Raw genomic sequence first — 124,304 nt, forward strand, 5'->3', positions numbered from 1 at the left:
TAAGGGTGTGGGAGAAGTTACCCAATCTCGAGATACAGTAAGGGGGACACTTAAAAACACTGCTTACGAGGCAAAGCCCTGGGCTTGGGTACCAGCTGTGCCTCTTCCAAGGCTCTGGCCTTTGGTTTCTTCCGCTCCAAATTGGAAGAATGACAGAGCAACCTGGGAAAATGCATGGCACTTCAATATGACTTGTCAATTCCAATTTGGGGAATGCATATATTAAAAATTATTTATGTTTATCTGAAATCCAAATTTATCAGGTCACCTTCTCTTTTCCGCTGCGAGATCTGGCAATTCTAGATATTAAAACTAATAAGACCCTTCGTTATTGATGTTAAATCCAACACCACCCAGCACAACAAGAAATTAGGGGGGAGGGGGTGTCAAAAACAAAACCAATAAAACACCCTAACGTTCCTTTCTCTCTCCTTTCCTCCTTCACTATTATCTAATTTGATTAAATTTGTTCTACAAAGTCCAGATGTTTAGATGAACAGGAAAGGCAGTTGACTGGTTCTTCAGAAAAGGAAAATCTTTCTATGAATTGCCTGCATCTAGGGTTTTAGATGAGGCTAAAGACCTCTCAAATGAAGGCAAAAGTAAAGGAAGAGTGTCTGGACATGGTCTCACTCCACTCTCTTACCCTGACTTTCTAAATCAGTATTTCCAGCTGTTTTTCTTGTGACTAAGACTTCCACGCCACTCACAAGGCCAGAGAAGTCAGGGGATGTAGAAGGCAGCACTGACTGCTGCGGCATTTTGTCAGCACATTGACGAGAGTCTTCGAAAAAGTCAGGAGTGGGAACCAGTGCTAGCCTTACAGTTCACTGAGAGTAGCTGGTGTTCCCATGACCCACCTAACCAAAGGCACCTTCAGATGTTGTGAGACACGATGCTGAACCAATTATAGGAGCCCTCGTTAAGAAAAAGACGCAGAATTACAAATACAAAATTAGACATGAAACTGAATATTTACTTAGAATGAGAAATTATATCATGACAAATTACAGGAGTGCTGGAGAATCAGGCCCCTTTCTTCTAAAACTCCCTACAAGTGATTTGCTGGAAATGCTGACACAGAAATGTTTACTGATTATCACCCGGCTTTCTCTCTCCACCTGGAACCTTGGCAAGCTAGGCACTCACACCAGCTACCCTGAACAGAAAGGGACCTGTAACCTAGACCTTATTAGTATCAGTATATATCTTCCCTTGCACTTAACTGAGAACTTGTATAGCTGTGTTTATTGTACAAGCAATGTTGTAAGCATGCTGATGGAAAACAAAAGGTGGGAGGGGATTCTCACGTGTCTGCCGTCTTAAGAACCACCATCTGTTTCTTCGCTCTGTGTTCCTTTTACATGTTCACTCACATGCACTACTTCTAAGCCTGAAACCAAGATGCTCTCTTGAGTCTTAGGCTTCCGAAACATAATGCTGCAGGCTGGGTCATTAACGAACAATAGGAACCAGGGCTCTAGATGGTCCAAGAACAGGTTCTGCCATCCAACTGCTACGTCATATCATGGCAAGGAGGCGAGCAGCAAACCCAGCGTAGGGACAGGGAGAAGGACCTTTTCTTTTACCAAAAGCCCACTTCCACAATAACAGTATCAATCCATTCATGACTTTGTTACTCCTTCCCTTGGCCACCCTTTAACACTGAACATAATAGTATCAAATATGAGCATGCGCTTGGTGGGGGGAGGGGAGGGGTTGTAACTAACGAACACCATTGGATCTTTCACAGTGTTTTCCACTTAGCACAGGGGTTTTCTGTTTCTCCACACTCTCCCTCGCTGTTACATTTCAAGGTTGTATGATCCTTGTCCTTTGTTAAAAATCAGAGAAAGTGGAGGGGGTGGGGCGTGCTGAATTTTAGGTAACTGTGAACAGTTTTAAACAATAACAAAAAACTATACAATTAAAAAAAAAAGACCTTAGCAACACTGTAACTCAAACTCAAGTAAATAATCTGCCAATTTAAAAAGAGAAAAAGAATCACTTCAACCTTTCATTAGGTGTGGGCTGAAAAAGAAACTATCAGCAGGCCGGTGTTCCACTTTCCAACTCATTTCTTCAGTAAGGTGACTCTTGTTGTTCACGCCCCTCCTCGTGAGGCAAAAGAATAGAATAAACAGATGGCCATGTGACTGGATCTCGAATGGACAATGTGTTTCTTAAAGAAATGTTTCCTGGTGGAAAGGAGCCACTGCTGGATCCACACCATGCCAGTTCTATGGCAATAATTTAATTATGCCAATTAGAGCCCGCCTTTCCCCAGAAGGCATTCCGAGGACCCTCTCAGGGAGAAACTTGGGAACAAAACATTTCAACAGTGCTCAGTAGCTTTCCCTTCCTGGGTGAAAATTAGGAGTTGAGTACACTATGATTCATAACTTCACAGAACGGTTTATGTGGGTGGACAGGCGTCACTCTCGTCCCCCTTACAAGCCTAAGGCGACACCCCCCTACCTTTTACTTTCTGAACTTCTCCATGGGGTGCAGCAACCAAATCACTCTGTGCAATTTTGACTTTTAAAATTTCCAGTGTAAAGATCTAGAGCAGAAGAGAAAAAAAGAAAGAAAAAGAGAAAGAAAAAGAGGCCAGAAAACCTCCCATTTGAGATTCTCTGAGTGTCGTGTCAGGCAGCAAGCTCAGAGTGGGAAATGCCTTCTCTGTGGCTTGGAGCTGTCTCCACAGCCCATCGAATTTATAAGTAAAGGTGATTATGGCTTATCACAACTCACTTAGAGCAGCAGACCAAGATGGATGTGAGCTACTAAAATCATGGCTAAGGCAATTTTAGAATGAGCCCTCACATTAATGGCAATGACTCATCTTGTTCTGGTGGTTCCTAATATATCAAAGGTTGTTGAAAACGTCCCCTCTCTGTGTCTCATGTTCTCACATATAGGGCCAGGAAGGAGGTCTAAGAAGATAAAAGTGTCAGCTGGTAGGCCAGAGCCAAAGGTTGATCTGTTACTGTGGCAGGTAGATTAACTGCTATGTTCTTACAGTGCCACGGCTTAAACCCTCCCAGTTCTCAGCCTGTATCATCCTCACAGACTTTCCAGCTTAGATGCCTTGGGATGAAAGGCAGAGTGTGAAGGGCATCCGCAAGAACAGTTTTGACCAGAGCTCTTCAGGCGTTACCCTTACTTCTGAAGCACTGACTCACCCATCACCTAAGAACCGGGATGTGCAAAAGACTTCTGTCTGCCCGCAAAGACAAAAATAACAAGGCGCACTTTTTTTTTTCCCTCCTAATTTTATAAAAGCCAATGTCTACGTGAACCAGAAACAGGGAATGACATTCTGACCAGCCAATTTTCTCACTGAAGCTTTTACAAAATGAAATTTTCTTCGCTTCCTATTTTTATGCTGTCTTCTCGTGTTGCTGGCACGGGTAACCATCATGCTTGGCGCTTCTGGCTTACTTGTCATCCAAAGATTTCAAAGTGCTCTGCAGTAGGATTTCATCCTCACAGTGGGACTGGGAGAAAGGTCAGCTCTGTTGTGCCTGATGCGCAGGTAGGACACAGAGAGGCGGCGAGGCTCAGAGGCATGCTCTGCGGAGCATCAGGGGCAAGAGCAGGTTAGAGCAGCAGTGGTTCCGTTTCCACTCAGTCTGCGGGTTCACTCATCCTCGCGGCTGTGACCTCGGCTTCCCGGGGGGCCGAACTCCAGGCTCATCACAACAGATGATGAACAGTTTGCTAAGTGTCTGACCCTGTAGAGAAACTGAAAACCCAAATAAGAGAGGCTTGATTTGTTTTCGAGATTCCCTTTTGGGGCGTTAAATTCCCTTGGACAAACAAGCCAAAAAAAAAAAAAAAAAAAAAAGTTGGTGCGGATCCACTGGGTGAAAATGGCTACCAGATTTCAGTACTTGAAAATATCAAAGTATTGGCAAGGAAGCTCAACAACATGATCTTAAAGTCTGCAGTTGGGGATGTAATTAGTACAACCACTGGAAAAAACACTTAGCCTTGTCTTTTAAAACAGATCAGGCACATACGTTTCAATACAGCAATGTTACTACTACATGTAGCCGGGAGAGGAATCCCCACCCATAAGCTCCAAGAATATGCACACAGATATTCATAAAAATGAAATATTATCCACTGGTGAAAATGAATGGGCCACGTCTTCCCATAAAATATGGATAAATTCCATATCCACGGGGCGGGGGTGGGGGGTGGGAGGGTAAGACCGAGATAACAGATGAAATTTTGAGAAGCATTTTTTTTTTTAAAGTCCAAAAGTAGAAAAAGCACACACATGATTAGAAGAACAAACACATAGATCATATAATGGGGGGGTGTGTGGCTAGAAGCAAAGGAAGCAATAACACAAGAGTCATGATAGCCCCACCTTGGAAAAATCAAGGTTCTAAGAGAGGAGCAACACAGTACAGCAGAGGCGTTCACGCTCTGTATGGTAGGTTCTGTTCCTCATCACATGGACGTGACATTAAAAAAAAATTGTCTCATTTATTTATATTCCAAATGTTGCCCCCATTCCCTGTCTACCCTCCAAGAGTTCTTCACCCCATCCCCCCTCTCCTGTGAGGGTGCTCACCCACCCCCTACCCACCTCCCTCACCCACCCATCCCCTACCTTACTCGACCATCCCCCTTCCCTGGGGCATCAAGTCTCTACAGAATTTGGTGCAACCTAATTAGGGAGCACTGAGGCCAGATCAGGCAATCCTCTGCTATGTATGAGCCAGGGGCCATGGACCAGCAACCACTGGACTGAGGTGGGGGTGGGGAGCCCTCTGGAAGACTTAGGAGAAAGATTGAAGGAGCTGAAGTGGTTTGCAATCCCATAAGAATACTAACAGTATCAACTAACCCAGACCCCTGGGAGTTCCGAGAGATTAAGCCACCAACCAAAGAACATATGTGGGCTGGCCTGAGGCATTTTTTTTAGGCATTATAAAATAATTTAAGTCAGTGCTAATAAGCTAACAGTAGAGAAAAGAGTACTAAACAAAGGTATGTGGGCAGGGTTTAACTCGTTTAAAGACTATAAACAGTTAACATTTTTTTGAAGGATAGCATTTTTTAAAATGTCTGCCAAACTTAAGTCAAGAAAAACGTTCAAAATAGGGATGTCATAGAAAGATTTATTATAGTAAGTTTGTAACTCATTTATGTAAAGGAGGAGCAAGATCTTAAAACTCAATCAAAGTTCTGGGGAAGTGTATGAACAAACAATTTTAGGAAAATTCAGTGAGGAAGAGATGAAAGATGTTTGAACTGTGCTAGTAAACAAAAAAATAAAGAATGCGTGGGGATTTTTTTTCTCGTCTTAACTCTAAGGCTGCTGAAGATTGAAAACCCAGGTATTAGCAGTAGTCAAGTGGGTATTGAACTAGGAGGTACAGCCTTCCAAGAGGCACTTTAGAGATAAGAATACAGCAGGCTTTTAATTATGCCTCCAAGGCTTTGTTCAAGAAGGTCCCGGAAGCTTCTCCAAGAGAAATCATTAGCGTCCTAAAAATATTCACAGCAACATTACCTTTAATAACAAAAATTAGCCTAAATATTGAACAAATAGAACGTGGTTAAAGTATTGAGCAGCCTCAATGGAAGCCACACAACCATTAAAATGGGATCTTAAAAAAAGCTTATTGACAGGGCAGTGACTCACGAATTATTTGTATTGCCAGATTTTGTATTCATAATACAGAAAGAGAGAGAGAGAGAGAGAGAGAGAGAGAGAGAGAGAGAGAGGTAGAAAATGTGGGAGGTTTAAATTGAGCCATATTATAAACTCTGATATGGTTTTGTTTCTACTTTTTCCCAGTCACAGTTTCAACAGTCAGTTTCCTAGATGAACAACATCATATGAATATCTCTTAAAAGAGTAGAAGGCATCTTCCATACAGGGGAAGACACTCTGTAGTCAACAGGGCTGAGTCATAAACGCTCCTTGTTGAATGACCAACTATCCCGGCGCACGCCAGGGATTCTCTCTGTTTCAGCAAAATCTTCCAAAAGGTGAGGACAGTTGGCCATCATTCTACCTTTGGATTGGGAGCTTTGTTCTAATGAAAAAATTTCCTCTCTAAATTTCACCCTTCATCTCAGTAATTCCTTCAGTCTCGGTACAGACATGGCTACTGTGAGCTTGCAGACTTCTATGTAAGTTACATCTGAAGGCACTTGTTGATAATGAGCAGAGTGCATAAACACCATCCACCTGGACAACGTACATCCCTCAGTCTCAATGTGTACTCAAAAAGGTCACTCTTGTGTTGAGGAAGAGAAGCCTGTCTGTCTCATTCTCTACACTGTGTATACATTTTCCTTTTGGGGAGGTAAGTGGCACCTATATCCAGGGGAAAGCTGGGTCCTGAAAAATGTAGTTAGATGGGTAAATCAAGTCCCACCTCCCCTCATAAGGCTCTGTGGAAGAGTAAAGAGTCAAGCAAACACCGCCTTTCCCACAGACCCTTACACAACTGAAACAAATCCTCTCCCACAGCAGATCTTCAGGAAGCTCTTCTATAGGTCTGTGTGATAGAACCAATGGGAATCTCTGTCGCACTGTGAGGCACAGCGAGTAGTGGGTGAGAGGGCACACGGAACCAAAATGGCTGCCTCCTCTTCTGCTTTCTAGTGGTGGGAGTACCTCAGAACCGGAACCGTTACTCACCCACTCTCTTGAGCATGTCTCCTCAGGAATAAATTGGATGGAGGCTGCTGTTGGCATGTACACCACAAAATTTTAAAGACTAGATATGCAGCAAGAGTTCAGAGCAGTGCCTGCAGATGGCTACGCGGAAAAGTGCTCTGAAATTCAGGAGCACCAAGGGCCAGGGAGAGTAGAAGGCAGTTGGAGAAAAGTCTGCGATTTAGCTGGGATGAAGTCTTCACAGAGCCTCGGTGGGAAACCTCCAGGTCTGCCCCAAGTTGGGATGGGGGTTGGGGGGGGGGACTTTCATACCTTTGCAAGCCACAAGAAGACAGCTACCTAGAGAATGAAATGGGGGCTTGGTGTCATAGCTGAGAGAGTCACCACCTAGGTCTCCCCTCACAGCTGAGGAACTGGAATCAATGAGTTTGTATCTAGGCCACTTTTCCCTACCTCTGTTTCCGCTAGTGGGATAATCAGGCAGGCCCCTTCCTGGGGGGTGGGGACAGATCTCTTAGATGGCTTTGTCTGGAGAAGTTCTTTAATGTTTTACTATGTCCTTAGACTCCTCAGTGGACTAGATCCTTCCTTTCAGCCCCGCTCCAGCCTCCTCCGTGCCGATTGTGAAGAGTTAAGTATAACCCTCCTCTGCCTTCAGGAACAATGTTTCGCTTTGACTTTTGTGAATTATCTTTGATTTTACTTCTTGAATATGCACAATCTAAAAAGGAAAACTGAAAAAAAAGTAAGCAAACAAACAAATTAGGAAGTGTACTCTGAGAACTCAAGCGACCATCTGGAGAGGCAGAAAACAGTTGGGAGGAGTTGTTCTGTGAAAGGAGACTGAAGAAGCACAACAATCCATTGGGTCAGGAAAAAAACCCAGCCAACGGAAAAATGCAAACAAGCATTAATCTGGGTAATGCTGTCTAATGTCTGCGATTTTTCTGGTGTTCCTTTAAATTTCTTCAAAGAGATATTTAGGGGAAAACTAAAAAGTACACACTGGTCAAATTGCCTGGCCCTTAGATTTTTATTATTTGGAAGAAGCATTAAGGAGCAAGGACAGCCAGATGGGGAGATGGCTTCATTGGTAAAATCCTTGCCTTGCAGCATGAGTCTTGTAGTTTGGTCTCTAGAACCCATTTAAAATCCAGGCGTGGTGGTGCATACGTGGAATCCGGCATGGAGGAGTCAGGCATTGGCATGTTTCCAGGGCTTGCTGGTTGGTTTGACAAGTTCAGACCTGTTGGAAACCCAATCTTAAGGGAAAAATGAGATACCCGAGGAACAATAGCCAAGGTTAGCCTCTAGCCCGGTGGTTCTCAACCTGTGGGTCATAATCCCTTTGGATATTGCATAGCAGATAGCCTGCATATTAGATATTTATATTATAATTCATAACAGTAGCAAAATTACAGTTATGAAGTAAAAACAAAATAATGTTATGGCTGGAGGTCACTACAACATAATGAACTATACTAAAGGGTCCCAGCCTTCGGAAGGTAGTGAACCACTGCTCTAGCCTCTAGAAGCATGAGCACACGCAATGACACATGCATGAGCTTAGAAATACACACACAAACACAGACAGAGGGAGAGAGACACACAGAGAGAGACAGAGACGGAGAGACAGAAAGAGGGATGAAGACACACAATGCCACCTAAGCCTACACCCTAACTTTTTCACAAGTGCAGATGGAAACAGTGAAGAGAGACTCTGGGGGTTAATACAAGGCGCTGCTTAATTCTCAGTGCAGACGGATGAAGTACGTGATTCTCCAGCACCCGGAAAGGAGTGCGGTGATCACTAAGAGACAACATATGTTCATTAAGCGTGGGTCATGCAAAACATCCCCTTTTATTTTCCTCCCAGTGGGGAACATCAAAGGTATCAATTCATCTAATTACCCAGAGTATCTGAAAAGGCTGATCATATTGGCTTTGTAATTAAGCTGGAAAATATAGCCAAATTATGAGCTGAGCACCACTGCGCCCGCCTTCCACTCCTTCTCTGTTCACACCTTTCTTCCGTCAGCATCCATTCTGTATTCTACACGGTGCCAGAAAGCCCGAGCCCCCTGTGAAAGCTCAGGAGCATGCTGTCAATTGCAACCTAAAGCAACTTTCTTCAGATGCTTCTAAAATGTGGTCTAAGACCAAAAGCATCAGCACAGCATATGGCGCTTGTTAAAAATGCACATTCCTGGAGTCACGTCTCAGACTCACTGAATCCAAATTTCAGGAAATGAGACTCAGGGATCAAGCGCGCTGAACACATGTCCTGAGGAACTCCTCAACATGAGTCTGAGAACCACTGCGAAGTCCTTCTCCACCCTCCTAAGATCGTCAACATTTTTATCAGTTAGTCCTTTCAATTCTAATAGACACCTGGGATAGCCTGGGTGTAGGGACACACACCTTTAATCCCAGCACCCAGGAATCAGAAGCAGGGAGATCCCTGTAAATCCCAGGTTCTACACAGCGAGTCCCAGACACAGTCGGTGGTGATGTCTGTCTCATCGGAAAAAAAACAAAAAACAAAAAACAAAAAAACCTCGATATCAAATTTACACAGAACTGAAAGCAAAGCTGATAAAACCGATTTAAAAAAATCAAACTTAAGTCAAAAGACCTTGAAAAGGAGAGGAATGGGATAAAATTAACAATACACATTTAATAGGGTTAAATGTTAAGTTTTGCCTCCAAGTTCAAAGAATCAACTGCTTAAATACAAGGTAGGAAGGCTTCAGATTGACAGCAGTTCACTTGATAAAGACTTAAAGTTCAATGAGAGTCAAAAAGGGGCTATTATTTTTAACAGAAACTCCTACGGATTTTAAAAGGCATTAGTAGAAATTAAATTTAAGTGGAGGAGGAGCAAAAACTGTGCCCATCACTTCATGGGCTGGTGAAGCACAGCCACTTTGGAATATTTAAAAGGATAAATAGATTAAACGACTTTGCTACAGTTTGGATGTTGGCTGTCTTCCACAGGCTGTATAGGGAAGGCTTGCTCCCCAGGGTGGTACCCACAGAAGTGGTAGAAGCATTAGGAGGTGGAGCTTCTGGGAGGTTAGCAGGTCATGGGATATGAGCCCCTGAAATGATATGAGCCTATACTATGTCTGTTTCCTCCATGGAATGTTAGGAATGTCACCCTTGCTATAGATCCCCCAAGCCATAGCTGGGCACTTGATTTTGTGCTGGAATCTCCATAACCATGAATCAAAGTAAGTCTTTCCTTTGTATACATTAGCTGTCTCAATACTGTTATGGTGATGACGACCTAATTAGTACAGCCTATTATTATTGTTGTTGTTGTTGTTACTTTTTTCATTGTTTTTCATGCTTATACAACTTGAATTAAAATACAATCATATTACTTCCCTGTTTCCCTTTCCTCCTACCAGCCCTTCCCAGGTATCATCCCTCCAAACCCTTCCATACCCCCAACTCTCAAATTAATCTTTTTTCTTTATTATTATTTGTAATGATAACATATATGGTATTATAGCTTATTGTATATATAAGGTATACAAATGTTATATATAACATGTATACAGTACATAAGATATGTAATAATATATACATGCACATAAATATAACCTCTTGAGTTTCTTTCAGGTGTTCCTGTACATATACTTTCAGCGCCGATCATCTTTTATTGTTAACCAATAGTAGTTAGACATTCTTCTTGTCTAGCAAAGTGGTAGTAAAAGATTCTCCTCTGAAGTGGGTGACCTCACTAGCCCAAGGATGTTGACTAGCTTTCCTGTAGCAGGCATGATTCCTCTCCTGTTGAGTGCTCTTAATTCCAATTTAATAGCTGTTGGTTCCCACTGATATGAGTGCCATGTATGTACCTTTAGGAATAGATTACCTGGTTGGTCCTTGTGGCAGTTTACAGGTGTCACTGCTCTGTAGACCTATTAATCGCTTCCCTCCCTTGGCAGCTGGCATAGGATTTTACTAGAGAAGCCCAGTTGTCAGAAAGGGGGCTTCCAGGTTAGATCCAGCTCAAATGCGTCCTGAGTGTGCAGTCTTATCTTAGTTAGGATTTCCATTGCTGTGAAGAGACACCTTGGACAAAACAACCCTTAGGGCAGACAACGTTTAATTGGGGCTGGCTTACTGGTTCTGAGGTTCAATCCATTCTCATCATGGCAGAAAGCAGGGCAGTGTGCAGGCGAGTACAGGGCTGGAGGAGCTGAAAGTTCTATATTGCCATCCAAAGGGAGCCAGGAGTACAATGACTTCCAGGAAGCTAGGAGGGTCTCAAGCCCCACCCCACAGTGACGTATTTATTCAAATAAGGACACATTTACTCAAACAAAGCCACACCTCCTAACAGTGCCACTCTCTGGGTCTTTACCCATATGCAAATCTCCACAAGACCCTCTGAAAGGAGGTTTCTCCTGACTGGTAGTGAGTGGGGCTTTTGGTAGTCTGGTTTTTGTGGGGAGCATTATCAACCCAAGTGACATTGCTTCCCTCAAAATATACATATAGGATAATTTTAGGTAAATTTCAAGTAATTGATTTCTTGAGATTTTAATCAAACAGCCCAGGTGTTATTTGCCCCGTATCTCTCCTCCTCCTTCTGTGTTGACTAATAATACATCCTTCCACTTAAGAATTCATGTTAAACAGTGTGTGTCAGAGAAAATATCTTAATCAGGCTTTCTATTACTGCAACAAAACACCATGACCAAAAAGCAAGTTGGGGAAGGGGTTTATTTGACTTACACTTTCAGGATCTGTCCTTCCAGATAGTCCATCACTAGAGGAAGTCACAACAGGAATTCAAACAGGACTGGACCCTGGGGATAGGAGATAATGCAGAGGCCATGGAGGAGTGCTGCTTACAGGCCTCCTCTGGTTTACTCAGCTTTCTTACTCATAGGACCCAGGACCACTAGCCTAGGGATGGGATCACTCATGATGACCTGGGGCCCCTGCATTGATCACTAATTGAGGAAATGCCTTACAGATGAATCTCATGGAGACATTTCCTCAATTGAGGCTCCTTTCTCTGTGATGATTTAGCTTGTGTGTCAAGTTCACACACACACACACACACACACAAACACACACACAAACACACACACACACAAACACACACACACAAACACACACACACACACAAACACACACACACACACACACACACACACACAAACAGCCAGTGCAGAAGGCAACTGAGTAGTGCGGTATATTAATCCCTCATTATACTAAGAATTAGGAAACAGACTTTCACATGGGGAAAGTGAAACTTGGGTTTCAAAGTAGCTGAGTTGATGGAGTTGAGGTTCTATTTTGAAGAGGGAAGAAATGAACTTCTCCTATATGGTTGCACAAGAAAGACCCAAGATCAGAAAATATATTTTGGCTTGATGTTAGAAATAATTTTCTAAAAGTTAGAGAGGTCTCTGTGAGGAACAAGATGCCCTTATGAAGTAGTGATTTCTAGGAGTCAGTTAAAATACCCATGATGCATCTTGTGGTTAGCATTTTGTCAATCAACCCATCAGTCCATCAAAGAAGATGCTGTTGTTGGAATGTTTTTGTCCCTGTCCAAAATTCATGTTGAAGTTTAACCTCTGTGTCAAGACGAAGAAAACTGTCTGTTTTCCATTACTCTCGCTCACAGTCAAGACAGAATTTCTGTGACCTCAAAAACGTGAATTTTTCCCAACCAGAAGGCAGTTCTGCAGCAGTGGACACCAGCTGCTCGCTCTGCTCTAATCCAGATCCTCCCCTCTAATCCAATTTAATTCTGACACCATCTTTCTTGAAATAACATCAGGGCTTACAGGTTGAGGCTCAGTTCCCAAAACTGCTTTGGATTCCAGTCACAGGGCCAAGATTCTTCCACCTGTGCTTTGAGCAACAGGGAGAGGGCTCCCATGCTTCTTCCTAGAATTTGATTAATTCGCTTGAGTCAGGCCCAGAACTTGGGGAAGCATTGACTGATATTTGAAGGTGTGTTATTCTGAAAGATACAAATGAACATAGGCACAGTGAGAGTTAGGTGATAGGGACCCTAGCTTCCATGCCCTCTCCAGCCTCTACGAACGCCCACGTGCTCAGATAACAGGAAGCTCTCTGAACTTTGTCTTTGGGGATTTTTATGAAGGTTCCTTACACAGGCACGCTGGCTCATAGGCTGGGAGAGACAGGAGGGGAGGGCACCTAAGATTCATAAAATTAAAAAAAAAAAAAAAACAAGATCCAGAAAGTTTTAAAAACTTACAAGACTTGAAAAAAACCACCAGGATTGTATTTTGCTTAATAAAAATGAGGAGCTGGAAGGAAACTTTATTTCAGCCTACAGGGTACAGTTAGGGTACAAACGCAGAAAGTTAGAGCAAGAGGTTAAGGCGGGAGCCTAGAAGCGGGAACTGAAACAGAAACCACAGAGGAACACCGTTTACATTAGGTTTCTGCAGCTCTGCTCAAACGGCAGCTCAAAAAAAAAAAGAACCAAAAAAAAAAAAAAAAAAAGAAGAAGCCCAGGACCACCTGCACGGGGTGGTCCTACTCACAGTGCAAGGGGCACTGCCACATCGATAGCAATCAAGAAAATGCCCCACAGTCATGCTCGCAGTCCTTTCTGATGGAGGCAACTCTTCAATAGAGGTTCTCTCTTAAGTCTGTCAAATCGACAACCAAAAGTAGCTGTCATAAATCTGCCGCTTGTCAGCGTGACACACAAACAGATCACTGTTAAACTATAACCTCTACTTTTTTAACCAAGAGTGCATGTTAATGTAACAATAAGAAACATGACACAGCCTCTAAAGTCTCATGGTCTCAACACATAAAAAGGTCAGTGTCTCTTTAAAAATCCAAAGCCTCTCGTTTGTGTCTGTCCATAGAAATCAAAACTAAATTGCATATTTTCTAAATCCAAAGGGAAAGAGCCAAGGAGAGTTCTAATCAAAATTCAGTAAAACCAAATTCCAACAGTATAGTTAGTTAGCTCAGTAACTGACTTCCGGGGCTTTCTCGTGATCTTGGCTTCAAAGGGTTTGAGAGGCTCTCTTTCTCCGGCTCTCCCACCTGAAGCTCACACATCTAGGCTCAGGATGGCTCCATCCTGTATCCACCACTGCTCATGGTAGTTATTCCACAGTGCTGGCATCTACAGTATCTGGGGGTCTCCAGTGCCCAAGACTTCACTTTCACCAATGTGAAATCTCCTGGCTTCTCCAGAGACTCCAACCCTGACTCCAATCCTCAGTTTCTTCCCATGACCCCTTCAGTGGTGTAGTTTCCATGCAGAAGCTGTCATCACCAGAGGGACTCTCAGACATTATCAAATTAGCTGCCAATTTAAGACATATTCTTGGTCCCGCTGTACCACAGCTTCAGGGTGCTGACTCTGCAAAAAATAAAAAAATTTAAAAAATAAGCTCTTTTGTTTTTCCCAGCTCATCATTGAGCTAGAAGACTTTGACTCAATGATGCTGGTCTCTTATTAATCATAACTGATTCTTCAGCCCCAGCTGACTGACATCCATTATCTCAGGGAAGCACAGGCTCAAGATAAAATATCAAACAAACAGCCTTGGTACAGGTTTTGCTTCTCTTAGAAATGTCACAATCCTACCTCCATTGTTTGTATTTTGCTCAGTGCTAATTTTTGTTAATTTCCTCTTCTTCTTCACCCCTCTCCCCACTCCTGCAGTTCCTTCCTATCTTCTCTTCTACCCAGATGCACACCTTTCTGTCTTTCATCAGAAAACACACAAGTTTTCCAGGGATAAAAATAAAACAAAATAAAATGCAGAACAAAAGACAAAACAAAAGCCAATACTTGGGAGTAAGACAAAACAAACGGGAGGAAAAGAGTTAAAGAAAAGGCATAAGAAACAGATATAGATACAGAGTTGTACATTCAGGAACCCCATAAAAACATTCAACTGTGCTGGCGTCCAGCCTGGACAAAGGATCGGAGTTCTCAACTGGGAGCAAGGATATCTGGAGGGCGCATAATAAATATACACAGATTACTGTTTGGGTACAAACTGACAGGAAATTTCAAGGCTTAAAGTCTCTCTGTGTCTCTCTCTCTGTGTCTCTCTCTCTGTGTCTCTCTCTCTCTGTGTCTCTCTCTCTCTCTCTCTCTCTCTCTCTCTCTCTCTCTCTCTCTTTCTCTCAGCTTGAGGCTACACACAATCTGCATTCTCTTGTGCACTCTGCTTTTTTTCTTGTGGTTTTCTCTTCTCGAACTCCCACACTCATGCACACCTCTGTTCATTACCCTTTTGTTCTCACACACACTCTTCATATAAACCTCACACACATATCATATCTCACACACACACCACATGCACTCTCCTTTCGCTCGCACGCACGATCTTCATACACACCTCACATTGTCTCTTCACTCACTCTTTACAATCTCTTCTCATGCTCTCACTCGCTCTCACATTTGTTCTCATTTTCTCCCTCATGTACTCTCTCATTCACTCTTCACATTCTCTCTCATTCACTCTTCACATGTTTTCACACACTCTTCGCATGCTCTTCTCATGCTTTCCAGCCTTTCTCTTGCCCAAGTCTTTTATTGATAATGCAGGTAGAAAAAAGACATTGTATAATCATTGCCAATTCAAATTCAAAAGAATAACCACATCCCACAAAGAACTAAGAATTACAATTGTTCTCCAAAGTTTCAAGCTTCCCCTATTCCCAGGCCTGTGGCCAAAATAATAATAATTGTAAACTTATCATTATTTAAACTTTAACTTTTAACTTATTATACTTCAGAGCTCAAAGTTCTGAGGTCAGCTACTTGCATTTTCCTGTGAAGCTCTACTGATAAATGACATGGGCAAAGCTGCCAGGCAGTGACCAGGAAGAACCAAGTTAACTCTTAACTCAGTGGTTCCTCTAGCTTTCTGTTCCTTGCACACAATGACTCTTGTAAGAGTCCCAGCATTTTGACTTAGTTTTACTAGTATATAATTTTATATATTCTATACTTCCTTATCCAGGAACCACTCTCAAATGTTATGCAAAACTCATTTCCTAACTTCAATAACTTTTTTCTTTCTTAAGATCCCAAAGTTGGCTCTAATTCATTTTCTAATAATTTCTTTAAAGTTTCTTTGCAAGTCAAGCATTAATCTGGAACTACCATTGTGCAGTTATTACATTGTTTCCAAGATGAGAACACACAGCATGCACCTGGGCCATTAGGGCTGGGCTGGGCTGTGCCCCTATGCCTCAATTTCCAATTGTTTAAGAATCATAACATCAAGGAACATCTAGTTTCACAGAATTCACCAGAGCAGAAGGAGAAAGAAGTAGGAAAGTCAGATATAATAGAATAATTATGTACACCAAGGCCAACTGAAAGGCAGTCATGCACAAATGAGATCTATACAGCCGTTGTCCAGGGCTAAGGTTAGGAGAAATGGGAACAACCAAAGAGCTGCTGCGGGCTACTGAGATGTCTCCATCCCGCCTACTACAGGCAGCCTCTTATTTCAGATGGCGGGTCCCCTGGAGGGATGTGTCTCCTGCTTCTCAGGGTCCCAGACACCATCCTTCTTTACAAGGGGCTGCTACAGGCTACTGAGATGTCTCCATCCCAGCCTACTGCTGGCAGTCCCTGTCATCGTATGTTGTCCCCAGCACAACTGGAAGCTATAATATATATGCAAAAGACATTTGGGTTGAAAAGAGAAAAAAAATAGGAAATACAAAATAACATAAAATATAAAAATAAGATTAAAAAACATCAAAACCAAAGGGAAAAGTATGAAATGACATTACAAGACGAGGAACCTCTAAAGGTGCCACTGAGTTCTTCTTGTGTTGTCATCCACTGCTGGGCACAACCTACCCTTACGAGTAGTTTGCTTCCTCAGTGAGACTACCTTGAAGAACACTGAAGTTTTATTTGCAAGTGGTTTTCAGGTGGAGGTTGCTGCTCTCGGACTCCATTTGGTAAAGCCTCTGCAGGCCCCATGCATGCTGCCTTAGTCTTTGAGAGCTCATCCGTGTGTTCATGAGCTTGGCTCTTGGTGTCCTCTATCCTCTCTGGCTCTCACACGTTTTCTGCCTCCTCTTCTGCAGAATCCCGAGTCCTGAAGGGAGGGTATCCCATTTAGGACTGAATGTTCCAAAAACCTCTCACTCTGAATAATGGCTGGCGGTGGGTCTCTGTACTTGGTCCCAGTTGCTTCAGGAGGAAGCTTCTCTGATGGCGGCTGAGTAAGGCACTGAGCTATGAGTGTAGTAGAGTGACACTTAGGAGTCATTTTACTGCTGGGTTCTGTTAGTAGAACAGCATTTGATTTTACCCTAGGTCCTCTGGCTACATAGCCTTTGGTTGTTGGTCACCCAGTGTTGGATGTTGGGGATTTGGTTTATTGCTTACATGGGAATTCACATGTCTGCTGCCATCATGGAGAGCAACCTACGGTGTTTGCAACAGCCTGGGTTGTTTGTAGGCCCGTGAGACCCTCCTTTGACCAACAACAACTCAATTATATGTAACCCATTACCAGTATTGGAAGGTTCATTTGGTCATAAAAGGTGACTAGTTGGGGATCTTTGTCTCCCATTATTTGAGATATTGATTTATCTCCCATTATTTCATTTATATTGTCAGCTTCTGCTACTTTAGATTTTCACACTGCCCCTCAAATGACCCTTAATTTTGGCCCTCTTTCCCTATATTTCCTCCCTCCTACCTGATTATAGAGCCCCCACTATCCATCCATAACTATTTATTCTATTTCTCTTTCTTGGGGAGATCTGCCTGTCCCCCAGTGCTTTACTCTATACCTAACCTCTGTCATTCTGTGGATCATAGATTGGTTATCATTGATGTAACAGCTACTATCCATGTATGACAGAATATAGACCACATTTGTCTTGCTGTCTGGATTACCTCACTCAGGATGATTCTTTTTTTCCCTAGCTCTATCCATTTACCTGCAAATTTCAAAATGTCTTCTTTTTATTTATTTATTTTTTTGATGGCTGAGCACCACTACAATGTGGAAATAAACCTCATTTTCTTTAGCCACTCTTTCTGGCTGTCATGAATAGAGTAGCCATGAACATTATTGCACTGTGTCTCTGTGATAGGATGAAGCATCCTTTTGGTACTCTACCACCCAAGAGTGGTATAGCTGGATCTTAAGATACATTGATTCCCATCTTCCTGAGGAATCACCACACTGATTTCCATAATGACTGTACAACTTTGCACTCCCAACAACAATGGATGAGTGTTTCCCCTTACTTGACATGGTCACCAACATGAGCTGTCTCTTGTTTATTGATCTTAGCCCTTCTGACAGGTGTGAGATAGAATTGCAAAGTAGATTTGATTTGGATGTCCCTGATGGTTAAGGATGCTCAACGTTTCTTAAATGTTCCAGGGCCATTTGAAGTTCCTCTTTTGAGAATTCTCTGTTTAGATCCATACCCTGCTTTAAAATCAGGTTATTTGTTTTCTTGACATGCAGGCTTGTGTTTGTGTTAGTGTTAGTGTGTGTGTGTGTGTGTGTGTGTGTGTGTGTGTGTGTGTGTTCTTTTGTGTATTTTGGATAGTAACTCTTTATTAGTTGGTAAAAATATTCTCCCATTCTGTTGGCTGTTCCTTTGTTTCAGTGACAGTGTCATTTGCAGTTCAGAAGATTCTAGGTGCATCTGAGGTCCCTTTTATTAACTGTTGATCTTAGTTCCTGTACTAACAACGTTCTATTTGGGAAGTCGTCTCCTGAGCTGATGAGTTCACAGCTATTCCCTTCTTTCTTTTCTATCAGATTTAGTGTATCTAGTTTTGGTGAAGTCTTCGATCCATTTGGATGAGTTTTGTTCAGGGTGTTAAGTGTGAATCTGTTTGGATTCATTATCCACTATATAGATCTAACTTCCTTTTTAAAAAATGAGGTGTCAATAGGTGTGTGACTTTATCTCTGGGTCTTCAATGCAATTCCATTGATCGACATGTCTGTTTTTGTGTCAATACTACACTGTTTTTATTATTATTATTATTATTATTAATTTAGCTCTGTAGTACAACTTGAAATCAGTTCTTTTATTTCTTGCAGTTCTTTTATTATTCAGGGTTGTTGTAGCTATTCTAGGCTCTCTCTCTCTCTCTCTCTCTCTCTCTCTCTGTGTGTCTGTGTGTGTGTGTGTGTGTGTGTGTGTGTGTGTGTGTGTGTGTGTGTGTTCCGTGTTCCCATATGAACCTTAAAATTGTCTTTCAAGATCTGTGAAGAATTGTGTTGGAATGTTGATGGTGGTTGAATTGAATCTGGATTGCCTTGGTAGGATGGTCATTTTTACTCTATTAATCCTAGCAATTGGTGATCATGGAAGAATTTTCCATCTTCTGATACCTTGTCAATTTTGTTCTTTAGTGTCTTAAAGTTTTTATCATACAAGTCTTTAACCTGCTTCATCAGAGTTATCCCAAGATGTTTTTATATTATTTGAGACGACTGTGAAAGGTATTCTTGCCCTGATTTCTTTCTCGGTTTACTTGTCATTTCTATGAAGGAAGGGCATTGATTTTTTTCTGGCTAATTTTCTATTCAGCTGTTTTGCTGAAAGTATTTATCTGTTTTAGGCGTTCCCTAGTAGAATTTTAGAATTTTAAGGGACACACACACACACACACACACACACACACACACACAATCATATCATCTACAAATAAAGATAATTTTACTTCTTCCTTCCCAAATTGTATCCCCTTAATCTCCTTCAGTTGTCTGATTTCTCTAGCTAAGATTTCAGGTATTATATTGAACATGTATGGAGAGAAGAGACAACATTTTCTTGTTCCTGGTTTTAGTGGAAATGCTTGAGTTTTTCTCCATTTAGGTTAATGTTGGCTGTGAGCTTGTTGTACATCGCCTTAATTACATTGGGGTATAGACCTTATTTCCCTAATCTCTCCAGAACTTTTATTATGAAGGGGTGTTGGATTCTGTCAAAAAACCTTTTTTTTTTTTTTTTTTTTTTGCATCTGATGAGATGGTTATATGCTTTTTTTTTTTTCTTTCTTTCAGTTTGTTTATATGATGGGTTACATTTGTTCATTTATGTATGTTGAACCATCTCTGCATATTTGGAATGAAGTCTACTTGATCATGGTAGATGATTGTTTTTGCATCTATTTTCATAAGAAAAACTGCTCTATAATTCTCTATTTGTTGGATCTTTATATAGTTTGGGGATCAGGACAACTATAGCTTCATAAAACAAACTGGGCACTGTTCCTTCTCTTTCTATTTTGTAAAATAATTTGATGAGTATTGACATTAACTCTTCTTTGAAAGTATGGTAGGATTCTGCACTAAAACCAATTTTTTTTGGTACAGGTGTTTAAAGTATGTCCTTCAGATTCTCTAGAGTTTTTTGTTATGTCCCACTCTGATTTTGCTAATTTGGAAATTCTCTCTCTACCTTTAGTTAATTTAAATAAAGTTTCAATCTTAATTGATTTTTCTCAAAGAACCAACTCTTCCTTTCATTAATTATTTGTATTTGTTTGTTTGTTTTGATTTAGCCCTGAATTTGATTATTCCTTGATGTCTATTCCTTTTGAGTATGAGTTCTTTTTTGTTTGTTTGTTTATTTGTTTGTTTGTTTGTTTTAGAACTTTCGGGTGTGCAGTTAATGCTCCTCCTCCTCTTCTTCCTCCACCTCCTCCTCCTCCTTCTCCTCCTCTTCCTCCTCCTCTTCTTCTTCCTCCTCCTTTAATGTAGATGCTATGAACTTGCCTGTTATAATTGCCTTTATTTTGTTTCCATACATTTGGATATATTATGTCATTATGAGTCAGTTTAGAAAGTCTTCTATCTTTTTCTTAATGTCTGTCTTGACCCAGTTTTCATTCAATATTGAGTAGTTCCATTTTCCTGAGTTTGTAGACTCTCCGTTGTTCCTCTTCAGCTTGAGTCTGGGGTGGTCAATTAGAACACACAGTGTTATTTCAAGGGTTTTTGTATCTATTAAGACTTGCTTTGAGTTTAAGTATGTGTTCAGTTTTGAAGTAAGTTCCATGAGGTGCTAAGAGGAAGATGTATTCTTTTGTGATTGGCTCAATTCTTCTGTAAATATAGCAGTTAGGTTCATTTGACTTATAATGCTAATGAGCCCCCACATTTCTCTATTTAGTTTTTGTCTGGATGATTGTTTATTGGTGAGAGTGGGATATTATAGCCACTCACTCACTATCTGAGGGTCAATATGTGATTTAAGCTGTAGTGGTGTTTTTGTTTTTTGTTTTTTACAAACTTGGGTGCCCTTGTGTTTGAAGCATAGAATTGTATTAAGAATTCCAGTGTCCTCTTGATGAGGTTTTCTTCTTCTGATGAGTATATAGAGTCCTTCTATATCTCTTTTGATTAGATTCGGTTTGAAACCTATTTTTTCAAACAGTAAAATAGCTATTCCAGCTTGCCTCTTAGGTCCATTAGCTTGGTATATCTTTTTTCATCCTTTTTAACCCAGAGATGATGTCTGTCCTTGATGTTGATGCAGCAGAAGGATGGATCCTGTTTTTGCATCCATTCTGTTAGTCTCATCCAACCCACAGAAAGTAGCATTAAAATCTGAGCCTGCAATGCCTTTTCCAGTTCAAAATTTCAAACATTTCCACAACCCTGTCCCCAAACCAACACAGTCCAATCTGTTACAGCAACGACTCCACGTTTCAGGTACCAATTTCAGTTCTGGTTTGTTTCTATTGCTGTGATAAACAGTACAACCAAAAGAAACTTGGGAAGGAAAGGGTTTATTTTAGATTACAAGTTCTAGTCCATCATTGAAGGATGCCACGGCAGGAGCTCAAGGCAAGAGACTGAAGCAGAAACCACAGAGGAATGCTGTGTACCTGCTTGCTCCCAGTTTCACGGTCAACTGCCTTCCTTGTACAACCTAGGCCCACTTGCCTGGGAATATCGCCTCCCACGATGTGCTAGCTGGGCCTTGTCACATCAATCACCAATCAAGAAAATGCCCCTGGAGACATGCTCATGGGCATACCTAACAGAAGGAAATTCTCTTAAGATTCTCTCTTCCTCCATGTGTCAAGTTGACAATCAAGGTAAGCCATCACTATTCAAGATTATAAAAGCAGTGAAGCTATTTCTGGGGAGAAGAATCTCGCTGACATATAGACCTGCCTGCAAGGGAGGCAGGGAGCTCCAGGGATGTAGTGATCCTTAATTGTCACTCAAGCTGGGGTGGGGGTGTAGGTGATATACCTACCTTTGAGTCATCTATGTTTCTGTAAGTAACCCCTCACCTACATTCCTATAAACTCACTGCTCTACTAAGCCATATTTGGGGGAGTCATTGCCTTGGTCTGTGACAGTTTCCTACCTAGAACTGGTTCCATTCCTCAGGTAAAAATCCCACGACTCATGGCTCAAAGTAAACCATGTATTATATCACAGTCTGCAATGGGACGTATTAAGAAATATGATCCAAAGGAGGAAACTTGAGAGCTCTGACCTTGGTGACTAGTATTAGCTTTCTTATGATAAGTGTATGAAGGAATCTCCCTCTTCCCTTCACACACTTGAAGTTACAATGCCTTCCCTTCCACAGAATGTCACAAAGCAACATAATGGACACATAGACTTGACTTTTAGCAGATACTAGAGCTGCTGGGTCTTGATCTTGAACTCCTGGCATTCAGAACTCTGACAAGTACATTTTTTTTCTTTTAAAATAAATATTTCAGTAGCAGGTATCTTGTCATCGCAGCACTAATATTCAAGGCAGAGGATTCTATTAGGACATCATGATGGTAGGTTAGGAACTGAGGATTGTAACTTCACATTGTAACAGAAATTAAAAAAAAAATTAAAACCTTAAAAGAAGACATATAAAAGAGAATACCCACAACTGCAGGAGTCTTCATTCAGCTAGAGAGCCTATTCTTTTTTTTTTTTTTTTTTTTGGAGCTGGGGACCGAACCCAGGGCCTTGCACTTGCTAGGCAAGCCCTCTACCACTGAGCTAAGTCCCCAACCCCAAGCCTATTCTTTAAATTGCATATAATTTTGGTTTCAGTGCCAAGCCTTTGGCTCTTTATCCTACTCTGTCACTGACTCGCTAGTATCAGACATCTTTCAGAGTGAGTCAGGATTCCCATAGTGTATTTCCAGTGCAGAGGAAACATGACCATGGTTGATCCAAAAACTGCATGGCTATCATTCTTAAATCATAGCACCCCTACCTGCACACCAACCCTTTCCAAAAGCAGACAGTTGGCTCAAGGGCAAACAGCATGTAGCAAACAAGTGCCCTCTCTGCCAACCTGGCACCAAGCCTATATGAAAATGGGGATAATTGTGGTTAAATGAAGGGATCGCTTTCTCTCTTTTGTGGTGTTAGCATTTAATACACAAATTTATTTAGACATTTGGGATATGAAACAGGAGCAGAAGACCCAGAGAGAAAATTGGCTTCCAAAGTTATGGAAGGACATTAATCGAAAGGTGACTATATAGGAAAAGGAGGGGGAGCAGTTGGAGGGGGAAAGAGGACAAGTGACACGAATGGGATTGTGAATATGATTCGGTTACATTGTGTCCATGTGGGACGATGTCCTACTGAAACCTATCTTGTCCAATGAATGTATCCTAGCAAGAAGGCTTTGTATATATTAAAATTAGAGAACAAAGCTATAAGAAGCCCAGACCAAAAGAAACAGTGTGTGGAAAGACAGTCAGCTGGTGGGCAGAGAACTGTTGATGCTTGTCTAGAGAGCATTATCAGAATTCCCTGAGGGCGAAGGCATGGGGCTCTCTGCTGCTGATGGGGTGTCATGATAACTCCGTTGCTAGAATCACTCAGAGACTGAGCTAACTCAGTTCCTGGAGCAGGATGTCAGTCTCCACATTGGCTTCTGTGGGGCGGTAGCTGCTGTGTTTGTTTCTGTGTGAATCCTGTGCAAGAGTGCCTGACTCTCCCTCTTAAACAAAGAAGCAAACAGAACCTGTGTGACTGGCAGTCTGGGACAGAGCCCAAGCAGCTCATCACAAGCTCAGTAGTTCTTTGCCGTCTCACGTCGCCACAGTCTTTAAATTTTCATGGGAAATTTGCATTCTCTTCCTTCGAGTATCTGTACGAGTTTTTATACAAAAATGATGTTTAATTCATTGGCTAAAATAAACAATTTAGGGGATCAGCTACATTGTTTACTCCAGTTGCTTCCCATAATTCTCAGCTTGAGATAAGGGCTACCTCAGTTTGAGAAACACGGTCCTCTCATAATAGATTTTGTTCTCCTTGAGTTTTTCCTTATGAGCCAGACAAACACAGTAGCTTTCTGGAAATGTGTGTATGAATGTGTGTGTGTGTGTGTGTGTGTGTGTGAGAGAGAGAGAGAGAGAGAGAGAGAGAGAGAGAGAGAGAGAGAGAGAGAGAGCACGTGTGGGTGTATGAATGCTGTATATACATGAATGTCTTTACTGTGTTACAGTACATCATCTGACTACAAAGTCAGAAGGCAGGTGTTCTACATATTTTAGCCACTAATATTTTTTATTTTTGTGATAAAATTAGATACTTGTTGTAAAAAAGATGGAATCTAATACCCAAACGCAAATATGCTACTTTGTAGACATTTTAAATTTTCTCTCATATTAAAAGGAGCTATGCTTTCCTTAAGCCAGTGATAGTTCCCCTACTTAATTGCAGGCCTGAAGGAAGTCCATTTTCTTCTACATAAACCTCACTAAAGAACTAATAGAGAGAGACAGAAAACAGAAGATACAGACAGGACAAAGACAAACAAGGACGAAAATTAGAATTAAACTTAACTAAGGAGTAGGTTTTGTGTAGAGGACTTATTTTATTTAAAATTTAATTATGTGAAGAATTAAGTGTTTTATATTCTAATTTGTTCTTGATAGTTATTTAATGTTATTATTTATTAACTTCTGAAGCAGAAATTAGTTTTTTAAATTAAGTATTGACTCCCAATAAATCAAATCTAAATAATTAAGCATAATATTAATGGTGAGAGCATTCAGAGGGAGGAGGGAACCCAGTGTGAAAGCCACTTTTGGTGAGAAAGTTGTGCATGTAAATGTTAGGATTTTCTGAGTTAGCAATGGTGGAAGAGACACACCCCTGCCCTGTCTGTGTATTTATGTGTGTCCATGTGTCCTTCCCACAGAGAAGTGGGAAACAGCAACCCCAGCTGACAGTGCTGCATGATACAGTCAAGAGGGAGCCATGAGCAGGGCGTGAAGTCAGGAGGTTGGGAAGAGTCTTCACAGACAGGGGCAGTCCTGGAAAGGTTTGAAAAAATTCTGGGTAATACTGTGATGTGGGCTTTTGTGCAGGAGGATTCCGGACTGAAGCAGTTCATATCTGCAGAGGTATAAAGCACCTGCAGTGTGTGTGTGTGTGTGTGTGTGTGTGTGTGTGTGTGTGTGTGTGTCTGTGTATCTGTGTGTCTGTGTGTGGAAGAGTATATGTCTATGTGTAGGTACATGTATGCATATGTGTATCTGTTTGTGTGTGGTATGCATATGTGTATGTGGTGTGTGTGTATATGTGTGTCTGTGAGTATGAATGTCTGTAGGTATTTGTATGTGGTGAGTGTATCTGTATGTGTATGTATGTGTGAGTGGTATATGTGTGGTATGTGTGATATTTGTGTGTAGTGTGTATGTATGTGTGTGTACAAATGTGTGTATGTGTGTGTGTGGAATATATGGTGCATGTGTGTGTATGTATGTGTGTTTGTATATGTCTGTGTGTGTTCCTGTGTGTATGTGTGTTTGTATATGTCTGTATGTGTTCCTGTGTGTCTATGTGTGTGTGTTTCTGTATGTATTTGTATGTGGTATATGTGTGTGTGTGTGTGTGGTGTATGTGTGTGTTGTATATGTATGTGTGTGTCATTGTGTGTGTGGTGTGTGTCATTTGTATGTGTGTGTGTGCATGTGTGTGTGTGTGTGTGTCTGTGTGTATGTGTGTGTGTGCATGTATGTGTTGAGAGAGAGAGAGAGAGAGAGAGAGAGAGAGAGAGAGAGAGAGAGAGAGAGAGTTGTCTGAACCTAAAAGAAGGAAAGGACTAACCTAGGAAACAGCAAACTCATCCCATCTGTCTGCTAACCTTTGACCCCCAGGAGACCATGATGCACAACACACCTTCTCTAGTCACTACTGCTTCTCATTCATGTCCCTGAACTTAATGTTCTCCATCACTTACCAGGGCACAAATCAGAAATTACAAGTATTCTCCCATCTCCCTCGCCACCCACACGCAGGCAATCACAGTCTTAGGAAAGCATAACTCCAAAAGAGCATCTCCTCCTCTCTCTTCTACTGCGATTTCCTTGGTTCAGGATTGCGTGGTTTCTTGGCAACACAATTATACAAACATCTTCTCTGGACATCCTACATTCAGGAGAGCCACATCGTCTGGTGCAGAGGTCTCAGACACAGCACAGCTCTGGTTACAAAAGGAAGGCTGAACGGGTTGGGCAGATTCCTGTATGTTCTACTACATCTCCTCAGACCTCATCTCCTACCACATGGCCCTGGATACTTAGTTATCCAGTTATACCAAGTTACAGCTCACCTCCCAGGAAGCCTCTTCAGAGACTGCACCTTGGCTCCTGATGTTTTTCTTCTGGAGATTACGGTTTGTCTGCATCCCAACGCCAGCATGACCAGGGGTCTTGAGGAAAAAGTAGAAGCCCAGACTTCAAGCCAGAGCCACCACATTTCTTGTATGTGGGAAATATTTAAGATCTAAATAATTAATTTAGTGATTAATTAAAGTTCATGTAACCTGTCTTTACTATCTTGAAATGTTATAAACAACACTGGTATCTACAGTCAGACTTCAAACTTCCATACAGTGATTTAACTATGCCAAGCAAATGGGCAAAAATATAGACTGAGAAGACGGCTCAGTTAGGAAAGTCATTACTGCACAAGCTCGTGGGCCTGATTTAGATCCCCAGCATTCCTGTAAAAAGCCAGCTGTGTCGTTCCAGTGCTGGGAAGGCAGAGACAGGAGGATACCTGCATTTGCTGGCCAATCAGTTCAGCTGAACTCGTGATCTTCAGATTCAATGAAAGACCCAGTTTCAAAGAGTAGGGTGAAATGATTAGTGAACAACCTATATCTATCCTTGGCCTCTACATGCACACACACACACCACACATGCACACACATGTACATGTGCATGCACACACACATATGAAAAATAAACAAAAAGGGCAAGCAACATATTACATAAAATTTCTGTAAGTGCATCCTTGGGTACCACTACAGTAAGACATAGCACAGGCTGGACATGATGGCACAGGCCTATAACCTGAGCATTCTGAAGGTGGAAGCCGAAGGATTGTGTGATCTAGGCTAGTCAAGGCTGCAGAGTGAGTTCTGAGCCAACTAGCGATGCACAGGGAGACCCTATTTTGGAAAAACAAAACAGGACCACAGACACACCACAGGCACAAAAAAGATATAACAAAACAAAATTAAGGACAAAATGTTTCCCTAGAAGCTCTGAGGATTGTTGGCTATGAATGGAGGCTGATTCAGATGTGCTATAGAAATAGACTCTAAGAACCAATGTGCTACCCAGTTCTATGAATTTTCAAGATGGTGAACAATTCCTGTCAAGGTTCCAGGGACGGCAGGACCAGAATATTCTTTTTATTCACAAAGAAATTGTTTTCCTAGAAAATGCAGTATTTTCTGAAGGTGTCGGGTGTGTGCTCTGTGTTCACACATGATATGGGTTAGGTATTAGGCTATGAACGTTATAACCAGATATTCACCCACATGAGTGTATTTACACATCATGCTGGGATGTGGAACATTTGGATTATAAACCAATCACAAGAACATATGTCATCTCTGGCCTTTGCTCACTGGGTGATAGACATGTACCCCTGTTAAGTGACCAGAGGAAGGCTCCTAGAATGTTCAAACTGTCTAAAAGGTGCCAATTCCTGCTGATAGCTGCTGTCCTGACTGATACTCTGCAGCTCCTTCAAAGCTTCAACTGTGTCCTGGTATTGCCCAGGCTCTTCTTCACCCTCTTGCTCTCAGTGCCCCTCCCCACCCAGCACTCTGGTCCACCTCATAAGGAAGTACAGACACTTGCAGAGAAGAAAGTCTCCTAATTATCTTACCATCCCCCAACTATCACCTAAGGTGAATTGAATAAATGCTCGATAAGATTGTCAAAACAATGCTAAACCACAAACAAACAAACAAAGCACCAGACATAAGAACAACTCTGAGAATAGATTGTAGATATTGTCATCCATCCAAATGGGCAGCCTCTCTAACAGATCTATTCTATATGAAGACCCTATGATAAAAAGGGACATTTGATGATCTTTTTTCCTATTCATAACACCTTACATATTTCTCTACAGTCATTAGTCTTTGATTCAATAAATTCAGCACCAATTGTGTGCCAGGCACTAAGCTATACTTCCTCTGACAGGTTCACAATGCATCATGAGCTGCAGCTTAAGTACAAAATGTGGTATATTTAAATGTGACATTATGCCTTCCTGGTGGTACCCTTGGAGGGGGATAGTGATTAATTCTGACTGGGGCATGGGGGAGGGGCTCTGCAGAGAATGGGATTCCTACCTTCCATATATAATGCTGCCAGGGTTCCTTGAGAATCTCATAAAAGGGCACCGGGAGGAAATACGTGATTCACCCACTTCACTTTTCAGTGCCTCTCAAAACGTAATGGAAGGCCAAGTATCAAACAAAGGTTTACTGTTTGGGTCTAATCTACTGGCCCTTTCTTGAGCGACTCTGAGCACTTCTACAAACCTGAGATCAACTGTTAAAATTGACTTTGCCTAACGGAATGATGCAATCTTAGCTCTTCTCTCAAACAGAAGTGTTCAAATTATTATCTTGTTTTCTTTCCTTCTTTCTTTTTGCCATTAATGTATTGAGTTCCGTACTTGAGCCCGGAGGTAGCAAGTTCACAGCCGAAACATAGTTTTTAGTTCAAATAGTCAATAAAGTAAACTTTGAATATATTTATGCTTTCAGGGAGAGCTATGAGGAAGACAGTAAAAATAAATCAAAACAGAAATAACTGAACATATCCAATATTTAAAAGCCCCATGTACAGACCCTCCTAATTCCTTGTCTCAGACTGCTCTTGGGTAAAGTATGCAACAAAAGGTTGTCAGAAGAGCCAAATAATTTCTATTTCTATTTACTCTGAGCTTCTGAATTTTCTTTAGGTTGATTAGATTTTAAGGAAGTAAAATACATTGAGGACACCAGTGGGGAAGGTTTGCTCTTCCCCTCCCACAGTGAATACTGTCTTTCAGGCCTGGAAGACTCAAGGTCAGGGAATGCTGTGACCTTCCGAACTTAGCACAAAGGTGGCTTTTTTTTCCACCCCGCTTTCTCCTCACTGGTTTTATGAGCCTGTGCCAGCTGAGCCTGGATGGTGCGAGCTTTACACTTGAATGAAACACTCCCTGCCCTCGGTTCTGGGAGCTCCACTCTGCTGCCTCCATCTGCTACCTCTGATAAATGCTCATATTTTAAATATGTTACAATCAGCATACGCCCAGTGAGGTTTTGCCTGCTCTATGCTGTAAACAGCTCCCCGGGGCTGGGGGAGGGGAGATGCCCCGTGCCACAGACAAACCCCACTGGCTCAGCTGCCACCTGGGTGCAAAGAATCAAGGCAGAGGGGAGCCGGCTCTCAGTGAGAAGTGCTAGAAGGAAGTGATAGAAGGAAGAGAGAAAATTAAGAGTGTCTGGAGGAGCCTACAGTAAAATTCCTGCATCTAACCGGTGCAAAGAGGCTATCAGAATCCACACATCGCCTGGGAGATCTCCGAAGAAGGTGAACACATCTGAAGTTTGCTCATCTTGACCACGTGATGGACGGAAGGGAAATTTATGTTGCTTCCCCCTTCTCTAGTCAGCTTAATCAACCAACTGCTTTTGGGGAAGACAATAAGACAGTGTGCAAGGTCTCTCTAAAGAGGGGGATCACAGCAGAAACTGTTGGGATTGGAGGTGTTAGGTCTCACAGCCATGTGACCAGAGACTATTGGAGCCAGGTAGAGTCAGGGAACATCCTGTCCAATTCCTTTATCCCAGACGCATCTTAAATTCTCGGGACCCAAGCTGATTCCTTGTGGCCTGTCTCCCACTTATCTCTCTTCCTCTTTTCCCTCAGCCCAGCAGAGCTGACGCCACCTAACCAAATACCACAGAGTTCCATTTCCTCCTGAATTTCTCTCCTACCCCACATTTGGTCTGACAGCAAATGCTATTGGTTCTCCTTTCGACCTACAGAACTTGGTTCCCAGTTATTGTCTCCTCTTCTACAGGTGAAGTATTTTTGTTTTTTTTTTAAATCATACACAACTATGCACATGCAGGATACAGGATATATATGTTAACTATACACACACATACAATAAACATACAATATACTTAAAACACACATACAATATACGTGTGATATGCATGTGATGTATATGTAATACATATATGCACATATACATATACATCATATACATATGCATATCCTATTAAGTCCAGTTAGTCCAGTTTCCTATATATACACAAGTTTAGGGCTAACCTTAGGCCTAGGCAACTTGTCAGAGGGCTCATCCATGAAGAGAACTGGTTTTCCCTCCCTCCGCAGCCATTGACTGCCTGTATTTCTTCCTGTAGAATATGGGCAAGGGGTCTTTTGCTCAAGCACATGCACTAGGGAACCTGGAAGGTTAAGTACAAGGCGTACCTTCCAGGGTAGGAATATAAAAGCTGTTTTGTGCCCGTATGGCTGAAGCCCATGTGCTTTCTAGCCTGGTGACCTTTGAGCAATCTGTGTGACTGGACACTTTCCAGCACCAGATCCTCTTCTAGACCCTTCTTATGATGTTTTCCTCATTCGATTTATATATGGGGAGTATCCCAGGTACTTTACCAGAGAGTGTTCGGTGCTGTCATGACTTCTCTGTATTTAGCTTACTTGGTTCCTCAAGGAGATTTACACATGCTTTGTTGTGCACACAGGATTGAGTTAATTATCACAAGATTAGTTTCTACCAGATTGTGCTGTGCTTAAATATGGCTAAAATAAATCACTGGGGTCAGACTCCTGAAGTCTGAACCAATAGTTACTGAATAGTGTTGTGCTGAACTTACCTTCTGCAGTTCATCACTCTGCTGCCTTTGAAGGTTTCAGAGAAAACACACACACACACACACACACACACACACACACACAAACACACACACACACACACACAGACTCACACACACAGACTCACACACACACACACACAAACACACAAACACACACATACACACACACACACACAGACACACAAACACACAGACATAGACACAGACACACACACACACACACAGACACACACACACACACACACACACACACACACACACACACACACACACACACACACACACACAATGTAAGAGCAGAGGCCTATGAATGTCCCCCAAATCCATGTTAGTATGCCAACTGATGTAGTCTTATCCAAGTGTTCTCAACAACCATATTGTTGAGAGTTCATGGGTGCAGCAGTCCTGCTGTGTCCAGAAGCCACTACCTCAGTCCTTGTCCTGGTCCTCTGGCTTCTACAACTTTTCCACCATTTCTTCCTTATTTCCCATGAGAAGATCTATCAGTTCAGGTTGGTTATTTTGACCGGTTGTAGATCTCGGTAATGGTCCTCATCTGCTGCCAAAGGAAGATTTTGGATGAAGGGCAAGTGCTTCACTAATGTATATATAGAAGGATAAATATTTAGAAGGCAGTTATAAAATATATCAACTTAACAAAATGGTAGTGATAGCTTCTCCTCTAGGGTATATGACCTCTAAAGCATCAAGTTCTTGGCTAGGCTGACGGTACCAAGCATGAGTTCCCTCTTACTGAGTTGGCCCAAGGTCCAATGAGAGAGCGGTTGGTTATCCCCAAGACATAAGAGCCACTATCACACTGTTGGTGACATGATGCTGGCTTAGGATTCTTGTGGTTCATGAGAATTACAGCCGCATAGGACTCTTGATAACTTTTCTCCTTTGATAGCTGTCATGACAGCTTCCAACATTATGAGAGCCAGCCCTTAGGGAAGAGACTTCCAGGTCAGTCCTAGTTTGAATTCTCCAAGTCTATGATGGTGATGTCTTCAGCAATAGGAGCTTACCATCCTGTTTTGGGAGGCAGCCAAAAGCCATGGCAATAGCCTTCATTTTTGTGGGTATCTTGGCCCCCTGACCAATAACTTAAAGGAAAATATCCCTTTTCTGGCTGGGGCTGCTGTTAAATAATCTATGGCTTCTGTAGGGGGGCACATTATCTCTTTGTGTAGGTGGTTCCAATTAATAGGTATATATTTATCAAATGTATCCACATGTAATATATATTTATTTTAATAAACTTCTAGATACTTGTTGCATTTAAACAACTTTCTAAAATCTTTCCCTTTTATCATTGCAATGGCACAAAGGTCAGTTTGTGCAAAATAAAATAGCTATCTGTTTTAGTGACTGACCTTTTAGTGGTCCATGGCCACATTTATTAGCTGACTTTGTTAGTATCACAAGAGAAGATTCAGTAGACTCAAGAACCTCCTAACTGAAAATATTTACCATCCCTGACTCTTTATTGAGTTTTCCAATATGTGTAATAGGCTTTTTTAAAAAACAGTGTTCAATGTAGTCCAAGATAGCCTCAAACTTGCTATCTTGATCTAAGCTTTCTCCTGATCTTCCTGTGTCTACCTCTTAAGTACTAGGATTACAGACATGAGTCACCATTCCAGGAAGGGGGGAGGAAACCATTGGTGCCCTCAAAACCTCTCATCAGGCTAAAAGTTGAAGTCTAAAGTCTAGGAAGGTCCTGCATGAACTGGAGCTTCCATTATCCCTCGGATCTCTCTCTCTCTCTCTCTCTCTCTCTCTCTCTCTCTCTCCCTCCCTCCCTCCCTCCCTCCCTCTCTCTCTCTCTCTCTCATCTAGTGATGGTCTGTCACACTGACCATGGTTTTCCCAAACCTAATTTTCCTCAAATAACCCAGGCAGGTCCCTGAGGCAAGGCCTTGCATTTTCTGCCTCTTTAGCCTGAATGGACCCATGGAAGCACCACAAAGGTAGATTTTTATAGTATTCTTTCCCTGGTACCCACAGGATCTGGGCGTGACAGACAAGCAAGCCTGGGAGATAATGATACCATAGTCCAGGTGCCATTTATCCCCTTCCCAGCAAAGGGTCTGTAGACGGTCTTGCTCTGAATGCTAGGAACCTCGGGCACTAATAACCTACAGATTGGCGAAAGCATTTGATGTCCACCTTCGCTCTTCATTCTGCTTCTTAGCTTGTAGCCAGTGTCTCATGCCATGTCCTGAGTCTCTGGATGTCTACAGTGCTTTAGAACTTACTCTATACTCGCCCGCCTGTCGTTATTAAAACCTGTCTCCCTGGTTTCTATTACCTAAAGACTCTAGCACGTGCTCTTCTAAGCTGATAAACTCATTAGAGCCCAAATATTAATGAATAATAATGTCTCTACCGCCTGGAAAATAATTTGCATTTAAACAACTTTCAGTGCCTGAATGCAAAGGGGTAAGCGATGGGGGAATTTCTTAGCAGACTCTAGGCCTGGGCCAGCTAGGGCAGCTACAGAGAGGTCCCTGAAGAAAAATCAAATCCTAGCCCATGCACAGTTGTCTACTGTGTCTCTGCAAGGTGAGCCTAGCCATGTACATTCCTCAGAGCACGCATGCCATAGCCAGGCAGGGTGCCAATTAGAGGTGCTGGGAACATCTTCACTCACGTGGAAACGAGCCTGTAGTTTATGATAGATGTACACATTTACATATAATGCTATCGATTCCCCTGGTTCATGTTTTGATAGATTCTCATGGAGCTTTTCAATCCTGCTGGCACAAAACATTTCTTGGGGGAGAGAGAGAAAAAAAAAACTGTGTATGTATAGACTCAGAGACAGAGAGAGAGAGAGACAGAGACAGAGACACAGAGAGAGACAGAGACAGAGACACAGAGAGAGACAGAGAGAGACAGGGAAAGAGAGAGAGAGAGAGAGACAGAGAGGGAGACAGACTGAGAGTAGTGGGTCAGATAAGCATATTTCTTCAGTACTCTCAAGCAAGAGAGTCACCTGAACAAATGAAGGATTTATCTACCAGTGAGCATCGTGCCTCATTCCGTCTTTACTGGACCAATGCTCACACTTGACCTGTCTAGAATGCTCCCAGACTTTCCCCAACAGAGCGGGTTAAGCCAGGCATTTTGCCTGGTTTCCCAGAATGATCTCCAGGTGGTCCGGCCCCCATGATGGCTGAGAATGAACCAGTTTTCTTTTCGATTATAGCAGAGGATAACTTCTTTCTGCTCTCATCCACACAGTGCCACACAGGCTTTGGAGATCGCCACAGGGTGGAATGGATATTGATCTGCCATTCCTCCGGGAGATTCTGGGTCCTGTTTACTTCATTCCCCGGGCAAACGTGTTGCTTAGAGAAGCTTTCCAAGTTTTATGAAAATGTCATCGTCTAAGGAGAAACTCAGGAGACACTGGTGAAGATTTCAGCTACTGTTTGTGGATGGAAACGCACACGCACGTGCACACACAGCACTTTGTAACTACGGAGAACCCTACCTCCCAAACTGAGTATAAATCGATTATGGAGAAAGCACGAGGACTCTTCATGCCCCTTGGAAGCACATGTTGCTTTCTGTCAGAACAGGCGTGGTATCTACTCCTTCAGCATCAGACGCTAGAGACCCCACTGTTCACAGAGAGGCCTCACTTGCGGTTATGTGCTTCATGGCTGAGTTTTTGTAAGTCCAAGAGACACCTACAGATGGTACAAAATGCTGGGAAGACAAGAAGAACTGAGATTCTGGGCCCTACCTCAGGACTTTCCCACTGAAACAAAGGGCAGGGAGAAGCTGGGGACATTTGACCACTATGTATCCCTCTGAAGGCAAACCTACCTTCTTAGGTTCTACTCCAGGCCAGAGGTGGTCCCCTGTCTGTATCTTGAATCCCTTGGAAGACTCACCAAACCCCAAACTACTGGGCACTCCCGGAGTGTCTGACATAGAAGGTTGGATGCAGGGCATGAGAATGTCATTTTATAGGAACTTCTTGGGGGCTGTGGCTTCCTCTTACCCAGGTGCCATCTGGGTAACCGTACTTTGAGGGCACACTCAATCCACACTGGTATAGGAAGATGTGGTGGGTGAAGAGAGGGGACCATTTCCTGCAGCTGCGATTGGTGAGGTGGGGGTGGGGCATCGGCCTATGTTGCCATGCACATAAGAAAGAGTAAAGAGACTTGGAGCCACACCGAGATTTCTCCTGATTCCAGATAGGAAGGATTCTCATCTGGAAGTACGGTTTAGTTCATCCAGTTTACTTTCACAGTGATCACCTGATTATGTGTGCCTTGGTCACCGTGTCCCTTGGCTGGAATAGAAAACATACCTAAGAACGTCTGAACGGCCATGTTTCTTGTCCTGGAGAACTTGACCCTCAGCAGTCTTTAAAGTCAGCTTCTTTCTATGTCTTAGAGGAGGAGCTATAGTGAATTTAAACGTCGCCTTGGGTTGGGACAGACAGAGAGAAACCTTGACCATGCAGAGTGGTTTGAAACCATTTAAGGATGTTCACGTGTAAAGGGAAAGAAGCTGGGAGTCTTATTCAACAGGGAATATCTCTGGAGAATGGGACTGTGGGCCAGCACTGCACGCGACATCTGTCAGGAGAGATGACATGTTTATTTATGTTCTCGTGCTTTCCCGGCAGGTCAGCTGGGGCTCCGTCTTCTGTTTCATCCTCACTCCAGGACCCCGCCCCAGGGAGCAGCAATACTCATAGTCTTACATGATTGCCATACCAGTGGAGGGGGTGTGTGTGCACACACACACACACACACACACACACACACACACACACAGAGAGAGAGAGAGAGAGAGAGAGAGAGAGAGAGAGAGAGAGAGTGAGTGTATGGGGTGTTCTTCCCAGACCTCAGGAGGATCAGGGTCCAGTCAACACTTTGACTCTGGACCTGTGGCCTCCAGAATTTCACACAATAATCTTCTCGGACTTTACACCTCTCTTTTATGGTAATTCACTTTGCCAGCCACAGAAAGGAACAACCTTGGCACAGCTAAGTGCAAAAGAGTTTTGGGGGTAATCCTGTAGGGATGACGGGCCTCCTTCAAGCACTTTATTCTTCTACCCTGTGCCCTAGGCCAACAAAGCTAAACTTAATGAATTTTATCTGCACCAACAGCCCCTTTCCCTCTGGCTTCTATTTGACACTTGCCAGTAATGAGAGTTGGGGACAGAGAAAGAAGTCAGTCTTTCTCGCCACCCTTCTGCAAAGCCAGGTTGGCTCTGTTTGCTGTGAAGGGCATGGATCCTGCCATGCAGCCTTGCCTACAGTTGCTACTGTCTCTCAGGTGTCTGCTGACTATCTCTTCCCTGTGTTCCTTCACAGCTAGGGTACAACAGCTGGGAACTACAAAGGTGACTTGCCCATCTTCTTGGTGTTCCATAACTCCACTTACAGTCTTGTCAACAGTCCTGTTATTAATCTCTCCTTGGCATGATGTTTTCTGTTGGGACCCAGAATGTGACTCAGAGGTGACTGCACATCTTGAGGGGACAATGACAACCTTCCTAGGAACAGCAACTGTGCAAGAAAAGAGGGAAAAATGGTCAGAGTGGCAGGTCTGTGGATCCCCTGAATTTCACTCCTCTCTCACTCTGATTGACTCAGGATCTAAGCTTTAGGTCGGGACTCAAAGGCCAGCTGTACTAGCTGTGGCACGAAACTCCCAGAACCCACTTTCTGTTCATGGCTAAAAGGTGTAACTATGCTCTTCTTTGGGGAAATGTTGTGAGAATTAATATGAGACATATAGGAAGAAGCACCTATCTATTATTAGCAGAATTATATCCCTCAATGACTTCTAAGCCCAAATCCCCAGGAGTAAATGAAATGTGTTCCCTGGTAAAGCTAGAGGGACCATGTGGATGAGATGATGGTTACAGATCTTACAAACAGGAGAGTCTCCTAGGTTACAGAGTAGACGCCATCCAATCGCTTGAGAACTTAAAAGGAAAAGACAGAAAGGAGGCGTAGAAATGAGAGACATGGGAAGAAGAGGGGAGACAGGGGCAATAGAAGACTTTAAGGGATCAGTGTGTCAATGCAGTTCTAACATGTTTAGAGATGGAAGCCTCCAGGCTTTATTCAACAAGGAAGCAGGGACCCTGGTCCTACACGTGCTGAAATCTGCCTGTCGTCTGGATGAAATTTGAAATAGACTCTTCCCCGGAGTCTCCAGAAAGGACAGCAGCCCAGCTAATGCCTGATTTCAGTCTTATGTGACTTGAGCAGTGAAACCAACTGAGCCCCTTGGGTTTGTGTCCCATGGAACTTTTAGAATCCGTGTGATTTTTAAACCTCTGTGTTTATCGCCCTTGGTTACAGCAGCAATGGAGAAGTAAACCCTCACTGCACGTATGCTGTCTCTCCTGAAAATGGAGAGTTAGACACCACAGGCCTTCTAGACCCAAAACACTATCAAAGAACTCTATACATTTGACTATAAAATCTACCTAGAAGCTGACTCTCTCCCCAGTGCTTTCATACGTCTGCGACTATGGGCTCCCCGCATGGACAGTACCAGTGGCAGGAAGTACAGAGTCGGGAGCAAGAATGAGCATGAGCAAGGAAAACTTAAGCATCCGACAGTGTGTGCTGTGCAGAGGGAAGTGAACAGAGGATCAGATCACCACCTCTGTGTCCGGTGACCCTGTGCCGAAGCAGCTTCTGTTCCTAATCCTTTCCCTTAAACTTAGATGTTATTGCCACTGGCTTACAAGGTCTAGGGGATATTTGTGAAGACATTTGGACAAGAGACAGTCATGTGAGTTGGTAGACAGAGTGGGCATCAGTTGGGGACCAAGATCCAACAAAATGGAGGAGAAGATGTTTCTGTGTCTCCTGCACTCGGATATCAGAGTCGGTTATCTGCTGGCCTTCGGCCTTTAGCAGTGATCCCAGAAGTCTTCCAAGTTCTCAGATCTTCAGCCCTTCAGCCTTCAGTTACATCACTGACTGCCCTAGTTCTGGGGAGCTGTGATTTGGGAGGGGCTATGCTACCAGCTTCTTAGCTGGCAGAAGGCCTTTCATGGGGCTTCCTAGCAACTACAATCACAGATGCTATTCCTTTAATGAATTCCCCCATCTATCTGACCATCTATCCATCCATCATACAGCTCATCTTCTATCTACTTATCTATGCACCTACATACATATAATATATACCCAGTGTAGGCTCTATGCATCCACGGTTCGGCAGCCACACATTCATTCAACACTGTGTGGAAAACATTCAGAAGAAGACACTGTGACTTTACAAATAGGTACAGGTTTTTTCCTTTCATTACCTTTTAAAAGAATACAAGACAGCATCAATTTACATTATATATCACTTATATTATATGTTATATGTAATGTATGTATACAGTATAACCAATCTAGAGAGGATCAAATACAGTTGTATGCAAATGCATTATTTGTCTTGACCTGTCCCTGACCAATCAATCGACAAGGCTGGATGTCTCAGTAGCCTCAATCGAAATCGTGGAGGATTCCTGGAGAACTTCTAGTCTTCAGCATGTTGGAAGGCCAAAGTGGTGCAGTAATAGATGCAGCAAAAGCAGCAGCAGTATTTGCAGATAAATGAATTCACAGCAAACAGCAAAAGCCAGCAGGCAAAGTACCACTTTTTTCTCCTATGATCTGTTTATAACTGGGCTGTGGCCGAAATGTGCTACTCACTCTGCAGGCGAGCCTTTCTTCCCTGGTTAATTCGTCCAAGAAATGCCCTCACAGATCTTCCCAGAGGCTTGTCTTTTAGTTGATTTCAGATCCAGTTAAGAGGAATCATTATAAATTTTGTGTTTTTATAGAATCTATACTCTCCATTTTAGGCTACCCTGTTCCTATCATGTGAACCATTCTAATAAAACCCTCTTTGGAATATTTTTATTCTGTTGGTTCTGTTCTTTTAGAGAACCTTGACTAATACACAATTTTATATAAAGGACTCAAGGATCCATAGGTTTTGAAGTCCTGTAAGCAATCTTTCATAAATACCAAGTGATAAGTATATGACAGCCTGTCAGGTCTGCCTCTCTGTATATTCCTGACTAATACAGAGATGTAAACTACCCAGGACAAACTCCTCTGAGCTAATGTGCTGGAGGAAGACACACATATAAAAATAAATATCTATTGACAAGGTGAACAAAGAGTCAGGGGACAGGTAATTAGATCTGTGAAGTAACAGTGAGTTATGGGACAGACAACAAATGGGGTTAAGAAAGACCTCTTGAAGGTAATGTCAGCTTTGAGGGGTGGTGTGGAATGCATTGGGCGAGGAGAATGCAGGAAGAACACAGGAGTACAGGGAGCCATGTGAGGGGAACACAGAGGCTAGAACACAGAATCTTCTAGGCGTGGAGGGATCCAGTGTTGCTGCTGTAAAGTGCCTGATCATAAAATAGAAGTCAGAAGGATGACGATGGCCGGTTCTTCTTTGGAAAAAAATAAAATCAGATGGGCTGGGGAGAAAGTTCAGTCACGGAAATGTTTGCAAACACAAGGACCCAAATCCGATCTCCAGAATCATCATGTGACATCTAATCTTGGTTGTCAACCTGACTACATCTGGAATCAGCCAAAACCCAAGCATCTGGACATGCCCCAAGGGATTACTTTTACATTTGAGATTCGAAGACCCATCCTAAATCTTGGCAACAATTTCCGGTGGCAGCCGCCATGAAGTGCTGTGGAAGGATGCTTTTGGCTTTTGCACCTTTGCCCTCAGTCTCAATGCCCGCTGCTGAGGCATTCATTCACTGGTTTTGGAAGGTACTTCTGCAGGATTCCAGTACAGACAGAAGGACAGCATCTCTCTTGGACCTCCCTGGGACCGCCGCATCAGATTGAGGCTGTTGCAATAGCTGGTTTCCTGGACTAAACAACTACTAGAATTTGGCCTTTCTATTGCAAGACTGCCATTGTTGGAATTCCTGACTCACAGCCTATGCACCACCCTAGTATGCCACATATACAGTCGTTGCACACATCAGGGCTGGCAGAGTAACCGTCTGTGTGAACCAAGAAGGACAATGGATCCAGGATGACTCAGTAACGAGTGATGGTTCAAACTCAAAGAACCTGACACCGGGCAGTTTGTTTTAGGCACATTTAAGTATAGTAAAATCTGGGGGAAGGTTTCCTGATGTAACACAATATCATGTGTACCCTGGAGCACAATTGCACTGAAACTCTTCTCAAAGCACTGTCACTTCTTCCATGAAGCTGGGTTCTCCAGATGGGTTACATGTGTTATTTTAAGGGCCTAGTGGAGGATCTGGTATGGTTTGGGTCAGACAAATAGTGCAGAGGCCATCTAGACTCCTAGCAAGCACCTCACTCAGGCCCTGCTTGTGGGAACTTGGGGAAACCAGGAATGGTCTAGCCCTAAGATAGTGCAGCAGCAGTCACATAAGTTATTAGCCACCTCCATTCCCGGCCTTCTGGATGGGAAACAGTATAGAATCCTTTGAAGAGACAAACCTGAATGTTTAACATTCCTGGTTTTTCTAGTTTGTCTGTGAGCACACACCTTTTTATGGTGTCTTGGAATCCTAACACTGAGGAAGAGGAGACAGGTAGATCCATGGAGTTCACTGACTAGCCAGCCTAGCCTATACTGCCAAGTCTGGGCCAGAAGTGTTAAAAATATAATCTTCATCTGAAAGCTGACCAGAATGTCTGGGAAGATGTCTCATCTATAAACTGTTTTTTTTTAAAAGTATAGACACTTTCTGAGAAATGATATACAAAGTTGTTCTTTGGTCTCTACATGTAAGCACAAACATGTACCCTGGTACCTGTGCACGCATGAACATGCATCACCCACATATACCAAGGACATATAAGTCATCGGAAGCATCATGACTAAGTATCTATGTAGGATTTTAGACTCAGTCAGAAGCAGATGTAATATTGGGAGGAAAGGAGAGTTGATGTGAGGCTAACCCTAAGAGAAGCCAGTCAATCGAGAAGGAAGGCTCTGAGAACTCTGCTGGCCTTGAGGTAGCTAGATGTCTTATCATAGATAGCAACTTCTCTGAGGTTGTGACCAAGTTCCATACTCCCCATCTAGAAGGTCAGAAGTGATTCAGGGGAAATCACACGTTTGATTAAACCCAGGGAAAGGGCCCAGATGAGAGCTCTAGAGAGCACCAGAATATGTAACTCCAGGACACCTGCTGTTAGGCCTCACTCATCCTGTTTCCTTATATAAACTGGGCATGACAACACTCTACCCACAGCCTCTGTGGAAACTCTTAATTAACATAGTTAATGTGTGCTACCTGTGTTCAAAATATCTAACATGCACCCATCCCCTCATCTCTCATACCAAGCTCAAAGTCTGGATAAAAATGCTTGGATCAATGGAAAGGGAACTTTTAAGGAATTTAGGTTCTGGAGTTTTTCTGGGATAGCCCTCCACCCCAACCCCATTCCCCATCTCAAATGCCTGAGAGAACAGTTACCGCTCACATGGCTTCTTCTCATCCACCTGACTTAAGCCCATTCCATTTTCTGCACAAAAAGACAATCATATGGCCCCAGTAACTGCCAATATAACAGGGCATGGAGCATCACTGGGTCTCCCCCTCTGCAGGTTGGGCGGTCTTACCCAGTCACTAGTCAGCTTTGCAGGGTTAGTACAGGGTTAGTTGTCTCCAGGGACAGCTGACAGCCGTTTTTAGCCAAGCAGCTGCTCTCTGATACACAGTGTCCCTAATGCTCAAGGTCTGGTGATCGATGATTGTTTTGTATCCATATCAGCAGTGGGTAGACTAGAATTAACCAGTTCCTTTGATAGCCTCAGGGTATCTAGGCTGCCACTGAAAACTTTTACCATCACAACTCTAGCCCTTAAGTCACACCAGCACATTTATGGTTTTAAGGAATTGATAATGTTGTGGAGAAAAGTCTCTCTCTCTCTTACACACACATACAGACACACACACACACACACACACACACACACAGAGAGAGAGAGAGAGAGAGAGAGAGAGAGAGAGAGAGAGAGAGAGAGAGAGTTATATACTAAGGAATGTTTGTTGAGTGCTATTCTCTGAGCATAACAGCAATCATGTTCCTCAGAAAAGTGACTACTTGTGACTCTCAAGATAGGGTCTGCTGACTGTGGATGTTCCCTCAGGGAAGTAGAGTGTCAGGAGGAGGGTCATTGACCTCTTACTTGAGATTCCAGCTGCTTCCTCCTGCACCTCTCACAGCCCTAAGTGGTACTAAGACTGACTTTGGTGGAATTCAACTTTAGTTTGTTGGTACCCTATCTGGGAGGGAGTGGTTATCTCCTTAGAAAAATAGTCATGAAATAAGGACACTCTGTCACAGCACCATAGACAGTGGCAATTTTTATCCTGAATTGTGTTACTGTTACACTGGATATTTAGAAGGAGATGACTGGGGGTAGAAGATTTTAAGAAGTGCAGTAGTGTGACAGCTATTTTAACTGCCTTTCAGCTCAGGTCAGAGAATGCGACCCAAGGGATGGACAGAGTGTGCATCCCTTACCACTGAGATCAAGTCCTTTTACTCAAAGAACTTTTGCCTCAGGATAAAGGGTGTGGCTTAGAGCTACATTTTTAAACCCACTATTCAAGAACTGACCCCCAAAACATGGCAGAGGTCTACACAAGGATGCAGACATAAGCCAGTTTCCCAACATTGCTGGTAGTGTCATGGATCTGTCTACTCACAATGGGTCTGCCACAATCCTTGTCTGTCTCCCTTTCCCCATCGTGGTTTTCCTCTTCTCATTTTAAACTGCTTATTATGCACGGAACTTGATTACCCAGCCCTGCTTGGGGGATGAAAAATCAGCCAACAAAGTAAGAAGAACAGATGAGGAGGTCCACTTCTGGAACAAGTCAGACCAGGGAGATCTCAGGGCCAGGGGGAGCCAGAGGGAAGGAGCTCCTTGGGGGCCAGCACCTGGTCACAGCGCCCTCTCTCCGCCCTGCCCCGGGGCTCCAGGGCCGCAAGCCTTGGGAGGGAAGGTGGTGAAAACGAGCAGAGCCCACACCGGGAGAGGAGGGAGGAGGACTTGGGCTGGGGTTGGGCGGCTCCGAGGTCAGGGCGAGCTTGGCCAGGGAGAGTGGAGAGCCGCCTGGCTGCGCATGGGGCGCGTGCTGTGAGTTCCAGTGAGCGTGTGTGCTCCACGCTCCGTCTTTCAGGCCGGCCCAGGACACGAAGCCGGAAGAGAGCTGGAGAGACCGGCCGTGAGCAGAGCGTGCAGCTCACACAGCCCGGGAACAGGCTAGTGCTTGGCGCTCCCCGCCGGAGCCTGCCCAGAGCTGGGTGTGAGGCTGGCTTCACGTCAACGAGCAGAGGCGGCCAGGCGGGGCGGAGTGCGCGTGCGCGGCTAGCGGGGCGTGGGAGCGGGCGCGGGCGCGGGGCGGCGAGCACGCGCACGCGCGTACCCCGGGCAGCCTGGGCGGCCGATCCTGCCTATCACGGCTGCGGCGCTGCTGGTCGTTCCCTTGAAGGCAGCGGAGGCGGCGGCTGCTCCAGACACCTGCGGCGGCGACCCCCCGGCGGCGCGGAGATGTGGCCCTTGGCGGCGGCGCTGTTGCTGGGCTCCTGCTGCTGCGGTGAGTGGCTTGGGGATCCCGGCTCTCAGGCTGGTGCGCAGCACCCAGGCGCCCCCGCAGGAGTGTGGGCTGCACCCCCGCCGGCCAGGCGGCGCCCGGAGGAGAGCAGAGAAGAGGAGAGGGTGGCGGGATGCACGGGCCCTGTGCACCCGGAGCGCCACTGTGGGAGGGCCCGGCGGGGCATCGGCGCTCCTGCCTCCTCCCTCTGCTCTCCTTCCCTAGTCCCTTTCCCCCTCGGGGAGAGCGGACTGAAGCTCCTCACTCTTCAGTGCGCACACATAAGGAAGACTGGGAACAACTGCAACTGTGCAAAACCGAACTGCAAAGAAAGCGAGGGGGCAGCTGCCGGGGACCCCACTCCCCTCCTCTCGCACCCCTCTCCTTTCTCGGGGCTTTCGCGCAGCATTTGGGGTTGAAGGACTAGAGTGGGAGGACCGGGCCTCTTGTGATGAAGTGCGCATTTTGGTGAAGTCGACCAGAAAGGCTTTTGCTCTACCGCGTAAGCACTGGAGCAGAGAGAACACGATGGACCCAAGTTTTATTTCCCACCCAGCTTTTATCAAAGCTTTTTTTTTTTTTTTTTTTTTTTTTCCTGGCCGCGTATTTTGGTGGTTGTTGTTTTGAAACCTAAAAACAAGCTTCCTGGAAACACTTTCTCGTGACACCCCCGCTACCCCACCCCACCCCCCCGCTCGCCAGCACTTTAATATATTCCTTATTGTAGATTAAAGTTGTTTTTTTTTTCTCCTTTGGAGGAAACGTATTTTTGGATTTTGCCCAGCTATAACCAGTCGTCTAAAGACAGTAATTGCCACGGATGCACCCCCCTCTTTTGTAAAGTATTTTGCTGTTTATAAACGCGTGCCTCCTTTGTAAAAGCCGAGGAAAGAATAGGAATTTTTGTGACCATATACTGCCTGTCAAGCTTCACATCCGCACATTCCTCTGCGAACTTTTGGTAAGAATCGGAACAGACTTGAAGCAGGATAACAGCAAAATGTTAAATTTGTCTTAGGATGCTGAATTAACTGAACCTTAAACTGATGGTTAACCTCAGTGTGCCACTTGTAAAGACCAGTGTTTGGGATGTGTTTCGAAGATGTCCTTAATCCTCTGCCCACCACTTCCCCCTCCCAAGCATCCTGGGTGCCGAAGCTGATAATAATAAAGACCTATGTTATCTAAATTGTTGGTATTAGATGTTTTCCGATGTCAATCGCCTTTACTATGCTTGTTGCCATCGTCGGCATTATAACACCGTTTTCAAATACCTGTTGTATAATCAGAGAGCTTTCTTATTGAGCCAGATACAAATCTGTAATAAAATGCCACTATTTCCGACCGTGGACAGTAAAGCTTGTTTGTCTGAAGAATAAAAAAGTATAAGCCATAATATTAGGCTTTTTTTTTAAAGCCTGATTCTCAAGTAGATTAAAAAGCAGAAATATAAGAATGGTGATAGGAATTGTGTTAGGCCTTTGTTAGCAATAATTATGATCACATTCATTAATGCTCATTTTGTATAATGTTAGCCCATTTGGTTCTATAAGGAGTTGCAGAATTCATAACTTGCACTATTTTTTTTGTGTGTGTGTGTGTTTGCTATTAACTAGGAATGAAAAACAAACCCAAAATACAGGCATTATGGTTTTGGGTGGTTAGGTGTTTGTAAATCAGGAAGTGATGATGTTTGTCAAAGATAAAATGGACTTTCGCTTGTATATCCTATGTAGGTTCGAAAGAACACATATGAAAACATGCTAACAGTCTCAGAACACAGGCAGTGTCAAGAGAGCCCGGAGACTGGATTTAAAACCTAGAATGAGCCGAAAGTCACAGATTTTGAAGGTGCATTTGTGCTGAAGTTGGATTTCATTTTCAGTTTCATTTATAATGAAATGGGTGACCAGAGGCAATGTCCTTGTAATCTTTACAGTTTCAGTGACCTCTGTGGAAAAGGGGAATGGGGTGGGGTTCTAACACCCTCTTCAGCCAATTAAAATGGAGTGCAGCCCCCTGTAATAGTTTAAAAGATGGGGAATGGATGTCTGTATTCCTTCCCAGCATGTCCAATTCTACTTCCTTTAAAGGCGTAGCAGTTTCCAGGGCAGTCACTAACTAGTAAACACGACCTTAAATACCAGTTGTATATATGAGCCAATACATTTTTTTTTTTGACGCTTGAGTTATTTTTCTTTGTTCAGAGTGACTTTTAAAAGTCGGGCATGCACCTGATTAAATTAAAAAATGTTTTTATTATCTAAATATAGGGGTGATTTAGCTGCTCACATAAGGTTTTCTTTCCTCTTGAAGAATAGATTATTTTGAAGCACAAGTTGCCAGTTTGAAGGAGCGCATGCATCTGTATGTGTCCTTGTTTGTGGGGCTGCATCAGCAGTCTGGAGCAGCATGCCCATGCACTGCATTAAATGCCTGCGTTGGGACACGTCTGCTGTCTCCCGGGGTTGGCAGATGGCTTATCTTCATCACTGAAGTGCTGATGCAAGTGTGGAAGGCCATGTTCTAAAGGCAGAAGAAGAGGTGCCCACCCCCTCCATGGATATATGTTCTAACTACTCATGGTTTTATTTGAGCAGCCATCTTTCCGGGCTCCCATGTATGGGGAGCCGTTTTACCTGTCTTCGAGGCTTTTTATATAAAACACAAGATTCTACTTTTTTTTTTTTCTAGCTTGTGCGTCAGTCTAATAAAATCCGTACCACGTTATAAAGTTACTTTCACTTTGCATCTGAGTGCAGTAACTCTTCGGAGAAAAAGAATGAGAATAAGGTGATAGATCTGATTTTGCTAAACTCACTGTCGTACAAAAAGTAGGAAACGGAGCACTCAGCAAAAGTGGTTCTTCCTTCCCTCCACCAGTGGTTCCCAGCCATCCCAGTGCTGCGACCCCTTAGCACACTCGCTCGTGTTGTGGTGGCCCCCAACCATACCATTATTTTCGTTGCTACTTCATAACTATAGCCTTGTTACTGTTATGAGTTGTAATGTAAATGTCTGATAGGCAGGGTGTCTGATAATGTGGATCTGTGAAAGGATCCTTCAAAAAGGATCGTTTGACCACGCCCCTCAAAAGGGGTTGCCACCTACTGGTGTCAAAGCCACAGCTCTAGAAAACACTTCAGATGTCAAGAGTTTCCCTCTTCGTAGTTGACTGCATGGAACAAACAGAAATGAGAGGCTCCGCCCTTGTCTTGAGTGTTTCTTTCCACATTCATGAAGCATTGCACAGGATCTGGAATCTCTTCAGCCTTTGAGGTTTAGGCCAAGAGAGGCCATGTGTAAGAAAGAAAAATTACCCTCTCCATTTTCAGCAAGTGTGAACTCACATTGCACCTTGGACTTGAGCACTCTACAATACCCTTAAAGGCATAGAGACACATTTCAAACTTGTGTGTCTCTTTAGTAACTTGCTGTGTGGTTTATGGAAGGAAAACATGTTTATCTTTCAGTGGCACTTGGTATACTGCGGTTCATGATAAGGTCACACTTCTGGATATAACTGACTTTGAAACTGCCCCAAACTCGTAATTCTAGATCGACTTGTTCTATTCTTATGAGGACTCTTTAGAGCCAGCAAATGTGGCAGGATTGCTTTGAGTCACATGGAATTAAGCTATGGACCCCCTACTACTCCTGACCTTTATTTTAGCATCTACCAATGGGAGCTTGGACCCTCCATCTTCCGTCCTAACTTACTTTTAGCCCCAAACCCAAGTTCTTTCTTCCAGAGGCCATTCTGAGGGAAGATCTGTAGGGTACCTCCCTGCCATTGGTTGTCTGCATCAGTTACTTCAACAGCTCTTGAGGTTTCTCAACTCATTCACGAATGTCACCCCACGCTGATAATTCTCTATTTACTTCTCTGTGAAAAGTGGTGGGGAGGTGTTTGGCTTCCCAGCCGCCCTCCCAACACCACTAACTGTAAGTTCATAGACAGCCCTTCTCACTCTCCTCCTTCAGCCTGCTCCAGAAGAACCCCATTTGCTTGTCCAAGGGGATGACAGCCCGTCTGCCCCTCTTTATATCCATCACGACGGAAACCTGCTCCCAGACTCAGTCTTGTATTGGAACGCTTGCCGTTGACTCCTCCCCTGAGCTTATGGCTTTTCTTCGTCTTCAGGTTTTACCTCATAATAAAAAAAGAAAACAAATCCTAGAAGATCCAAAAAATCCTTGCCCTAGTCCTCGCTCCAACACTCACTTGTTGAACTTTTCTCTCTGCTTTCCGGCTGTGTGAGGTCTATTTAAAGAGTCACTACCACAGCCTCTGTCACTTCTCTCCCGAGTGCGAGTTCCACATGGTCCCACCTGGCCGACGACATCGTTTCATAGACAGAAGCTACTTTTCAATCCATAGTTGAATTTTAATGTTGTGAACGTGAGCCCTACCCCTCCCTGCCTTGGAGTTGGCTACATCACCTTGGTGGTTTGTTTTGTTTGTTTCTTGTGTGCTTCTCTCACTCACTCCATTTTCTTCCCTGACTTACTCTTTGAGAATTATTTCCATGAATATCGACGCCCCCAAGCTTTTGTTCTCTGCCGTTTGCTTTACAAGGACCCTGCGGTCAGTCTTCTTCATACTGATGATTTCAACTACCCGCCATGTTCCTGCTGAGTCCCAAGTCTTTGTAGCTCTGACCTTTCCTCTGAAATCCAGAGTCATGGATCTGGGGATCTACTGGACATGGATGGCCACTTCGTTGACGTTTTTAATGCTCAGGCTGAAACACTGGAAGGCTAACTTCCCTAAATCTTCAGGCTCCTCTCCATATAATTAATCTACAACCAGCTAGTTCCATGACTATTTTAGTTTCCAGTTTTCGTTTTTTCCTTTTTTATCTCCCTCACCTCCCACATGTGACTTCTGTTGATTTTGCTGCTTTGATTTTTAATGCCATTTTTAGGTCTTCTTTCTACTTCTCGTTTACCTGGACTGTTGCGGGTCCTTAATGGGTCTTTCTTCTCCACTTCCTGCCCTCAAGCCGAGTTTCTGTGGCATGCTGTCTCTCTTAAAGCAAACCTGAGTTGAACCTTCTGTTGTCACGTCTAAACTGCTCAGCGGGACATTCAAGCAACACTTTGTAGATTGTCTCAGCCATCTTTCCAATCTCCTTTCCTGGAGCTTACCTGAGTAGCCTTTGCTTTCGTTGTTTCTTTCCTTCTCTACAGATTGTGTAGGTAGTTTAAGTAATGTGCTCTTTCTTTCCAACACGCTCCTGCTTCAGACCTATGTTTCATGTCTCCTTCTAAAGCCACTCTTAAGCACATTTACGTAGCTTTTTTCCCTTTGAGGAATTTTTCGATTCCACGCATACAGTTGACTTGAGATTTTTCTGTTATAACATGCAGTTTTGCAAGTCCAAAGGAGGTTAATAGAAGGATTGGGGACTCACCTGGTATATGAAGAGTGATATGAAAAGTGATTCCTCTCCCTTATGACTTGTAAATTTTCTCTCTCTCTCTCTCTCTCTCCCTCTCTCTCTCTCTTTTTCTCTTTGTTTGTTTGGTTTTTGGATTATTCTAAAAAAGTGTTTGTGTCAAAGGTTTGCATCACAAGAAATGTATAGAATCCTTTCTGAATGCTTGCAGAGACTCTTAGGATACTAGTGAAGTCATCTTCCTACCTTCTGGGAGTAATGGAAAGAGATGTGAAGCAGTACGGTGTGAGCATTTACATGGTGAGCAAAGGTCAGTAAGAAAGGACAATAGAGTGATGGTTGATAGTGGGCAGGGGGACCAGAATTAGCATCTCAAATGCTATGACAAGAAAGCAAGCACACTCTATCTGCATCTTTATTGTCAAGTGTATGAAAGGTGCTACAGTGAGAGCTTCTGTTCCTCTTCTCATTAAATCTTCACAAAATCTCCTGTAAAGTAGATACCCTTATTAATGCATTGTAGACGAGGACACTGAAATACAGAGTTAAGCAACTGGCCTACAACTATGATGTGGGATCTGGCTCCAAGGTGTGTGTGCTCTTAATCACAGCACATACATACTCTGTGCCCAGAGAAGGGTGTGGCCCTCCCTATGCTGGGGATCAGTTAGTGCTAAGCCATGTTTATAGGAATACAACTGCCTATGATCAGAAGGTCATTGCGATGGGAGATTGGTTTGGAAATGAGAGTACGAGATGTGAAGCAGGAAAGGGTCTTGGAGGACCTTGGTTTGTTTCCTGTGCTAATGTCCTGAGAAGTTGGCTTTTTGAGAATGGGGGTGATGGGATGCTGCTGGGCAATGGAGCACACACTGGCATTTAGAACAGTTATTTTGAGACTATAGAATGGCATGGAGCAGTATGGAAGACTGAGGCAGGGAGCCAGTTTGGAGCTCTGGCAATGGTTCAGGGGATAAGGGTGAGGGTGTAATTCATTCATTCAACAGGCTTTGGATTTAGAAACTGCTGACTTGGGAAGCGTAACAAGATTTTTTTTTTTTTTTTTTTTTTTTTTTTTTTTTTGTGGCTAGAGAGAAGAGAGGAATCTAGAATGATTTATGGGTCCAAGTCTGATTACTGGTAGATAATTATAAATATTTTGAGAAGGTGAAGATTGGGAAATATAGTGTTTTATAATTTGAGAGACATCGTAAATTTTTAAGTGATTGTAGTTAACTCTCTCTGGAATACATAACAGACCATTGATTAAAGTCTCCAGTTTAGACGAAAGTTGGGGCCTGGTTCAATAAGAAGATGTTATTGTTAAAACTATGGGAATAAAGAAGAGGTTGTTGACCATGAAACCCTGGTCTTAGTTATTGATTTTTACTGTGAAGAGACACCCTGACCAAGGGAAAAAAAATTTAAAAAATAATGTTTAGTTGGGAGCTTGCTTAACAGTTAAAGAGAGGGACTCCACCATCACGGTAGAAAGCATAACAGCAGAACTCAGGCCTGGTGTTGGAGCAGTAGCTGAGAATTTACATGTCGGCATCGAGAGAGAGAGAGAGAGGAGAGAGGAGAGGAGAGGGGAGGATAAAGGGAGGGAGGAGGGAGGGAGAGAGAGAGAGAAAGGGAGGGGGAGGGGAGAGAGAGAGAGAGAAAGGGAGGGAGAGAGAGGGAGAGGGAGGGAGGGGGAGAGAGAGAGAGCGCATCAGCTGGGTTGCTTTAGGTTTTTGGAACCTCAGAGCCCATCACCTCGACGTTCCTCCAATAAGACAAGACCTTCTAATCCTTCCCAAACAGTTCCACCAACTAGGGACCAAGCATTCAAACGTAAGAGACTGTGAAACCATTCTCATTAAAACCACCACACCTTAGGAACACTGATACAGCAGCATGATCCAACAACTACGCTTTAAAAGCTAGGACAAGGTGGAGAAAGTAAACAGGTATGTTAGAGGTAGAGGAACAAAGTAAGAAAAGAAGATGAGGCACTGCACCGTGGCTCAAGAGCGGTAGAGAAGTTGAGACCAAATGAACCATGTGAGTTGGGCTCATCCTAAGAGGGCATCAGTGATTTGCAGAAGAGCGGAGCAACCGTATAGTATGAGTGAGCAGAGTGGAGTCCTGCTGACACAGCCGGGGAGTACCTGGAGGTCAAGAATGTCTTAGAATGCTGGGTAAAAGAGATGAATATGTGGGCTTTTTAAAGTTTGGCACATATACAGTTATTAAAAGGTGATTTTAAAACACTTCATAAAAGGAATAAAGGGTCGCGGAGGCTGGTAGTTTGTGAGTCCTCTAGATGATGGATGAGAGTCAGCTCTGAGTAAAGAGCTCATTTCTGGAAGGGAGAGAAGAAGCCTTACGGATAGTCGAGGCCGTGGGTAAGTTTATGTGGGAAGTGCTATAAGCCTCGGGCTTCCTGGAAGGGCTCACTTTGAGTGAAGAAGGGAGAGAGTGCTGCTGGAGACACAAGCCAAGAAGCAGAAGGTGAGCGTCTCAGAGTCATTAACAGGGGAGAAGTTACACATGCGCTGTCTGAAAACATTAGGGGCCCAGATGAGCAGTGACGCTGCTACGACAGTCTCCGGTTCTTCAGGAGCCATGCAAATTTGCTCCGAAACCTGCTAGACAGGTTGATTTTTCTGCCCTTCACAACACTGTTGGTGCAGAAAGAGCTACACGGGTGACCTTGCGCGCTGTATAACCTGCTTACATTCCCCCTGCAAGAATTTCAAGCGCCTAAAGATAAGTCCCACTTCTTCTTCTTCTTCTTCTTCTTTTTTTCATTTTCATATCCTTCCGTCCTGACACTGTTTTATCCAGGTTATTCTTAACTGCTGACTGTATGTCTGCTTTTCTGAACACATGAGCTGTGACATATGGATCAGGCCTTTCTACCACTGCACTGTTGTGAGGAGGTTCACGTTGTTGGTGCTGTGTTCATGGAAGCTGTGAGATCTAATGGTTTTGGCATTTGACATAATAATCTTCCTCAGTTTATTTGGTAATTTGCCTGTAACTCTGGCATCATCCTTTTAGGATGAGTTTCCATACTCGGGAGTAAGACTGTTACAGCATGTCTTACCTGTGGGAATTTTCTTGTGTCCTTTACTGTGTTAACCAAAATTTCCTCAAAAGATCAGACGATGTCAGTGTTCTAATAATGCGTTTGTGGATATTTGGGGCTCTGCTTACTGCTATTGTCATGAAGGTTGACCTGCTTTATTTAGCCAGGTCAAATTTACTTTTCATTTTACTGACAGCATTTATTCTGCTTAAGTTGCTTCAGCTATGAAATGTTTTCGCCACAAGAAGTATTACAGCGTAATTAACGGCTTGTGGAGTCCCCGGAAGAGGTATATTCCAAACAAGTTAGAAAATTACGGAGTGTTTGCAAGCCACCTCATTCTTACCTGGGGTCTTCCGGGGGCGAAAAAAAATAGAATGGTTGATCCCTTCATTTGAATCTTCTGGAAAAGCATAATTTTGAACTGACTCATACGAATATAATTTTTAAATCTTGAAATGACTCATGCTGCTATAAAATGGACCAACATTTTAATTTTACTCCTTTAAGGAACAAATCAACAAGTAGACAAAAACCACTTTTGAAGGCAAATAGGTAGACCAGACACATCGTAGGCAAGAATACTTAACGGATTTAATAAGGGATGCAAAACTGGTTGGGATCTCCAGGTATTTTAAATTAGTATGGTGGGACCCCTCTTCCATGAGGTACAAATCGGCTACAAGGAACAGTTTCTATCTCTATAGAAGAGTCGTGGGAATGACCCTCCATTCTAACAACTTACACAATCGGAGATGGTCGAGGTGAAGTCAGTGGACTCAGAAACTGTAGAATCTTAAAATTGCAGGTCTGCTAGATAATGCCCAGTAGCCACTAACAAGACACTCTGGGAGCTTTCTGACCACTTCAGAGTCTTTACAGTTATTTTCTGATACTTCTCATCCTTTGTGACATCACTTCTCCCCCCATCTCCCTTTGTACAACGTGATTCCTTGCCCTCGATGTCTCTTTCTCCAGGGAAATAACACAAAAACTCCAAGGGTATAGAGATTGTACTTGGACATGAAGCCTGGGGCTTCCTAATATTTGGCTGGCTAAAAAAACTAGAGAACTGGGAAAGGTCAACCGTGCATGCCACCAAGGCTACATTCCCCAGAGTGTCCAGAAGGCCCAGCTCATCTCAGTAGATGCGGTGATGTCCAGTTTTATGCTGTTGCCCTGTGTTTGTGCAACATGTTGTTTCTTAGGGAATATTTCTTAGTTGTTTTCTCCTGCATTGCTCCTTAGTGTTCTAGGAAGTCTAGGAAGGGTCGTTCGCTCTGACGCTTCTTATTAAACCGTGCTATAGGAGATTGACTTGCTCAGCACTGCACACCAGCGTGCCAGGCAGAGGACTTGTGTTTGAGTTTTCTTGAACACAGTGCAGAGTGTATTCTGGTGTAGAACCTTACATTCACCCCCCCGATGAGTGTTTATTAATAATTATACTTAGAGTAATATTTTATGCCCTCAATTTTATGTCTAGTTTACATAGAAGGAGGAAATATTAAAGATTAACAGGGCCAATGTTTTATATTTGTTGGTACTTTGAGTTTCGATGGAAAAGTCAACAAGCTAGTCAGATAAGAGCTTTTGATACGCGGTCGTGTTGTATAATACAACTGGAGTCTCTCCACATCTTTGCCATTTGAGTGGAATGGGAAGCAGGGCACCAGGGCGGTTTATTGCCATTGAGAACAGCCAATGGGCATCTCTACCCATCAGCAGCATCTGCTGTTGGTTTCAACTTGTTTCTTGGCTTTTAGGGTAGTTTATGGTTTATTGGAGGAAGAAATACCTGTAATCTACATTTCAAAATTGTTCTGTAGACTCAATGAAATGTCGGGGTAGGAGAAATGCCATTCAATTGTGTGCCAGCCTTTGTGAGACTTGCATACAAAGTGTCTATCGCTGTCTCTTTTGAAGTGGGAAATAGCCACAGAGAACATTTTTTCCCTCGTTAGTATTCCAAGACTTCCCATCCTCTTGGAAAGATAAGATTTGATTCATTCCAGTTGCTTTGTATATTAAAGTATAATAGAACTGGCCACTTTTTTTTTTTTTGGGTTATGCAGCCTGAGTGAAGAGATAAATTTCGTATCACTTTAGCACATTCCATCTAGAAGACATGTATAGAAGTTGAGCCCGAATAGAATATTTGGTTTTCTATTCAGGGTGTTCCCATAGTAAGGATAGTATTTTCCTACATATATCAGTAAGCAGACATGATTACTTCAGAGCTTGCGAAGCTAGATACTGTACCTTGCATATTCCAACACAATTGGTAAATTTATCCCCAAGATGCACGGTAATGCATACTTTGTAGTATTAAGACCGAATAAAGGAAAGCTATAGTCTACTAGCTGGTGTGCAAATAATTTGTTGCTGTTTTTCACCTTGTTCTTGTATTACAAGCATAAATGAACAATTGAAGTAGCCTTCTTTATGTTAATGGTTTGTAATACACCTAAGATAATAGATCACGTATGCGGATTTTAATGAAATGTTTTTGTGTCTGTATTCCAGGTTCAGCTCAACTCCTGTTTAGTAAAGTCAAATCTGTAGAGTTCACGTCGTGCAATGACACTGTGGTCATCCCTTGCAAAGTCCTTAATGTGGAGGCCCAAAGCACCGATGAAATGTTTGTGAAGTGGAAGTTGAACAAATCGTATATTCTCATCTATGATGGAAATAAAAATAGCACTACTAGAGAACAAAACTTTACCAGTGCAAAAATCTCGGTCTCAGACTTGCTCAAAGGCATTGCCTCTTTGACAATGGATACCCATGAGGCTGTGGTGGGAAACTACACCTGTGAAGTGACTGAGCTTTCCAGAGAAGGCAAAACAGTTATAGAGCTGAAAAGCCGCCCGGGTAAGTGATGCAGTTTGCTTGTTCTGAGTCTCCTGTTGAAATATGGTTGCCACTGTGGGAGTCCTGTGAGGTGGGACCTTGAAGAAGTCACTAGGAGGAATTAAGGCTCTTCTCGGGCAGGTGGACTGGCCATCTGGAGAGAAACAGGACACTCATGTTTCTGTCTCTTTTACAAACACTCGTCATCTAGCTCCTCTACAGTGTTGGGAGGTAGCACAAAGATCTGTCTCAGAAACTGAGCAGGTGCCGTGGAACTTAGAGGCCTCAGAACCAGAAACCAAGTTAGGGTGCTTATAAGTCACCTCTTCCTGGTACCCTGTTGCTGCAGGAGAAAGCAGACTCTTAAAGCAAGTAAAAGTAAGACCCTGGAACTTATCTAAAGGCCTCCTGTGAAACCGACCCTCTTAGAAAGAGAGCACAATAGTAGCCAGACTTGTCTCCCATTTATAACTCCTTGTCTCAGGAGCAAGGCCTAGCCTTAGCTATATAACACATCTGAGGCTAGCCAGGGCAATAGGAAACCTCATGTTACAAACAACCTCTTCCATTGAGGTAATGGGTGTTTCCGTTCATTGTCATCAAATGTCATCAAATGTAACTAAGCTGAGTGTGGTGGCCCATGAGTGATCTCAACACTGCAGAGGCTGAGACAGAAGGATTGTTGCAAATTCGAGGCAAACCTGGACTCCATAGTGAGTTACAGAAGAGGTTCAGGGGAAGACCTCACCTTACCAAACCAAAATAAACTTTTGCAAGCAAAATGTACTTTTTATTATTCTATTAATTTGTCAAGTTCCTTCTGGTTATTTCGTCTTTTTGTGGTCTTATAGCCTTCAACACTGACCAAGGATCAGACTGTTCTTACCCCACTACCACTACCACTACCACTACCACTACCACTACCACTACCCTGCCAGGGGACGACAAGGATAAAGGAGGTTGCAAATTAGGTAATCATGCTGATTCCTGGAGGCTTCTGTGGCCAGCTTGCTACACTTGCCAGCAACTGGGGAAGCAGGGATTCAACTTAACCGAATTGAATTCAGTCTTGATGCTAGCGCCCAGACTTTTCATGAGTGGGTTGGTGAGTTGTGGACGGCAGTGTTGTTATCTGAAATAAACAGTCTCCTTTCTTTTCTATATTTTGCTGTGCTGGCTGATTTTTTTAGAACCACATTACAAGGGATCTTAACAGTTTTAAAGAGTGCATCTTAAGTTCTACTTAATTCGAAAGGTGTGTTGCAGACCTCAGGGTTGATGACACTTTGAGAACCAGCTCTGGGTGGGGAGCAGGACTGCTGAATTAGGTCAGCACTTCCCATCTGTTCTTGCTTTTAAAATTACAAAATGTCCGTTAGCAGATGGGGAGGGGTGGGCTGGCCTGATTAAATATTCTGACCCAGGATTAGGCATCATGCAATCTGAGTTACACACCCTGTTCAGGACTCACTGTTCACCCCATTCCTCAAGGAAGACTCTTCACCGAGTCCAAGATGCCTATCTCTGAAATGAGGATGGAAATCTCATATATCTTGGGTATTTGTTTGATGTGGTGTCGACATACTGCCCGGAAGTCTGCTGAGAAGGGAAGGAACGGCTTAGACAAGAAGAATTTGGGAGGCCTCTGCACAGAAGCTCACATATACCTTACGTTGTGATCGATGTTAATTTGGGTTGTTTTTTTTTAAATGTCTGCCTTTCAGGACGATCTGGTCAGTCAGTAGTGTGTACAGGAGGAGATCATCCTCTACCTAGTTGGAGATTTTCTGAGAGAGTGGATAGGAGGTTCACGGGAGTGAAAGGGCCAGACATTAGGAACAGTGGTTTGGATCACTGAGAAAAACCGATTGAAAAAACAAACAAAACCAAACAACAGCAACAAACAAACAAGCAAGAACAAACCATAAGTTTGAGATTGAAAAAGACACAAGTGGAACGGAGATGAGTGGGATGGGAATCCCAGTGTCTGAGAGGAGGACATCTTGTTTTGTATATAACTGTCTTGTCCTTGTTTGCAAGATGTCCTCCTCTCAGACACTCCATCCTCCCGACAGAACTAAGAGCCAGGCTTCATTTTGTGCCATTAAGAATGGGAAAGTTTTGTTGTATACGACATGAAAATTCTACCAGAAGCTTGAAGTTTCTGAGTTTTTATGTGTTTTTAATTAAAAAGTAAATAAATAAATAACTGGTGTTGCATGGGAGGAATCAGAGATAGAGAAGTGCTGCGTACCCTTAGTCACCCTAAGTGGTTGCATCTAATGTAGCTGTGCCCTGGTTATCAGAACCAAGGGGTTCACGGTTGTCCCGTGTAAGGTTCTCTGTTATTTCATCCCACTTGGCTAACCGCCATTGTGATCTCAATACGGAGCAGGTAGATGAGCACAAACATCCTCATGCTAATCCTTCAGGCTCTCACCATGCCTTGGGTTGCTCCTGACTGGCAGACACTAATGTGTCATCCACATCTGTGACTCTGAAACTCAATAATAATTCATCAATGAGTTATTGAGTTATAATGGATATATATGGATATATAATGGATATTATATATATAATATATTCATATTATAATCAACGAATAACAAATGATCTTCTAAGGTGTGCCCCACTCAGCACGATGCCCTTGAGATGGTGGGTTTCTTGTGTTTGACTGTGTTTTATTTGTTTGCTTGTAACATGTCACAGATGTTCATAACAAATGCTAACCCCGAGGGTTCTTGCTAAGGCGTATCCCATTGATTTCTTATTAGCTTGTTTAATCATTCACCTCAGCAAGAAATTTTGATCACTTTCAATTTTGGGTTATCCATTAAGTATATGCTGATGTTTTCTTTTTTTAAAGGAAACCACTAACAGGTTTCCGGAGTGGCTGTTCTTTCTTACGTTAATGTCAGCAATATGAATGCCCAAATCCCTCTGCATCTTTGTTGTGATATTTTGCTGCTGTTTTGTAACATTTTCTCTTTTTTAAACGTTGTGGGTAATTCAGTTTTAAAATTAGCATACGAGGTATTGAAATACTATGGCATCTTCAACGTGTATTTTAGTAGATTCTCTTGCCCCCTCGTCTCCCAGCTCCTGTTGCTTCTGGCCCCTTCCTTGGAACCCCCTCCCCCAGTCTCTTTGCTTCATCCGTGTACCCTGTGTTTTTTGTCTACTCCCCGTCTTTTCTAATCATCCATTTTCATCATTTCGTGGTCTCCTTTATAGCATTTTAGACTTTCTCCATATTTACACACATACACACACACACACACACACAGAGGCTAGGGCCTGCACATGAAAGTGAACATGTGTCCTTTGTCTTTGCAGAACCATCGCTTGCCCTGCAAGCTTCATTGCTTTGTTGTCTTGCAGCTGAATAAGATCCTCTGTGTATATCACCACTTTTCATTATCCATCCATTATTCACTTGGGCTGGCTCCGTGGCCTTGCCGTTGTGTGGAGTGCAATGGTAACATGGCTGTACTCCTGTCTCTTTGGTAGGCTATGCAACCATTTGGGTATGTGGTTAAAAGTTATCGTGTAGTTGGGTTACACAATAGGGTATTGTTTTTTTTTTTTTAATTTTTTTTTTTGAGAAGCTTCCTTACTTCTGTAATGACCATACTTGTTTGAACTACCACCAGCAAATAAATAAATAAATAAAACGTTGCTTCTTTCCTCGCATCCTCATGAGCATCTATTGTCAGATTTCTCGATTATAGCCATTCTGACTAGGATGAGATGGTATCTCAAAGCAGCTTTCATTTGCAACTCCGTGATAACTAAGGGTACCGAACACTTTTTAAAATATATCTTGGCCATTTGTGTCTCCTCCTTTGAGAATTGTTCATGTAACAGCCTGTTTATTGATTGGCAGTTTTTTTCCCTTTTAGTTTTCGCTCTTTGTAAATTCTGGTATTAACCTATTTGAGTATAGCCGTTAAAGATACTGTAGCTGTCTGTTGACTTGGCTGATAGTCTCTTTGCTGTGCAGGAACTTTTATTTTATGTCGTTCCATCTGTTGATTCTTGGAGTTGGTTCTTGCACTGTTAGAGATCTATTCCAAAAGTACTTACCTAAACATTTATCTTAAAATGTATACTGTAAATTTTCCTCTAATAATTTCAATGTTTTGCATTTTAAATTAAGGTGTTTGATCCATTTATAGCTGGTTTTTATATGGAAAAACCAAAACGGATCTGAAGATTCTACGGGAAGAGGTCCAATTTGGCCATCACCATTCCTTTGAATACACTATCTTTTTTTCAACTGCATATTTTTTGACATCTTTGTTGGTTTCTATGTTCTGTTCCATTGGTCCCCTTGCCTAGTTTGTTTTCTGCATTTATATTCTGCAGTATGACTTGAAGCCATATACACAGTACCTCCAGTTCTGCTTTCCTCTTTAGGGATACCTCATCTGTGGTCTTCTGGGGTCCCATGTGGACTCTGGGATTGGTTTTTCTTTTTCTTTTTCTAGCATTGGAATTCTGATATGAATTATATTGAATCTTTAAATGACTTTTGATTATATAGACACTTTAGTTATACTAATTTCATCACACCAGAACTATGGAATGGCCTTTGATCCATTGTCTAATATTTCCTTTGATGTCCTTTGTCCATGCTTTTAAGTTCTCATTGCTATTTTTCACTCCCTTGGTTAGTTCTGTTTCTAACTGTGTTGGGAATGACACATAATTTCTTTCTCTGTGAGTTCATTGTTAGTATTTATGAAGGCTACTAATTCTTGTATATTTATTTTGTATCTTGCAACTTCACTAAAAGTGCTTATTTATGTTAGAGTATATAGAGTCTTTCAAATATATGTTCATGCCATCTGCAAATAGGGATGGTTTGACCTCTCCTCTTCCTGTTTCTATTCCTTTCATGTATTTCTCCTGTTGTAATGCTATAACTTCAAGCACTACATTGGCTTAGAACATTGAAGTTGGTGCCATCTCATTCCTGATTTCTGAGACAATGCTCTCAGTTGTTCCCTGTTTGCTACAATGTTGGCTCTAGTGTATTTGCCTTTATTATTTTGCCATATACATACATATCTATATATCTATATCTATCTATATCTACATATATATTGGCAATGTGGCATTACATATATCCCCAGGATTTTTATCATGAAGGTACATTGAAGCTGTCAGATGCTCTTTCTGTATTATTGAGATGATGATATAATCCTTTAGTTAACATATATGGTATACACTTACTGATTTGTGTATGCTGAACCACACCCATGGATGAAACCCTTTGGTCATGGTGTAGGATCTTTTTCATATATTCTTGAGTTTAAGAAATTTGAAGTTTTGCACCTATGTTCCTAAGGGAAATTGCTATGTAGTTTTCTTTTCTTTTTTTTATGTCTTTGATACTAGCATAATAATAGCTTTGTAGGATAAATTTGGTGGTGTTCCTTCCCTTTCTATTCTGTGGAACAAATTGAGGACTGTTGGAATTGGATCTTCCTTGAAATTGTGGTACAATTCAGCAGTAATTCCATGTTATCCTGGGCTTTTCTTTTGTGTGGGGACTTTTGATTAAAGCTTCAATCTTGTTGCTTGTAATGGGTCAATTTAAATTACTCATATCGTCTGTCTTTAATTTTGATAAATGATATGCATTTAGAAATGCATCCATTCTTCTTAGGTTTTTGTAGCTTTTTGGAGTACGTGCTCTCAAAGCATTCCTAATGGTGCTCTGGGTCACCTCCTCCTTTTCTTTTGTCAGGTTAGTTAAGGGTTTATCAATTTCATTAACCAAGTCTTTGATCTTCAGTATTGCTCTTCAATCCCTATGTCATCACTTTCTTTCACAGACTTTATCATTCTCTGCCATCGTTGGGTTTGGGGCTGTCCTCTGGCTTTTCTAGAGCCTTGAAATGTATGGTGTTGTTTATATGAGATGTTTCTCACTTACTAGTATTATTATTAGTATAAGTGCTTATCACTGTGTACAAGATAGTCTTGGCTGAATCCCAGAGTTTGCTTCTCTCTGGTTGAAAATACATTGTCTTGTCTCTCACTGGTTTCATAGTTTCTCTTCCTGTTGATTACTACTTTTATTTCCTGGTGTTCTGATAAAAGACAAGGAATTATCTCAGCTTTTTTTTCCCTTTGAGTTTGATTTGTCACCTATCGTGTAATCAGTTTGAAATAGGTGGAAGGTGGCAAAGGGTTGTGTTGGGCAGTTGTCTAATATTCTTTATGTTTCTTTGTCACGTTTTCTTCATTTCTAGGATGACTTTGACCTCTTTCTTGCAGTTCTATGTGGATGTTTGTTTCTGTTTGTTTTTCTGTGATTCTTCCTAGAAAGGAGAGCTGTGTAAAGATCCCCTGTGGAGACTGACCAAGTTTGATGTTGATCTTAGTAAAGTCGCCTGAGGTTGCTGAGATGTCTGGTCTTATCAAGGTGATTACAGGTCACCAGTGGGCCGCACCCTGATCACCAGGGCAACCACGTATATTAAACTCGCTTGTCTCACTCTGAACTCCATAAACTTCTAAGAGCTGGAGTTAGAATCCCGATTGCTCACTATTGGAACCAAAGACATGGTTCCCTGGTAAACACTAGAGCCAAAGACTCAGTCCCGTGGTGGACTCTGGGAATGTTGGAGTCCAAACCTCAGCTGTGCTGTGAACTTTGGGGCTTCTGGCATCAAAGTCCAGGTCCTAGCAACTTTTATAGTTAACTTACAGAACGTTGTTTTTTTAAAATTGGATATTTTATTTATTTACATTTCAAAGTTTATCCCCTTTCCCGGTTTCTTCTCTGCAAACTCCCTATCCCATTCCCCCTTATCCTGCTTCTATGATGACGCTCTCCCACTGACCCACCCACTCCTGCCTCACTGCCCTAACATTCCTCTACACTAGGGCATCAAGCCTTCACAGGAACAAGGGCTTCCCCTCCCATTGATGCCAGATAAGGCCCCTTCAGCCCCTTCAGTCCTTCCCCTAGCTCCTTCATTGGGGGCCAGTGATCAGTCTGATGATTGGCTTCAAGCATTCACATCTGTATTTGTCAGGATCTGGCAGAGCCTCTCAGTAGACAGCTGTATTAGGCTCTTGTCAGCAAGCACTTCTTGATATCAGCAATAGTATCTGGGTTTGGTGTCTGCATGTGGGATGGAACTCTAAGTGGGACAGTCTCTGAATGGCTTTTCCTTCTGTCTCTGCTCTACTTTTCCTCCCTGTATTTCCTTTAGACAGGAGCAATTCTGGGTTAAAATTTTGGAGATGGGTGGGTGGCCCCATCCCTCATGTGGATGGCTATGTCTCTGGATATGTTCTGAACAGGTTCTCCCTCCCCTTTGTGGGATATTTCAGCTAATGTCATCCCTGTGGGGTCCTGGGAGGTTCTAGTTTTCCTGGCATCTTGCACTTTCTGGTTGCTATCCCTAGTTCCCCATCCTCCTTTGCTACACATCTCTGTTCAATTTCCCGACCCTCTGTACATCTCCTCCATCTCCTCCCATACCTGATTCTGTCCCTCTCTTTCCCCTCCCCCTACTCTCTTCCTCCCAAGTCCCTCCCACCTTCTACTTCCCTTGATTACTTTGTCCCCTCTTCTAAGTAGGACTGAAGCATCCACTCATTGGTCTTCCTTCCTCTTGAGCTTCATGTGGTCCGTGAGTTGTATCCTGAGTATTCCAAGCTCTTTGCCTAATAGTCACTTACACCCTTGCATTTGGAGCATAGACATTCAGAATTGACTTTTTTGATAACTTTTGGTTGAAAGTTGATTTTATTTGGCATTAAAATGGCCACTCCAGCTTGTGTCTTGGGACCATTTGCTTGGAAAATGGTTTTACTCTGAGGTAGTGTCTGTCTTTGTCACTGAGGTGTGTTTCCTGTATGCAGCAAAATGTTGGATCCTCTTTATGCATCCAGTCAGTTAGCCTATGTCTTTTTATTGGGGAATTGAGTCCATTGATGTTGAGAGATATTAAGGAAAAGTGATTGTTGCTTCCTGTTATTTTTGTTATTATTAAGTGAAATTATGTTTGTGTGCGTATCTGCTTTTGGGTTTGTTGAGAGAAGATTACTTTCTTGCTTTTTCTAGGGTATAGTTTCCCTCCTTGTGTTGGAATTTTCCATCTATTATCCTTTGTCAGGCTGGATTTGTGGAAAGATATTGTGTAAACTTGGTTTTGTCATGGACAGCATTTTCATCCATTTACACCACTGTGCTTTGTTCTTATTTGCCTCCCCTTACTGCCTTCCCTTGACCTTAACCTCTGCTTGCTGCTCCCTTTCTCCCCCACAACTCGTCTCTACTAGAGCTTTTGTGTCCCATGTAGCCCAACATCTCTCCTGTTCCTGACCCCCATTTCCTTTAGAGCTAGGTCTCCCTTCTCACAGTCTTCTATTTGCATGTTTAACACATATATACTTAATTATTTACATATGTGTAAATACATGTAAAACAAGAGGGATAGGTGAGGATGGCTTGTTTTACTTAACACAATGATTCCCAGGTCTAATTTCCTGCAGATGTCATAGTTTTCTCCTTCCATATAGCTAAATAAACTCCATTGTGTGTACACACCACTTTTTTTTCTCTACTTGTTGATGTGGGCTATTTCCTCACCTTGGTTATTGTGAGTAGTACAACAATATAAGAATCCCTCAGGTTTACTTAGGACTGATATAGACAGAGCTTATACTAGTTCTACTTTTAGTTTTTGGAAAGAGGGACGTCTTTACTGACTTCCAGGACTCTGTGTTCAGTCCTGTGGCCCAGTTTTGTGTTCATATTTTGGAGTTCTTTGCAGGTTTTACCTGATAATCCTCTCTCCACTATGTTGTAGCAAAAGGTATTCTCCCATCCTGTAGGTGTCTTTTGTTCTTGGAGCCATTTTTGAGTGGGAAGGGGGTCAGTAAAATAAGCCTTGGCATCCAGCATTATTTTTGGGAGAATATGTATTTGTTACAATAATGGTGCTTATTTTGTGGACTTGATGATTTAGATATGAGGAATCATTTTTACCGTGTTGAGGTTTTTTTTTTTTTTTTTTTTGCAAATGTAAGCATAAGTGAGAAAGAGAAATTGTCCAGGATGTAATTGCATTCCACTTAGTGGAACACAGGTAATGGTGACCATTTGTTGCTTCGGAGCATGGGTGCTAACAGTGTGCAAATGACATCCATGCATTTCTAGGCCAGTGCTCCAGGACTTGAGTTTAGAGAAAGCCTTTTTTCTTTCCTTTTTGTTTTATATTTCATCATTTCCTAACATAGGAAAACTTAAAGAGGCTCAACATACCTTGACTCAGGGTCTTTTAAAAATGGTTATTAGTATTTACTAAAAATCATGATGGTTCTCATCATCTTTTCACTCAGGTGTATAATGTATTTTGATCGTATTCACCCCACTATCCTCTCTGTCCTCGCGTTCCCACTGATCGCCATTCTTCTTTCCAAATAACCCCCGTCTACTTTAATGCTCTATTTGAGTATGTGTATGTGGTCCAGTGACTTTTAGAAGTGCTGCTTCTAGAAACATGGGGTCAGGGGAGGCTTATGTACAAGAGCAGGGACAACTTACCAGTGTCTGTACTGTGAGGAGTGGTGGACACCTGAGTGGCGAAGTCTGGAATGAATATGGGCTGTTGACACGGCCGTGGCCATATCAAGGTCCTTGGGAAGATGGCAAAGCCTGACACCACCCCACCGCGGGGCTGAGGCTCAGAGTAATGGCAAAGCCTTTGCCTGGCCCATGCAGAGGTTGCTAGTGTGTGCAGAAACTGTCCACCGTAGCTTTGTCCCCTCCCTCTGATATTTCACAGCCTGAAAGCTGCCCTCCTAATGGAGACTCTTGCCACCCAGGTTAGCTTAAGTCCTCGTTTCGCTGTAAGGTATGTCCTTGCCTCCTTATTCAGCTCTAGAAGGTAAGCATGCTGAGCTTCCAGAGTGCTGCAGTTTCCCCATTCGAGAGCCCATGCCAGTCAGCCCCAGCATTTCTGACTGTCTGTCTCTGTGTGTGTGTTTGTCCTTTCTTCATGCTTGTCATCTTGGTCAGGTCAAGTCCCTGAGATCTGTGCAAAGATGTAACGTGATACCACAAAGCAAACAAACCAAAAGGAAGGAACAAAACCCCCAAATCATGTCTCTCCTTCAACTCCCATACCTGTTAACTGGCTGTAGATTCTTAGAGAAGGGCGAGAGCTTGTGAGTCCCTCTCTGCTCCGTAACAGGACATTGACAGCTCCAATCTTGTGCAGGTCTTGGGTATGCAGTCACAGTTGTTGTGAGTTGAATAGAACAATGGCTTTGTCATGCTTAGAAGACAGTATTCCACAATACTAAGCCCTGTCCTCAGGTCCTTACACTTCCCCCTTCTGAACTTTGCAGGTGGTGGTACAGTGTCCTGTTCATGGCTGCATAGTCAGTAGTCACATACTCTCCAAGTCTTTGCTCCTTAATTATTTTTTATCAGCAAAATGAGAATGCTGTCTCCATCACAGTGTTCTGAGCTAGAAATAAGCTATCTCCTTGACAAAGGTTCACTGGGTACTGACTGTGGGTCGGGTGCCCAGGTGGGCAGTGTGGATTCAATGATGCTACTGACGTTCTAGGTAGTGAGTACAGGAGAGATGACAAGCGGGGAATGGATGGTGTCCCGTTTGTCTGAGTGCATCCCAGATGAATAATTTACGTCTTGGGCTGTGCTTTGCTCAAAGCTCTGGAACACAGACGTAGGTGTTACCTCTTCTCATCACAGAAAACAAACGAGATTCAAGTAATGTGTTCAAGGTCAAACACACATCCAGGACTTTAACCTAGATTTCCCTGTCTTGAAAAAAATAGCATAAGATATAATTACTATAAAAACATTTGTAAATATGTAAATGATAAAACTTAAAATTAGCTATTAATAGTTCTACTGTCAATGGTACAGAAAACTTAGGATACTTACACTAAGGACCTAAGTGTTCTAGATTTTGTGAGAACAGACCAGCTTAACACTGTTAAGTTCTGTTGTCATCCACATGCTATAAGCTGTGTTCATAGTGATGACACAAAGCTACTGCAGAGTTCTTCTGTCCATTGTCATGAGAGCACTGAAGCTTTAAGCAGTGCACATTCATTAGCTAACAGTTCTATAATTCTGATCATGATGTGACGATGCCCTAGGTTTGATTCTATGACAGAAAAGATACTGACCACAGTCTATTCTCAATGGGATTTTATGACCCTGTTAAAATCACACATAGTTCCACAGAATTCAGTTCCTTGACATAGCAAGATTGAGGTCCCCACTTTGCAGGATGTCTGCCAGGGTCTTCCCTCTACTTTTGCAGGTTCAGACTGGCCTTTGCCATGTTGTCCTGCCCCTATGCGATGTCAGGGAAAGGGACTTTTATCTCACCAAACCCTTCTAGTGTCTACAAGTTCCTTTTCCAGGAAGAGTCCAAGGCCTTTTGAGAATTATTTGATTTGGACCAACTTTTGCCCTTCAAGGACAACCTCTCATTGTGAATGTCAACTGATTATCATCTTAATTGCATGAGCAAGCTTCCTTCTCCAGTTGTAATAGTTACAGGAACTCATACTCAGTCTTAGATACAGAAAGAGAGAATTGCACAGGTAATTATGTCAAGGATTTGGGAGGTCACCTAAAAATTCCGACTAGCAAATATAAACTAGCCATGTTGACACCCCAAAAAAGCCATCATAATCCTGAAGCATCAAGTCAAGACTTCGCTGAATTCTAATGTTAGAGATTTTATTGTGATCTTTTGCCAAAGCTCATTTTGCTATGTTTTGGAAATTTCCATATGTATATTTTATAGTATTTTTTATTTCTTGAAATTATACCATTTCCCCTTCCCTTTACTTCCTCCAGCCTCTACCCTGTAAGCATCACTCATTCTCTCAAATTCAAGGTGTCTTGAGCACACACACACACACACACACACACACACACACACACACACACACACACACTTCTAAATATTCAAATATAAACTGCTAGGTCCATATAATGTTACTTGTATGTGTATGGTCTCATTGACCATTGGATATTGAATAACCAACTAAGGAATTCTTCCCAGGGGAAACCCATACTCCCACTCTCAGCATTCCCCAGTTGCCTGCCAGTAGTTCTTTGTCTGGAGTTAAGGCTCAAGAGCTTTCCCAGTCTGAGGTTAGCATGGCCGATGGTGATGCCATTGTGTAGGTAGCCATGTTGATGAGACTTCATGGGTTTTGCCTCTGTAGTTTCTAGGAGACACATTCTCACAGAAAGCTTTCTGTCTTTCTGCCCCAAAGTCAGCAAAAATTCCCCGAGGCTTACGTGCAGGAGTTATATCACAGGTATATCTGTTGGGATTGGACATGGCACAGTCTCTTGTCTGCATTTTCATCAGCTATGATTTTTGCTTTTTTTTTTTTTTTTTAATAATGGACTCTGTTGCAAGGAAAAGTTCCTTTGGCGAAGTGTGGGAAATACACTTACTTGTGGACACACAGATAAATACGTAGACTGTTTTCAGGGATTATGCCAGTTTGGTGACCTGGCTGTGGTGGGCTCTCCCCCAAGATCCATGACACCACACTAGCCCTGTGTAGTTGGCTAGGTTTACAGTACTAAGCAGAGTTTCCCTCTTGCCGAGCAGGCCTTAGGACCAACTAAAGAGCTTTGGTTACCGCCAAGGTATATGGACTTCTGTTTCACCCCTGGGGTCGTTGTGGTCGTTCATAGGCATCCACTGTTGTTTGCTTCCCTCCTTTGCAAGATTTCATAGTTCCTTCCATAGAAGTTAGTCCTCAGGGAGAAGGCTTTTGAGGCAGATCCATCTCAGGTCCTCCGAGTCCTCTGTCTGAAGTTCACACTGTCTTCAGCAACAGAGTCTTAGCCTTAGCCTCTGGGAGCTAACCATATGCAGCAGCAACAGCCTATGATGTTTCGGGAGTCTCTTGGACACTCTTTACCAATAACTCAAAAGGGGATCTTCATGCCTGGTATCTATCTTGATAGATAGTCTGTGGCTTTTATGGAGAGGATTGTCAGGCCAGAAGAGACAGTGTTGTTTAACCTGTATGTGCATGTATGTATTCGAGGAAGAGGAATGGTCCCTTCACCTTTTTAGGCAGGCCCATTTTGCAGAAGTGGCATCTTGAGTGTCACTCACAGATTGGAGGCCAGGGTTAAACACTGAGCTACAGACCATACCCTCCTTAGATAGTATCGCGTCTGTTTTTTGATATAAGAAGTTCACTTTCCTGCTTGCCTTCTTCCTGATGAGGAACGGACGCCTGGGAGCACGTAGGGGAGAGTTGTCGGCACTAGCTCAGGTAGAAGCAGAGTGAATGTCCTTGGAGTATCTTTCCGAATTCTGAGATACTGTTCTTAGATCATTTTATGCTTAATTAATTTCCTTAATGCCATGGAAAGTCAGAACTGAAATGGATCTTAGAGACGTGCCTGGTCTCTCACTTCCCTTGGGGAGGAGGAGTTAATGGCACCTGACAACACCTCTTTAAATCAGTGGCTCAGTGGACATCTAGATGGGTTTATATAAAACATTGGGAGCTTTCCCCTAGTGGTTTTTTTTTGTTTTGTTTTGTTTTGTTTTTTTGACAGGGTCCAGCTATGTAGTTCAGGCTGGCCTTGAACTCATGATACTTCTGCCTCAGCCTTCTGAGCGTTGACATTATAGAACTATAACCACCATGCCTAGCTCAATTGATTCTCCAGTCAGCTCAACTGATTTTTAAATATCCAGTTCAGTGAATCGGCATTTCCCCAGCATAACAGATTAGAGAAAGGTAACACGTTTGTGGCTGTGGCAGGACCTAGACTCCAGCAGAAATCTGTGGCTGTCTTTTTAAACAAGAGTTGGCGACATCTCCCTGCCACCCTTCCCCGAATACTTGCCACCAGGGAACATGCAAACATCTTGTGGCAATGGGGGCAGGGTATGTGAAGTTTGCATCAATTTCTAACAGATTCTTATATGTTCCTAATAACAACCTTTGGCCGTAATATTTTTTGCTGTGTATCATTTTCTCTCCATGAACTGCGCTCTTCCATGCCTCATTACGTCTGCATAGAGTCTTCCAGGTCTTGAGTAGTCATCGACTCGGTCGCAGCAGCTCAGTCCCGATTTCTCTTGTGCCAGGTGGCTTGCCTGGGACCATTCCAGCTTGCCACACACTGCTTGGTGTGCTTTGCATAGACACCAGGCACCAGTAGCTCCCAGGAACCTGCCCGGCCTGACGTGATCCTGTGGCCCATCCTGCAGTACTGACAAACATTTTAATTTAGTGTGGGATAGCAAGATGGCTCAGCTGGTAAAGACACTCCCTGCCAGGTCTCTGACTACTCAATCCCTCGGACAGACATAGTAGAAAGAGAGAACCAACTTCTGTAAGATGTTACTGGACACGTGTGTGTGTGTGTGTGTGTGTGTGTGTGTGTGTGTGTGTGTGTGTGTGTGTTTTCTTTCCATCATAAGAACCTTTCAATGACATGCCATCCATCACTCCTGGACTTAAATCTCTATGCCCTAACACGCTGTGAAAGCCGTCATGATCTTGCCTTCACACACCCTTCCAGTCTAGACTGTGCCATTAGACTCCATCCATGGGGTCATCCATTTGGCTCCTTGGACTGCTGTGCTTGTCTCCTCTTCTCAGTCCTGACATGACAGGCTCCTTCACACACAAGACTCAGGTCAGTTCCTTCCCCCAGAGGCCTTGCCCAAACCACTGCCCCGAGGAATCTCTTCTCTACTTGTGTTCCTTCGTCGGGTCAGCATCCCCTGTGCTAATCTGCTACTGTATCGAGGAGGGTGCTATCTATGCTGGGCTTTCTTTGAATGTTGGTCGGATAACTGAAAACGAAGAGACAACTGTTGTTGAAAAGACCTGTTTTTGCTCATGGCTTCCTGCGACTGTGTCCTAAGATTGTTTGGTGTTTAGGAGGAAAAGGTCGGTTGAAGGGACAGGATTGTAAGCTCAAGTTAAACATGAGATTACATATAGACTATATTTTAGCCTAAGAGTCAAGTAAAATAAAAAAATCATGGAGTGACCATGGCTGGAATGAGGAAGCCTAGTGAGAGGGTTTAGGGTGGTGGGAATACCGGAGGGAAGGAGGGGTTTGAAAACAGAAGGTACTTAGGTCCTTAATTCACTGTGCCTCTTTTTCTTTAAGTTAATAATTCCACATATCATGCAGAAATGAATAGCTTACCTATACAACTCAAAGCAGAATAATAGAAGGTCATGATTAGGAAAACGGAATTGACTGAGCATACTTATTAAGCCCCAAGGTTTTGTTCACATCTTTGCAGAAGAGTAGTACCTTACTTCTTTGCTGCTAGGATTTTTAAGCTGTATGAAGTGGTATAAAAGAATACTGAGTCACACAGTTGGACACTCATGATATCTATGAGCATTTCTCTCAGAGATCTGCAACCAATGGGCATCAAAAGCTGACATTGCATTTGTCACAGGGTTTCAATCGCTGTGATGCAACGGGGGCTTTATTTCCATCATCGAGGGAAGCTAGAACAGGCGCTCAGGGCAGGAAACTTGGGGCAGGAACTGAGCAGAAGCCATGAGTGAGGGCTGCTTATCGACGTACTCCTCACGCCTTGCTCTGCTTCCTTCCTTTTTTTCTTTTCTTTTTTTTTCTTTTCGGAGCTGGGGACCGAACCCAGGGCCTTGCGCTTGCTAGGCAAGCGTTCTACCACTGAGCTAAATCCCCAACCCCTCTGCTTCCTTTCTTATAGTATCCAGGACCACTAGCCTCAGCATGGCACTGGCCACTGGGCCCTCCATTGTCAACCAAGAAAAACACCACAGGCTCACCCATAGGCTGATACGGTGAAAGCATTTCCTTAGTTGAGGTTCCCTCTCCCTCAATGACTCTAGCTTGTGTCAGAGTGACATAATACCAGCCAGTACACTGTTACTTCACTAATTTGGAATATTCGTTATCTTCAGCAGCAAATATATTGTGTCTAGGGCAGAACATTAGATTCCGAAGCACTGGTATTTGCAGGATAGATTTACAGTTCCATTATAGGGATTGATAGAGACCTTTCACCAGTATTTAGTATGTAAGTCTAATATAGGAAACACATGGCTGTCATTGTGGATGAGAGCCCACGGGCTTCTGCATTGACATCAAGGGCAGAAGGAATACAGGGCATTGATCTCAGGAATGCCAGTGTTCTCTTGGGGCAGGAGCCAGGAGCCAGGAGCAAAGGGACATTCATCTAGCACACACCCCTGTACAGGCAACTTTGAAATCATTCAGTGAGTTTACTTGTTTTCATTGTTAGAGAAAGACAGAATTCACACAAAAAATTTCAGTTCAATGGGATTATCAGTTGAAGTAAAACCTAACATTGTAAATGTTGCGCACAAGTCCCATTTGTAATCTTGGTGTCTAAGCTCCATGTATACAGGATGCGGGGAGTAGGATACATCTTCACCATGTGACCTATAATACACTTAAGCAGCTTCCCTAATAACCCAGGTCCTCGTGTTTACATAAAACTATCTTTTGGGGGCTGGAGAGATGGCTCAGCAGTTAAGAGCACTGACTGCTCCTCCAGAGGTCTCGAGTTCAAGTCCCAGCAACCACATGGTGGCTCACAGCCATCTGTAATGGGACCTGATGCCCTCTTCTGGTGTGTCTGAAGTGCCGATAGTGTACTCATAGACGTAGACTATATAATTCTTTTTTTAAAAAGCTATCTTTTTTGAAGTCGATGGCTTATAAGTCTTCTCTTCCAGAGCCAGTTTGAGAAAAGGCCAGGGACACCCGTGTTGGTCTTAGTCACAGTAATCAGAAGGGCCTGAGAGCTCCTTTACCTGCTTCACGTCAGGCTTGATAGGAGCACTTACTGTTCCTTGGTGACTTAATCAGGCACACACAGGTATTCAAGAAACAAACAGGCGATACCTGCCTTTCACAGTCACTGAGCAAGTGGCTTATGCCCTTGCATGTACAGTCTTCATTAGTAGTAGAAATTCCTTCAACAAATAGAGTCTATGTCATTCAAGGGGACTGAAGCACAGAGGTGTTCAGACATTGTCTACAGTCACACAGACTTTGAGTCAGAGTTGATTTTCATGCCTGGCAGTGTGGCCAGAGCCTGTTCTCTACTGCTTCTGGCCCTTCCTCAGCACACAGGACAGGGGATTGTGATGAGGCGAACCCAAGTAACCAGAACTGTAGGATTCCTGAAGAAAATATGTTGTTCTATGGGACTGGGTCAGTGGATAAAGTGGTTGCGGAGCAAATTCGAGGGTCTGAGTTCAGATTCCCAGCATCCACACAAAGGCTGAGGCACAGCATTGTAGACTCAGAGACAGCTCTACCCCTGAAGCTCAGTGGCCACAGCCCAGTCTAATCAATGATCTTCAGGCGTGAGAGAGACCCTGCCTCAAAAAACAAGTTGGAAAGCTATTGAGAAAGACAGCAGACATTAACCCCTGGGCTCCACAAGGGTGCACACATCCCACATACAGTCAAAGAAGTTGTTTTGAGAAAGTTATACATGGGATATGTTTTGCCTCTGTGTGTGTGTGTGTGTGTGTGTGTGTGTGTGTGTGTGTGTGTGTGTGTGTGTGTGTGTGTGTGTGTGTGTATGTGTGTGTGTGTAAACCATGGCCCACAGCTCCAGTTATTTCTTCTACTAGAGTAATAAGGATATATTTGAGACCATTAGCAGTGAGTATAGTAAACACTAATTATGATTTTTGTTTTCTTTCTCCACAGTTTCGTGGTTTTCTACAAATGAAAAGATCCTCATTGTTATTTTCCCAATTTTGGCTATACTCCTGTTCTGGGGAAAGTTTGGTATATTAAGTAAGTATTTCAATGCATTTTTCTTCCATTTGTGCATTAGTGATACAATGCATATTTCTAGGGCCATGGTTCCCATCCTATATGTTGTGACCCTTTTGGGGGTTGTATATCAAATATCCTCCTACATATCAGATATTTACATTAGGATTCACAGCCATCATTATACTTAGGAAGTACCAGTGAAATGTTTTTATGTTGGGGGTCACCACAACATGAGGTCCTAAGTGTGTTAACTGTATTAAGTGTCACAGACTTAGGAAGGTTGAGAAGCACTGTGCTTGGGTATTATCAGTGCTAACAAGCTCTGTCTAACTGGCCTGTAGAAAAGGGTCCCTATGCTCTAGGGACCTAGGACTCTGTGCCTCATTTCCCAGTCGGAGCTTGTCTGTGGACAGCCCCGTTTGTGCACGACAGGAGGAGCCTGTGCTCTGTGGCCTTGGCTTTGACAGCCACTAACCGAATCCCTGAAGGCCAAACCTGATGCCATCCCTGATTGCTGCAGTAGTACAGAATTGTCATCACAGGGTAGCCAGTTCCATGCTTCTAGTTCAGGCTTAGCTCAGCAACTCACCTACCAGCCTATGGCCATTCCTCCAGGAGCGTGCCGCATTTCCTCGGTGTTTCCATGCGACGTTGGAAGAGAAATTGACTCCATTTGTGAAGTTCTGAGGTGACATACTAAGCTTTCAAGCTTTTAAAATGTAAGATCTATTTGCCCCGTAAGCTCCGTAATGTAGTCACTGAGGACCACTAAACACCTATTCAGGTAAGGAGAAAATGGCGCTAATTAAATTTGCTCCACAGCCTCTGGTGAGGCGAATGCGACTGAAATACTGCAGAGGGTGCCTGCTGGATAGATAGTTCATGATGTTCTTTCCTTCCTTGGAACGTGAGGCTGTGTCTGAGACATGAAAACCGGCGGGAAACGACTGGCGGTTTATTTGAAGAGTTTTGCGCCATGCGCAGGGCTGTGGAAATGCTTAGTGGTTTCGGAAATGTCCCCAGGTTATGTCTAAATGGACAAAGAGGGGAACAAGGTCTGACAGTGGCAACTGTTGAGACACCGTATCGCCCTTACCTCCAAGACTGCAGACGCTGTTAGAAGTCATCTTAGCATTTCAGTAAGGAAAGGACCGATATGGCCTCAGGCCCTGCTCCATGATCACTGGAGTTAGGGAAACCTTTCAGCCACATTGGCAGACCCAGGCTTTCAGGGCCGTCTTGTGATTCAGGCAGGAAACAGCCTTTTAAGAACCATACAGTGATTTCACAGCAGTGCTGTTGAATTTGGGTTGACAGAAGTTTGCTGGTTATGATATTATCATTAGCAGCACCATTCTCAGTGGAGTGGATCAGAAACGAATCTCTTTATGATCAGCCATATTTAGACAGTATAAGACTAATGATTATTTTTCTGACTATGGAGTACACTGTGTAAGAAGCTGTCAAATCATCTGTTGGCCAGATATATCCAGAAATAAGGGTGATTTTTTTTCCCCTTCCATCTTCCATTTCTGCCTGTTTTTGTTTCTTTGATGTTTTTCCTCTAGAAAAGGAAATGGTATATTGGCTCATACCACTTATGTATTTGTACCTCCCTGTGTCCCAGTGTCTCCAGGGTATGGTCCTGGCTGCTTCTATTCTCCTGCTATGACCGTGTGATGTTTTTATTGAGCTTTCATCTTAATGGGTATTAAGGAAGTTCCCAAATTCTGATGCTGTGAAACTCTGATAAAAACGTATGAGCTCTTAAGGCAGCAGGAATATTTTAAGCCTGCAGATAAACCCTGCCAACATGTGTTCCAGATCCACCCTGTCAATTACAGCTACCTCTGATGAGTACCGCTGTCCGTCATTCATCTCAGGGTCCTGACACTGTTACACTTCTAAAAAAACCTTACACTAATTTGATGTGTGGGGGAAAAAAAAAACAACCTCTCAGTGTTGTATTAGTGTTATGTTGGATATTTTTAGTATTTTCATTATACCAGTGGCATTTTAAAGACTATGTTTATGAACCTGAAGAAATATTTATGGGAAATGTTTGATATTGGGTCATCTTAGACAAGGGAGGAGCCTGAGGGAGAGATAGAGTGGTGTGTGGAAGACAAACCTTTGGACTTGACTCACCCGGCCTGGCCTCACATTAAAAGTTAAGTAGTTATAATTGCAGCTGAATATTTGAGGAGCTCTTGCTCTGAGGAACCGTCACTCACTGTGCCAAGTTCTCTCACCGAAACCATTGATTTCCCATAGGGACTCTGCCAGGTTTTTTGTGGCTGTTGTTCCTGTTTTGTAGATAAGAGACAGGCAGTTTGTCCACAGTCACCCAGATGTTTCCTGGTCATCCTGGGTTTAGACAGTGTTGTTGACCACCAGATTGTCTGCTTGTCTTGAGTGTTGGCAGGAAGGATGGATGAGTATCTAGTATACCGCTCTGAGCCTATGAAACTGTTAGTTATAGGACAGAGTGTTGGCCTCACGTGCTGATTAATTCTTCCTGTACCCATGGGGACTGCTGGGCACTGAGCTAAAGGTTTGACGTGTGGAAGCGTGTGCCCCTGCCTGTTGGCATGGAGGCCGCCACACGTCAGTCCGTGTCATCAAGATGGTATGTCTGCCTGTCTTGTATTTGGCCCAAATCAATCAAGCAATCAATCAGTTGACTGATCAGCCAATCGCCATTCCCCTTCACCCTGGTTCTGACATGCTATCCCACCTGTGTGGTCATGCATGTATGTTAGCACAGAACCAAGACTTTTCCTTTCTGGATTTCTGGTTCTTTCTTTACCTTTCACTTTGGTCCGTAGTTGACCACAGGGCATTTCTCTCAATGATCTCTCTGGCTCTGCATGTGAATTTGTGAGGACACTGCAAGAAGAAGCCTATGCACGTACACCTTTTAGACAGTTCGTTTAACAGAAAGCTGTGTCTTGAAGCACAGCTCAGGGCACCTGTAGCCTTTCCTCGGTGATGGCACGTGACCTGAGAGTTCTAAGCCGAAGTAAACTCTCTCCTCCATGAGCTGCTTTCGGTCAGGGCGTTTATCACAGCAATTGAAACCTGCAGACAGACCCATTGTCTTGGATCACCTCAAGAGTTAGTCATGCTGTGGATCGGCTCCTGGCTGATTTTTGGGGTTCTTCATCTATACTGTGATAGTATAAGGTCTTGCCTGCATTTTGATGGCTGATGGGTGCTTTCAAGTACTACATGGCACTGTAGTTCTTTCAGGCTTAAGGCTCAGCTAAGCATGAATGCTGGCTATCTCTTCTTTGTTTTCCTTTCCTTTAAGCCTCGTCCTGTACAGATGATCTTTAGTTTGCACTCAGCCGCATGACCATGAACCTGACTCTGGAAGCTGAGCTCTGCACAACAGTCTTGATAATACCAAGGGAAATTACTGTCCTACAGTGGCCTTCCAAACATGTTGTCAAAACAAGCCGCGCTGGCGGTGTAGTCCTGTGATCCTTAGCATTACAGAGCAAACACCAGAGCTACGGGGCAAGAGCCCGTGAAAAAAATTAAAAATACAGCCAAAAAAAAAAAAACCAAACAAACAAACAAAAAAAACAAAAAAAAACCTTTGAAAACATTAAAACTTCCCTACTGTAGCTGCATGGAAAACAAAAATAATACTGCTAAAAAGTCAGTATTTAATGTTGTGTTAAGCGCAACCTGATGCTTTTAGTTTTACTCTGTGACTTTGGAAATGGCAAGCATCCTCCGACACCCCCACCCCAGGTAAATCGCCACCTCCCTTCTTAGTTCATATCAGCCTGCAGCCTGTCCACTGTACTTTCAGTTTCGGGTTTCAGAATTCGATGGTGTTTGTGTGTGTGTGGTGTGTGTGTGTGTGTGTGTGTGTGTGTGTGTGTGTTTTATTTGATGTTTTCCATTGAGGAAGTTGGCTTTTGTTGTTAGTGTGTTTTTTGTCATTTTTCCAGAGCCACATCCTCAGGGATGTTCCCATTGTCACAGGGTCCTTACTTCATTCATGATACTGAGTTCACCTTCCCTGAGCTGCCCGTCTGTCTCTTGAGTGGCTCTCCATGGTGGCAGTGTCTGCATCCCCACAGTCCTCCTTCTGTAACTCTGCTTAGGGCCTATTTGAATGTCATACACTGTGTTCACAGTTGTCATTTCCGGCCCCGTTCACCCCCTCTTGCCCAGTTTCCTTTTTGGATGATACATTGAGTGCCTTTGGGCTTATTACTGGAGACATCATAACCAGGTGCTTGGCTGTCTGCCCGAACTGAGCATAACCACGCAGCGGCTGGTCTTCGGTAGTTGTGACACGATGACATTTTATTTATATCCATATTGTGAGGTGTGTATTAAAGACGTCTCATGAAGCATTCTTCATGGACAAGTCTCTGGTTGCACTTTGGTAACGAAACTTCAAACAGTGTTTGGAGGGCTTGAGTCACACAAGTAAACCACGGGATGTGCGCATGCCAGAACTGGTAAAGTGGGAGCTGCTGGGATGTGTTTCTGTGGATTCTAGACATTCTTCATTTGCTTTTCTTTCTCATCCCCACCCACAATTGCTCCCACGAGGAATTTGGTTATCACTTGGTGCTATTTGGGGAAATGTTGTTAACAATCATGGTTGGGAATGGAGGAAATCAATTCACCATCACAAGAGCCTTGAGGTCTCACGTAAGTCCTCAAAGCCTAGATTAACGAAAGTTAACAGGGCCTCTGAAAGCACTTGTAAAAGAAGTGATGTGATAGGGATTTTTTCTTACTGAATAGGAAAAATAATTCTGGAGAAATGAGGACAAACACTACATTGCCGTGGAGAGTTCTATTCAAATAAGAGGACAAAAATATCATTCTGACAAGTATTATTACAGAAAGCCAGTCAGCGACCTGGTGGGTGACCCCTAATCATCATGTGAATTTATGCTAAGTTTAATATGGATTCTATTCAACAGTGTTAGGCTCGGTCCTTCCCTGTAGTGCTCATACGGTTGCCAAGCCATGTAGTTATGCAGTAACTTTACTGTAGGAAGAACCGGGCCAAGCAACAGCATAGCTTTCTACTCTTACAGAAATGTGGTCACCAATCCCTTTACACCTTCAGAATCTGGACAACACTGCTCTTCAGTATCCTCTGAGATTCTGGAACCTTTCATTAGACCAGAATAATTTGTCATCGGGAGATGTATGCTGGACGTTCCCTTCTGTTGTGCTCATATATTTGATATTCAAATAAAAAATAAAGCTGGGTTTTTTTTCCCCAAGGCCTGTGGACAAGGAATGTGATCTTTTGTAGTGTTCATCCTGATAAACTTATTTCATCAGAGAAGTTGGGTCGGATGTGGAATTTATTATGGGTCTCTGACTCACTTAAGGGCGAATAAACACTTTATACATGGCAGTTCGCTTTTCTCCAGCACCATTTCCACAAGGCCTTCGTCAGTGTGTGTGTGTGTTTAAATAATGAAATTGTACTTTGATTTTAAAAGTTATCATACGTACTCTATCAAATTATATTGAAAATAATATTGGTTTCTTCCCAACGGACGCCAAAGGATCCTAAATTACTTTGCCAGAGTTATCTGAAAAGAACAGTATAATAATTAAATTGATGGTTTGTCCCCCTTTATGATTTACTCTTAATCTGATATAAATTTTATCTCCCTCTGTCTCTGTATACCTTCTGTCTCCTCTCAATAGTCATGTGGCTAGGGACTATTTGAATGTCGTGTCTTTTGAGTAAGTGTTAGATTTTTCTAGGTAGCCTACAGTCCGCATGGGTCTGTGTGGCTGTTCTGTAACTCATTTTTAGAGGTTCGTAAAAATTTAACATGATAGATTTGATTTAACCCCAAATTGGCTTGGTTATTTTACTAGATTTCTTCAGCCACAACTCATGTGCCCTCTTACTATGTGCTCTGTGTCAGTGGCAGAGACCTGAAAAATTGTGTTTGTTCATATCATTAACCCCTCGTTCAAGTTGCTAGAAGAGCTCATAACTTCTATGATCACTGGGCTCTCAAAGGTCTAGTATGCAAGGAACTCAGACTAGACTAGACCTATGCCTTCTGAGGCTTGGTAGTACTTAATTCTTGGTGAATAAAGCAATCTGTTACTTGTTCCTTGATTCGAACTAATAAACCGGTATGTTACAGCATACACAGTCAAAATTTTCTAATGATCCCACCTATCCCATAGTACATATGATATGAAATTATAAAGCATATATTTGAATTAGAAGAATAGCCAATGTTATGGTTGGTACTGTTACATTGTGCCAGGCAAGGCAGGACACTCCTGGGATCACAGCACTTGATAGGCAGAGGCAGGAGGGATACAGATCCAAGGTCAGCATGGGTTGTACAGGGAAACTGCATCACAAAACAAATAAAATGTCACATCATATGGTTCCCCTGATAGTTGCTTTTCCTGTATCTGGTAGCAGTAATGTTAGAAAAAAATATATATATATATATATATATATATTCTGGGAGAGGCATGGTGGCACAAACTTTAATCCCAGGCTGGTCTGCAAATTGAGTTCCAAGCCATCCAGGGTTACATAGTGAGACCCTGTCTCCAGAAACAAAGCAAGACCTTAAATGCCGTTATTTCTTATGTATGTTAAGCGTTGATTTCAGGAGTTTTGGCAGAGGGAAAAATCTTAAAAGCACACACATTGTTGGAATCACATGGATTATTCTGCTACACTACAAAATTATACTAGGAAGTTTGATAGGAGCCTGCTGTTAAGAAAACATTAAACTTTAAATTAAGATTGGTATGCACCTTTAATCCCAGCACTTGGGAGGTAGACACTGGCAGATATCAGTGAGGTCAAGGGCAACTTGGTCTATATAGTGAGTTCTAGGACAGCCAAGGCAACACAAAGAAACCCTGTCTTGGAAAAAAAGGGAAGAAAACGAGAGGAGGAAGAATACACTGAAATTATTTTTATCTTAAATGTTGGGTAAATTGCTTTAATCCATGTCGTCTCTGTCGTGTTTAATGGCTCGATAAATTGTATAAATAGGGATAAATCTACTGGCTAAGCAACAAGAAGAGATCACAGCAGAAACCCGTGAGATTGTTGGGTTCTATGGGATCTCATTGTAGTAACTTGGCTAAGTAGGTGGCCTTCCGTCCCTGCTGTGAGGACCAGCCGAATGTGGCCGTTGTGAGCAAAGACTCCCTCTGAATGTTTGCTCAAGAAACACAAATGTTCTTCCATTGCCTGGGATTCCTTAGGACCAAGTAATATATTTGCTTCAATAGCTAATTTAATAAAATACCTAATTTAAGAAAATTAGGTAACCTGGAAAATAGTAGTTGAACCAGTGACCAAGAACTAACACAACATTCAACCATAAATTACCCGAAAGACTTTGATGTAATATTTTGTAGTGATTTATTAATTAATTAATTAATTTATTTATTTACTTTTGCTATTGTTGGCGTTATTTACTCTGCCTACCAAGCCCAAAGGGGATGAAGTTTATGTGCTGTTCAGACTTTTATTTTTACTAAGAATGATACCAGCCAGTGTTTCTGTAGGAAACTAGACTGTATTCTAAATTCTTGTTACTTTATTTTAATTGCTCATGTTTTTGTATTTAACCTGGAAGAGTCGCTAATGAATGCTTGATTGATTGTGGTGCATTTGAAACAGCTTTTATGTTGCGACTTTTGCAGAGTTTTCATGCTATATTTGGAGAGCAGGATATATATTGAATTAGGTGGGAAGGGAAACATGTGTTTCTGCCTTTCTGAGGTAGGTCTTTGTCTTTTGTGACCCAAACACTCAGTTTCTTTCTAGTTGGTATCTTGAGTTTTGAAAGTGGGGAAGCTGTGAAAACCCCTGAGGAGGCAGGGGTGGGACAGAACAGTCATCTTGTGAGCTTCAGGACTAGATAGACGTAACCGACCCGACCAAAGCCCAGGGATCTTGCCACATGGTGTGCTCTGGTTCCTAAGAGGGTCAGTGACTCAGATTTGTGGACCACTGTGTCCTCTGAAAGTGACTAGATCTGAGATTGTCACTCAATCAGAGTGACTGGGAGGCTCTCTAGTTAGCTTTACCTGTCAGCCTACAGTCCTGAGAAGGGACAGCTGAGGGAATGCCTAGATCAGATTGGGCTGTAGTGAATTGTCTTGATTGATAATTCATGTAGGAGGGCCAAGCCCACTGTGGGCAGCACAATTCCCTGTACAGATGTGGTCCTCAGCTTTATAAGACAAGTCATGGGGTTGGGGATTTAGCTCAGTGGTAGAGCACTTGTCTAGCAAGTGCAAGGCCCTGGATTTGATCCTTAGCTCTAAGGAAAAAAAAAAAAGAAAAAAGACATTCAGCCAAGCACGAGGAGGCAGGAAGCAGTGTTGCTCCCTAGTTTCTACTTCAAGTTCCAGGGTGAGTTCCTTCCCTGATGCTCCTCAGTGGCAGACTGTAATCAGTAAGCTGCAGTAAGCCCTTTCCTCTCCTCGCCGTTCTTCGTGAGTGTGTTTTATCACAACAGAAAAGGAACTAGAGCAGTAGAGTCATAAAAGTCCTCAGGTGTCTCCATGATAGAGTTTTATTACGGTCGTTAAGTATTTTCCCGATTTTGTTGTATTTAACCTGTTCATCGTTTCAGTAAAAGAAAATTAAAACCAAATACAACATTTAAAACAATTCCCCACTGTATTAGTAACTTTCTGTGGCTGTGATAAAATGTCACGAGCAAAAACAGTTTAAAGAAGAAAGAGATATTTATCTTGGCTTATGGTTCTAAAGGGAAAGATCATAATGGCAGAAATATATGGCAGCCATGAAGCAGAGAGCCCACATCTTCAGCTTTAAACACAAAGCAGGTGGGGGTGGGGAGAGGAAAGGGGGGAGGGGGAGGGAGAGAAGAAAGGGGGATATATAAACTCTTAAAGCCTGCTTTTAGCGACCTGTTTCCTCCAGCAAGGCTCCATGACATAGAAGTTGCATTACGGTCCCCAACAGCACATGGAGTGCCTGAGCCTTGAGGAGCATTTCTGATCCAAACCGTCACACCCCCTTGGTTGCCAGCAAACAGGATGTCAGTTTGCAAGCGGCACTAGAAGCATGTTCTCTCTCACCCTGCAGCTCTCTGTGCCTCAGTCTTATTTCTGGTAACCTTTAATGGCTTTCCTTCCTTCCTTTTTTTAATGAAAAAGAAAAACTTCAATCATTAACGAAACAAAAAGTCAATAGAGAACAAAAGAAAATGTGGTGAGACCTATCAGTTTGAAACATTTAGTCTCAGCGAAGGAAACGGCACCTGAGACTGAGCCTGCATCAGGACCAGTGATGCCCTTCATGGATACTCTTGAACCCTGGCAGTGTTTTTATTTCAGTGCCTTAGTAGACATTTGTGGATTTTTCTTGGTTGGGATTCTACATGGATATGACTTGTTTATTGCTTGTTCTATTCTCATTTTAAAATTACGTTACCTAGCTTTTCCAGTTGTCTTACTGAGTTTTTAAAAAGGACATTTGTTTTCTCCGTGTTTCTCTCTATGTAGCTAAGTCTTCCCAGCATTGTGTGTGCTCTGCTGTGTTCTGGATTTGGGGTGATTCTGCTCCTCGGTGGAAAATTGAAAGTGTGTAGGAGCACACTGATTGCTGGGTAGGGAAGGGGGACTCTGATTGACATCTAATACGCAGAGTCCAGGTATGCTGCCATGTTCTATGCACAGATCGACTGCTTGGGGGGGGTGGGTGCAACGGCTTAATGATGCTTCAGGTTAGAAGGCCTTTTATATGTAGTTTGATTGTATAAAGTGCAGGGAATAAACTGTCAGCTCTCCCTTCAGCATCCACATCCACATGGCCATGACTTAGAGAAATACACGGGGATAGGAGGCTGGGGATAAGGAGAGGTTTGCCACTCGCCGACAGTTGTTAGTTTCCCTCTCACATTGTGTGTTACAGAAATGGCATCACTTGCCACTGAGTTATGTAACCCTTTGTTTCTCTCTTAAGCACTCAAATACAAGTCCAGCCGTACGAATAAGAGAATCATTCTGCTGCTCGTCGCTGGGCTGGCGCTCACAGTCATCGTAGTTGTTGGTGCCATCCTTTTCATCCCGGGTAAGTCGCATGGGCTACCAGGGTCAGGGCTGTGAGTTGACTCGAGCCAGCATGCTAGGGGGGCATGGATTGGGTTTTGGGGCCGCTGTGACAGGTTGTGGCAAGTGATGTGGTCTGAATTCTTTCTCTCAAGGGCTGATTCCCCCTCTGGGGCCCCTGGGGGAGAAGACTTGTCATTGCTGTTGTAGCTTCTGGTTTACAGACAGTGCTTAGCTAGTAGAGTAGCCCCCAACACTGCCTCCTGCTGATTGATCTCTGTGTCCTCTGGGTCCATATGAGGCCCGCCTCCCTGATCGCCTCTGCAAGGACACTAACTAGGTATTCAGGCACTCACTCAATTCAGGTCAGATCTTCTTTGTCCACCACAAATTTGTTCTGACACATGAGGTCGGATTACCTATTCCTACAGGAAGGTGGGATATACCCAGAGCCTCTGTTCATCCACTGTGGAGGCAAAGCTCCCTGGTTAAGATGTGGATGTGGGCATGAACAGGAGCTGTGCCTGTCTGAAGTAGTCATTGCAGCTGAGAGGGGGAAGTGTGAGTGGGAAATAGAATCAGGGAGAAGTCGGGAGGGAAAGCCAAGCCTGGGGCTCTCCATGGCAGACCGTATCGTGCCACCACCAGCTCTTGGGGACACTGCGGCACAGGAGGAGGGGCTTTGGAACAGATTTGGCAGCATGTGTATGGTGAGGACCCGGGGAGGTGAAGAAATCAGGAGACCATGTGAAAGAGCAGCTGGTTTGGCTTGTGGAGGGAGGGGGCAGGCTGAATACTGAGAATGAATGGATGGTGGAAGGTGAGGTCAAGTTTATCATCTGGAATTACGTAAGGCAGTTAAAGAGTGAAAAACAAAGATTCAGCATGTTAAGACACGGATCCTTTAGTTTGGCCTTAAATGACAGAATAAGAAGTAATTACTTTGTATGGACTCGAGGAGGACATTTTAAGCCGTGAACGGCTTAATAAGGTAGCACTGAGATTAAAACATTTACTAGAATAAGCATATAACTTCACGAAGAAGTACGTAAGATTAAACAGCTTAAATACATGTATTGACTAACAGGAGAGAAGCCCGTGAAGAACGCTTCTGGACTTGGCCTCATTGTAATCTCCACAGGAATATTAATACTGCTTCAGTACAGTGTGTTTATGACAGGTGAGTCTTTGCTCTTACTGTCTGATTTTTGCCTTTTTCCTTAAAAAAAAAAAATACTTGGTAAAAACATTCTCTCATGGTTTTAACAGTTCAGTAAAGGCTGTGTTATTCCATTGTCCCTTGTACTCTTAGTGACATTTCCCATGAATTAAGGCTGCTAGGTCTTCTCAAAAATCATTTTGTAGAAAGCAGTTTTCTTACATATTTGATGACCTCGGTATAATTTTGAAGTATGGTGTATAATTTTTAATAGCTATTGCAGGTTCTAATTTTGGGGGATTTTTGTAGCTGGAAGTCAGTAGTAGAAGCACTCTTCCCCCCCCCCCCCTTTTAGCAAACCTTTGCAGTAGAAAGACTGGTTCTGTGAGGTGGGATTATAAGTTACGGATTTCAGAAACATTGGTAACACTGAATTGTGTAGCTGTTCTAACTGTAGTCGATATCATTTTTGTGCATTTAAAAATAAGTCAAGGTCATATTTTTGTTACTGTTAAAGAGTCTCATTGAGCACCGAATCCCTAGGCTGCATTTAAAGGTTCATTAGAAAGGCACAGATCTTATCCCCCCATAGAGTATAGAGGTTATGTCTGCGTGCTAGGTTTTGTACTCTCCCCCTGGAACAGTTGTGTGCATGTGCAGAAGCCATGCATAACAAGCCATTCATACCGTGCAACTTATAAAAGTAACAACATTGCTTCTGGATTTTAGTAAAAACCGCCAGTCCCTCCCAGATAGATGCCAGACAGTAAAAGCTTGAAGATTGTATGAGTCTGGGGCTGACATCCCCATGTGAAGGTTAGCTGGGAAACACATCATCTGGCGAGGGACTGCAGCCCAGCTCTGAGTGTGTCGAACGGCCACAGGACTGATTGCAACATCAGAGTCTCAACACGTTTCTGCTGTGGCCTTTTCCTCCCCCAGCTTTTGGAATGACCTCTTTCACCATTGCCATATTGATCACTCAAGTGCTGGGCTATGTCCTTGCTGTGGTCGGGATGTGTCTCTGCATCATGGGTGAGTCACACTCTTCTGTGTTTCTGAACTGAAGCTGAGTTTCGGTTAAGTTAGAGCTCTTACTTTCCTCCTCTCCTCCACCTCTTCCTCTTCTTACTCCTCCTCCTCTTCCTTTCTTCTTCTTTTAACTCAGTGGAATTTTCTTTTAGAATACTTATGGGTTCATAGAAAAACCCAGTGGAAAGTACAGAGTTACCATGTACACCCCCCTTTTTCTATTCCCCATAGACACACAGCTTCCCTAAGCATTTCCCACTGGTGCAGTGGCTGAACCAACACAGAGACAATCATTCCCACCTCACATTAGTAGCTTATGCGGTGCTTGGTAACTAGTGTTGTACAGTACCGTCTGTGGCTGTGACAGATGTGCAGGGACATGTATACTGCCCGTTGTGATCTCACCTGGAATAATCTGCCCCCCATGTTATTCTTGTCCATGTGTCCCTCCCCCTGACCTCTGATTCCTGACACCACTGATCTTTTTAACTTTCCACGTAGTTTTGGGTTTTTCAAAACGCCTTAGAGCCAGATTTTTACTTGTAAGGAAAGTACAGATCTTGTCTACACACAATACGGAGGTTATGTGTGTGCCTTTCCATGCCTTCATTTTCAAATATAAATCTCAAGTTTCCTCCATGTCTTTTTATAGCTTAATAGCTCATTAGTGCTGGAAAATATTGTTGCCATAATGTGTTTAGTATTTTGCATTCACCTACTGAGGGGCCATCCTGGTCGCTTTCCTCTTTTTATGACAGATGAATAAAGCTACTGTAAACATCAACGAGCATGTGTTTTTGTGGACATAAATTTTCAGCTCTAGTTGGCGAAGTACCAAGGGCTGTAATTTTTGCATTGTATGGTAAGGTACAGTTAATTTTTGTAGTAAACTGGCAAACTCGGTTTGGTGACACCATCAGGGAGGGATATTTTGCTTCTCCACATGTTTTTCAGCATTTGGAATTTTCAGTGTTTCTTTTTCAACACCTCCCACCCCATACACACAGGGACACACACACACACACACACACACACACACACACACACACAGACAGACAGACAGACACACACACAGAGAGACAGACACACACACCAGTACAAATAGTATTTTTCCCAATTCTACAAGAATCCTGCCTATATATAGCTTATGAGATGACTGCTCTCAGCCAGCTATGTATGGCGCCTGTATCTGTGGGAAAACTTGTCAAATAACCAGGCTCTTACTTGAATGGCGCCTTTGACTTTTCCTTCTCTTTACCTTGACTTGATTTTTCACTAATCTTGGTACAGTAAGAATACATTATGTTAAAAATGCCTTTTCCCTATTAATAATTAAGCTACTTTGGTGAGCTAGTAATAAAGGCATTTGTATACCGTTGTGCATGTAGATAAAGGTTTTACTGGCCACGAGACTAAAACACAGTGTCCTTGCTGCTGGCATTGCTGGGGTGTAGCTCAGTGGCAGTACTGTTGGCCAAGTATGTAAGTCTGGAGTTGGGAATCTACCACACCTAAAGAAAAAAAAAAACCACTTGATCTTATTAGTTATTGTTGATTGCTCTGAATCGAGATTTCTTTACATGCATTTCATATGCATTTCTAACAATATTTCATTTGTTTCTGCAGCTTGTGAACCAGTGCACGGCCCCCTTTTGATTTCAGGTTTGGGAATCATAGCTCTAGCAGAATTACTTGGACTAGTTTATATGAAGTTTGTCGGTAAGTTAATCTTACTTTTTAAGCCTCCGCAAAGCGTTTCAGATATTTGGAAAATGAATTTAATGCATCCCTCCAGCTGAGGGTAGAAATCTATTGATGTCTCCAAAATTGAAAAAAAAATATACAGTGGGAGAGATTCCAGTTAAAGAGGGAGAAGCCATGCGGATTTATGCAGTTTTAGTTACAAACTAAGAAAGAAAATGGCTTGGCGTGTTAGGAGATATAAAGTTTTTTATAAGCGTAAGAAGATACCCTTGGAGGCTCCAAGTTAATTAGTATGAAAGGTCCATTCATGTTTCAGGTTCCTCTTGGGGAGTCCTTTGCCCCTTTGGTCTTTGTATATACACTGCTTGCATACATAGACACTCCTCCAGAGAGAGGAACTGAAAATTAAAGCCTGTCATCTAGTGCACTTTTTAAAACGTTTCTAGTGAAAAACCCAGTATATTAAAAGAGACCTTTAAACTCAAGATTTTACTGCCTTTAACACCAGCTTTTAGAAAGTGTGGACTTGGGTTCACCATTTGGTGCTTAAACTGTCAATCTCAAATATGGGGTTTTTGCATTTTTATTATGAACATGTATAGACATAGGTGAGTGCTTTTAGTGGGTCCTTGCCTAAGCCACACCTGACCCCAGCCGTGGGATTTATGACTCTTCCTTAAAAGGAGTAGTTTGTTATTTTTATGAAACATAGCACACTCTTCACCATGGAACAAGAAACCCAAAAGTTATGTCATTGAAACAAATCCGTATTTCCAATGTGCACTTAGAAGAACTTCTTCTAAAAATGAGTACAAAAAGTCGAATAGGATAGTCAGCAAATTTTTCATAGTATTTCATAAGATTTTCAAAAAGTTTTTCACCTTTTTTTCTGAACTTTAATTTCTTAATCTCTGATCATGAAATTTGATCTATTATTTATTTATCTGTATAAATAAATACATATGTGTATATATATTCTTTTCTCTTTAATGTCATTATGTAAACATCTCCAAAGTCCAGCTGCCTTTAGCTTGTGTGTTCATAAGTACTAGTAGCTCCTTACTGAGTTTTCCCGACTTTGTACCACATAAAGCATAGCTAAGACATCTGTAGCCGGCTGGCGTCCCAGAGCTGACTCCGTTGCCTTGAATTCGGATGCATGTTCTATTTTTGTTAGTCTTCCAATCAGCCTGTGTCTGGACTTGGGAGCTGACACCGCTGATTTCGTTGCTCTCATGAATGCTAAGAACAGTGTGTGACCTGCAGTATTCACACAGCTCCGATGCAGTGGGCTTAGGTGGCTGACGGTCAGCTCTCAGCTCTTCATTTTTCCCTCTGTATCTGGAATGCATCCTTTTGTTCCCATCAAGAGTTCTGTTCTGTATACCTACCAAGCACTGCCATTGGTCCAGTGGCTGCCTTCTGCCTCTGATCTCAAACTTCCTCCATGGCTTATATCTGTGACGCTCATAAAGCCACAGTCGTTGTCCATGGTACCGAGTTAAATTCAAGCGGAGTGAAAGCGAAATCAAAGTACCCAAGGTGTTTTTATGATGACTTGCTAGATAAATAGACTATGTGTAATATAAGAATGTAGTACGGTTTTATTGAGCCTATCCTAAATTAACTTTTCACATCCACTTGTCTGACACCAGAGTGGAGAGAGACACCTTCGGTCAGTTGAAAGGCAAGAAGAAAAGGTACAGGACGACTGCTCTTGAGAAACAGTGGTAGACTAGGACAATGAATGTGTCGGGCTTATGTGTTCTGACTGCTTAAATCTAAACATCCATAGCATTAAGGTTGCAAATTTGAGCATTCTTATCAGAGAGGGAAAGCCGTGCTTCCAAAATAAGTCCTGCTCGCTGCAGACACCTTTGTAGAAATGGGTGACTTCTGATTTAAATGCAATACAATTTACAAAATTTGTTTGAAAACGTTCTCTTTCTAAAAGTTAGTCAATATCCCTGGGGTAATCACAACTTCTATGCTTTTCATTATTTCTGAGTTTAAATTTGTAGCCTTAATTGCAATTTTAAGGGATATGATTTTAACGTTTGCTTTCTACATAGCAAAGTATAATTTTTGAATTGTATTACGCTTTTTTTTCTTAGGAGAGGGATTTTAATTGTACGAAGTCAGACAATTATAACTTAATCCGAGCACATAGGGAAGATTAACAGAAGCTAACTGTACTCACTGTAGCAGCGCTTGTTCCTGCACAGGGCAACTGGAGTCATTCTCTGTGTGGCACAGGGGTGGTTTGTTTTTAAAGCCTTTACTGCTCGGTGCCGTGCAAGGGCAAGGCGCAGCCGCTCTGATTCAAAGCCCCTTGCTGGGAGTCAGGACTGCGTTCTGCCACAGCGTCTCAGGTTCTCTGAGACGATCCAGAAGCACGCATAGACTGTGTGTGTAATTATTCACACAGCTTTTCTCGTCCGTGCTTGCAAGCCATCTATAAATCACTAGAAAAATTGTTCCCGAGAAGTCGAAAGCCTGAAAACACATTTATGGAGTGTAGTCAGGTATTGTAGAGTGAGAGCAACATATACCAGGAGCCATTGCAAGACTGTGTGTAAGCACGTGTGGAATGCTTAAAGCTTTGGAGTTTTGAGTTTGGAAGAAAAAAAAAAGTTGACTATGGAAGCCCAGGCTCAGGACACATGATAGCAACAGACCAATCACGCCCTTTGTTTCTCACGTGGCTTATATCACCATCAGAGAGAATTAGCCCAGGTAAACTTAACTCCCGTACACTTAGTTCTGTAACACCCCAGGATGGTGACTGACTAGTGACCCTCATAGCCGCTGTTCCTACAGTTCTGTTTTGGAATGAGCTGGCCACATTAGCTTGAAAGGGGGAACTTAGTGGAGAGGAGGCTAGCACAACAGAGCGCCCCCTTGAATCACTTAGGGTGAACACATTTATGAACGCGAATATAACTCTGAAATGTTATCTCAGACCCTTGTTGTATGCAGTATTCCTGAGGAGATGAAAAGATTTCCCATATAGGAAAACAGTGGCAGGTCAAAGCACGGATAACCCCAAAATCCAACTTGGGGATCCAGTGAGTTCTATTGGGGTTACTTACAGGAGCAGGGATGTCTCAAAAAACAAACAAACAAACAAACAAACAAACAAACAAAAAACACTGGCATTACCGAAAGCCCACTCTAGCATGGGTGGCAAAAGGCCGGTGAAAACTAGAACCCTACCCAGCCTTCAGGCAGCTCAGCAGGTTGGGGTGTCCCGTGCAGACAGTGCAGTTGCTCTGAGCTTCTTCCAGGCAGCTCAGATGATCTGTTTTTCTAGGCAGCTTGTCTGGTCGGAGTCTCTTCTAGGCCGCACATCCTATCTGAGAGTGACTACAGCAGTCCTTATTTCCCTTATAAACAGAGAGGGATGAGCTCAGTGAATCTGGTCAGTTTCAAGGGCTTCCAGGAGCATTTTTTTTTCCACTCCTTATGCCTAAGGCGGTTTTAATCTCAGAGGACACTCAATCCTCAAGAACACTTTGTATCACCAATCAAAAATTTAGATAGCTCCTTTGCTTTACAAAACTTACATGTAGGGCATGGTTCTTGAGGAGCGTTGTGGAGACAGTGTCTTGATGGTCACCGTGTTCTAACTTAGCTTAGTTCACTGGGGAGCCTGCTGGGTGTGGTATCCCTCCCCCTACTTCACTCTCTACCGCTTTGAATAGAGGTCGCCTTTTTGCTTGGATTTGAGAAGCAAACCCCTCCCAGAGCGCCACCACACTGAAGGCCACTCATTTAAAGCCATCCGTGGCTCTCAGAGACACACAGAGCTCCTGTGGCCCGGTGCATAACTGGCTTCACAGGATAGGACATCATGTGGCTTAGGTGTTGGTAGGACACAGCACACCTGAACCATCTCATTGCTCTCAACAACCATCATTGGTTTGCTCTGCTGTCCTTTTTGGTCCCTGGCATCCGACCCTACAGTCATTAGTAACTCTCTCGCCTTCACCATTAGGTCCCTATTTTATTTTTCAAAATTTAATTTATATTTCACTTTTAGTAGTCAGGCGTATGTATAATACAAAGCATAGGAGTCGGCAGTAATACGCCGTGTGTTTGTCCCAGGATACACCCATCACTAGTGGTCAGTGAATAAAGTTGGAACAGCCTGGGGAGAATCTCTGCTGAAATATTTATATATTTATCAGAGTCAAACACTGTTGTCGTGTGTGGGGTGGTTTGCTTCCTCATTCTTTTCTAAATAGTGAGCTTTAATTCAATGGACCTTCTTACATCAACAGATTTCTTGAGGAAAATTGATACTCTGAAATCTTGCAGTTACCAGTGATTTTTTTTTTTAAGAAAAAGAAGTTTCAATTGATTTAATTCTCAAAGACACCAGTAGGGAAGATTAATTGCTATTTAGTCATCCTCAGATCAGAATGTTTTAGTGGTATAATTTTAGCAGTGCAGACCACCAAAAAGCCAAGGAGTTATCTTTAGGATGCATTCCCCTCTCTCTTTAAATAATACTCTTATTTTATATGAATACTGTATTTATATCATTTCTGCCCTGCCTCTCCTCTTTTGGTGCATTGCCTCAAATTCATGGCCTCATATTCTCTCTCTCTCTCTCTCATATATATATATATATATATATATATATATATATATATATATGCAAATTTATAAGCACAACCCTGCTGAGTTCATTTAGGTTGCCCACCATATGTGTCTGTGACTGAGTCCTTGGGATTCAGTCATCTACAGGAGGTTCATCCCCAGAGAAGACTGACTGATCCTCCTCTCAGTAGTCATAAGTTGCCTGCAGCTCTTCATTGAGGGGCGGGACCTTGTGAGATTTCCCCCACCCACATTGTCATGACAACCAGCACTGTCATTAGTGTTGAGATGTCATGGGGGCAGCTTCCCTATCACAAAAGGCACTCTAGAGGAGTCGTGTACATCACACAGTGCTGCAGCGCGCATCCTGGTCGATTGGTTTTAACAGGCTTCCTGCCCCCCTCTTCTGTCATGTTGCTAACCTGTATGCAAACTGTAGGCATAGGGATTATTTTGTAGCTTAATCGGTTTTGGTTAGGCCAGTTGTTTCTGTGATCATCTCCGTTTGCTGCAGAAAGAAAGTGGGAACTACACCCATCTGTGAGTATAAGGATAAGCTTTTAGAACACAGGTCCGCTTTAGGTGAAGAAGCAACAGTAGGGTTCTCTTCTGGGTCCTTGGCCTCTCCAGCCACAGGTAGTTGGCTAGGATTAGCCATGTCCAGTATGAATTCCCTCTTGTTGATCAGGCCTTACGTCTAATTAGACAGCTGCTAGCTACCCTCAGTGTAGACGTGCACTGATCGTGCCTCTGGGTGTACCTTGCTGTTACAATCCTTGCTAGGATCCGTGACTCTTACAGCTAGGCAGGAACGTTGTTCGCTTTGCTGCCTTGGCAGCTCTCAGAGCTCCTTTCTGTACCCTGAGATCGAGTCTTTAAAAAAGACACTTTCCAGATTGATCTAGCTTTATTCCTCCAAGTCCTGTGTCCGAAGTGTGTGGTGTCTTCAAGAATAGAAAAGAATACCCCTTCCATTTTGAGGGGGGTAACCAAGGACCATGGCAATAGCCTACATTGTTTGGGGAGTCCTGGAACTCCCCTGATCAACAGCTACAAAGGTTTCTCGTGCCTCATAGTGGGGCTTTTGGTACATGGTCTATTGCTTTTGGGAGTATTGTCACCCCAAGTAGCACGGCTTCATTTAAACTCTGTGTGTGTGTGTGTGTGTGTGTGTGTGTGTATACACATATAATTGTAATAAACATAAAATAATGACTCCAAATTTTATAAAAATTATGGTTATTGGTTTTTATTTACCCTTTGAAATGCTTGTATACAATGTGTGTTGACCCCAAACTATTTCCCTCCAACTCTCCCTGGGATCCATTAACTCATTTTCCTCCTGACTCCAGGTCTTCTTTTAATCACTTAAAATAATAATAATAATAATAATAATAATAATAATGATAACCGATAGTCTCCTGAGTCCAATTAATGCTGACCACATGTGCATAGGCAGTATTTTTGCCAATAATCACAATGATGATAATGATAGTCTCCTGAGTCCAATTAATGGAGCCACCTCCCCAGAGAAAACTGATCTCTCTCCCTCATCAGCCGTCACCTGCCAAGAGCTCTTTATCTAGAGATGGAGCCTCCCCAACCGTGCTGGAATTTTGGTTGGCCAGATCTTGTCCAGTTCTTGTGTAATCAGCGGCATCTGCTGTGAGTTGGGTGTGTCTGTGAGTGACTTTGTGTCCAGAAGGCAGCGTTTCTCAGCTCCCCTCTCCACCCCCCAGCTTTCTCTTCAGGCTTCTGAGATGGTCACTGGGCCATGGATGGAGGTAGAGGGTCCATCTATGGCTGAGCATCCAGTCCCTGGTTCTCGGCACTTTGGCTCCCGACAGTAGCATTCACCACTAACAAACAACTGCAAACAGAAACCTCTCTGAGCAAGGTTGAGAGCAGCACACATCTGGCTTCCCCACGTGACTCTTAATTAAACACAGTTTTTTCTACTTTTGAATTTGTGCGCACGCTACTGTGCTTTCTCAGTCGTTTGTCACTGAATATGCCCTTCGACATTTTTAGGCATATATATATATATATATATATATATATATATATATATACACATACATACATACACACACACACACATTCCGATTACTGTCACTCTCCACACGCCCTTTTCCTCAGCACCCCAGCCACTCACTCTCCTCCCTGCAAATCTCTTTGCTGTATTCATGAGAGTTCTAAGACCCAGTTGGTTTAACCAGGACCATCTGTGTGACCATGAGTTTGGAGCTGGCTGCTGGAGCCTGACAGGTTCATGAGTATCTATTCAACTGAGGGAATGCCTCTCCAGCGCTCAGAACCGACCACTGGCCATTCCTTTGATGGTAGGGACCCAGGCCCCTTGGGTTCCTCCCCATCAGAGCCTGGCTCCTGAAAGGCCCATTGTTGTTTAGGTATACTGTAGGCAAGTGTGTTGCACTGGGTTCGTGGTTAGAATGTGTGTAGCAGAAGATAGCAGATATGTAGCTCTGTTTTCTGTCTTCTGCCCTCTTCCCCAGTGTTCAGTGGGGGGTGGTGGAAATACCTCATTTATAGCCGAGCCTTTACTTATCCCTGTTACTTAAGTTCAATTTACATAACTCAAGAATGACTATGTTTTGTTCCCAGTCTCCTGCTTAACTGTGTGATAGATTTCATAGCTGCTTCCTTCTTTGCTACCCTTCGCTCTAGCTCCAAATTCTTCCTCACCTACTTTCTGTTTTCCTTTTAAACCTGTCCCTCCTATCCCTAGGTTTCTAGTTATTTTGTTTAACCTCTTCTAATTCTAGGGGTAATGTGATATTTCTGGCCCGTGGGTTGCAGTTTTCCTGTTGGAGAAAGCCTGGTCTTCATTAGCTTTAGAGGCGTGCTGAGTCTGCGTGGGCAGGGTAGGGGAACTTGGCTGTCTTGGGTGTGCCTTTGTATGCTGGCCAGCTGGGCTTCTGTGAAATCCTATAAGCCCTCACACTGTTTCTCAGCGGTCCAAAATGACTTGGAAATTATTCTGCTTTGCCTCCTATCTTAAAACTACATTGTGCGTTCTGCTGTGGCTCTGGAATGCTTATCCTGTTTTTGTCTTTTTTTTTTTTTTTTTTTTTTTTTTTTTTTTTAAATGAGAAGCTTGGATTTCTTAAACTGAGATGGGTGGAGTAGGAAATTTTGCTTAGGAAAAAGAATACTGAGTTCTTGAGAAAATGTCTCTGGTCATGTTTTCCTGTCTTCAGGACACTGGCTGTATGTTAAGACCTGCTGAGCTTGCTCTGTGACTTCCTGGACTGGTTTTTTTTTTTTTTTTTTAGTACAGAATAGAATTTATTCAGGACATGGGGAAGGAGTTAGAGGGTACTAGGGGCAGAGAAAGGCAGAGAGAGAGAAAGTAGAGGAGTAGAGGCTGGCCATGAGCTTGTGGAGAGAGACGGGGGAGGGAGGAAGGGAATGGGGATGGGGGGGGAGAGGAAAAGAGGAGATAGGAGAAGAGGGGAAGAGCAAGAGGCTGCTGGACTGGTTTTGTAAGGAAGTTTTCTTTCTTTCTTTTTTTTAACCGATCTGATGTTCTTTTCCCTCCGTCATTTAGTTCCTGCCCTCTATTCTTGCGTCTTCATTAGCTAATCTGTGCAGAAGCAGAAAAAAAAAAAGAAAGAAAAGAAAAAGAAAAAAGATGCCAGGGAGGCATACACAGGGGAGGAGGTCCTGGTTGGGTCGGAAACTAGCTGTCTGGGGGAGCTCCAACCTCCAGGAGGGGGATTGAGGGAGTCGTGCTGTGTTGCAGCTTGCTAGCTGCCTAGAGCTTTGGGGACTGGAGATATGAGAGAGAGGAGGAAAGGGCTGCTGAGTGAGGAAAAAGGAGAGTGTGTTAAGAGAGATGCTCTCAAGGGAGAATTCCTCATTGCCCCATTCCGTCCATGCCAGCTGAAAAGTAGAGAGCGATGGAACCTGTTAGAACAGAGTAGTTGACAGCATCTTTTCTTTTTTCTTTTTTATTAACTTGAATATTTCTTATATACATTTCTATACATTTCGAGTGTTATTCCCTTTCCCGGTTTCCGGGCAAACATCCCTTTCCCCCCCTCCCCTTCCTTATGGGTGTTCCCCTCCCCACCCTCCCCCCATTGCCGCCCTCCCCCCAACAGTCTAGTTCACTGGGGGTTCAGTCTTAGCAGGACCCAGGGCTTCCCCTTCCATTGGTGCTCTTACTAGGATATTCATTGACAGCATCTTTTCAACATGGGAAAGAACAGGTATCTGACTTGAGAGAGGCGTGCGAGCATGACTGAGTCTCTGTTTATTACTTGCTGTGGGCATCATTGTGCTTCCTTTTCTCCTGTCAGTGCATTTAATCAAGAGTCCTCCGTAGTTTTCAGTAGATGGCCAAAGCTCGAACTCCTGCACTGGAGTATGTAGCGCTTTCTGGTTTTAGACCTGAATATGTTATCTTAAAGTTAAACATTGTATTGCTCCATATATTTCATTGGTTGCATTTATGTTTTTCTTTGTAACAGCTTCCAACCAGCGGACTATACAACCTCCTAGGGTAAGTACGGGTTTATTAAATGAATTAAGGGCAGTTGTCTGGTGAATTAAAATGAGGCGTTGGTGATTGGGATGTTGGGCTCTTTGGTTCTCTGTTTAATGTGACATCAAATTAAGACACTGCTGAAGTCATTTCAGGGCCTGCACGTGAATATTTGTGCGTGAATCTGGTTGTGTCGTGAGACTTACCGATGAGATAGAAGTGTCCTTGTACGATTGTACTCCCTTCCTATAGCCGGAATCTATGAGGAGGAATATAGTTATCTCCTCCATCAGAAGGAAGCTGATTCCAGTATGTCTCCCCACCTACTGGATTTGTGGGATGTGACTTCATAGAGTTGACGGTTTCAAGGATGGCATTCGGGAAGAGAAGTTTCTGTTAAATTGACTTCACTAATAAGTATAGTCTGTAGGGTATGTGTTGTTGAAGCGATCCATTCCAAATAGTGACCTACCTACCATTTTATCAGTATTTTTATTTCCTAAAGGTTTCATTGTATTTGAATAACTTCATAAGGCCTTTGGGAAAATTCTAAGAAAAAGAGCAAATCCAGGAGGAAATGTGTAAGAAACCATATAAACTTACACGGAATTAAGATCTGAAGGGGTCTATATTGTACTCAGCTTCCTGTACATAGCGACTGACAGATAAATCTGGCAGCCTCTAAGGACACACCCAAAAGGCGGGCTTGGGCAGAGTGTGTGAATTCACCTCTGCCTTTTATTCTGAGGAGACTGGTGTCATAGCTGTTAGCCACCAGCAGCTAGCAGTTTCCCTAGTGCCTCTTAGAGATAACCTAAGCAATGGACCATTAAATCCTAACAGTTTTCTTGCTGTTACTGAGTTCAATTTGCATGATCTGAAAATGATTCCGCTTCGCTACCATCTCTTAACTTAACCGTATTTTCTGTTACTGCAATTTTTTCTATCTGTTACTGCAATTTGCATGCTTGTACATTAATACTTTTATAAGGATTTCTTGAACTGAGAATGGTGGGTGGAGTGGGGAATTAGTCACAGAAAAAAAATACTAAGAGAACAATATGGTTATTATTTTGCTTTTAGACTGTAGGATTCTCTACTCACAATACAGGTTCAATGATAGTGTAAGTTTTAGCATGAAGGACATAAAATAATGTATATTTTATATAAATGTATTTTTAAATATTTTCCAGAAAGCTGTAGAGGAACCCCTTAACGGTATGTGATTATTATAAGCTTAGCAATCTTGGTCTATGAGCAGATTATAATTTGAAACGATCCTCAAAGACGTTAATTGGAATGCCCATCAATCTCTTGGGAAGAAGCTAGTTTGGGAGTTTTATTTGCGTGCTTGCTTTTTGGTTCCTATCTTCTCTTGCCTTGATCTCTTGATTCTTTCTTGACTCTTCATCGGAAATTGGTAGTATTGCTTTTGTGATGTTCGCACTGTCCTGTGCTATACCGAGTGACATCTGGGCAAGGGGACAAGATGAAATGCCACACCCTTAGTAAAGAAACATCTCTGTGGCTTCTGATTTCTAATTTGTCAGTTTTAGGGGGGAAAAAAAAAAACCAGGCCACCAGGATGGAGTGATACCAAAATGTGTCACTTCCTTTCTATGTAAATCTAGATGTGTATTCCCCAGCAAGTCTGTTTGCTTCTGTGGATACTGTGGGTGGGAGCCATAGACATTGCTTTGCACTGAATGATAGCCTCAAATGAGTCTAGCTATTTAGCTAAGGGATACTTGGTGCTGTGTTGTCGCGTATCTGTTTATTTTGAGATTATTTCTAACTGTGAAATCTTACTAACATGCCTTCTGACTGCCTGCCTGCTTGTTACTAATCCTCAGCGTTTAAAGAGTCGAAAGGGATGATGAATGACGGTAAGTACAACATCTACATGCGATTGTGCAGTGGTTGACACGTGGGCGTTGGCAAAGAAAGCAAAGAGCTTCTTGAAATTACAACTTTTTAAGAAATGACAGAGACACCGTCAGTCACGAACGTCCAAGTTTCTTGATGTTTGCCCCTTAGATCCAGTTTGGTGTCTTGTTCTTTCTTTTACCTGTGACACTGTCCTTTTTCTGTAGGTAGATGAAGAACAGGACGCGTAGGGTCTCATGAACGGGAACCTCCTGGTTCCTCAGTAGAGCAGTTGCTGCGTTTGGTACACACGTTTCAGGTCACGCTCCTGTTGACCGAATGTTAAAATGCCTTGCCTAAGATGTGCAGAAATTCTGGCATGTTTGTCTCACCTGGACAGAGTTTCTTTTATACTCGTGGAGAGATCTTTGTTGCATTCACCCTGGGGGCGTTATATCTGCTTTTCCAGAACCCAACCATGTGGGGAAGGATTAACGAGAAGAGATTTCTTTACTCCCAACCCCCACCCCCGCTTTTCCCTCTTTTCTCAACAACAGCCAACACATGTTTCCTGAATATGACCTACACATGTACTTATTAATTCTTCCCAAAGAAGTCTGTGATTTTTTTTCCACCTTAATATATTCTTTAACCTTAATGTGCTATAATTCTCCAGCCCCAGTGGCATTTAGTAACTCTGTTTGTATTTTTATTCTATTTTCAAAACTACCTTTCTGCCCTCAGTACTTGGAACTGACCCTTCCTCACGTAGGCTCTGCTTCATACTGTACTGCTGTAAAGTCTGTGACCTGCCTATTCACCTCCACAGCAAAGGCCTCCTTCCCCAGAGCACAATTAACTTCTGCACAAGATTAAAAACACTTCGATCATGTGTTGGCTGAGCTAAATTTAAAACAGGCTCTGGCTTAACGGGAAGTCCAGAATGGTCCCATGGTTACAGGCTTTTGTCGTAGTTTTTAAATGTGTGTTTTGCTACACAAGCTGCTGCTACCTAAAAATATTGTTTATAGCGGGAACAAATGTAAACGCTGCCAGCGTTCCTGGCATGGTTTCATCATGTTTGCCCTCCGTGTCTTGTTTCTCAACTATTGTGTTCTTTCCTCCTACCGACTGTGGTGTCAAGTTTCTGTAAGCGGATGAAAATAAATAAATAAATAAATAGACTTTTCTCCGTTTGCAGAAAACCAGTGTGGAAACCTTCAGTGCCTCCTGGTTAATGTTCCTTAAAATGTGGCTTTCTTTTTTAAGTCACCGTTTCAGGAGATACCATAAAGAACCATTACTTTGTTTCTTTTGTTTTTTTTTTTTTAACTTGTTTGTGTAGCACATGAAGTTTGTAATGACCTTGAAAACGCCCTGAGTTTTGTCCACATTTAGCGAATCACAGTTTGGTTTTTAAATGTTTGTTACGGGCAGTGTCTTCTGCTGTCCACTCTGGACTCATGACATGCATGTCACCTTGAACCAAGTTCAGGGGGCCTCCCAAAGGACTTCCCCTTTACCTATGCCAGATCACAGGTGTGCTTCATTCTATTAACTGAATGCTGTAAATCTAGAGCGAACATGGTAGAATATTATTCTCGGATCAATAACTTCTGCTTTGAAAAATCAACATCTCTTGCCGTCTGTTGAGCTTACCCAGGAAGCCAAGATTATCAGTCTATGTTGATTTTATTTTCCCATGCCATTGGCATTTGACTTACCAAACTGAAAAGGCTAATGATTTGCCTGATTTCTGTCTGTGACCTTTACAGATACATTTTCATTATTCTTTGATATAATATGTCTGAAAGAGTTTCGAGTTTTAGAAACAGATTGTGTCTTAATGCATAGGAAGTAGGCGTGAGTAGTGACAAAAAGTCGATGTTTCTGTTTTCTAGAATAACTGAAGGGAAGTGACGGACTGTAACTTGAAAGTCAGAAGTGGAAGAATTCAGTTGTCTGAGCACCATGGCCTTCACAACTCACATCTGGAAGGAACAGACAACAGTGACTGACTTTCATCTCTGAAAAAAAGTCATTGAACCATAAATGAATATTACAGTTAAGTTTATATTAAAGCAGCTGTAATTTACGTAATAAAAAAAATATGATGTGCTGTGTAACCAATCGAAATCCATTTTTCTATTGTTTCTACTCAACTAGGGGCAAAAGTTTCAGGGGCAACTTCCAAGAATGATGCTTGTTAGATCCTTGAGTCTCTGAACACTGAGTTTAAATCGATTCCCAGAGAGACTCGCCAAGCACTAACCTTCGGGTTAGTTACCTAGAGATACCTACGAGAAACAGGGGTATCCAGCAAGCCTTAGTAAACTCAGGTTCCCAGCAGCTTTGCCACTCACGCTGCTAGCTGAATAACAAGACTGCCACTTCTGGGTCTTAGTGACAGAGACTGAAGTACAAAAATGAATGTGGTTGGGCAAACCCCGTGTGGCCCCTCTGTGTGCTATGATGTTGATGGCCCTGTTGTCTTCATTCTTGGGCGTTGCCATCGTTCACACGCACCCCCTTTGACATACAGCGCACCCAGGTTTTGAATACTTTTTTTTTTATAGATGTGGTTTTCCTTTTTGCACAGAACCCTTTGCACCCTGTCCCGTCCTGCTACTTTGATTTGTGTTTCAAGATACAGTACCCTTCCTCCCCTTTAAACATGATCCTGTGACACAATTTTGTCAGTTGCAGAAAGGAGCCAGACTTATTCTCAAAGCACTGTGCTCAAACTCTTCAAAATAAAATAAAATAAAATAAAATAAAATAAAATAGCTATGGTTGTAACATATGTATTCCAGACCTCTGGTTTAAAGGCAAAAAAAAAAAAAAAAAAAAACTACAGTGTTTCTTCCCATGTTTTCTGATCGGAGGCATGACAAAGCAAGACTGAAATCTGAACTATGCGTCTCATGCATGGCGACATGTGTCTCCGTCAGCCCTAGCAAGGCCCGGGGAGGGGGTTTTACGCCTGTTGTCTCTTTGTTGCATGCTAAACACACATCACCTTCCTCCTTCTATCCTGCCTCCTGCCGCCTCCTCCTCCTCCTCTTCCCCTAAGTTTGAAAAGTAAAACAAAACTACCACACTCCCTACCCAGTTAGAAGAAAACCAACGTCCTGACAGTTGTGACCGCATGGAGTACTTTTAGATTATTAGCACTTGTTTTTTACCTCGTTTGTGGGCGTGTTTGTATGTGCACATGTATAAGTAGGCACAGGCATCTTCTGTACGGACAAAAGTGAGGCATCTACAGAAGAGCGGATGCTAACTTTGTGCTTTTAGTGAATACATTTAAAAAAAACAAAAAACAAAAAACAAAGGTCCTTACTGGGTGGCATTATATTTGATGCAAATATTCGAGCTCTTTAAAACTAGGTAATGTGCCAAGCTTTTATGACTGCTCACCAGTGCCCTCTGAAAAACCACCAGTGATTTTTCCTGTCTGTGTAATAAAGGCATTCGTATCTGTATTTGCATTATTACTAACAGTTATTTCTCCTTAGTCCACTGAATGTTTCCATGTGCCTCTCGTATGCCAAATTTTTTGTCATCTTTTATGTGGGGACCAAATGGTTTGTCTGTGGCAAACCTAAACTTATGACCTGCTGAGGCCTCTCAGAAAACTGACCACAGTGCCAGGATAGTGCTTCTCAAAGAAAAGCAGGTTTCCTCCACGATTTCGTAGCTGTCGCAAATACTAGCGTATTGTGGAGGAGCTGAACGCCTTTATACAAACCTGACGGCTCCTGATGCTTTTAGTTCCTGGAAATATTTACACTCTGCTCATATTGTTGGTTGCTTAAACTCAGTTATGATGGAGAGAGCAAAAAAAGCAGGTGGACTTGGAACAGTTTCAGTTTTTCTCGTCCTCTATTAGGAAAGTCAGGTGTGAAAATCTTTATAGTCAATCATTTTTTCTTTTCTTTTCTTTTTTTTTTTTCGAACTAAAGCTGTACCTTTTAATACGTGGTCAACGCCCCTCTGCTCGGGGTTCAGTCTTGGGTCGTAACCAGCTGTCATGTTCTCTTTGCTGCCTGCCACTTGAGACACCGAGTGCCCTAGACAGCCCCCAATCAGCGGTAGCCAGGGAAACACAAGACGAACTCAACTCTTGCTCCTAATAATCAGCTTCTCTGTACAAGGGGTGGCAGTGGCAAGAGTCCTTCTGCCTGGGCATTATTGGGCCAGTTCACCCTCTTTAAATCAAACCCGCGGTGGCTCCCGGTTCTCGTGCCATCCGATTTAAATCTCTAACAGTACGGTGGGCACCACGCACCTGTTTTGTCCCACGATGTGCTTTTCTCTCCCCGATCCTGATTTCTGCTGCCATAGCCTCTCTTCGGTTTCTCTTTATTGTCTGCTCTCCATTGTATACAGTAGTAGAGAGCGGTGCCACTTGTCACTTTCTGCAACAGTTTTTCCAGGCCTTCGTGCCTGGATCCCGTTTTCCTTCCCTTTCAGAGTGTTGTGCCCACCCCTCCTCCCTTATGGCTGTCTTTTATGGTCATCCCCATCCGTCTGGGGGGCCTCATCTCTCTCTTACCCTTCCTGGTGCTTCATGGATCTCTGCTTAGCTCGGTGGGGTTTTTTCTTTGTTTGTTCGGGGTTTTTTCTGGTCTTACCCTCCTCACTGGACTTTAAGATTCCTTCCACAGCAAAGACGCTGCCTCCCTTTCTGCCCTCCGTGTTCTGAGTATTTAGATAACTCAGTGCCGAAGTTTGATGGCAAAAGTTGCCTGCACTTAAATTTCTCTTTTTAATCGGTGAGCTAGAGTTTCTTTCTTTTTTTTCTTTCTCTTTTGACAGATTTCACATGCTTTGCAAATTACAAAAGGTGACAGTTCACCTGAAAACTGCAAGTCTGGTCTGTTTAAATCGTTGAGAATATCTGATTAAAAGTCGCAGGGCTGTATCATAATAGGCTTTCTTTCAGGATGTTGTAGTCAATGGGGTGACCAAATTGTACTTGGCTTTATAAAGCGGTGCATTCACTCTGCTGTAATCGTCGCGTTAGTAAGAGTTCAGCTGTATATCATCGCCTAAGTTTATCTTGTCTTACAATGGGTATTCAAATATGGCCACCAGAGGATACATGTGAATCTAAGCGCCTGTATTTGCCTGTTGTTGAGAACGGGAGGGGGGGAAAATGTCTGGCAACCCTTTGCCTTTTTACTGTAATTAATTGACAGTTTATTTAGAGACGAGAGTTTTCAAAACTCTCTTAACTGCCACAACCCACTGGCGGTCTTGTTTCACCATCTCCAGTGGCTAGCAGAGATAATCCAAGTTAACTTTACAGAGATGGGCAGTAGCCAGGAAGTCGCCCTGCCTTTAACTTTGGCTGCCCTTCATTACGAATGTTTAGTGCTGAATTTTTCATAAATCCAGTGTTTGAGGGGAAAGAAAAGGCCTTTTTATCAAGCGTCTCTGTAAGACAGCATCGGTGGGATTGGTGGGATCTTCAGTGTTTTTCACTGTCGGGATCTTGCGCGGATGGAAAAGGGAAACGCTTTTTATTTTTATTAAACAGAGCATTATTTACAGAAAGCCATTGTTGAGAATTAGTTCCCACATCATATAAATATCCATTAGCCATTCTAAATTGTAAGAGAACTCCAGTGTTGCTATGCGCAAGGAACTCTCCTGGGGGCCTTTTTGCATAGCAATTAAAGGTATGCTTTTTGTCTGTATCCTTTTTTTTTTTTTTTTTTTTTTGCAGTGATTTAAAGACCAAAGTTGTTTTACAGCTGTGTTACCCTTAAAGGTTTTTTTTTTTTATGTATTAAATCAATTTATCACTGTTTGAAGCTTTGAATACCTGCAATCTTTGCCAAGATACTTTTTTATTTAAAATAATAACTGTGTAAATATTACCCTGTAATATTATATATACTTAATAAAACATTTTAAGCTATTTTGTTGGGCTATTCCTGTTGCTGCGACAGCCGACCACAAGCACATTTCTGAGAAATTTTGTTTTTTTTAATATATTTTCCTAGTCTTCGTAATTCTATATCATGGAGAGGGTGGTTCTCAAAAGGAATGTTTTTACTTAATAGCTTAAATATGTTATATACATGACTCAGAATTTTATTTAGTACTTTGAAACATAGGCAGTGTCTGTTATAGGTAACTTTTCATAATTTTTTTTCCCCAGAAAACATCACGAGAAAACAGAGACCTGGGTTCTAGTCCTGACAGGACTGTTCCCTAACAAATGGTCCTGGCAAAGCACATAACCTGAGGCTCTGAAAGGTGAGGTTAGCCTCAGCCCAAACTGAAATATATGGTTCTCCATTTTAATTTGTCCTTGATTGAGCTACTTTGAATGCAGTTAAAACTCAGGTTTAAGGGGAAGGGGGGACGTGCAGATCTTTCGGTCAACATAATCTGAATATTCAGCTGTTACAGCTAGCGTCTGGCCTCCGAGCTAGTCAGAGTCGGGTCCTGTTCTGTCAGCTTTCAGCTTTTCTCTTTGTGGACCCTGCCTTCCTGATCCATTCGACAGTAAAGGGCCTTACATAGGGAGTTAGAAGGATGTGCATGTCAGTTGAGTGTCGCGTCTCACTGCTCTGATGCAGTACTTTGACGGAAACAATTTAAGGGAGAAAGGGCTGCTTTGAGCTCACAGTTGGAGGTTTACAGTCCATCAGGGTGGAGAAGTCATGGCGCCATGGTCTGGAGGCCATACTGTATCCACAGTCAGGAAGCAGAGAGAGGTGGATGTGTTCTATTGCTCAGCTTCCTTTCTCCTTAGACTCCGCCCAGCACTTAGGGTGGGTCTTCCCATCCTCACCTAATCTAGTTGATCCCTCAGAGACATGCCCAGGCGCTTATCTACTGGATGGTGTGAGAGCCTGCCAAACTGATTATAGCGGTATACACGTCTCTGAGTCACCGAGGCCTAGCATTTCTTGCTCTGACTTGTCCAGACCCACCTCTACATCCAGCCAGCATCAGAGGCTGTGGGCTGTATCCACGGTGCATTAACCCAGCTGGGAGTTGGAGAACCAAGGCCAAAGTCTCGGGAAGCAGAACCGGTTACTTACCAGACAATTGAAGTCATTAGATTTGAGAAACAGGTTCCCAGTCAGTGCCACACCCCTTCAGGTCCTTCTTACAAGTCTACGTTACATGTGTGATTGCCGAGCATTTCAATAGAAAACGGTATTTGGCAGCAGAGTGCCATCTTGTTCCCTACATCATAGGCGACTTAATTTTTATGCACTTAGGAGGACGTTCACTCACAGCAGGAGTAACTAATGGACTTCGGGGAGAGCACTTAATGGCCTGCCTCCTGCACTGAAAGCTGTTTGGTGTGGCACAGAACTGTACTCAACCTGATTAGAACTCCCACTGAGGTACAGGCTTCAAGTGCAACTGGGCTCCGATTTGGTATGGCGCCTTTCCACCAAGGTGTCATGTTTGACAACTTCACAAAACAGTGGATTAGGGTAGTATCTGAAGGCGCCCATTTGGCAGTGTTTGCCTCCTGGGAACTCACACAGCAGGCTGTGTGTAGGTGTGAGGTTCAGGTACTCACACACCACAGCAGAGGGGCATGAGGGATATAACACTAAGGTACAGATCATCCAGACTACTCATCTAATGTTGAAGATAGCCCTGTAGACCGCAGAGGAGTGACCAGAACTCTAGTTATGAATCGGTTGTGTACATATTTACTCATTTGACGGGAAGGCAACAACCTCTTCCCCTTTGTAGTAGGCAAATGCTGGGTACCAAATATCTTTACCCGATTTGGGTGACCGTACGCATTTCTCAAGTTTGGAGATTAATGTTCTGCAGATCTGAAAACTGCAGTGCCGTGTCAGTCTTGGTGATAGCATGCTAATTTTGCAGTTTTTGTGTGCTACTATGTGTACTTGCTCTCTGTGGACAGACGGTGAACACCGTAGCATGGTAATAGGCTTTCTGAGAGCCTCTACCTAAAATAAACATTGGCTTAAAGACCCTTCTTCCAAACACCGTGCATGTGTTCATGAATGTACTGTCATGTGGGTACGTGTACACACAAACACACACAGACACACACACACACACACACACACACACACACACACACTTTGTTCTTTGATACAGAATCTCACTATCAAACTTGCTATGGAAACCAGGCTGACCTCAGCCTTCATGATCTTCCTGCTTTAGCCTCCCAAGTGCTAGAATTGAGTACCCAACACTCAGCTAAACTATAGATTTCTTTCAAATTGTCACAGGTGCCTGAGAAATCTCTCCAGGTTAACATGACAGCGTAGACACTACCAGGCTTTCTAAGTAAAGTGTGAGAGAACTCATATATTTCTAAGAGCAACTGGTCAGTCCACAAACCTTTGGTTTTCCAACATCTCTCTCTGGGAATAGCTACCCTATCACCTTAGGCGACAGTCTTGTGTGGGCTGGCCTCTAACCTCCTAGACAGCTCTTTCTAGGACAGTTTCTTATGCTCTCCAGGGAGTTCCACCCCCACCCCCCAGCTCAATTGGGAGATTTTAGAAGGTATTGTTCATAAGCCTCCCATTTGCAAGTTAACAGAGGCATGTATTTGGTTACCTGAGGAAACCTTTTCTCACTCCAGAGTTATCACGTATTCCTCTCACAGATGGACGGGCTGGATATGTATGGTAGTGCGTGTGTGTGTGTGTGTGTGTGTGTGTGTGTGTGTGTGTGTGTGTGTAATCTTTAGTTTGATAATCATGGACTCAGTAGTGCCATATTGTTTATCCTATGCATATTGATAGAAGCGGTCCTAGTAGTAACTAGTGCTAAATGTTAGAGAACAGATTATCCTGGGTCAGCCTTCAGATGCTGATCCAGGACACTTCTCACCTATGATGTACAAAGTCCTGGGGTTCAACTCAAGAGCCTCCTGGATCCTAAGTGTGGATATTTTGAAGTATCCAAAAATAATAATTTTGTGCATCTTCACATTTCTATTCAAAGAGAGCTACCCAACAAACTATAGTTGTATGCTTTAAGCCCATTGACACTGCGGCGTTTAGTTCCCTAAAAGAATTGAGCATTGAAATTATACAGTTTTTTTTCCCACTTACATGATTTTTTAAACCACAGATTTAGAAAAATTGAATATTTTTTTGATTGTGTACCCTGGAAAACTGTTAAATGTGTATTTACATTCTCTGAGAGAAAGATCTGACTAAAGGATTTGACTGGAATTGTTGACCACATCCTATCCTTAGGCTTCTGTATACAATTTAATTATCCTTCTTGTGTGAGTAGATTAATTAGGGTTACTATTACTGTGGTGAACACACAAAGACCAAAGCAACTTGGGGGAGGAAAAGGTTTATTTAGCTTAGTTTCCACAGTTCATCATCAAAGGAAGTCAGGATAGTAACCAAAGCAGGGCAGGAACCTATAAGCAGGAACTAATGCAAAGACCATGGAGGGGTGCTGCTTACTGGCTTGCTCCTCAAGACTTACTCAGCCTGCTTTCTTATGAAATCCAGGACCACCATGTTGGGATGACCACACAAATACTGTGTTTACTGGCTATGAAAAGTGTGTTCTCAATTGTTAATTGCTGGGCCAGCAGCCCTGGCTACTAGGATATGTAAATGTTTGTTGCTTCCTCAACTGCCCCCAAAAGAAAGGCAGGCTGCCCTGGGGAAGGTCATGTAGCCCCTAATGCCAACTGGAAGAGTACAGAGCATGGCTTTTGCATAATAAAAAGCTGGCAACTGGAGCTGAGACAGAAGGACCAGCAGAAAGACCAACCCACTGACCAGGCAAAGAGACAGACAGAGAGACAGAAGGAAGACCAGAATGGAGCAGGAAGGCAGAGCTGTGAGAATCACATGGAGGGACACAATGGCACAGAAGTCTGGGTTAAGTTAGAAGCTAGCTGAGAGACTGTCCCTGCAAACAGATCAACAGCCTCATACAGATGTCTCCATAGAACAAACCCTGCAATATCATCAGCTCAGGGATGGCCCCACCCACAATGGGCTTGTCCCTCCCCCATCTATCACTGGTTAAGAAAATGCCTTCTAGCTGGATCTTCTGGCTGTATTTCCTCAACTGAGGTTTCCTCCTTTCCAGTGACTTTAGTTTGTGTCAAGTTGACATAAAACTATTCAGAACGAGTGAACTCAGTGGAGAAAGCAGAAAGACCGACTGGGGTTCTCATAAGCATTCAATCCTGGTAATAAGGTCTGAGAACACAGTCTTCCTGGGCTGCTGACTCCCCAGGGAGGCTACTCATCTGCCTTCACGTGTCTTCATGAGGCCCAGGATGCCGCTCCTGGTTTCTTTGTGTGAGTCTCCCTTGTTCCTCAAAGGACAGGAAAGTGACTTCCCAAGATTATAGCCACACTGGAGGTGGGTGGATGGGTACGGAGAGGGCAGAGCGGAGCCCAGCAAGTCTTCTCCAGTTCTGATCGGGGCAACTGAGACACAGAGGTTGGGAGATTAATTTATAACGAACAGTTGTTTTTCCTGTTTCCCCTGAGAAACAAAGCCGCCACGATTCCACTCTCTATAGAAAACAAATTTGTTTTGTAATGAAATGAAGACAAGATTCCTGAGTTCTCACTTTCTAGGGCCATAGATGCTGTCTACATCAATCCACCCTGGTCCTCCTGGGCATTTTAATTCTTCCAGCTGGAGATTAAAAAGAAGGGATGGCCTCTCTAGGCAAACAGGGAGAGAGCAGCATGCAGTTTTCAGAAGACTCAATAAGGGAACAGATGATTTTTTTAAAGCTATTGCTGAGTGTAACTTACTTATCATTTCAAAGGATCTTTTAAAAATGAAACCTTTGTAAGCAGTAGTAAGGGAATGTAGAGCTCCCTGTGGTGATGTTTAGAGTCCTGTCAGCTATTTAAATCTAATTATTAGCCTGAAAGTGAAGAAGAGAAAGACCTGGCCAAGTGTTGGATGGAAAACAGTAATAGCTGTGGTGGTGCTCAGAAACCCGATCATTAGTGATCATTAGTGCTGTAGAGGATGATTTGTCACATTTACTGTTGCCCTCAGAAGCAGTGTCTCCTGATACTCGGTTTCTTTATCTACGGAAGAGGGACGCTTCCTAAGCTCCTACCTTCTGAGCATCTCACAGGAGACCTTGCTGTGTGGGTGGTACAGTGCCCATGGTGTGGGTTCCAAGCCCTTGTTCCTCACCAGCCGTGTCACCTTGCACGGTTAACATCTCCGAGTCTCTCCATCGTACAAATGAAGATTGAATATGAGGTTCCGTGAGAATGGCGGTTGACACACCGCCAGGCTCAGTGTAAGAAACACCCAGTAAGTGGAAGGGATTCTCTCTCTTTCCTCTTCCTCATCGGCCCTGGCACAATCTAGGAATGAGCGTGCATACACCGAAGTCAGTCCGTGTTGTCCTGTGCCGTTATTGCCAAAGACCAAACAGACTGCGGTAGAAACAACCTGTGAGGCGAAACTTAAACGCCAGACTCGGCCACAATCTTCTGGTTAATGAAAGCAGAAGACAGGAAGCGACATTAGGGAGCAGATTATTCTCATAGCTGAATGCAAAGAAGTGAGGGGAAGGGGATCCCTGTAGCACGTGCAGGGCACTTCCGGCTCCATTCCTGCAGCAGGACTCAATCTAATTTATTCCTTCAGGCCAGTGACTGATTCTCAAGACTTCTGAAAAATATGTTAAGAGCAGACCTTCCAATCATGCTAGGCAGAATGTGATTAAGAACATGGAGCTGTCTTAGGCCAATAACCAGCAGAAACCAAATCAAAATTGAAGCCTCGTTAATACTGCTTCACAAATGGAAGCGTTAGCATTGCTGGCTGGAAGTTCTGCTGAGGCTTAGGTTAGTAATCAGCCTGCTCCCTTCACCAGAAATGTCTGAGGTGCATGCTCCGTCTGCCCTCTCGGGCGCTGTGGGAAGCAGGCCATGGCAGCTGGTGAGGTATCATGAATTGAAAGTAGCTTCCGTTCACTTTTCCTCTGCCCACTACTACGACCAGGGATGGTGCCCACTTCACGTGGACTAAAGCATCACCTAGGCGAAGTGGCCAAGTCCTTCAAAGGCAGCATAGAACCTTGTTCGAGAAGGTGCCTGACAGGACCCGAGTACACATGCAGCACGGTTTTCTGTTAAACTCTCACTATGTGCTGTCCTTTGAAAGCAGGCTGAAATGTTCTGTGTCCGTGTTTAGCTCCTGACTCCCAGTTTGGACAGGGTTTTACGAAGAGTCCCATGGTACGCTAAAGGATGCTTTGTGGGTTTTCGTTTGCTTGTCTTTCTTTGATTTGGCTTGGTTTGTTTGTTGGTTGTGTGTATTTTGTTTTGTTTGTTTGTTTTTGCTTAATGATTGCAAATGCAGTCACTCTTCTAGGCTCCTCCCTTAGCCTGTCATCTGTCCCTGAGGAACAGAAAGGGTTGCAGAGAAAGGGTATCACAGTACCATAATCATATCAAAAGATGGCCAATCATGTACACTGGGAACATTGCAGTCCTAATGCACCAAATGAAGGAAGTGGTGCACACAGTCCTCTCTCAGGCCTTCCTCCAAACCCATCACTCATTCCCTTCCCGAGAAATGAGAGTGCACCATGAGTCATGGCTTTATCAGCGAATTCACCGAGAGAGGGCTGTGCCCATCAGTGCTGACTATGAAATCATTTGTTCTCCCGTACAATAAACAATAAATGCCTAACTGCACTCAAACAATATTAACAGGAATGTTAGGCCAGAAGCTAGGAGTCGAGGACATCAGTGAAAATTAGGTAATATCTCACTAGAATTAGCAAATAAATGTCTATGTATATGCATAATTAAAAGTGAGCGAATTATGGTATACTTCTTCCTGAGCTGCTTAAATCAAGACAGTCTAGTGTTAAATGAGAGAAATCAACTCAGGACATCTCGTCATCTGCATTTCATCAAGAATTCTGCATCTCGGGCTCTTTAAGATGGGTGGTTGTGCGGCTGGAGTCTCCTACAAACTTCCTCTGCCTTTCAATGTTCAGGTTTGTAGATCTCCGTTCTGGGTAAAAACATCCAGAACTGTGACTGCGGAGCTATTTGTGGACTGAGGGGGTGGCTCAGTCGGGGAAGTGCTTGCCGTGCAACCACGAGGGCCCGGGTTTCATCACCAGCAGCCACAAAAAACTGGGCGTGATAGGAGGCACCTGGAACCCTGGCACTCAGTTGGGGGGTGCGGGGACTCAGATACAGGCCGGTCCTGGGTCTCAGTGAGAGATTCCCTCAAAATCAATAATGTGGAATGCTACAGAAGGAAGACAGACTTTGACTCCCAGAATATACATACAGATACACATACACACACACACACACACACACACATATACACACACACATACACACACATATATACACACACATACACACATGCACACACATATACACACATATATACACACACATACACATGTGCACACACATATACACACAGACATACACAAACATACATACACACGCACACATACACGCACACACATGCACACACACAAACACACATACACACACATACACACATACATACACACACACATACAAACACACATACACACACACATACACACACACACACACACACATACACGCACATATGCACACACGCAGACCCCAAAAGAAGGAAAACAAAGCTATCACCCCCGTACCTTTCAGTCTGTGGCTCTGATGAAGACAACACAGCCACAACAAAGCAAACAAAAACAAAAAGAAAAACCACCATTTTGAGCTGAGAAAAACAAACCTGCAGCTAAAATCATTAGTACGTTCTTTTTCTGCCAGTAGGCACACCAGAGGAATGCCCGGCAAAAAGAATTCACCTTTTTCTTTCTTTGTTTTTGTCCAGAGTTTTGTGATAATCTCAGCATGACAGTACACATCAGAGGTCATGCATGGGTTTCTACAGCAAATGCTTTGTCTAATTCCCGTACTGTTATTCGCTTTCTAGGTTGTTTTCTCCCTGTCTCTCTCGTGAACTTAAGCACCCAGGGTGCTACCTGAGTTGATCTGTGCTAACTGTAGTGGAGGGAAGGGAGTAGGAGGTAGGATGAGGTGGGAGGGAAGCCGTCTTTAGAAAGCTCAGGGGCACGAGAGGAGCAAGACTTGGGAGTTAGAGGTGACTCCACTTAGCCTTAGAGAGTCTCGCCAAACCATTCCATGTTCGTCTCCTCTCACTTTTCAGGAATGTTTCCTGGATCCAAAAATAGACGGGTGAGACAGTGTGTCAAATGCCGTAAAATCCCAGGGAGAAAGATGGGGCGATACATAAATCAGTGTCATTTCTCATGTCACTGTTAATTGCGTCGGCTTCACTCCTGTCTCCCACATCCCACACATCCCCCTCCTCCACCGCTGAAAAGGTACCACTTCCTGGCTTGTTCACCCTGGAAATGACATTATCAGCAGTCGGGCCCTGTGTCAGATACAACGCCACAGACTGGAAATGCAGGCAGGTCAGAATTGCTCTGAGGCAGAGTGTAAAAAGTTAGTGCATTCCATACCTTCTGTCCACACTGAGTCCGTCGTGTTTTACATATGAAGGAAAAAAGGAAGTAAAGGAATAACCTTCTTTTTCCTTTTGTAGCTGTGCTTTGGGTTTTATAAGATATGGTTGTGGCAAAACCGAAATATAAACAAGGCCTAGAGAGTTCTTGAGTGAACACCATTAGGCCTCAAAAATAGCTTAACTCTTGGTTAAACTGCACCAAGAAGCAGCACTTCATTTGAGTGATTGTTAGTCATCGCTTGGCAATGTCTGATGGATACAAAATGTCGCCTCCCCCAGTCAACAGCAGCTGACACCGGGTGATATGGTTAGGGAATTTCCAACAGGCAAAGTGGAAAAGGGAATCTTGGATACAGTCAATCAAATGCTTTCTTTGTTCTGCTTCTATTTCTTTTCCTTGTAAATTCTTGCCTCTGATAATTTATCAGAACACTAAACCTCTTTAACTCTGGCTTTCCCCAGTTCATAAACTGCTTCCTCTTCAAACGAACTCTGTGGTTTTATTGCACCTCAGGTAATTCGTTTACATAGAAAAGTACCTAATGAGATAGAATGAGGAACTCAACAGACTTTGCTCTTTTCCCTGATCACTCACAAATAGGAAACGGGAAAAAAAACCTACATTCATTCTTCCACTTTTAAACGTCTTATATTTCCTTTTATTTTGTGTGCATGAGTGTTTTCACCGGCATGGATGCACCAGGTGTGTGTTTGATGCCCTCGGAAGTCAAAAGAGGGCATCAGCTCTTCTGGAACTGAAATTCCAGATCCTTGTGAGCCCGCCATGTGGGTGCTGAGAAGTAAACCTAGGACCTCTGTGGGAGCAATAAAGGCTCTTGAATGCTGAGCCGTCTCTCTAGCTCCTCCCATTTCTTAATTGCTAAGGGTAGTGTTGTATAGAAGTTGAACTTTTTAATATTAAAAAAAAAAGGTGAGCTATTTAGTACTAAATGACTGCTCATGGTCAAGAAATCACAGAACTCACATGTGGTCAAGGGCAGCTTTGGGCTTTGGTGGCTGGGTCCTTCACCAGCAGTGAGTCACAGGACTGACCCATCTGAACCCAAGAGCCCAAAGTTTCCAGACTTCTTCTTCTCCCCGCCCCCTCTTTTTCTTCTTCTCCCTCTCCCTCTTCCTTCTTCTTCGTCACTATATATCACTTCTGGGAAAACTCACTTCACATTTTATTTTTTTAATTGCATTTTTATTTACATTTTAAATGTTATCCCCTCTCCCAGTTTCCCCTCCAGAAACCTGCTCTCTCACCGTCCCCTGCTTCTATGAGGGTGCTCCCCCATGCACCCTCCTACTACCTCCCACTCCCTGCCCTGACATTCCCCTACACTGGGGCATTGAGACTTCACAGGACCAAGGGCCTCTCCGCCCATTGATGCCAGACAATGCCGTCCTCTGCTACCTATGCAGCTGGAGCCATGGGTCCCTCCATGTGTACTCTTTGGTTGGTAGTTTAGTCTCTGGGAGCTCTGGGAGGGTCTGGTTGGTTGATATTATTGTTTCTCCTATGGGGTTGCAAATCCCCTCAGCTACCTCAGTCCTTTCTCTAACTCCTCCACTGGGATCTCTGTTCTCAGTAAAAAACCTTGAGAAGGGGAACCCACAAAACCCAGATTGCTGACATTGGCTCTCCTTGTTGCAAACGGCAGTCACATTGTGCAGACTGGTAGATGCACGTAACCATGTTCAAGCCAAGCCCTCAGCTCCCACAGGCATCAAATATTGCTCACAAAAGACAACTAGGAACAGATTTTTCTTCTGGATAGATGGAAAAGGAAACAATTGTCTCAAAATCTGTCACACATACCACACCCCATTCACCTCAGACCTTCCTCTGGTCTTAATGAAGTTCCGCCAACTTCAGCTCTAAAGTTCAGTCATTTACTCTGCTGGAATCCTGGTTAAACGCCAGGGGAGGCTGGGAGACCCTGAATGCCCACAGTATAGGCAGGGGTGTGGAGGGCATGCAACGTGGCAGCCAGGGTCTCAGTCCATCACTGTAGCTGGTGAGCTGCAGGCCTGTAACAGACACATGTCTTCCTACGTCCCAGCTTATTTCTGTGTAACATGAGGGGCCAGCCCAGAGGCTGCTTCACTGTCTCATCCAACCCTGCTCACCAGGCATCGCTGCCCTCTCTGTGCTCAGCACTGCGGGCCACAGGCGTGTCGTTATTCCCCTGACCCCAGGGAGAGGTCAGGGGTGGCTTAAGGAAGAAACCAGGGTCCCAGCTCCCACCTCAGGTATTACAGAGACACTGAAAAAGAAAGCTGGGTGAGGTAAAACCGATAGCATCTCCACCCAGCCTGCTTTAGCCCAGAGGCAACCCCTAAGGAAACTAAGCCTAAGTGAACTCAAAGGCTTGCCTTCCTGATCATGTAGTTGCAGCTTAAGGGGGCCTAGAGTACCTTCATAAAAATGTAGCAAAGACCCTTTAACATTCAGAGAGCCGTGTACGAGATGGCGTGCAAATGGGCCCAGGCAGGCATGGTTTGCTTTTTTTTTTTTTAAATCCTGTTTTTAAAAGAAGTGAAATAAAAAAAAAAAAGCAGAGATCCACATTTAAAACAAAAAATACTACTTTCCAGGTTCTATGCAAAAGGAAAGAAAGAAATAAAGAAGATGGGGAAGAAGGAGTAAGAAGAGGAGGAGGGGAAGGAGGGAGGAGGGGGAGGATGAGTAAGAGGAGGAGGGGGAAGAAGAGGGGAGGAGGAAGAGGATGAAGAGGAGGAGGAGGAGTAGTGGGAGTGAAGGAGGAGAAGGAGGAGAAAGAGGAGTGAGAGGAGGAGGAGGAAGAAGAAGAGGAGGAGGAGGAGGGGGGAGGAGACAAAAGTACAGTGACCAGTGTGCAGCTGGGTTTGCACAGCTAGGCCCTTGCTATGGAGGAGGACCTCCAGTCCTCACAGCTCCTTCCACTGTTGCTATTTGAGTTGTATTTCAGCGTTGTGCTTATCGTGCACAGAAGTATTTCTCCGTGCCTCTGAATCTACAGAATTTGAGGAAACAAAACATACCCACAGGGGCTTTCCCAGCAAGTGGAAAAAGTATCTTTTTGGAAGCAAGGAATAATGTTAATGCTTTCCGCACAAACCCCTAGCACCCCAGGCTCATTTGCATTACCTACTTGGATCTTACTGGGTTTGTTGCCTCTCTCTGGGACAGTTAGTTGTGGAGTGGAAATGAGCAGATGATCTGCAACTGTTTCTCCAAACCCTTTGTCATGGTCGTTGTCCATTGTCATTGTGTTCCTCCTCCTCTCTTCTTCTTCTTTTTTTTTTTTTTTTTTTTTTTTTTTTTTTGTTTTTTGTTTTTTGTTTTTTTTTTGGAGCTGGGGACCCGAACCCGGGGCCTTATCCCTAGGCAAGGCGCTCCTCTCCCCCTAACCTTCTTCCCTTCTCTCCTCCTTCTCCCCTCCCCTCCCTCCCCTCCCCCTCTCTCCCTCCCTCCCCTCCTCTCTTCCTCTTCTTCACCCCTCCTCCTCTTCCTCCTCCTCCTCCCTTCCTCCTCTTCCTCCTCCCCCTCCTCCCTTCCTCCTCCTCTTCCCTTCCTCCCTCCTCCTCCTCCTCTCCTCCCCTTCCTCCTCCCTTCCTCCTTCACTCCCCCCTCCTCTTCCTCCTCCTCTTCCTCCTCCCCCTCCTCCTCCTCCTCCTCCTTCCCTCCCCCTCCTCCTCTTCCTCCTCCCCCTGCTCGTCCTCCCTCCTCCTTCACTCCTCCTCCTCCAGTCACGGTGGGATTACTTTAGTACTAGTGTGGCAGGAGTTCTATAGTCTTCAGCCCTTGCTTGTTTCCTTGCCTGTAGCAAACTCAGCAAATCTCATGCATCAGTCTTCAAAGGGGGGAGGATTTGGGAAGCTAACCTTTAGCTCGTTTGTTTGGAATGTTAAGAGCATGAATTTCTATTTCTGTCTCTTCCACCATTCATAGGCATTAGGAAATACAGGCTCAGACAGGCAAACAACTTGCCCAAAGGGTGGAAATGGAACATCTTGTCCTTGCTTCATTTCCTAAGGACAAGGAGATCCTCCCTTGGCCCCCTTCCCTCTTCTTCCAGGATGCCTGCAATATGTGTGCATGCTACAACCTCTAGTTCTAAGGCTAGCCCTCGGGTTCTAAGCCCACTAGCTCTTCCCAGGCTCCTCCTTGTCACCCCATCTAGCAGGTAGAGCACAGCAGAGAGAAGCCAGGTGCCTGAAGCCTGATGAGATGACCTCTGCCAACACAGCCTGACCATGAAAGCCAGGTCCTGAAGTCCTGAGATCACCAGCTGCTTAGGAACAAGGACAGCTAGAAGCTGCCTCCCTTTTCTGGGTTTGGCTCCACAGTGCTGCCTGGATCCCAGCAGAAAGGTCTAGGGAAGGAAATGAATACATGCTCTAGAGCTGCAGTGTGACACAGACCCATTCTCTAAGGCATGAATAATATCAGGACACATGGAGGGTATACAGTAGCCCCTGTCCACTGTCATCTGAGGTCTCACCTTCCATGATTTTCAATTACCTGTGGGCAACTCTAGTTTAAAAATACTACATGGAAAACTCCAGAAATAACAAAAAATCAAAGACTTGAAATTGCACACCATTCTGAGTAGCGCAATGAAATCTTGCAACATGCTGCCCATGATGTGAACTACCCCTCTGTCCAGTGTTTCGAGTTGCCCCATTAGCTGCCATGGTACTGCAGTGTTTTGTTCAATTAATCTTTACATAGGTGGTCTCACTTATGTATTATACTCCCCTCTCCACATCCACTCATGTAAGATTCGGATCACATCATCACAAAAGGTGTGACTACTGTCTAAGTTATTCAAAGAGGATAGTTGCATGACTTTTATTGTAGCGATTGTCATAGTTGGTCTATTATTGTCATATATTTTTGTTCTTACAAACATTTATTTTCCTCCAAATTTAGTATGTTTTCTTTTCTGTAATGATGTGGAAAGTCTTCATTTCCCTTTTCCCAAGTGTTGAGGTTCATAGAGCCAAGTCTTAACCATACACTAATCTTCATCTCTTCAGTATCTTGTATGTTGATTTAGTTTCATATGTAAATATTTATATTAGTTTTCCTTAGGGATATATATATGTATCTGAAGAAATCTTGTTTGGTGGGTGAAGGATCCATTGAGGGGTTCTCATTAGTTTTTTCCCTGTATTCTGATCCACTGGACTGTTTTTTTTTTTAAAGAGCTTGCAGAATGAGCTGCGAAAGCCCCCTTTCTGGTCTTGCCTGGGATTTTGATTGCTGAAAGAAGTCTGTTCACTCTTTCTTCCTTTGGACAGAATCGGGTGGCCTCTAGGTGCATCTCTTCCGAATAGGTCTGTTTTTCGCTTTGGGACCTCTGTTGGGGAAGAAGGTCGGTGGCGCCTTCGGGAGGCGGCGGGCGGTGGCAGGGGGGCTGTGGGATAATGAACACGCCGGCCTTGAGCGGTGCTCAGCCTCCGCTGCTGCTGCTGCTGCGTGTGCTGTAGAGGCGCCCTGTTATTATTTATTAGTCTCTTACTATGCCTAGTTTACAAACTTTATCATAGGTATGCTTCAATAAAAGGATACCCATATATATATATATATATATATATATATTTTACTATCTGTGATTCAGAGCATCTTATGGGGATAAGAAGGTAATAGTGTGTAAACATCCTCAGAAAGGAGAAAACCCACAGGATTGCTATTAGTAGGAATAAAGTACAGGCCAAGCCTTGAACTCTGAGATTACTCTCATCAGTCACTGTCACTGGGTCTTCTGGATGAGTGCCTACTGTGTGTCAGCTTCTTAGACAAATGCAGCAACCCTACCATTTATGACCACTCTGGCCACAGAGATGTTTCTTTGTTGTGTGTGAATAATATCAGGAGAAAAATCCCAAGGAAGGGTGGAAACAACCCATTAAGTCAGGGTGGAAACAACCTATTGTCAACTGAATGTTTGTGTTCCTCCTCCAAACTCAGATGAAAACCATGAGCACCCCTGGAGTGTGATGCTGGGTGCATGGTCTTTCAGATATATAATTAGATCGGGTTCATAAGGGTGAGGCCTTCCTGACAGCCGTCAGGAAGAGGGAATAGCCAGACACAAGAGTGGCTGTACCTGTGTCTTCCCAACATCCAGAACTATGAGAAGGAACCGTTTGTTCTTCAAGCTACCTTACCTACTGATGCCACAGACCAAATTTATCTGTGACCCACGGGCATTCTCCGGTTATGAAGTCACCAAAGCACACCTGTTTGGAATGTCCAGTAATCAAAAGTGCCCTTCAGAAATTTGGGACAAAACTTCGGTCCAGAATAAGGATCGATGGACGCTTGCTTTGGGTTCCAGGAAGTAGTTAGTAAGAACAACTTAAGCTTCCAAGAACACATAGCACTTTATTAAGCACTTTGGAATTGTTATCATTCCTTTAAATCCCACAACACTGTGTGGAAGGTTCTTTTGGCACGTTTGATCCATGGCCAACACAAGCTTTGGAGAAAAATACATGCTATTCAAGGTCACCCTGTTAATAGCAGACCCTGGGCAAGTTTCAAAGCTCCACTCTGTTCCGCACAATGCCAAGCAAGGCTGCTTGAGTTTCAGACCATTGAATCTGTTGACTCCTGGGTAGCAGTTTATACCCAGCTGCAAACATGGTTTCTGCAGCTGTTTCCCGAAGAACATACCAGAATGACTTCCTGCAGCCATATCTTCCGGATGACTGACAGGCCTGGTTGCAGTAAGACCATATTGACCTATTTCAGCCTAATGGCTACATTCTGACACATTTAAAAGTGAATACATAAGCAGTGGATTTTACTATAGAACTGTTCTGGCTGGTTTTGTGTGTCAACATGACACAAACTGGAGTTATTACGGAGAAAGGAGCTTCCCTTGAGGAAATGCCTCTATGAGATCCAGCTGTAAGGCATTTTCTCAATTAGTGATCAAGGGTGGGAGAACCCAGCCCATTGTGGGTGGTGCAGTCCCTGGGCTGATAGTCCTAGGTTCTATAAGAAAGCAAGCTGAGCAAGCCAGGGGAAGCAAGCCAGTAAGCAGCATCCCTCCATGGCCTCTGCATCAGCTCCTGCTCCCTGACCTTTTTGAGTTCCAGTCCTGACTTCCTTTGGTGATGAACAGCAATGTAGAAGTGTAAGCTGAATAAACCGTTTCCTCCCCAACTTGCTTCTTGGTCATGATGTTTTGTGCAGGAATAGAAACCCTGACTAAGACAAGAACTAAACAGAGGAAAACAGAATCACCATTCTATGTTGATTCTAAGGTACATAGTATGGATAGTCTAAACCCAAGAATGTATCTAAAAAACCAGTGCATAAGTTTAATGTGCTAGTTTCTCTCTCTGTCTCTCTCTCTCTCTCTCCCTATCTCTTTTTCTCCAAGAAAAGCTATGGATCTTTCAAGCCAGAATTAAAAAGCTGCAATTAAAATAATTGGTATATTCCAAAGATCAGTGACATCTTAGAAAGAGAAACTGAAGCAGTGTCTGACCAGAACATCGATACCTAGTATGCAATATGATTTTGAAACATGCTTCTTAGAAGACCAGATACCTCCGTAAAACAGACACTGACGTTTTTCATTAGGAAAACTGTCAAGCAGGGTCTCATGAATTGAATGGATGCTTTCTGCAGCTCCAGGATTTTCAACACATGGGCTGTCTTGCCTCCGTTGTCCCCTACCCATACCTTCTCATACCACGGTCCCCAGGGAAATTGTGAGACAAATCCCCTGTGTCAGGGCTTCTCATCAGTAAATGTTTGGTGCTATAGCTGTTAAAAGACAATAAACACTTAAAAATATTACATTAACACACCATCCTAAAGTCATCCCAGTTCCCTAAAATCAATATTAATACATTCCTTGATAACATCATTGAAGTGTTTCTACTTCTGTTATTCTTTTATTAATAACCTTTACTCTCTTTTCCTTTCGTAGTTATTAGTCTCAAGATCCAAATAAGTCCCATATCCTTTTCCCTGTTTATTGTTGCTAAAGAAACCAAGTCTCAGGGTGAGAATCCCCCATTGTGGCTTCACTTCAGGGCTGGGATCTGTAGAACACCGTTTAATTTGTGTCCTTTAATCTTTTAATTTCTCCCACAGTTCCTTTACATGGGTATCGGCTGCTATAAGGACATGCATTCCTAATTTTGTTTTTTGTGTCTGTAAGGAGGTATGTGGTGCCTAGTTGTCTCTAATTATTAGCTACTGATGGTGGCTTAGCTTTCATCATAACCAGTACTCTTGATATCACGGTCCCACATTCTGAAACCATGCTCCCCCCACCCCCACAAATTCTTAAAAACAGTGAGTCTGAGATACTAGCCGTGCCTTTTGTTCAGCATTTGATGCTTCCTATTACAAGGAAGAATAATGCTTTCTGCTCTCCCCTCAGTGTTCTGCAGTGACTTAAGCGTAGTGGTCCCTCAGAACCACCCCTAAACTAAATAGCACTCACTATACACACATCTTCGTTTCAGTTAACCGGAAAGGAACGGGCAATAGAGACTGCAAGAATTTCTATTACAGAACCCATACTGTCAGTTCTCAGTGTGTGAGGCAAACTTCTAAACCCATAAAACCACACAGGACTGCAAGGCACTTCTATCCAGCAGTGGACCACGAGGCCGTCACTTCCATAGCACGCCCTCTCCCACGGTTCCATGATTGTTAGCACGGTGAAGGAGCTGTTGGTACCGAAGCGCCAGGCTATTCCAGGCTCTTCTTCCCCTACACAATCTACTTCTGAGTGCACTTTAAGAGGCTCCGTGCAAACCTCCCCGTTTACTAACTACATCCCATTTGGGGTAGGAAAACTCAAACATGCCACATACATGTATAGAAAATAGTGTGAACTGTTTATTCTCGGCATTCGGGGAGAGATCTGTGTCTGCAGGCAGATATAGAAACCTTGGCAGGGTCAGAGGCAACTACAGAGGCCAGCGTCTCCGAGTGTGCTTCTGAATGTCTTCATCTTTTTTGCCTGTACCCATTATTTCCTCCTCGTTATAGACTAATTTCATCACACTCTGTTTATGTAGTTCTGAGGAGATACAGTAGGGCTATGTATACATACGGCAGGGGCGTTCTAATGTTTGCTGCACTGCTAGTTAATTTTCATTATGTAGATGCAGCCTGCAAGTGTGTACATGAATGTATAGAAGGGACCATATTTAGGAGCACACATATTTTTTTTTTTGCAACTTAGGTTTTAAACACTATCATCACTGATAGGTTTGACATATTCTGGCACTTTCTCTTCTGTTCTACTTCTTTGTACAAAAAAGAAAAAAAAACCTAAAAAATGCTGGTTGTGACCCACTAAATGTATTTTAAAACGCACAGGTGGGTCATAACTTTCATCTTGAAAGGCACATCCTACAGTGAAGGCAGAGACTGAGGACATATAAAAGCAATGTTCTTGGGTGCCAGACGGACTCCAGCAGCAAGTTATTCGCCTAGAAAGGAATGAGCGTCGTGCACTGTGGGTGGGGTCAGAAACTGGAACAGCACTGTATTTCCCAGATGACAGGATACCCCTGGATGACCCAGGTGATCAGAGAAGCCCTTTGTATATAATTTGTGATCAGGTGAATCTGGGAAGTAAATTAAGACCCCGTGGACATCCATCAAAGGAGAGAGAAGCCCCGCTGGTCCATTGCAATCTGTCTGAACTCTGTCTTTCCTATTGTGGCCTTGATGGATCTGCACTTCCAAACAATAACTGTTCATCACACCAACCCAGTTCTATTTGTCCAGCTCGGCAGAGCACACTGTGCTCTCTGGAGCCACAAAGGGGAGGAAATATTCCCTCCCACACTCCCGTATGATGAGTTTTCCACCTCTACATAAAACTCCCTGTATAGGGCATGGCTTTTGGCTTTTCGACTCCCGACTATGACAAGAGAACTGGGTTGAAGACCAATAATAATATTGCTGCTGCAGCCAACTCTGAATACCAAATATTTTTCCACCTCATCCCTTATAAAGAGTTCCAGTTCTAGGGAAGGGGAAAAAAAACAAAGATAAGGGGAAAGGAAAATCCACACAATATCAGCAAGTTTACCCTTGGGATCAAGTCACTTTCTCAGATGATGTTTTCACAGCATAAATATTTTATGCATTGTGCTCGTATTTTAAGTTGTTTGGGCAGAAATAAAAACTCCCCTCCAGGTTTTATTCAGCACAGTGAGCTTTCCTCCCAACACACACACACACATACACACACACACACACACACACACACAAATACACACACACACAAACATACACACACACACACACACACAAACATACATACACACAAACACACACACACACACACATACATACACACACACACACACACACACACACACACACACACATACACACAAACACACACACACAAACACACACACAAACATACACATACACACACACAAACATACACACACACAAACATACACACACACACAAACACACACACACACACACACACACACACACACGAGTATCATCAATACAACTAAAAAGTGACTTCTCTTGCAGTTAGGTTCCCCATACCAAGAACAGAAAACCTCAAGATATCCATGTATGAATTTGCTAATAATCTGGGTAACTAATAGGAAGTAATAACCCATGAGTCATGAAAAATTTGAAAAAATTATTCCGATGTTTGTTTATTGTGGGTTAGATTTGCAGGGAAATAAAATCACTCTGGCAGCTAAAACCGCACACACTCACATTCTCTTGTGTGAATTAATTATACTTAACTACTTTGTAATGTCCTGATTAATTATTTCCTGTTCCAGTCAGTTGATTGTGCATTTTGATATGAAACCTGCATCATGATGAGAGTCCTGGACCTATTTCTCATCTTGCTTCAGGCCCCCCGTAGAGCTGATCTGAGCAAACGACTTCAAAGGAAGCCCATATCTTCAACAGCACTCCAGGAGGGCTATATCAGACACAGGTGGCCACACTGTATTTGTGGTCCAGGGCATGGAGTCACCATGTACACACAGGCAGCCGGGAGCTGGGGATTTAATGCTTTTGTACTATTTGTGAGAAATAAGACTCTGTCCTGTACAAACACACTGAGGACTTATCACCCACCAACATGACCTTCGATGTGCACAGTCATCAGTCCTAGGAGTTAGAGTGGACAGTGCCACGCAGGTCTTGGAAACTAACCGAGAGAAGCTAGCAGTAACTCTCTTCTTCCAGTTCAGTCGTGACATCCCCAAACATGATATGAAACAATACAGACACATTACCTGACAGTTTTGTGTTCCGTGTTCTAAAATCAAGATGTCAGCTGAGTTTTGTTTCTTCCATAGGCTCCGGTACAGCGTCTGTTTTCTTGTCTTTTCCAGCTCCTAAAGCCTGTCACACCCCCTGACCCGTTTATGCATCTTCAAAGCCCTCAGAGTAACTTGCATACCCTCATCTCTCCCTATTGTCGCTCTCTTTCCTTGTGTGGGCTATTGTGACTATACTGGGTCCAGATAATCCACAGCCTTCTCCCCTACTCAAGATGTCTTCACTCAATCGCACCCTCAAGGTGCCTTTATAATGTAAGATCACGTTTGAAGGTGGCAGAGATTAGGATGTGTGTGTGTTTGGCTGGTGTGATGGCTTGAATGTCTCCTCCAAACTCGTCCCGTCTTGAAACACGATGACCAGTGTGACGGTGTGACCTTTGGAGGGACGAGTTGATGATCCAAGGGCAGATTAGAACCCGTGAATGGAAGCGGTGAGGGGATGCATTAGTTACTCTGCTTGTTGCTAGGAAGAAACCTGACAAAGTCAGCTAAAGGAAAGCAGAGCTGGCTTGGGCTCACAATTTAAGGATAGAGTCCACCACTGCAGAGAAGTCAGGGTGACAGGAGCATGGGGCACAGCTAGCCTCACTGCATTCACAGACAGGAGGAAGAATGGGGGATACTGGTATCCAGATCATTTTTTTTTTTTGGTCTGGGGATTCTGACCTGTGGAATGGTTGTGGTCACACACAGAATGATCTTCTTGCCTCAAATAATCTAATTGAGAAACTCTCTCACACACATCCCCAAGGTTGTCTCCTGGTTGATTCTAGTTCCAATCAAGTTGGGAATCAAGTTGGGAATTATCAAAGGAACTGGGTGCTCTTCACCATGTGTATTTTGTCACTATGAAATGCCTATTGTCACATTAGGATGCAGCAAGAAAAA

The 124,304-nt window shown here is 43.2% G+C and overlaps 1 protein-coding gene across 9 annotated transcripts; it reads left to right on the forward strand.

The window, feature by feature from the left end:
* The first annotated feature begins 42,773 nt into the window (after positions 1 to 42,773).
* Positions 42,774 to 103,527, forward strand: Cd47 (CD47 molecule). 9 transcript variants are annotated; one of them, XR_004387672.1, is made up of 12 exons: positions 42,774 to 43,475; positions 54,477 to 54,824; positions 55,655 to 55,774; positions 72,574 to 72,663; positions 82,637 to 82,744; positions 83,810 to 83,902; positions 84,824 to 84,916; positions 86,540 to 86,632; positions 88,273 to 88,317; positions 95,719 to 95,750; positions 96,926 to 96,950; positions 99,500 to 103,527. XR_004387672.1 is itself a non-coding variant. In XM_032900265.1 (12 exons), exons 1-12 carry the CDS (start codon positions 43,430 to 43,432, stop codon positions 99,502 to 99,504), a joined length of 1,086 nt encoding a protein of 361 aa, XP_032756156.1. In that variant the 5' UTR covers positions 42,774 to 43,429; the 3' UTR covers positions 99,505 to 103,527. The 9 variants fall into 9 exon arrangements, 7 of the variants coding, with proteins under 7 accessions (XP_032756156.1, XP_032756159.1, XP_032756157.1 ...); XR_004387671.1 differs by lacking the exon at positions 99,500 to 103,527 and adding an exon at positions 97,586 to 97,618; XM_032900265.1 differs by lacking the exon at positions 88,273 to 88,317 and adding an exon at positions 97,586 to 97,618.
* Positions 103,528 to 124,304: the final 20,777 nt, after the last annotated feature.

This window comes from Rattus rattus, chromosome 4 (assembly GCF_011064425.1).
Source record: "Rattus rattus isolate New Zealand chromosome 4, Rrattus_CSIRO_v1, whole genome shotgun sequence".
NCBI classification, from domain to species: Eukaryota; Metazoa; Chordata; class Mammalia; order Rodentia; family Muridae; genus Rattus; species Rattus rattus.

Coding starts and splice junctions, on each gene's coding strand:
- Cd47 (XM_032900265.1), top strand. CDS start 43,430: ATGTGGCCCTTGGCGGCGGCGCTGTTGCTGGGCTCCTGCTGCTGCG. Junction 54,825..55,654: donor AGAGCTGAAAAGCCGCCCGG/GTAAGTGATGCA, acceptor GTGGTCTTATAG/CCTTCAACACTGACCAAGGA. Junction 95,751..96,925: donor GGACTATACAACCTCCTAGG/GTAAGTACGGGT, acceptor AATATTTTCCAG/AAAGCTGTAGAGGAACCCCT.